At 33.9% G+C, this 132344-nt stretch overlaps 15 protein-coding genes and 1 pseudogene across 19 annotated transcripts in view; 12 read left to right on the top strand and 4 right to left on the bottom strand.

Moving 5' to 3' along the window:
• The first annotated feature begins 13780 nt into the window (after window positions 1–13780).
• Window positions 13781–16443, top strand: LOC110599669. The gene is made up of 2 exons (XM_021736182.2): window positions 13781–15180; window positions 15316–16443. Exons 1-2 carry the CDS (start codon window positions 13892–13894, stop codon window positions 16139–16141), a joined length of 2115 nt encoding a protein of 704 aa, XP_021591874.1. The 5' UTR covers window positions 13781–13891; the 3' UTR covers window positions 16142–16443.
• A 2100-nt stretch (window positions 16444–18543) lies between these two features.
• Window positions 18544–26493, bottom strand: LOC110599916 (elongator complex protein 2). The gene is made up of 10 exons (XM_021736534.2): window positions 26167–26493; window positions 25988–26075; window positions 25609–25694; window positions 25169–25322; window positions 24262–24422; window positions 23490–24167; window positions 21759–22080; window positions 20688–20905; window positions 19960–20137; window positions 18544–19194 (listed from the first exon to the last, which is right to left on the bottom strand). Exons 1-10 carry the CDS (start codon window positions 26332–26334, stop codon window positions 18707–18709), a joined length of 2541 nt encoding a protein of 846 aa, XP_021592226.1. The 5' UTR covers window positions 26335–26493; the 3' UTR covers window positions 18544–18706.
• Window positions 26494–27917: 1424 nt separating this feature from the next.
• On the top strand, window positions 27918–36146 carry LOC110600086. The gene is made up of 9 exons (XM_043950415.1): window positions 27918–28563; window positions 28664–28741; window positions 29726–30403; window positions 30649–30751; window positions 33606–33706; window positions 33798–33972; window positions 35175–35345; window positions 35429–35529; window positions 35652–36146. The coding sequence occupies exons 1-9, from the start codon at window positions 28249–28251 to the stop codon at window positions 35703–35705; spliced, it is 1776 nt and encodes a 591-aa protein (XP_043806350.1). The 5' UTR covers window positions 27918–28248; the 3' UTR covers window positions 35706–36146.
• A 146-nt stretch (window positions 36147–36292) lies between these two features.
• LOC110600087 (auxin-responsive protein IAA32) lies at window positions 36293–39391 on the top strand. Its single transcript, XM_021736805.2, has 4 exons — window positions 36293–37659; window positions 38635–38886; window positions 38976–39084; window positions 39178–39391. Exons 1-4 carry the CDS (start codon window positions 37515–37517, stop codon window positions 39224–39226), a joined length of 555 nt encoding a protein of 184 aa, XP_021592497.1. The 5' UTR covers window positions 36293–37514; the 3' UTR covers window positions 39227–39391.
• Window positions 39392–40531: 1140 nt separating this feature from the next.
• LOC110599611 (receptor protein kinase-like protein ZAR1) lies at window positions 40532–43439 on the bottom strand. The gene is made up of 2 exons (XM_021736078.2): window positions 41654–43439; window positions 40532–41527 (listed from the first exon to the last, which is right to left on the bottom strand). Exons 1-2 carry the CDS (start codon window positions 43131–43133, stop codon window positions 40854–40856), a joined length of 2154 nt encoding a protein of 717 aa, XP_021591770.1. The 5' UTR covers window positions 43134–43439; the 3' UTR covers window positions 40532–40853.
• A 2263-nt stretch (window positions 43440–45702) lies between these two features.
• LOC110599613 (probable phosphopantothenoylcysteine decarboxylase) lies at window positions 45703–48756 on the top strand. The gene is made up of 3 exons (XM_021736079.2): window positions 45703–46115; window positions 47285–47632; window positions 48252–48756. Exons 2-3 carry the CDS (start codon window positions 47288–47290, stop codon window positions 48543–48545), a joined length of 639 nt encoding a protein of 212 aa, XP_021591771.1. The 5' UTR covers window positions 45703–46115; window positions 47285–47287; the 3' UTR covers window positions 48546–48756.
• A 2239-nt stretch (window positions 48757–50995) lies between these two features.
• On the bottom strand, window positions 50996–52004 carry LOC110600475 (reticulon-like protein B14). Its single transcript, XM_021737343.2, has 4 exons — window positions 51737–52004; window positions 51472–51601; window positions 51297–51366; window positions 50996–51201 (listed from the first exon to the last, which is right to left on the bottom strand). Exons 1-4 carry the CDS (start codon window positions 51928–51930, stop codon window positions 51032–51034), a joined length of 564 nt encoding a protein of 187 aa, XP_021593035.2. The 5' UTR covers window positions 51931–52004; the 3' UTR covers window positions 50996–51031.
• Window positions 52005–53951: 1947 nt separating this feature from the next.
• LOC122721702 (non-specific lipid-transfer protein 2-like) lies at window positions 53952–54647 on the top strand. Its single transcript, XM_043950203.1, has one exon. The coding sequence runs from the start codon at window positions 54027–54029 to the stop codon at window positions 54306–54308; it is 282 nt and encodes a 93-aa protein (XP_043806138.1). The 5' UTR covers window positions 53952–54026; the 3' UTR covers window positions 54309–54647.
• A 3940-nt stretch (window positions 54648–58587) lies between these two features.
• LOC110631255 (putative glutamine amidotransferase GAT1_2.1) lies at window positions 58588–61021 on the top strand. Its single transcript, XM_021779020.2, has 4 exons — window positions 58588–58860; window positions 59591–60321; window positions 60404–60610; window positions 60696–61021. The coding sequence occupies exons 1-4, from the start codon at window positions 58767–58769 to the stop codon at window positions 60948–60950; spliced, it is 1287 nt and encodes a 428-aa protein (XP_021634712.1). The 5' UTR covers window positions 58588–58766; the 3' UTR covers window positions 60951–61021.
• A 2018-nt stretch (window positions 61022–63039) lies between these two features.
• LOC110600128 lies at window positions 63040–69261 on the bottom strand. The gene is made up of 6 exons (XM_021736878.2): window positions 68543–69261; window positions 67983–68194; window positions 64781–65069; window positions 64610–64695; window positions 64436–64527; window positions 63040–63866 (listed from the first exon to the last, which is right to left on the bottom strand). Exons 1-6 carry the CDS (start codon window positions 68867–68869, stop codon window positions 63634–63636), a joined length of 1239 nt encoding a protein of 412 aa, XP_021592570.1. The 5' UTR covers window positions 68870–69261; the 3' UTR covers window positions 63040–63633.
• A 5170-nt stretch (window positions 69262–74431) lies between these two features.
• Window positions 74432–79530, top strand: LOC110599621 (annotated as a pseudogene).
• A 3279-nt stretch (window positions 79531–82809) lies between these two features.
• LOC110599619 (LEAF RUST 10 DISEASE-RESISTANCE LOCUS RECEPTOR-LIKE PROTEIN KINASE-like 1.1) lies at window positions 82810–89407 on the top strand. Of its 2 annotated transcripts, none has more exons than XM_021736090.2 (4): window positions 82810–83770; window positions 87776–87814; window positions 87899–88144; window positions 88241–89407. In XM_021736090.2, exons 1-4 carry the CDS (start codon window positions 82969–82971, stop codon window positions 89212–89214), a joined length of 2061 nt encoding a protein of 686 aa, XP_021591782.1. In that variant the 5' UTR covers window positions 82810–82968; the 3' UTR covers window positions 89215–89407. The 2 variants fall into 2 exon arrangements, with proteins under 2 accessions (XP_021591782.1, XP_043806311.1); XM_043950376.1 differs by lacking the exon at window positions 82810–83770 and adding an exon at window positions 85973–87546.
• A 124-nt stretch (window positions 89408–89531) lies between these two features.
• LOC110599624 (LEAF RUST 10 DISEASE-RESISTANCE LOCUS RECEPTOR-LIKE PROTEIN KINASE-like 2.1) lies at window positions 89532–109993 on the top strand. Its single transcript, XM_021736096.2, has 4 exons — window positions 89532–90439; window positions 90548–90577; window positions 91042–92113; window positions 109910–109993. The coding sequence occupies exons 1-4, from the start codon at window positions 89806–89808 to the stop codon at window positions 109959–109961; spliced, it is 1788 nt and encodes a 595-aa protein (XP_021591788.2). The 5' UTR covers window positions 89532–89805; the 3' UTR covers window positions 109962–109993.
• A 3240-nt stretch (window positions 109994–113233) lies between these two features.
• LOC110599623 (PR5-like receptor kinase) lies at window positions 113234–116011 on the top strand. Of its 3 annotated transcripts, XM_021736095.2 has the most exons (4): window positions 113235–114011; window positions 114135–114171; window positions 114279–114308; window positions 114707–116011. In XM_021736095.2, the coding sequence occupies exons 1-4, from the start codon at window positions 113526–113528 to the stop codon at window positions 115819–115821; spliced, it is 1668 nt and encodes a 555-aa protein (XP_021591787.1). In that variant the 5' UTR covers window positions 113235–113525; the 3' UTR covers window positions 115822–116011. The 3 variants fall into 3 exon arrangements, with proteins under 3 accessions (XP_021591785.1, XP_021591787.1, XP_021591784.1); XM_021736093.2 differs by having other exon boundaries at window positions 113234–114156; XM_021736092.2 differs by having other exon boundaries at window positions 113240–114171.
• Window positions 116012–120335: 4324 nt separating this feature from the next.
• LOC122721716 lies at window positions 120336–124183 on the top strand. The gene is made up of 2 exons (XM_043950256.1): window positions 120336–122792; window positions 122868–124183. Exons 1-2 carry the CDS (start codon window positions 122190–122192, stop codon window positions 123384–123386), a joined length of 1122 nt encoding a protein of 373 aa, XP_043806191.1. The 5' UTR covers window positions 120336–122189; the 3' UTR covers window positions 123387–124183.
• Window positions 124184–130458: 6275 nt separating this feature from the next.
• LOC110599625 (LEAF RUST 10 DISEASE-RESISTANCE LOCUS RECEPTOR-LIKE PROTEIN KINASE-like 1.1) overlaps window positions 130459–132344 on the top strand; it is a 2604-nt gene continuing 718 nt past the window's right edge. The window contains exons 1-4 of one of the 2 annotated variants that reach the window (XM_021736097.2): window positions 130547–131307; window positions 131416–131445; window positions 131544–131807; window positions 131923–132344. The exon at window positions 131923–132344 is cut by the window's right edge and continues 718 nt beyond it. In XM_021736097.2, coding sequence (XP_021591789.1) covers window positions 130671–131307; window positions 131416–131445; window positions 131544–131807; window positions 131923–132344 — 1353 coding nt within the window. In that variant the 5' untranslated portion in view covers window positions 130547–130670. Of the gene's footprint in view, window positions 131308–131415; window positions 131446–131543; window positions 131808–131922 lie in introns of both variants that reach the window. The other variant, XM_043950255.1, reaches the window with a different exon arrangement.

Raw genomic sequence — 132344 nt, 5'->3', positions numbered from 1 at the left:
GCCCTTTTATTTGAATTCAATGCTAAATTTCCAGGGACGACGTGCTTGGAAAGTTGAGATTTTCAAGATCCTGTAATCGAATAAGATTCGCGACAACGATTATGAATTGAAAGGAAGAATGCCATTTGCTTTCTTTTTTAAAAAAAATAAAAAATTCTTTGGTTGACATTAATCTTCAGGTAATATTTATCGTGTAATATTCATTATACCTTTCTTTGTTGAGATTAATACTCAGGTTAATAGAATGGGCCAATGGACAGCCTCTTCCTCTTCCTTTTTAGTCGTTTGCATTTCAAGTTTGAAAATGGATGAGTATTTTTTTGAATGGATGAGTATTTAGATGGTTAAAAAATATTTTAAAAATAATTTTTATTTGATAATCGCCGGACTTTTTATATTTAGAGTGAGATTGGATCCTAAAAAAATGATATAGATTCAAATTTATTATACCGTTCTTAGATAGACCAGCTCAATTATGTGCACTAATTCAGTGACATAAAGTAGGCTGGACTTATCACGGGCGCAAACCCACTTATACAAAATCTAGCTTGGTAACGTAATAAGAGATAGGAGAGTAAATTTAGTTATCTCGCAGTCCTGTCAGTAATCGTATCGAATAAAATTATATGACCGTAGCAGAAATTAATACATTAATATGTACATACAGATCTAAGTGACAGGTGGCACAATAATAATAAAGACGGTTGTGCGTTATTAAAAAATAAAAAATAAAAAATAAAATAAGAGAAACGCTAAGATCACTCGTATGCAGTAAATTTAATTTTTTTAAATATTAGAATATCACTATTATTTTAAAATTTTATAATGAAAGCATATTAAATTTAATTTTAGTATTATTTAAATGGACATATTTAAGAAAGTCATTTTTTTAATGGCAAATCTATTGATAATATCAAGGAAAATTATACGATGTTGATATAAAATATGTATTTTCTTTTTTGAAAAAGGAAATATATTATACAGAAGCTTCAACAATAATCATTAATAAAATCAAAAGATGACAGTATCTCCCAGGTGCAAAATATGGACATGAAAAGAGGTAAAAGTTAGAATTTTTTTATTGAAAATAAGAATTTAAGGTTTCTTATAATTTAATCAATTTTTAATTATTTCACAAAATTAATGTGTTCCTTAGAATTAACAGGATGTAATTAATAATTATCACTTAGAATCCATCCAAGTAAAAAAGATTATTCACATGATCATCTCATCTTAGAAAATTATAGAGAGAGAAAATGAAGGATTCTAGGAATATTTTATTTGTCCAGGAATGGGTAATTTAATTAATTTTCTAATAAATAAAATAGAGAAATTAAAGGAAGTGGTCCCCACTGTATAACTCAGGAAATTACGTCTCTCACTATTTCTGAAGAACAGACTTATTCTTTAATTTTCTTTTTTCTTAAAAGGAAAAAAAAATATTTTGTTAATTTTTTGAAATTATGAATATTAAGTTGATGGCTTTATAAAATAAAGAAAATATATAGATTTCACTAAATTATATTTGAGATAATAACTATTGATATGTTATAGTAAATACTTATAGATTATATCACGCAAAATTAATAAGAGAATATTATATTTATTATATTAATAAATATAAAAAATTTTCATTCATAATTATTAAATTTAATTTATTATTTTACGATATTCACTAAATTTTAATTATTTTAAAAAAATTATTAATATTTAAATAATTATATGATACGATCATTCAGAATAAATTTTTTATTATTTTTTTATAAAACACACGTATATTATATTTTATGTAACTTAAAAACATTTAAAATTAAATTATTTTACTAGAAACTTTAAATCTCTATATGAGATTTAAAAATCTCAAATATACCGTTTTTAACTCAATTTTTTCTAGTTCTCCTATATTAGTCAGTGAAAAATTACCTTATAAATTAAAACTTTAAATTTTTATATAAAATTTAAAAATTTTAAATATTTCATTTTTAGTTCGACTTTTTTTTAATTTCCCTATATTAGCCTGTGAAAAAAGTACCTTACAAATTACATTTTGTATTTTCATCGGTTCTTTTTTTTTTCTTTTTTGTTTTTTTTTTTTTGAGTTGACGGTAAAAGATGGGGTAGTTTAAGTTGGTAACAAAAAAAGCCTAAGCAAGAGTGGAAAAGAAAGTGCTGGATTTTCGCCCATACATAACCGACCGATCATCGGGCCACCAAGTCTGTTGCTAATTGGAAAAAACTGAACAGACACCAAAAACTCAGATACTCAGAAGAAATTTAATGCAGAATGTCAGCAATTGAAATGGGAAGAAGTAAGATAATGCTCAAAAATCTTATGCCTAGAAAGGAACCCAGTAGCAAAAAATTAGTAAGCAACTAAAAATCTTATGCCTAGAAAATAACACATCCAAAAAATTTAAAAACAAGGCAAAATTAGAAAGATAAAAGGGAGAAGAAGTAAATTGCTAAAAATGAAAAATGGTTTACCTGGATTCCAGGGGAATCGAAGCCAAGAACATAGATCTTAGCACCAATTTCACTCAGAATCACTATAGAAAAACAATGATTTAGCGATTGAAATTTTAATCGCTTAAAGAAAAAATTTGGCCACTATAAAAAAAATTTGGTCGTTATTATAGCATGGATTAACCCGAACCATGAGTTAACCCATGGTACTTCAATGCTAAATCACTGCTTTTTTTAGTGTACCATGGGTTAATCCGAAACTCCTCTTTATCATTCAATGAGGTTTCTCATGGTACATAATAGTGAACATGAACTCTTCATACTTGATGATAATCTTTTTAGGATTAACATCAATGAATAGCATGTGAATGGTTAAAGAGAGTGAAGCGGTGGTAGGAAGACCAGTGGTAACGATGATAGGGTTAAACAAAGCAATGTTGGAAGCGGAAATGCCCATATACTAGACTCCAACTTGTTGAAGATCGAACTGAGATTTCTTAGACTTGACTATAAGAATTATGATGAGGAAAATAGAGAGGAAGGAGAAGAGAACGATCATGTCACACGTGCACTTCATCAAAAAATTAATATATTTAAACATAGATAGTTTGTTTAAAATGTGAGTAGAAATTACTCTAATAAACATTTTTAACATATTTCTATTAAATTACGAAAATAACCACCGGTATTAATGTATAAAATTGAAATCTGTTATTGGAAAAAAAAAGTGAGAGAAGAGGGAGTAGGCTGGCGGAGGAGGAGGAGGAGGAAGAGTTTAATTCCTAAAAAGGAGGTTACTTTTGTAAGTTTGACGACATCTGGGAGAACCTAAAGAAGTTAACGGCAACAAGAAATTGTCTGCTGCTCTGTTCTGCCTTGAGGAATTTTGATTTGATTAGCTGTTCCCTAAAGTGGTCCCCATCTCTGTTTCCTTAATGGCTTGCTTCATCCCTGTGGATTCACCTTCTCCATCCCCCTTTTTTCTTATTTGCGGTTTCCTTTTTCAATAATTATTAAAAAACGATAAAAAATAAATTATTTATTTAAAATATAAATTATTTCTGAAAATTATAATTTAAATAGTGATTTAAACGAATAAAATAAAACACCAACAAAAATTATCCTATTCAAAATTAAATACAATTAAAATTATGAATTCATTTCGAAACATATTAAAATTAATCTTAAATTATTCGATGTAATTCATTTTCAATAGTTTTATGTAGATTGAGAAGGAAGAAATACAAGGTTACCTAATAATGATGACGTGGCCTTTGACATTGTTCAGTCCAATGGATAGATTTATTTACAAAAAAAATTATTCACTAATCTAATGTTTAAACGTTTTCTAATTTTGGCTTTTCCATAGACAATTAGGTCGATTAGATTTTTTTTTTTAAATATTCGTTTTTTTTTGTTCATTATTGACCGAAACTAAAATATAATGTAATTTAATATCAACCCTTTTCGATCAATTAGGGTTGGAGAAATGGGAAGGATTGATCTCTCATCGTCAGTATCTAATCCAGATGACCTCTACGTCAAGGCATGATGAAATTATTATTTTTCTATCTTATCCGATCATCCATGAACAAAAATTGGAAAATGACAAAATTGTGGCTGCTCAATTCTATTATTAATTCCTGACTTCAATTAATTTGTTAAACAATTTCAATTAATTTTGATATACTAATTAATTTGAAGTTTAGATTATACTTGGAAAAATTAAATAATAAACATAATTTGAAAATAAAATATTAAATTTGTAACTTATAATTTTAGTATTTTTTTAAAAATTAGGATGAAAGATTGGTTATAAAATTAAATAGACTAATTTTAAAAATATAATTAATAAATTATTTAATTTTATTTGTTGTGGTGAGAAATTTTATTTAGGACAGTATAATCAGTTGTTTTGATTTTAAATTAAACTAAAAATATTATAGGTTGAATTTTAAAAATGTTAAACTATTGAAATATGTTTAAACTGAATCAGACTGATAAATGATTCAATTTGATTATATTAAAATTAAAATTTATAAATTTATTATATTTGAGTTTGAACTGCTGGTAAGATTGGATAAAGAAAGGAGAAAGAAGTTGAATTTGGACAGTTAAGAATCTGAAAAATATTAATCGAATTAAATTAAATATTTTGATTAACTAAACTGTTAAATTAAAATCAATCGATTTGATTCAATTTTTCGATTCGAATCAAAATATGCTTTCCCTCAAATGTAAGAGAACAATTTTACCTATTAGGGTGAGTAGGCTTTACGCAATTGAGGAGATAGACTTTTGTTAGAAATTAAGAAAATTTTGCTCAATACAGTGCAAACGAAAAAGAGAAAAGTTTTGCTTGAAAATGTTTTTATAATTATTTTTAAAATAGATATTTGCTTTTGAATTTAAGAAAATATTATAATTTCAAAAATCTAAAATATTTATATAATATTATTATTAAAGCTGGTTTAAGCATCATCTTTTAAATATGTTAACTAAAATGTTAAAATTAATTAGAAACCAGATTTCATATATTTTTATTATAAAATTTAAAAAATAATTAAATGAATTTTTCAAATAAACTTTAAAAGCACACGATAATAAAAATTATAAATTTGTTGATCATAAACTGTCAAACCCAAAGAAAGTATTTTAATAAATTTTTAAATATTTCTTTAAGTATTAAATTTTAAATTTTATTTATGTAAATGTATGATAAATTTTATTACTTGTTACGCTAAAAGTACCTATGAAAAATTTTATTTTCCAACGCTTAAGTAAATTTAAAATTGAAAAAATTGGTAAAATTACAAATGTAAAAAGCTTTCCTTTTAAAAAGACATATATTATATGACCATTAGTTTTCCTCTAATATATTTTAATTAAATAAATGAATCTCATTATGAAAAATAAATGAGATTTATTTTATTATTTTTAAAATTTATAATTAACTAAATCCACCTAAACAGTAATATTTTAACAGATATAAAAGTATTTTAAAGAAGTTAAATTATTCAACCATATCTCAATTGATATATTTCAACTTGGTAGCGAGTGGTATTTAGTTAAATTGAAAAAATTAATTAAATTGAATTAATTTAAAATTTTAGTTTGATTTTTTATTTATTTCGATTTGATTTAATTTTTAATTTTAAAAATTTTAATTATTTTGATTCGGTTCGATTTTAATTAGAAAAAATCAAAAAAATCAAATCAAACTAATTAGTAATAATAATATATTATTTTTAATAATATAGTGAAATTAAATCATATTAAAATTAAAATATTTCAATTAAATTTTAAAATACTAAAAGTAAAGTGTAAAAAATAAAAAAAATTAATTAAAAATTCAAATCGATCAAATTAAATTAAATCGAATCGAATCAAACCGATTTGATTTAATTTATGATCAAAATCAATTCGGTTCAATTTTCATAAATATTAAAATTTCAGTTTTTGATTTATTTAATTCAATTTGATTTTAAATCAAATCGATCGAATGATTATCTCTAATTTAAATATAACAAAATATTATTTTTTTGAAATAGGGGTTGGGGGTAGGGGTGAGCATTCGGTCGGTTTGGTTCAAAACCGAACCGAACCGAATAAACTGAAAACCGAAATTTTAGTTTTTATGAAAACCGAACCGAACCGATTTTGGTCAGAAACCGAATCGAACCGAACCGGTCTGGTTCGGTTCGGTTCGGTTTGATCGGTTTCGATTTTTAATATTTTTTTAATTTTTTACTCTTTATTTTTAGTATTTTAAAATTTAATTAAAATATTTTAATTTTAATATAATTTAATTTCTCTATATTATTGAAAAAATATATTATTATCCCTAATCGGTTCGGTTCGGTTTTTTTCGGTTTTTTTCTGATCAAAACCGAACCGAACCGAAATAACCGAAATTTCTGAAATTTAAAACCGAACCGAACCGAAATGTATAAAAAACCGAACCAAATTTTCAAATCGGTTCGGTTCGGTCGGTTTTTTCGGTTTGAACCGGATTCTGCTCAGCCCTAGTTGGGGGAGTCGAGTTTTAGACCTTTCAAGACTACAGGATGCACTTTCCACCAGGCTAAATTTTGGAGTGTTACAACAAAATATTATTAAATGTATAAATATGCTAAAAATTTAATAAAGTAAATATAAAAATAAAAAATAAACCACTTTTTCAAAGATATCCTTTGAAATATTATCTTTAGTATAGTTTTTTTTTTTTCCATAGGAAAACTATACAATCTTCTAATCTACTTATAAAAGATTATACCCATTTCAAACTTTGTTTTCACGCTTCAATGATGCTTCAATAATCTGTTGTGAATTTCATGTAAAAATTATATTAATAAATAGTAATATACTAATGTCAGAATAAAAAACCTGGGAAATAACTTTCATATTTTCTAATATTTAAAATAATAAGTAAAATTAGTTAATTTCTAAAATTTAACTATCTTATTTACATTATTATATATAAATTTATTAATATATTTTTAAATATTAATATAAATAAGTAATGATTAAACAATAAATAATAAAATAATATTTTGATATAATTCAAATCTTCACCAACAAAAAATGTATACATGAATAAATAAATAAATAAAAAAGGAGATATTTATCGATGCGAAACCAAGTAATGATTGTCTAAAAAGTTAATGCAGAATAATACGAAATGGAAAAAATGGGAAAAATAAGTTCTCTCAAGAAATCGACAAAGCTACGCAGCCCCAATAACTGGTAGCTTTTTTTACCTATAACGGCTGGAATCATGGGTGAATATTTGGTTGATTTATTTTAAAATCGAATTGAATTGAATAAATTGAAATTTGAAATTTTAGTATTTATAAAAATTAAATTGAATTGAAAATAGAATTAAATTGAATCGGTTTGATTCGATTCGATTTGGTTCGATTTAATTGATTTTGATTTTTAATAATTTTTTTTTATTTTTTACAAATTTTTAATATTTTAAAATTTAATTAAAATATTTTAATCTTAATATAATTTTTCTATATTATTAAAAATAATATATTATTATCACTAAATCGATTTGGTTTGATTTTTTTTGATTTTTTCTGATCAAAATCGAACCGAACTGAAATAACCGAAAATTTTAAAATTAAAAATCAAACCGAACCGAAATAAATAAAAAATTAAATTAAAATTTTAAATTAATTTAATTCGGTCAATTTTTTTTTCTGTAAACCCTAAATAAAATGCCTAATTTTTCCTTTAAGATATTATATTTCCATATTTTCCAGTCTTTTATGTATTTATTTATTTTTATTTTTATTTTAGTTTTCTTAGCCTTGCAGATCAATAATGTAGCGTCCCATGTCGAGATTTATAAAAATTCATAATTATATATAATAGTTATTTATAAACTATTAAATAAAATTAAATAATTTACATAAATTATTAATTTAAATAATCTAAATTAATCATTTGAATCAAATAAAAAATAAATTCAATAATTATTTAAATCAATTTGGTCCAATGTATTTTATAATTTATTTAATTTAAATCATAAAATTTTCTACACGTAATTTTAAAAAATCAAACGAATTTAAAGAGCTTGCTAATAAGAATCATATTGTTTTGATTTTATCAAATTTAACCCACTTAAAGAAAAAGAAAAAAATGTAAATATCATGTAACTATATAAATCAATAAATAAAAATTATTTCATCGATTATTTATTTTAATACCAATAAATATAAAAAAGAAATTTTAAATATAAAAATAAAATTTTGTTCTAAAATATTTAATGATTTGTAAACAAAAAATAAAAGATATTAAAAATATTTATTAAAATAAAATATATTAATTTTTGAAAACAAAAACAAAAGAAGCATATAACACATTTTCATAACTATAATTGGGAAAATACTGAAATTTATTTTTCATGTTAAATTGGGTTTATAGATTTCATATGAATATAAATCTATCGATGCATCAAATTTATAGAAATAAATAATATTTCAATTAATGTTAATGCTGAAATTAATAATCATTCATCTATAATTAAAAAAAAACACTTTTTCATCGCTATTTTTCAATTTAAATTTAAATATTATTTTTTAATGATTTTTATTTATTAATTTAGATTTTTTTATACTGAAATGATTTTCTCTTTTAGTGTTTAATGATATTATTTTAAAAATATCATTCAAAAAAATTAAAGATATAATTGTAAAAAATATAAAATTGAGATTTTTGTAGATATTTTTTCTTTAAATTATAATAATATTGTAATAAATTAAAATATATATAAATTTTAAATTAAAAAACTAAACTGTATACCTAATTAAATTTAAGAGATTATATTATTTTAAATGAAAATATATACATATAATTGTAAAAATATTACATACTATATTTAAACTAAAAAAATAAAAAGATAATATAGAATTAAGACTAAAATGTGAAAATTAAGTGTAAAATAGTTATTATTTTCAAATCAACTAAAAACTAAACAAATTGAATTAAGTATCAAGATCAATCCAATATTCTGATTTTATATTTTTATTCAAATATTTAAATTTTAAATAAATTGACCCAATATTTATATCTGAGTAATTTTAATTAATTTTTAAAATTAAAATTAAAGATAAATAATCTAATGGTTAAACATGTATTTGACACTTTAACTATGATGAATTTTATTTTACAGTAATAATTATAAATATTTTATAATATATATTATTTAATTTAAAATAGTAGTATTTATAAAATAATTAAAAATAATATATTTATTGTAAAATTTTTATAGTTATTAATATAAAATAAAATTTATTTATTATAAAAACTATCACACGTATATTTAACTGTTAAATTATTATTATTTTTAAAATTAAATATATCATTTAATTATATATAAGTATGAGTTAATATTATTTTTATATATAAAATTAATTATTTAAAAAATAATAAAATATTATATGAATTCTTATATTTCAATATTTAAAAATTGATTAAAATTAATATTGAATTGATTAAAATAAATTTTAAATATTTGAATTAAAATATAAAAAATATAAAAATTAAATTTTTTTCAATCATTTTATCATTAATTTATATAAATAATAATAATAATAATAATACATATCACATATTAGTTAGACTATTAATAAAATATAAAAATTAAGTTAATTAAATTAAAATTAAAAAAATTGAATTAAAATATAAATATATAAATATTAAGCTTTTTTAAATTAATTAACTTTTTAAAATTATAAAAAAGAGATCGATTTACGTTAAGGGAGCATGCATATCAAAGTAGGGAATAATTCCCTTACCGGTTACATTTTCATTTGTTTTGTAGTTATCTTTTTTTTTTTTTTTTCGAATGTTTTGTAGTTATCTCACCAAATCCAATTGGACTATATGATTATGCGCATCCAGAGACCAGAGACGTTACTATAACTTTACAGCGCACTGCATCCTCTACAACAGAGACTATAATACATGGACGCCGCCTGCCAATTGCATTTCTTCACGATCTCCACGCTCCGTGGCTCTCGCTTTTTTTTTTTCTTTTATTTCTATATCCTGTGGGCGTGTGCGTGCCGGCCCAAGTTGCGGCTAAGACAACGTTTGACAGACTGTCTATTTAGCGTTGCGGTTCTGAAATTAAATAATTTTTAAAAAATATTATAATTTTAATGTTATTCAAAAATAATAAAAAATTGAAAGTATATTAAAATTTTAATTTTAAATTAAATTTGAAATTTTCTTAATTGATAAGATATAATTTTGCTGTGCGAAAACGCGTCTTCTAAAGTGATTTCCATCTTTGATAGTGTACTATTGGTTGCTAAGTTTTGAAGTTCTACCACCTTTCTCTTTCGCTTTTTTTTTTTTTTTTTTTTTAAATAAAAAAATAAAATATAATAAAACTTTAATTTAAAGGCAATCATTATCTTGATGAGATTATAATTAAATTTAAAAAAGGTAAGATACGCAATGAGAAGATAAACTTTGTTTCTTTCCTTATCCATCTTGGAATATTATCATTAAATATATTTTTAAAATTTTAATTCAGCAATTTCAATAAGCGTTTAGCAATAAATTTTTAACAGATTGGAGTGATAAAATTTTAGATGGAATTAATTATATATTTAAAATAATACTTAATATTTTATTTTTTGAAATGATGATTGAGAGTTAGAGGGGTAAAATTTGAAATCTCTTAAATTTATTTAAATATATTTATCATTATATTAAAATTACAAATATACTCAGTATTTTATTTATAATTAATAATTTTATAAAAATGTAATTCAATTTATTTGTGTTTTACCAATTAGCTTTTCATAAGAATTTATTTAATTATTAAATATTAAAATTTTCAGATATACTAAATTAATAATTAACTAACAAACACTAATATAACAATATGAAAATATACACAAATTTGTTTAATCTCTCTAGTTAATTTGATGACGTTATAAACAAGAAATTTTAGTGCACAAACAAAACATTATTTAATTATTTTTTACTTAAACATAAATTGGAAACAATAATAATTTAATTATGTTTTCTTAATTTGAGAGAAAAGTAAGAGGAAAAGTATTTTAAATCACACATTTATCTTATAATTTATAATTTAAAAAATATAATTCTAATTACCATTCATAAAATAACTTCTCCTTCATTTATATTTCTCTCTTTATATAAAAAGGGGAAACTTATTATATATATAAATTCTTATTTATATTTTTGTCTTCCAGTTGAATTATTGCATTAAAATAATAGATTTACTTGATAGAATGTTTTTTAAGTATGATTTTAACTTTTTTAAAACTTTTAATTTTTTTAACTCGCTGAATTAATGAATTGAAGATTTTAATTTTTTATTTTTCATTACTTCAGGTCATTATATATATATATATATATATGATTTATTTAAATACATTATTTTATTTAATTGTTATATTAAATAAATGTAAACATTTAGCAACAACTTAAAACAAGTACTTTTCAAAAATGATAAAATATATAGAAATAATTAAAATTTTTTTACCACAACTTTTAACATTCAGATTGAGATCGAATTTTATAAAAAAAGATAGATTTAAAATTTGTTATAGTCCACTAAACAGATTAACCCATCAACATATTATTTAATCTGCGACTAAAGTAAATTAAAGTCCAACTCATTTGATGTGATGGGAAGAGAGTAAGAAAAAATGTCTAATTATATACTGAAAAAATAAATAAATGGCCATCTGATAAATATATCATCACTTATGATTGAATTGAAATAAGATGGCGATTATATAATAATATAATAATTATGTATCACTAAAAAATAATAGAAAAATAAATAAGGGGGAGTCTAACCTTATGTACTAAATTTTTCCACACAAGAAATTATTATTTTTTTTTATGAATATCATATCATCACTTATCATTTTTTTATCAATTATAATTAATAATTTTTATTTTTTTCTAATTTAATATAATTTCAAAAGTCAGCGTTAATTACAATCAATAATTTAGTTTGAAATATAAATTTTATTAGCATGAATAGTTTAGTGAGTATATATATAGTTTTTTTAAAAACTGTTGGTCAATGTTATTATTTTTTATATTGATTAGACTATATATATTAATAAAATTTATGTTTCAATTAAATTTTTAATTATAATTAATATTAATTTTTGATATTAAATTAAATTAGATAAAATTAAAATATTGATTATAATTAATAAATGCCAAATTTTTTTTACTATTTATATCACTCTTGCCTTAAAAGAAGGACAATTCTTCAAGAAGGATTAATCCAAAACTCAATCTCAAAAGAAGAGGAAAACCAATCCCTCTTTCTTTTGTTTTCTCCAATTGTCCTAGGTGAGGCGTTTTTTCTTTTCCAAGAACTTAGGCCATTTTGGCTGATTAGCCACTTTTTTTTTTTTATTTTTTTAAATTTTTATCTTTTAGTATTCTTATAATTTTACTAAGTACTTTATTTTGTTGTATTAGTATTATTGATTCGATTTAAATAAAAAAAATTAAATACATTCGATTAATTTAAAATTTTAATTTAATTTTTTAATTTAATTTATTATTTTTATTATAAAAATTTTAATTATTTTAATTAAGTTTGATTTTGATAAAATCGAATTAAATCGATTAATAATAATAATATATTATTTTGTATAATATAAGGAGATTAAATTATAATTAAATTTTAAAATATTAAACTAAAATATAAAAAATAAAAAGTTTATTAAAAAGTTTAATCGATGAAACTGAATTGAATCAAAATGATTTAATTCAAATAAATTTATGATAAAAATTGATTCGAATTTTATAAGTTTAAAGGTAACTAATTGGTGCAAAAATTGAGTCTTGCTAACGAGGATAGAAGAAACTCAGTGAAGCAAGGGATAACTCCTCGAACATGAAGTCCAAGAATTTCATCAGATTTACCTCTTTTCCCTCTGACATCTGGCAAAGTAGAATAATTGTTTTTGTTAGAGCTATAATCGTCATTACCATTAGTGCATTTATTGTTTGAATTGGATTATATAATCAAAGCTTTTACTTGTGGTTTTCATGAAAGAATTGGAAAATTAAAGATGACAATTAGAAGAAGTACCAGTTAAATATTCAAGCGTTACTTTGACTTTCAGATATAAAGGACGTAAAGTATTTCACTCGGTGATATTGAAAATTGTAATTAATAGGCAACAAAGAGGGAGAAATATGAAAGATCAAGAAGGGCAAGGGTATTCTAGTGATTTGATGGCCAATCCACGTCTACCCAAATGATGCACATTGTGGTTAAGGTCGTTAGTTCTAACTTTGACACTTTTTTTTTTTTAACTTTTCTTTTGTTTTTCATATAATTTCCATTATTTTGCTTTAAGTATTATTAGCTCTATCTTTTTCATATCTTATTTTGTATATAATATATGAAAAATATGATTTTATTTTGTAAAAAGTTAGATTTTTTATTTAGAAAATATGATTTTCAAGCATAGGATTAGAAGTAAAAGTAAAAATAAAAATGATAAAAAAAATAGTGAAAAAGTGAGACCCATGTTTCCCCCCAACTGGAGCCAATCAGTAAACGAGCTGTCAACACCATCTGACCGTACACTGTTTTCTTTTTATTTTTATTTTTTATTTCTTTACCTCCAGGCCCGTAATCCATCTCTCCACACCCCTCACCTGATTCCTCTCCTTCCTTCTATTAAATTATATTAAACAAATAAAAATTTTCATTAATATTCATTTAAATAATTTTCGATTACTTTTTTTTAAAAAAATATTTAACCAGCTGGAGCTGGAGGTGAGAGTTGAGACCATAGACCAGGTGTGGAGTACCTATAAGAGCGTCGAAGTCCCAGCACGCCATCCTCCCCTTTCCTTTCTTTCCCTATCGTCCGCCCCAAGTCCACCTCCCTCCATGGATCCGCCGCCCGCTCAACCCCCGCCTGCTCCGCCCCTTTCCACTGCCACCACTAGTGCCGCCACCACGACCGCCGCCACCGCCTCCGCCTTGCCCTCTCACCTCCCTACCAATAATTCCGCCGCAACCTATCCCGAGTCCATCGACTCCTCTCCACGCTCCCGCAACACAGATTCTTACTTCGATGACCCGCCTCCACTCGCCTCAAAGCTCCGCCTTATGTGTTCCTACGGTGGCCACATCGTGCCTCGACCGCACGACAAGTCTTTATGCTACGTCGGCGGCGATACCCGCATCGTTGTTGTGGACCGCCACACTAATCTATCTTCTCTCTCATCTCGACTTTCGAATACCCTGCTCAACGGCCGTCCTTTCACTCTCAAGTATCAGCTTCCCAGTGAGGACTTGGATTCCCTTATTTCGGTGACTACCGATGAGGATTTGGAAAACATGATTGATGAGTATGATCGGACTAATAATAACGCTGCCAATTCTTCTAAACCATCGAGGCTGCGTTTGTTTCTATTCCCGTTGAAGCCGGAATCCTCGCAGTCTATTGGGCCGATTTTGGAAAATAGTGCCAAGTCCGAAGACTGGTTTTTCAATGCGTTGAATGGGGCTACTGGGTTGTTGAATAGAGGATTTTCTGATTCAGCTTCGGTCAATTGCTTGCTGGGACTCGATGATGATGGCCTAAATGGGAATAACAATCTTGATGTGGTTGGTGGTGGTGGTGGTGGTGTTAGAGATGTGGAGGGGTCGCAGAAGAATGCGAAGCAAGGTCAGGATGTCCATTCTGTGCCGGATTCTCCGATGTTGGAGACTACGTCATCATTTGGGTCTACTTCTTCTTCGCCTTCACTTGCGAATCTGCCTCCAATAAGAGTCCATGTTGAGGATGGTGGAGGTGGAGGGGTTAGAGGGATGCAGGATCAGAAGGTGGTTGGTATTGAGGAGCAGTTTGCTCAGATAACTGTTGGTGGTGGTAGTGGAGTTGTTGGTCAGAAGCAAGATGAGGGTTTTATGGTTCTGTCATCGCCGCCGCCAATGCCGGTTTCTATTACTGTTTCGGGTGTGCCCGTAGGCTCTCCGGTGGTGGTTGGTGAGTATCAAAATCGGGTTATTTCCGACGATGAGAGATCGGACCATGGGGTTCCAGTTGGTTATAGAAAGCCGCCGCCACCTCAAACACAGCCACAGGCACTGGCACCTCAGACACAACAGAAGTCAAGTGGTGGTGGTAGCGGCGGAGCTTTTGATTTACCTTCTCCAGATTCAGTTTCGAGGTGCATAAACAGAACTCCTCCACATTTTATGCGTTTAATATATTAAAATTGAATGATATATTGCATTGTTCGCATGGTTGTATAAAAATGATCAGAATTTGAATTGGGTTCTTGGTGTTTGTTTTAATGTTTCAGTGATAGTAGCCTCAGCAGTGCTGTAAATCGACAAAAACCCATGATTTATCAAGATCAGGTTATGCAAATCCAATCTGGAATCAGCAGGGTTCCTGCTAATCCTGTTGATCCGAAGCTCAATATCTCTGATCCAAATCCTCGGATTCAGATGCAACATCAGGTTCAGGATTCTGGATATGTATTGCAACCCCAATTTGAACAGCAGCAACAACAACCCCAACAATTCATACATGCGGGGGCTCATTACCTTCAACATCACCCCACAGGGGGGATGCCTATCTCAGCATATTACCCTGTATACACTCCCCAGCAGCAACACCAGTACCCAGTGTACTATATACCAGCAAGGCAAACCCAGGCTTATAATATGCCCTTGCAACAATCTAATATCAATGAACCCTCACCTACTGTTCCTTCTAACAGGCCCCAAACGCCTCCCAATCCCACCATGGGGCCTGCTCCGGCAACTTATAATCCCATGAGAAATGCTCCTGTTGCTAAACCTGAAATGGCCAATGCGGGCATGTATAGAACAGCAGCTAGTGGTGCGCCACAATTAGTTCAAGTCCCTTCTAGCCAGCATCAACAGCAGTATGTTGGCTACTCTCAGTCTGTTGCTCCTACTTCCTCTGGTCCTGCTAATTATGCTTATGAGTTTGCAGACCCTGCTCATGCCCAGATATACTATACTCAGCCTCTTGCACCCTCTATGTCTTCTCATTACCAAACTATGACTGCAGCTGCTGCTGTAGTGTTGCCAGAAACTTCTGCTCAGCTTCCCACTGACAACATCAAGCAGCAGATAAGAACTTCACAGCCAATTTAAGCCCATCAACAAAGGAGATGAAGAAACAATTTTGAAAGAATGGTGTGGTTTATATATTCAAATTTTCTTTTTAGCATCTGTGTTTCTATTGGTATTGGTTTGTGGCTTTGCATTTGTGGTAGATAATAAGAAACTCTGCTTATCTTTGTCACTTCTTGTATGTCATATTGTTAATGTCATAGGAAATGAAAACAGTCTGGGAGTATACTGTAAAAGGTCAAACTTCATAATTGTGTGCTGTGCAGTTCATATTATCAGTTACTGAATAAATGTTTTGAAAAGTGGTAAGAGCTTTAATTAAACGTGTCTCAGTTGATCCATGAGGTATCTGATTCTCATTGTCTATATTTTGGTAAATTCTTGCTAGACCCTTCAATGTAATTATCAATAGAATATTGTCTGATTTATGTCTGATTCTACCAGAGGCAACCCGTTGTTTAACCATTTTAAAGTTGTTTGGAAAGATGCAAGATGTTTCACACTGTATCTCTTTTATTTAGTCGGTAGATATTTATGTTTCACTTTTTTTAAAAAAAAATTTTCACCTCAACAGTGTTGGTATAATTCTATTATTTATAGTATTAACTCACTTTTGTACGGGATATTTAGAAGAAAATGATTCATCTAATGCATATCTAGTGCTTAGCTTTCAGCTGCTAATAAAAAATTTGTATCTTCACCCGATCATCTTTTCCTATGCTTAGGTAGGACTCCTCTTGCCAAACTTTGAGGCCGAGGGACTGATGCGTGAAGTTACAAGCAACTCTGGATTGATAGAATATGATACTAAGTTACATGTCTCGAAGTAGGGGACTCGATTCATAGTATGAAACCGCACCCATAATTTCATTCTTTGAAATTGACATTAACGTTATCAAAACTCTACATTCTTTGAATTATATCTACCGTTTGGATTGTAGTGAATCCATTAAGCTTAGAAGGAGAAAAATTAAGTTTGTGTTTAAGAAAAAACAAGTACAAAATTCAATTTTTTTTTCCGTGAAATCCAAAATCCATGCATAAAAAAGGAGGCAGCACGTTAGAGCGACAAATCTCGTGCGAGTCTGCGAACTGCCAGGGCCACAGCGCATTAGATTCTCTGTGTTTTCTTATTATTATGGGATGGATTAGCTGTTAAACCAGGTTCTGCAACGTCCAAGGTTTTGCGTTTGTGTTTTCGAGATGGGAAAGATTGTAATAAGTAAATTAGGCGAAACCCAAATACGTGTTTAGCAGACTTTTATTTGTCGCCACCTTCTAAAGCTGCTGTTGCCTTATTGTGCAACCTTAATTTCTTAGATTAAGCAAAGGACTCGATGCTGATAATGACTCCATTCCACGCCACCCATTACATTTCTCTTTCTTACCCAAATTTCAGTGAACAAGGATTCATGTTCACAATGTGATAACCTTTTATAATCTTCGTAATTGATCCACGACCATTGATGTGGTATTCCGGAATCCACACCCAGATCTTCTTTTTTTTATTTATTTTTTCTTTTTTCTTTTTTCAAGTATTTAGATTTGACATTCTCAACATTCAACGTTCAAAACCAGAGGTGGTCATGTCTAGGCGTGCTTTTGAGAATGAACACTAAAAGCCATGACTCAAGCCTGCGCCTACAATGGTCATTGTCATGCGTAAATCCGAGGCAAGCTTGCCGTTTTTCTTTGATTAATATACTCAATTATCAGTTATAAAATATGATAATTTTATGATTAATAAGGGACTAAATTATTTTCAATTAAATCAATTTAGACCACATGTATTAATTTATTAACAAATTTTAAATTAAAAAAATAAAATTTTCTCATATGGAACCTGATTCTAATACATAATTTTTAACATATCTCAAAGCTGTTAATAATTTACCCATAATAATATAACCCAGAATGATCGAAAGCTTCATGATAAGCACACCACGACTACCATCTCTTTGCCTGTCTCACTCAATTGCAAGGGCTGCCTCCTAAGCTCTGTCAGCTCTATGCATTAGATTATGGGTCTGTTTGACATTACTTTGAGAAAAATATTTTTTTAAAAAAATATTATTTAAAAAATATTAAAAAGTAATTTAAAATATTTTTAATAAAAACACCAAAATAACAAAATAATTTTTTCTAAATTGATTTTTTTCAATAACATTTAAAATGATTTTTTATTTTGAAAAATACTTTTCTAGCCATCAAACTCAATGCCAAATAGACTCTAAGACCTAGACTTCTAGAATTGCATGGTATAAAGAAGCAGCCTGTCTGCCCACCAACGGGGCCACAGAGAGACATCTAGTCTCAAACAGCTGCTGGCTTTTTCTAAATGCAAATTCATGATTGTTGATTTTAAGGTATTGGTCTATTCGTCTCAAATATAAAATTAAGATAGTGGGACTTAATAATTAGAATTAGCTACCCAAGTCAATTGAAATGATCTAATATAGATAAACATGTCAAGAAGATATTTGTCAAGTTGATTCAAAAGAGAGGTGGTGAGGAGATGAGAAAAAGTTGTTAACTAATGGATGCACTACAAAATCGCTTATAGATTGTACAAATTTGTTTGTGTGATTAATTAACAATCACCTCGAACACTCTCACACAATGATCAGCTCCGCAAGAAGCTAGTTGCAAGCTCTTGAAATCTTCAATCTTTTCGTGGTTTCTCCAAGACAGACGGTTCACAGAAGAAACATGGCACATGTAAGGATCAAGCCGTATGGAGAGTGTAGCAGCTGCCGCAGGCATTGCTTCCTCTGATCTTCTGATTGTGAGACTCCACAGTTCAATGAGTCCATCTTCCATTCCAACTGCTAGAAACCCGAGATTTCTTTGACGATCAATTCCGACCCAAGAAAGGGCAGTGACGCTGCTTTTGAATTGTGGCAAAGTCATCAACTGTTTAACTGAAGATTCTCTCTCTACGGCCCAGATTTTCACTGTCTTGTCCCTTGAGCCAGTTGCAAATTCATGACTAAATGGATTCCAAGAACATGACCATATAATTCTTTTGTGCGCCTCCTGCCTTGCTAGAAGCTGATAACCAACCTCATCCTCTCCTATAAAAATATTAGAAAGGAAAAAGGAAAAATGAGTGCTCAATGATTGATTTGGAAGTTTCAGTGTTAAAAAGGAAAAATGAGTGCTCAATGATTGATTTGGAAGTTTCAGTGTTCACGGCACATTTGGCTAATTGATAGTGACATGATAATTAATCAACCTTGTCCATTTACTCATCAAGGATAATTAGTTCTATATATTGCCAAATGGGAAAAACAGATTGAAATAGCTAAAATAATAATGCCCTATTTTTGGGATACAAACTTTGAAAAAGAATTATGTGGGGGGCTGGAAGATACAATTATACAAATAATCCATGAATGGCAGAAACGATATTATCCTTGCAGATAAAGAATTGTGGTGCCGTTGGTGTTGAAAGTTCAGCAGCTACTACAAGATTCTATGCTTTCAGTTTGTCCTTCAGACTTAGAAATAAAATTACAACAAATAGTTCATTCTTACCATCAACTTTCCTGTAAAATCTCCTTAACCACATAAATGCAAAATCCCATATATTATAATCCCTAATCATCTCAAACCCAGCAGTCTGACAGATCCAATTCCAATCCAATAATCAATTCATTTTCTGGGGAGCAGGACAACTAGCAGAATTTAGTTCCTCAGAAGTTCTCTTTTCTTATTTATATATATGTATCTTCATTTTATTTTTTTCAACAAGAAGATTCAATATGCTAGGCATGATATAATTTCGGATAAAAAGGCACAAGACTTAGGAAGCAGCATAAATGCACATTAAGAAGTACCTGTTCTTTGGATTGTAAAAATGGAGAACTGACGATCTCTTGAGACGGCCAAAAGCATACTGTCATCATGGGAGAACTCCATCTGAGTCACTGTTAAGCTATGAGACTGAAGGCGACCAACTCCTTTCCATGAACCCACTTGCCATAGCCATATTTCTGCTACTGCTGCTGATTGGGCCTGCAAGATATATAGTCATCAGCAACAATTTACAAATTCCATATATATCCCAACTGGAGCAAGTATTGGGTTGCCTGAAAAATAAAAAATTTTAAGAAACCAAATGATAGAACATTAAAATACAACTCCAACACACATTCCAGTTTTAATAGAGTTTCCTGGCTCACCATAATATGAACCATAGATGCAAGAAATGTTATTTTGCAGAACCAGTGATAATAAAATCCTAACACGGTTATTTTTTGCAACAATGTAAACACCTCTAAAATGTATACTTAGTATCTCATAAATAACTTATCATTCACTTCCCAAATACGGTTTACAGCAGAAAACATAATACTTCAACAACAATAACATATTAACATCCAAAGCTGCATAAAAAACAGAGCAATTCGACTTTAAAGACTCTTTGTTCCTAATTAGTCAAACCAAAGGATGATGAAATATTGAATGTAACAAAAAAAAGCAGATAGTAATAACAGGGGCATTGTAGTTGAGTCATCCAAACATTCAAATGAATTAGCCATACGGTATAGCAAGGCAAACATACCTTACATGATGAAGCCACAAGCTTCCCCTCATGATCACAGCATAAAGAAAACAACTCATTTCCATGACCATAAAGTTTGTGAGACTCTGGCCACAGTGTATTGTATGCCAGTTGATCTTCAATTGGAGGTTCCGTCAACACAACTGGAACCGCATCAGGAACGCTTTCAAGGGTGTCAAGACCATCATTTCTGTTTCTGTCTAGAGTCTCATGTACAGCTACAAAAGAAAATCACTAATTGAATTAAATAAAGCAGGCCCAATGGGATAAATGTGCATCTCCTATAGATTGGATCAGATGTGTGAAACTACATCAACAAAGCAGTGTATATCCCTGACAAAATATACTAAGACAACTTAAACCAATAGTGGATCAGATGTTTGACAAAACCACCTCAACTAGCAGAAGCAAATAGCACCTGAAGCTAAAGGTTGCAAATGGATGGGAAGAAAACGATTGTGTACCTTTGTGGGAGGAAATGATCAATCTGCCTATTCATGGCTCATTAGAAAATTATGATGGATACTCATATCTATCTATTTCAAGTCTACCCTAACCCTATCCATTACCTGGTTATTGAGAAATTTAATATACGCCTTAGTTGATCCATTATCCATACCTAGACCTGATCAAATCCATGATGGAATCCCACCCTTTTAAGGTTAGAACTTTTTAGAAATTTACCATTATTTTGCTACTTGTAAGAATGTTATTATCATGATACAAATTTACCTACTGGTAAAACAAAGCATCAATCATAATATTTAGTAAAAAAGGCGAATCAAATAAGTAGGGAAGACAAACAATACAGGGAAAAAGGATATGATACTAATAGGCATATGTGTGATGAAATGTAGACAAAAAGGCAATATAAACTCAATAATATCATTACTAGAGGGAAAAAAGGAGAAGCAGGAAGATGGCAATGTGCATTATAAAATCTGTTAGAGAACTGATAATGGAATTGTGTGCTTTGCAACTTCTAATATAGGTATCTACAGGGGTTTTAAGTGTTGAAAATTAAAAGAAATAATAATAAATATTGTAATGCAAAGAGAGAGAGAGACTCACACTGCACATAAATAGGTTTTTGTGACAGACCAAGAGCAGACATATTTGCACCCAAAACCTGAACATCTACTTGGAGGTCTTCAGGAAAACTAGATGTTGGAGAAGTGGCATGATTCAACGTCTTCAAAAAAGACAAAGGAGCTTCAAAAACTCTGGAAACTTTCTCATCTGCTCCACTAATAAACCGATGGTTTCCCTTTCCTTGGATGATGGACACACAGTTCACGTCATGGCCATGAATTTGAGGGCGAGCAATTTCATGCCAGGATTCCCTATTTGGAGATGAAGCTTCATTTTTCCATGGGGCAAACATACGAGTTGTCTGGATGAAAGATTAAGACATCAATAATGACCATTTCATATGTTAAGTTTAAGACATAAGCTGCTCAAAATCACATTTGTTTATTTGTTTCATTCAGACTATTTCCACTTTCTATCATTACTGTCCAGAAGGCTTTTTTAGTTTTCTTCAGACGGTTTCTTAGCCCTGTTTGGCATTGTAGTTCAGGGGTTAAAAAGCACTTTTCAAGAATAAGCACGTAGATGTTAAAATTTGGAAAAAGTGTATTGTTATTTTAGTTTCCTTATGACTAAAACATGTTAAGTTTAGCTTTACATCAATCCTTAATGTTCTCTAACTAATATATTTGGAAAGTGTTTTTCCAAAAAGCAGCTCCAATATCAATACTAAATCCACTCTAAGAAATTTCACTGAGAAGAATGCATAAAACTGCAAGGATAAGAATTGGTGTTAATTGAGAAGTTTGTTTAGTAATTTAAGCACAATCACAGAGGGAAAACCCCAAAAATATACTAACTGACAGATACGGACCAACTTTTTAGCATGTTCAATAGATTATTGATTTATAATATAGGCCTCCTATATACTTTAATAGAACAAACCTTAAAACCATGCATGGCTACAGGAGATTAGGGGAAGGGATAGAAAGGGGCAGAAAAATGTTCACCTTATTGTGTTTGGAACGCTAAAAATAAATAGGAAAGGGAAGGAAGGGAAAATCTTTTTATCTTGTTGTATCATGAAAGGGCAAATAAATTTTTTTTTATTAATTGGTTTTAAATTTTTAATTAATCAATAAGGATAAAAGAGGTAAGAACACAGACTTTTTTCTCCCTCAAAAGATTTTTCCAACCCCAATCAGGGTGTAACAAATTTCAACTCCTACAAGGGGAATGAATGGGAATAAAACCTTCCATCCCCCTTCCCCTTCTTAAAAAATAAAGATGCCACACAAGATAACATGTGAATTCTCCTCCTCCTCTTTTCTTAAATTCTAGCCATGTCAAATTAATAAATTTGTATGTCTCCTCGCATTTTTACCATATTAAGATTTAACATAAGAATTCTATTTATATCCATCATGCTCAACTTTTCACTTTGTACAGTTCATAGGTATTTAACCCACTCATAATCATCAGTAGAAATTACAAGGACATTTCTCACGGTTGATAAATAATGATGAATTGATCTCACAAAAAGTTGAATGGTGAAAAAGAATCTGTAATTCTATACAGTTGATCCCAACTAATTTGGGATTAAGATTTGGCTGTTGTTGTTGTAACTTGTAAGGTTAACAAACATATAAAATAAAAAATAAAAGATATTTCGAGCCTCATCCTTTAAGGGTTTAACTACACTCAGAAACATAAACCTATAATTAGATATTTCACAGATGAAAAGCCCATGACTTGATATGAGAAAAATCTCACCTGGTCATGACTAACTGATAACATGAATTCACTAGACTTCGCCCAAGCAATGTCCGTCACTCCAGCAAAGTGCCCAGATGGAACCTTTTGTGGTTGCCAATTATCCATGTCGACACCAACATTTTTCCACATATGGAAAGCCCCACCATATCCATGTGCTAAAATTGATTTTCCATCTGAGCTCCAGTGACCCCCATAAAACCCTAGAGCAGAATGACTCAACTCCCCAACAGTGACAACATTCATCCAGATACCAGTTTTCCTTTCGGGTTGCCAGATCATCATGGTCTTGTCCATTGAAGCAGATAAAATGCTTTGAGGTTGATGATAGGTAGTTCCTTCAGCAGATGCAGTTGAAGGGGGTTGCCACTCTACTGAGTATACCCAATCCTCATGTCCAATTAGAAGAGATTCTAATGATATTTGATAAGAGGATGAGCCAGAAACGAGTACAGGACCTTCAATATAAGATGCTAAACTTATTTCCTCTTTCTTGTATGTGCCCTCATTACTGGCTATTGAACCTCGTAAAGTCATCTTCCATATGCGTATGCCTTTGTCTTGAGACGAACTTACTAGCAGAATGCTATTTGCTTCACCATCCATAAATATAGGTAACGAGAAGTCCAAACTCCGGATCCAATCAGTATGTGCTTTCAACTCACAAGCCCGAATAAACTACATATAAACATAAACAGTGCCATTACATTTTAGCAGCCAGCAGAAAGAAATATAAGAAACTACAGATAACTATGGAAATTCAAGTTAGTACCTTTCCAGTCCTCTCTCCACAGTAAAGATGAACCTTGCTATCCAGTCCCCCCATTGCAAGGACTATACCCCCAGAACTTCCAGGTAGTTCTGCCAATGACAGAGCCACCATAGGCTTTGAACCAACAAAGAGGGTCTCTAGACATGATAATTTGCATTCACCTAACACAATCAGGGGTTATCATCAAAACTTACCTGTTCAAAACTTTTATGTGAAACCCAGAATAACATATAAAATATAAATGCTGAATATTTCCAAATATTGGTCATGCTAGATATGCCTTATTGAATCCAAGCACCAGCCTGTAGCTTGATTTCACTCTGCATTTAGGTTCAAACACAGCTTAACCAAAACTTAAGGGAAGATAACAATTCTATCTCACTTATAAGAAATTATTTGTCACCTCAAAACAAAAAGAATAAGGCAACTTAAATAAGTTGGCAAAGAAGTATCTCAATTAATCAAATCCAATTTGTATGTGTAGGAGATGTGAAGTTTAGATAGCAGGAATGTCTTGCATCATGACATAGAACATCTTTTTTCTTATATTCTCTACTTTGGTAAGGCTGAGGAGAAGCATCTGGATTGTCATTGCATCTAAATTTATAACAAGGATAGGCATATCACGACCAGAAAGCCCTTTAGCATCACCATTTTTCAACCGGCAAGCAAAATTAAAATGGGAAATTCAGCAGAGAACTACCAAAATTCTAAGCAAGTAAAATACTAAGTTTTCTTCTTTTGCTAAAAGCAAGGTCTCAAAAAACAAACATTAAAACCCCCTTGTGTAACAAACTTTTGATCACATTCAACAACAATAACAAGAGTAAGCAGGCTAAACATCCTCATATTTAAGTTGTAGCTAGTGATGAAAGCATAACAGGAGCAAATACTAACTTTCACTCACCTCCAGAAGAAGAAGGGAGGATCAGTTCCCATACATAAACTGTACCATCAGAAGCAGTAGATGCAAAGATTGCTTCAGTTTGAGAAACCATGATTCCACTGATGCATGTAACACCCTTCTTGTGTGATTGTGGTAATTGCAACACTTGTCTCCACTGCAAACAAGAGCAAAGAGAAGCTGAGAAGAAGAAATAGTTGTAGATAGAAATATCAATAGAACAACAGACCTGATTCCTTCCAGTAAGTAAATACCAACTAGTACGAAACATAATTGCTATGGTGGTTATGAGTCCAAGGTGTTAGTTACGTGCAATTTATACACCCAAGAAATAAAATTGGAAACACATCCTTGAAACAAAGAAGCAACGGAGCATCATTTTGATCAATTATCAGAAAAAGTACTATTCTTGAAAAAATTCAACTAAAAGTAAAAACAGACACCTTTTTGTCAGCAAGAGAGAATTCCCAAAGAATAATTGCACCATCAGCATCTCCAGAAAGCAGATAATGCTGCTCCAAGTGTTTTCCTGTTGACAAAAAACAAAGTTCATTAACTAAAAATTGCCCAGTTAAGAAAAGAACGCATTGCTGTGATATTTTTTTTTCTGAGGCTTTAGTAAGGGGGAAAATGCAGTTTTGCGAATCAGCTAAACTAAATAGTTAGAATAAGCTGAATTTAAAAATTTTCTTTTTTTTCCCCCCATTTCTAAACATTCCTTGGCAGCCAAACTACAACTGTAATCAATAGTAAACTGATTAAAGAAATTAAGACTTCTTCTAAAATCTTCATGCCTAAAAACCTAAACAAAGAAAAGGGTACCTCTAAAAGCAAACTTGTTGTTCGGAATCCAGTGAGTACAGTTGACGGAGGCCTTATGACCGGGAAGAGTAATCAAAATCTGAGCAGTCTGTTCCAAAAATTGTTGAAAGAAAGGAAATAAGTCAGAGCACAAGTTCCCAGTACAAACTTCAAATATGAAACGGAAAGGCAATGGAGACCTTGGGGCAGAAAATAGCAACGGCATTTTGAGCACCGAAAGAAACCAAATCACAGGCTCCCCACGAAACGTTATTCACTATTCTGTTGCATCCTGCTCCTATAAACAGTCCATTCACTTCAACTTCAACTCCAATTCCACTGGAATTACCACTATCATTTGTATACATGATTGAACTAAAACAATTCAAGTGGCAGTTGCTTCAAGTAGAAACCGAGGTCAAGGGGGCGGCCAAAGCAAAACTGTTTACTTGCGTTTATTGCAGAGGCAACTGAAAGAGACTACAGGACTGCGAGTGCGAGGAAGGGAAAGTGAAAATAAAATCGGGGGTGATTGGGCCTAATCTAAATTCTAATTCTTAATAGAAACTAGGCCGAGGCCAACTCCCTTTTTTTTTTTAACCAAACGCGGTCTAAAGTTCAGTCCATTCTTCGGGGTCCATTGGGTAGCAATCAACGCTTTACATTCTCTCTTTTAGAGAGGAGGAATGAATTCATTCTTTAAATTTATGAATTTGAAGATTTAGAAATTTGTAATTGAAAAGATAAGTAAATTTTTAAAATAAAAATTTTTAGAACTTATTTTATAAACCTAATCTTAAAATAAAATTTCTATTTCTCAATAATTTTAATTTGATGTAATTAAAATATTAATATTTAAAATTTAAGTGAATAGATGATAACTTATTTAGTGTCATGAACCGATTGTTCTCTTGAAAAATAAAGATATAAATAAATTAAGACGATTCAAATTTTGAAGAATTTAAATTTAGTTTATTAAAATTTATTAAAGCTCAAGCTACACTCAAATCAAATTTTAATAAACTCAAATTTGATATGATTAATAAACGAATTAAAACGAATCGATCTTTTATTGAATCTAATTTTTAATAGTTTATAAACAGTTTAATTTATTTATAATTATAATAAATTTTAATTTAAAATTATAAATTATAAATTAAATAATTTTAATTAGATTGGTATATATATAAATTAATTTGTAAATATATAAAAAATAAATTTTTAAATTTTAACAAATTAAAAATATAATTAATCTATATAAAGTTAAATTTTAGTAAATTTAGTTTTAGCTCATAAAAATTTATGTAGTCTTAGAACTCCATTCTCTCATAACATTGAGTTTAACTTACTTAATAAATCGATTTACAAGTTAATACATAAAAATAAATTGAATTCACAAATTTTAACGAATTGAATACCGTAAAATTTAAGTTGAATTCGTTTACTAAACAAATTTAAAAATAAAAGTCCAATTTAATTATTTAGAAATCCAGCCAAATCCAAAATGTCATTGCTATATGTAATTAAAAATAACCAAATGCACATCCCAAAAGAAATGAAATGACAAAACTCAAAGTGAGCATGTATTATTGAAAGTAATGGTGGCAATTTTAAAATTATTGTCATTACTACATGAAAGACATTTTAGTGAGAAAACATTCTGAAATCACCGCCTTATTAACAAATTGGAATAGAATTAAAAATAAAAATAACTAAATTTAAAAGATCGCCCTTGTGCCAAGAGTAGAGGACCTCAACAACTCCCAAACAGCAACTAAACAGAGAAACAAATGTTCCTCTGCTCCTACGTGCTCTCTAGCTCTCTTTCTTTTTCTCCTCATCTTACTTTTCCTCCTTTGCTTGAATAGTTTTTATAGTATTTCAAACTATACGCTTAAAAAAAATAACACATGGCAGTAAAATTTTATATTTAAATTTAAATAGTAAAATTTTATTGGATAATGCATATGCACATAGGGAAGTTCCTAGTTGCTTTGCCAAAAACAAAGAAAAAGGGCGTAGCGGCGAGTAAAGCAAATGTTCTTATCTTCTTCGTGATCGACATGGACCACGTTATGGGGGTTTTACAGGATTTTTGACTCAAAAGCGAGGAGTAAACAGGTAAAGAGCCAATAATTATGGAATTACACAACTGACCTTTTCATTTTTTACCAAAGAAAAAAAATCATCACACCAAAAGCCAGAAACGTCAGGCTCGGACATCAACAAAACAAAGATTAATGGTTTACTGATTTAAGGAACCTTACAAAAATTTCACAGAAATGGCAACCTCCACGTTCACAATCCAATCAGATTTTCGTTCTGCTTTCCACATCGCCAACCTCATCATCCACCCCAATTTCTTCCCCTGCCGACGCGTTTCCCCGACGCGCCTCCCTTTTTCTCCGCGACGATTGCTGTCTTCTAATACTACGTCTTTTCGACTCAGAGCTTTTTCCACAGATTCCGCTGACTCTGCGATAACCGTCAAGCTTCCCGAGAAGCCCCCTGTTTGTACGGCTGATGAGCTCCACTATGTCTCCGTCGCCAATTCCCACTGGCACCTCGCTCTCTGGCGATATCGTCCTCCTCCTCAGGTCGCGCAGATGCACGCGCTGTTAATTTCCAATCTCTCTCTCTCTCTCTCTCTCTCTTGAACAATATGTTCTGAAGAAAAACTTTGATTTTTCTTTATAGGCGCCTGAAAGGAATCATCCACTGTTGCTGTTGTCCGGAGTGGGCACTAATGCCATTGGTTACGATCTCTCACCAGGAGTAAATACCTCTTTTTATTTTTCCTTTTTTTGTTATTAATTTAATTGATTAGTTTTGTTTCTGCTATAATTCTTAGGTTTTTTTTTTTTTTTTTTTTTTTTTTTGCCAAAGCTATCATTCTTAGTTTATTAGATTGAAACTTGCACTCTGTGCTCCACCAACTGTAATAAATTGTGCTGTCTGATAGTATATTTGTCCCTTTTTTTTGGAGCAAATAAGGTTTCTAGTCATACTAAGAAAAGAATACACTGAACATTTGGAATTCATGCCTGCTGGGGAACTAAAGGGCACGCGTTTATGTTTGTAGAACTCACTCAGGCTACAGCGTTGGATTTTGAAACCAGCCACCTAGTACAAAGAATTCTTCTCGAGTAGGAGTAGCCAAATCTTTAAATACGACCATACAACTTTTCGGCATCGAACCTGAAAATTCAGAACCTCTTACCGCCAATATGTGCATACTGATATATGTTGATGTTCGTTCAGATGCTCACTATATATATATTTATTTGCTTCTAGTTTGTGCAAAAAAGGAACAGACTATACATGTTAACTTGGATTCCACTCTCAAGTTGGCAAATGAAGTTAAATACTTTAATTTCCTTTTTTTACTAAGTAAATTCATATGCATAGTCTGTTTTTTGTCTACCAGAAAACAATATTTATACTGCTGGCATCTTACTGCATCTTTACTATTTGATTTTTGATTTAGTTACCTCTTTTCCGTTGAGAGGTAACTTCTGCATATCTCCTCCTCATATAAGTTTAAAACAATCTCAATAACTCTAGACATGTTAAAACAATATAATCAGCTTGCCTTTCAATAACTGCTGTGTAATGATAAACTTGCTCTTTTCTCCTACATAGCTTAGAGAGATCTGGCTGTAATAAAAAAATTTGTTAATATGTGTGGTACTGCTCTTATATTATGTCCCCACCATATGAAACCTCAACGTCTTACGCATGCATGTAATGTGTTTGCAGTGTTCATTTGCACGATACATGTCTGGTCAGGGATTTGACACATGGATTCTTGAAGTTCGAGGTGCTGGATTGAGTGTGCAGGAAACATCTCCCAAAGAGATTCAGCAGTCTGCACTTGCAGTTTCTGAACAGATGGAAGCTGTTGCTAAAACTGTAACTAATGGGGCTTTTGCCACCAACCAGCTGCCAACTAATGTTCCCAGTGCCTTGTCAGATTCTATGGATTTTGCTTTAAAGGAGGATCCAACAGGCATAGCCACTGTGTGGGATGAATCAAAGTTGGTATCAAAGTTGACTGAAACTTTTATGCGTTTGTCAGAAAGATTATCTGGCTTCCTCAATGAAGGCCAATCAAAGATTATTTCTGCCAAATTATTCGATCAGATAGCAAAACTTTTAGAAGATTCTCAGTTATCTGAACGCTTTAATGAGATAAGGGGAAAGCTTTTAAGCTTGTTGGAATCAAGACAACGCACAGTTATTGCTGGCCAAGTTAGGGATCTGAGCCAAAGGCTTGTAAATATTTTTGAGGAAGGTCAAAGATCCGTTTCACCTCAGTTGTTTGACTTGCAAGAGCGTCTTTCCACAATAATAGAAGATTTCCAGAAACAGCTGGACTTAATTGTGCAGTACAACTGGGATTTTGATAATTACCTAGAAGAGGATGTTCCTGCTGCGGTGAGGTGACATTTTATCTTGCTGAGATGCTATATTCATAATTCATTTTTTGTCTGTACAATTAATATATCTATGATACCATTCCTTGGCGTATCCTAATTGATAATCATATCTCTTCTTTATAGAGGAGGTCTATCATTAAAATTCCTCCCTGAACAATTAACGGTAAAGAAAAGATTATTTCCCAAAAAAAAAAAAAGGCATGCTCTTCATAAGTAATTAATAGTATTCAAATACCTGTGTAGATGGAATACATAAGAGCAGAAAGCAAGCCAAAGGATGGTAAATTGCTCGCAATTGGACACTCCATGGGAGGCATCTTGCTTTATGCTATGCTTTCACGACGTGGTAAGATAAACTTCTGCCATATTATTGCTCCTTTTACTCATTGTGTGCCTATTGCATGCACATCACATGGCATGCTCGATTCGGGTTTCATTTGGTTTGAATATCATCGTTCATTGATCCCTTATTGATGAAAGTTTTTGCTTGCTATATTTGTTTGTATTCCCAATACTAAGGCTAACTAGGTTTTAAAGTTAACGTGTAGTCAAGGAATTCAGTCGGTGGCTCATAACTTTGATGATTCAATCAAATCGTGAACCAAAATAGATGGAAATATTGTTCAAAGTATGTCCAAAAAAGGAAAAGAAAAAGGAGAGAAAGTGTGGTTCAAATAAACTTGTCAACTTCATATGAACTTGCCAACTATGTATAACAGGGGAAGTTTAAAAGTGAAATATCATAATTCTTCCTAAATTTATTCCCTTTGATGATCGTGCATTGAACTGGTTAACAACTTGTAGTTGTATTTAGATGTGGGCCTGGTCCAGGTTTGGACCAGAACCAAAAAAATACTTATTTAACCAATAACAGTTTGGATTTATCCAATGGTCAAAAAACTCTATTGGATTTGATCAAACTAGATTGAAACGAAATGGAATCAAGGAAACCCTTTGGTCCTGTCTTAGGTATCCAGGCCTTAGGACCATAACGCTGGTCTGCTTCTGGCCTGGAACCAGACCATGCACATGCTTAGTTGTATTGCTTTATTCTTCTGTACAATGTATACTTTATATTAAAAGTCTAAACTCTAAACTTGATTGTCTATGTCAATTTTTAGTGCCCCAGGCCCCAGCTTTTATTGTGTTTGTGTTGGTATCAACGATTGCCATTTCTTGTGTTGGACTTTATCTTGATGTGGAAGGCTGCAAGCCCTCTTCAGTCATGCTGTATTTCTGCTAATAAGAAAAAACCATAATATGCCATACTTTAAAAGAAAAGAAAAAGTCTTATCTGAGTCTGACACATCTTGCATAGGCAAGCAACAATTATTGGAAATCCTACCATCATATTCCAATCAAAATCCCTCTATACCCGGCTCATTGAATTTTCCCTAGTTTGTTTGGTTGGAACTTCTAAAAATAAAGTAAAACAGGTAATGTGTTAGCAGACCCAGCCTCAGCCAGAACCAGATCCAACTATATAAGTGACAGTTGATGCTGCCACGTGTTGCTGCCAGGTTTTAGTTGTCATTTTTAAGTTATTAATTATTGTCCTATTTTTAGGAGTTATGTATTCAGTGGTTAAATCATGTTCTTAGTGGTTAACCCATAATGTGGATAGTGTAAATTAGTTTGACTTTTTCTTAGGAGGGTGATCCCCTGTATTGCTTAATAGTTTCATGTTTTTAGAAAATGGTTATTTCAATAAATAAGGTATAAGAAAATTTTCTAAAGTTTTTTAGTACTCCAAATTAAGAGATTTTCAGGTTCTCCCTAAAGAGCTTGTTCCATTGCAACAATAGATTGCAAAAAAAAAAAAATCGTCCCTAGAAAATTTCAGCTATAGACTTATAATTTGATTCATTCCTAAGGACCCTAACATTTTGCACCAACCACTAGACCTGCGGTTGGTGCAAAATGTGGGCATGAAAATTTCAGCTATAGACTCAAAACGTCTTGTCTTTCGAGTTGGAAGCCTTATCCAAGATTAGAAAATACAGCTTTATCTCAGTGGATTGCAAGAATACATCCCTGTGGGCATGGAATTGCACCAACCACTAGACCTAGTCACAGCTATGAGTATGTTAAGACTCTATGGATGGAAAAATGGATCCATATGTACCGTAAGTTCTTCAACCATTCATCTTAATAAACAATAGAAGCAAAAGGTACCTGAATAATTAAGCACTTGAATTGCGATGAGATAGAGGAACGACGACGGAAAGGGCTTTATTTTAATTGTGATGAACCCTTTGTTCGAGGACATCAGTGCAAGAAGCTATTTTGGCTAGATTTAGCAGATGAGTGACCTGGGAGATGTCACAACGAACCAACTACTGGCTAACTATTCCTAGAAATTCCCTGAGTTTGCGCTTAAGGACAAGCGCATGGTGGAGGAGGAGAGTAATGCTAGCAGATCCAGCCTCAACCAGATCCAACTACAAGTGACCGCTGATGCTGCCACGTATCTCTGGCAAGTTTCAGTTGTTATTTTCTCAAGTTATTAATTGATTGTCCTATTTTCAATAGTCATGTAGTTAGTGTAGTTAGTGGTTAAGTCATGTTCTTAGTGGTTAACCTATGATGACAAGTTAGTTTTATTTTTTCTTAGTGGGAGGAGGGTGATCCTCCATGTTGCTTAATGGTTTCCAATTTTTAGGAGATGGTTATGTCCCTCTCTTGTATTTAAGTGCAACAACTCAATAGAAAAAGTATAAAAAAAATTTTTCAAAATTTTCGGGTACTTCAACTCAAGAATTTTTCAGGTTCTCTCTAAGAAGACTGTTCTATTGCAACTATAGGTCGCAAAAAGAAAATTCCATCCTCAGAAAATTCCAGCAACACACCCATGACTCGATGTATTTCTAAGGACCCTAACATACTGATGCTTTTTGGACAAACACATTACTCAACTGGGGTTGCACTTTTCTACCACATAAATCCAATTATTTCAAACCTAAGAGGATTTCAACTTGAGATTTCCAAGTTGTAATAATAAATTGATGAGCAAACATGGCTTCCCTTATTATGAGATCTGATTACATGTGAGAAAAAACAAATGTTTCCCATTTATCTAGGGTGTCTATTTTATCCATAATTTTATCTTTTTCTTTCCCTTGTTTTTATTTGGTGCAACAAAGAACAAGATCTCCTTTTGTTAATATTTAATATTCATGGCATATTTATCATTTGACTAGGTTGTGAAGGAAGAGACTCCGGGTTGGCTGCTATTGTTACTCTGGCATCATCACTTGATTATACAACTTCAAATTCCAGACTCAAATTGCTTTTGCCTCTTGTAGGTGGTCAGGCTTTAAATTTATGTGCATAAACTCTTTGTTTCCTATAATGGCTGTGAAACAAGTGATATGAAGGAAATTGTCATGCAGGCAGATCCAGCTCAGGCTCTTAGTGTACCTGTTGTTCCTTTGGGGGCATTATTGTCAGCAGCATATCCTCTTTCATGTCGTCCCCCTTACGTGTTGTCTTGGCTTAATTATCTCATATCAGCAGAAGACATGATGCATCCAGAGTTGTTAGAAAAGCTCATCTTGAACAACTTTTGTAAGTATAGCCACACTTATTCTGGTTGACCTAAAATGTTGCAGCTTTTATAGTTTTTCAATCTAAATATATGAAGTTAATTAACTCTAGGTTGGTTCATGAATTGGATTTTGGCCTTCTCTTTTGTGTATGGGGTGAATTAAAAGCCTAAATATGCAAATGGACTGGTAAACATAGAAGACCAATTAAGTTCTTAGTATGCTATTCATGGTAGCTCAGGAATTCTTTCCACTAATATAGTACAGTGGAAAGCTGACAAATGCAAACATGGATGAGGGATTAAGAGGATTATATTTATTTTTCCATGTATCTAGATGTGAATTCTAACACCATTTAAAAGTTCTTTACCTCTGTAGTTGATCTCAAATTCTAAATCCCAAACAGAGGAGGAAGGTTGCCATATTGATGGTCAATGGAAACCATATCTACATGCTATATGTTAAGTATGTTAGCTATAATAATAAGAAAATTAGCTCAATAGATTTAGTCAGCTACGACTGCATCCATTACAAAAATGGGATAAAGGGTGTAGGTTGAGATTTGGGGTACTGTTGGTAAAAGGGTAAGGTTTGGAAATTTGAATGATGTGCTTGTGAGGAAAACTTCATGGCCTTTTGTCTAATAACATATGGTCATTGTTAGAGTGGGATTTTGTTTAATAGACGAAATTATCAGTGCAACAAATTGCTGTCAAATATGGGCATATGCACGAGTAAGATTTTCATTGATTTTCTTTTCTTTTCTGATCGTGCATATTGCTTTATATTTGTCCCCTTTTTCACATTATTCTTCCTTTTCTTGAACTTCCTCCCCCCCCCCCCCCAACCAAGATTTCTTGCTTTTATTTTGATTCATTGAAAGGGTGCCTTCTTGCCTCTTATTGGCCAATTCTGAAGTTGTGGATTTGTTTATGACGAGGCTAGAATAGGGCTTTGCCAAACAAGAATTACTTCCCTTTCTCTTTCTTTTCTCCTGTCTTGATCTTCTTCTGTTTCTCTTCCCTGCTGCTTTTACTTCTGCAAATCTCGCAACACAGAAGCTTATAAAGTTCGAGCTCATCAAGCATGATTGTGCAGTTGTTGATTAATAAAACGAATCCATTTGCATCATATTTGCTACATTATCTTGAAATTGGTTCCCCTTTTCTTGCTACATTATTTTTTCTTTGGAACAAAAATGTGAGGTCTGATTTTTATTGGCAGGTACAATACCCGCCAAACTTATCTTGCAACTTACAACAGCTTTTCGGGATGGTGGATTGTGTGATAGGAGTGGTAAAGTTTTATACAAGGATCATCTACACAAGAGCAATGTACCTGTGTTAGCCTTAGCCGGAGACCAAGATCTAATTTGTCCACCTGAAGCTGTGGAAGGTATGTTAAACAGTGATGACTTTTCTTTCTGCCTTTATGGATATGAATCTTTGATGTCTCTCATAATGTTTTGAATGCCCCAGAAACTGTTAGGCTCATTCCCAAGGAATTGGTTACTTATAAAGTGTTTGGAGAACCTGGAGGTCCGCATTATGCACACTATGATTTGGTGGGAGGAAGACTGGTATGCACTTCCAATTTTAGATTGTCATCCTGAAGAACACTGTAGCATCTTGTTAGATTCTCTAGCTTATATCTTCATTGCCTTGTGTAGTGATTTTTTTCCCTATTTTTTATTTTCCTCAGGCAGTGGAGCAAGTTTATCCTTGCATAACTGAATTCCTTAGCCATCATGACTGACCTGATTACTAGGCATATTGAACTTCATTACCCACACAACTCATTGCTGCAGCAAGGACGATTTCTACCGGGACATGAAATGCATGTCTTGGATGATAACCATGTTCTATTCAAATAATTGCGGAAGTAGACATTTACCTTGTTGAAGTGATACATCTACATCTGAAGTTATGCACAAACAAATGAAGTTTGCATGAGCTTCAGTGGAGATTTTTGAAGGTGAATGAAAGTGTCCAAAAGAAGATAAATGCTCATGTTTCCACATTCATTTCATCAAAAGGTCAAATGTGGCTTACTTTCTTGTAAAAAATAAAATAAAATGACTTTACAGAATGATTTGATCTTGAATAGATTGTTTGTCTCATATCCAAATCTGTGTACCCATTTAGAGTTGTATTTTATCTTATTTTGCGATATATACATGAATCACTGGTTGTTGAACGGTGTTTATGTCTCAATATTGCTAATTTCCCAAGATCAAAATTGTTGTGGCGCGTGAGCTGCTCTAGCTGTGTGCCATTTTCATATCATTTTCTAAAAAAGGAGGATAGAATTGATTCGTGGCATGTCCTAGTACAGAGTTCAGATTGAGAGTGTTTGGACTTTGGAGTTGCTAATAGGTGGGTTGCAAACCATTCTTAGCTGTCTGAACGTATGCTTGTTTTTTATGCTTTAGGATATGTTTTTTTACACTCATTAGAAGGTTAAATACTTAGATGAGCCAAAATCTAGAAACTAGTTTCACTATATAGCTAGAAGCTACAACAGGACGTAAAAGAATTTCTGCCATTTACTCTATATTGTTCCCAGTAGGTGAATTTGTTGCGTAACTCCACCTTTTTGTAGAGTCATTCTTAGGATAATGAGCTAGCTGAAACGAGCTGAACTTTTGATGGAGCAAGCTACTAAGCATGCGCAAGTTGTTCAAAGCCTTTCCTGCTAAGTTTGAACAATCTCTTGGCTTAGCTTGATTTCTTTTTCTCGTGGTGATGAATGGTGATAGGGTATTAAATTCAGGGTTTAAACTTTGATGATAGGATGGGAAACTGAGAATCAGGATCTTCTCAATCTCCTTTCCACGGAGATCAATTGCTTCTTGTAATCCAATGACCCTCATGCATTATCAGAGTATCCTATGTCAAAAAAAAGGTTTCATCCATGGAGCACTATCCCTTCAAAGCAAGGCAGAGTGGTATGGGTTGTGTGCAGATCATTGTCCCCCTTGCAAGAGTTACACTACAGACAGCTCTGAAAGAGTTCCCAACCCGAAGCTTATAATCAAAAAACCACTAAAACTGCTTGCTTTAGGGTCATTTGGTTATAAATGTTTGATTCAAGTCCCAGGAGAGACCCTTGTTAAGCACTAACAGGATCATGTAATGAAGTGCTGATCGTGTAACACATTCTGTTTATTGTTATAGTTGGTGCCAAGCAGTTCCATCCTGATAAACTTTTGGATTTTCAACCTGAAAAGCAGAACCAATGTAGCAATGTTGGGTTGCAGAATCTAAACAAACTTTTGTTATAATCACTTTGGCCATCCCTTGTTTTTCTGTTTTGTAGTAACTTCCCTGTGTGCTTACATGTTGCTACTATCAGAAGTAACAGAAGATGATAAGCACCACTCAATGATTGATAATGGGTCATAAGATTGCTTGTCTTCCATGTTTGCCCATTTGGTCCCTACTTGTACTTCCAATTCTGTTTTGCAGATTCAGATAGAGGCCACCAAATTATTTATAAATAGTGTTCTCCCTACCAGGTGCAAATCAATGCACCTTAATATCCAGTCATTTCTGCAATATAGTAATGGAGTCCAACACATCAGGCTTCTTTCTGAATCCTTCAGCTCTTCACTCGGTTTACTATCAGGCAAAGGATGATGATGGTATTATTGATCTGGGTCTTAGTCTCAGAACCTTGCAACCTGAAGCTTATCATCCATCAGGACATTGTATGCCTCTTCATCCTTTATTTATTAATTGTTTCTTCTTTTACTATAGTCATCATCTAGAAACTCGCACAAAGTTTTTGCAGAATCATTGTTTGGAGAAAAGATAAAAATCCATTAATATAGTAGCTAAAACTTTATAAGCCAGAAAATGACCAAGTTCTCATGGAAGAAATAGATGTTTGTCTGACTGCAAAAGTCAGCTTAACATGATTAGGCTTTATATATTAACCGAGTATAATAAGTTATTTATTTATGTTTTCTCTTTTCTATAACAAAGTCTGGTTGATTTGCTTATTTTTGAGGCAGCTAATCATAACTGTATAAAGACATTCAAAGTTCTCTGCACAGCAGAAGTAAGGATCGGACATGGATACATTCCTGACTACTTCCAGTGTTACCGACCACATATGCTACCAACTTACCATAAAACAATCGCCTGGTTGCAGAAAGCTTAAAATATTTTCTTAGATAGATGAAGCTTTTTTTAAAAAGAACTGGAAATAGATGGCTACAAGAAGCTGCTGGTGCTGACTCTGGCTAACGTATATCAGACTAAGTTCAAATTGGTGTTCTCTGAACTAAGCTGGTTACAGAAAATTTACATTGGATAGCTTAGAAAAACTAAGAAATGATAGAGGGAATGGAAAAATAGTAGAAATACTGAACTAATTTCTAGCAACAAAACATAAAAAAAAATAGACCCATTTGAATCAAACTTCATTAGAGCAATGGGTAGAGCTTGCTCTCATTTGGACTCTCCACCATCAACAATATTTAGATATTTGATAAACTTCATTTTTTTCCTACAAATTACTACCAATATAATTATGATTTCAACATTGGAGGAGCTATCCCAATCAAGTGGGGTGATACTGATTAATTACATTTTTCATTTTGAGAAGACGATTACATTATTTATTTAGTTTGCTGAAATCCTCAGACAGGTCTAACTAGAGTTTCTTGTATACGTATCAGTCATGAGTCAGGAGGGGTATGGTGAACTGATGGCCTGGCCGCCTCAGGCAAATCGGTTGGCAAAACATTCAAATTCAGGATATCAAGGAATTACACAAGAAGAATGTGATGAGGACTCCGAGGGGGTGCAAAGCAAAGAAAATTGGGCTTATGTAAAGGTAAACATGGATGGGGTAGTTGTTGGCAGGAAAATTTGCATACTTGATCATGGTGGTTACTCCAGCCTTGCAATTCAGCTAGAAGACATGTTCGGTAGGTAGCAAAAATACATGGCCTTGGAGCATAGAAATTTTCTTCTATAAAACTAAACAGCATAATTCAAGATTGATTAATTGTTTCAGGAAGACATGCTGCAACTGGGTTAAGGCTGTTCCAGGCAGGCTCTGAATTCTGCTTGTTTTACAAGGACAGGGAGGAGAACTGGAGGACTGTTGGTGATGTCCCTTGGAAGTAGGTTCTTTACTGCTTTTACACAACTATGTTTCTTCTTTGTAATAGATCAGATACAGTAGTATAGTGAGTCATTTTCTGAATCTTAAACAGGGAATTTGTTGAAAGTGTGAAACGTCTGAGGATTGCACAAAGAAAGTGAACCTCGTCTGCCTACCAAATTCATGTTGAAGTTGTATTCTTAGCTCTCTCTCTCTACAGCAGCCAATGTTATTTTGCATGTTTTGAATCAATCTAGTAACACCTTTGTGGTAAATCTAGTTAGTCTATCTCCTAATTGTTGATCCAGTAATAAAAAATTCTAGTATTTTTCAGTGTCATTATGGTTGATATTTTTAGTTCTCTTATCTGATTTTTAATTTGTTTGCTCTATATCCAAAAAAAACTGAAAATGACCCATTTAACAAATTCTTTCGAACTGCGAAACTTTCGCATTAAAATTCAAGTAAGTCTAAATATAAATAAAAAAAGTAAAGAAGAATTACCATTTTGTTATGATATAATTGGTCTACTAGTGCAATGCAAATGCCTATATAATACTCAAGAACAACAAATCTGGAATTCTTTAATGGTAGCTATTGAATTCTGGTAATCACCAAGAACTGAAGCCTATGGTCAAGATGCTGGTGCTTGAATTGACTAAAGACATTCCAACAAGAATCTGAGTTAAAGTCAAATAAAATTTGAAAAATAAAAAAAAAAAGAGAAAGTTGATTGTTTAAGGACAATTAAATCCAAAGAACAGCTAAGGAGTTCGTCCTTGATTGGAGGAGACCATTCCCTACATTTGCGCCACATGGCTGGGTGTCTAAAATAATAATTTACAATTACAGTGTGTTTGAGCACGAGACAGTTGAGAACAGCTTGAATTTTTACTTTATGCTTGATGTCTGAAGCTGCTCTGATAAATGTATAAGTTAATTATAAAAAGGAAGACGAAACAAAATTTACCCTTTTCTTATAAATTATTAATTTCAGAGTAATTAATTAATTAATTAATTATAGCTTAGGCTTCTTTTTCTCTTGCCAAGAATTGTGTTTCGTTTATCATCTCCACCACATCCATTTGCAGCATCTTTCCCATGTACTTAAGAGGAAAAAAAATTATCTGAGTGTTTATATTTTTAGATTATTTAGTAGTTTTTTTTATTCCAAAATTATTTAATTAAAATATTATTATATTCTATAAAATTAAATTTTTTTATTACTCTTATTAAAGAGAACACTACTTAATATATAATTCATTAATAAATTTAACTTTTAGAAGAAAAAAAATTTACAAAAAATCATCACTAAGGCAATTTTTTTCCCATGGCTTTAGAGCTGGGACAGTCTTTTATGACCTCCATGGTCAAACATAAACAGGTTCCTTCTTTCCATGTGCTGGACGGAATTTCTTATATATATATATATATATATTTTTTTTTTCTTATTACAGATTGGGAGATGCAATAACAAATAATTAACTTTTCTTTAACAGTACAAAAGAAAAAGACAAAGGTCTGCAATAAGAGCAAGAAGACGACAAACGCCGTTTGCTTTCACATATACACTAAAACAAGCAACAGTACAAAAGCAGCTGCTGCCTCTCACACCATGCTCCTAAAGCAGACCCACGATCATCTTCCCCTCATGCAATTAGATAAAGCTCAAAAATCCTACCAGAAACAAATCTCATTATTTACTTTTACACTTTTTTACTGATTGCAATCAACAATTAATCCTGAAACTAAAAAATACACCCCAAATTATCAGTTGCAATGGATTTCTCAGTCAGAGGATGATACAGCCAATCTACTTAAGGCTTCAGAGACATGCCTCATTGTAGGTCTCCTTTCACTGCTGCTGTGAACACAAGCCATTGCTATCTTTAGAACTGCAATAATTTCTTCTTCTTTGTCCACATCTGGGGCTAAATATGGATCTAAAACATCTGCAAGTGGTTTTTGTTCTTCAATGCAAAGCTGAATCCATTGAACAAGATCCATTTCTGAGGTACCCATTTGCACCACTGGAAATCTTCCTGTGATCATTTCTAGTAAGATCACACCATAAGAGTACACATCCCATTTCTGTGATGGTTTTATCACTTTAAGTGCTTCAGGGGCCTGGTAATAAGATCCCAAATTTGTTGATGAAACTGTAGCTACTTCTGAGCTAGGTGCACTCTTTTGCTGCCTTTCTTGTGGTTTCTCTGCAGCAACTCTAGTAGATTGCACTGTTGGGGACCCTCCGGCGATATTAGCGAGGCGTCCAAGTCCAAAATCAGAAATGTGTGGTTCCATGTCATGTCCAAGAAGTATATTACTTGGCTTTATATCTCCATGAACATACTTTTTAGGACTGAATTCATGAAGGTACACCAAGCCTTTTGCAATCCCCTTGATGATTTTCAACCGGATAGACCAAGATAATGGCGTAAATGAAACCATTCCAGGCTTCCCTAAAGACAGTAAGAAAGCAGATGAACAGTCAAAACCCGTCTAAGAATCCAATTTATTATCATTAATGGAAATAACAGAAAATAGAAATGTGTTTAATTTGCTACAAAGGGATTTCTAGAACTTACCATGAAGTGCAGTAGCAAGGCTTCCATTAGGTATATAATCATAGATTAGCAACTTCTCATCAACAGACCAGTAATAGGCTCTGAGTGTTACAATATTAGGATGCCTTAGCTTTCCAATTGCTTCTACTTCTGTCTGAAATTCCTTAAACCTTTGAGAGCCCCCTTCTCCCAATCTTCTCACAGCCAACGTGAGCCCATCTTCAAGCACAACTTTGTACACAATCCCAATTCCACTCTTTCCCAAAACAAAAGCAGAAGCCTTAAGCAGCTCATCTAAATCAAAAGCTACCTGTGTGTCGAGCGGCACAAGATCATACTGCTCCACATTCTCAGATAGAGTTTCAGATTCATCCTTCCTAAAGCACAGACATTCTTGCCTACCCTTCCCTCCCTTGTCGAAAACGTAGCCACTTTCATCCTTATTCTTACTACAAGCACAAACCCTTGAATAACAATACGAAAACAACAATCCGACTAGGCAAATTCCGAGTATATCACTCACAATGATTGCAATAACAGCACCCTTACTCAGTCCTCTTCCTTTCCCAGTTCTTCCACCATTATTATCCAAATCTTGAGATGGGTAGTTATTAGGCAAAAATGGAATTGATGAAGGTGAACTTGCACCAGGAGTATTGGAGGAACAAGGGTTTTTCAATGGAGGACCGCAGAGCCCCGGATTTCCTATAAATGCTGTTGGTCCTCTGTTCATCAGCGCACCATTTTGTGGTATTGGACCAATCAAATTGTTGTAAGTTAGATCAATGTAAACCTTCTCAGGAAGGTTTCCAAGACTAGCTGGGATTGAACCAGTGAAATGATTATGGGAAAAATCAACAGTTCCTTGCAAACTAGACAAATTTCCTATATCACTAGGAATTGAACCATTCAGTTTATTGAATGAAAGATCAAGTCTTTCAAGAGAAACCAAACCCGTACCTACCCCATCTGGCAAAGAACCAGTGAAGTTGTTTTGGCTTAGATCAAGGGTTCTAAGCCTTTTACATTGAACAATTGATGTGGGTATTGACCCATTGAAGAAATTCTGTGATAAATCTAAGCTTTGAAGGTATTTAAGCTTGCCAAACTCATTTGGCAAAGACCCAGATAAAGCATTCCCATAAAGGACCAGACTCTGTAACCCCAGAGCTTGAAAAAGCTCAGTAGGCAAGCTACCGAAGAACCTATTATTCCTCAAATTTACATGTCTGAGGTCAGAAAGAGACCCAAGAGAAGAAGGAAGAAACCCATAAAGTTTTTTCTTTGGAATGCTAATAGAGACAACTTTTTGCTCCTTGCATGTAACCCCATTCCATGAACAAGGGGTCTCATCAGAGGAGTTCCAGTTCCTTAAAGACCCTTCTGGGTCTTCATATATGGACTGCTTGAACGACAAAAGTGTAAACCCTTCAGTATTCAAAGAACTCACTAACCCATTAGAGTTACAAAGAACAAAAACCAGCAAAATCAAGAAAAACATATCCACAAATCACCAAAAAAAAAAAGAAAGAAAAAAGAACAGGAATTGACCGTTGGAGAATGTTGCAAAACTGAAGGCTCACAATTCTTACCTTCCAGCACCAGAAGAGCAAATAAGACTGAAGAAGAGCTCAAGGAAGACAAAGGAGCCTACAGAGGCGAGAGAACAAGAGAGAGAGAGAAGTGTGAAAGGTGAGAAGAAAAGTAAAGCGTCCTGCAAAGCTAGACCTTGGGAAGATAGATAATTCGAGTGGAATGAAAACCAAATGGAAAAAGATGGAGTCTGGTGAGAAAAAACCATACTGTGTAGTAGCGGTGTCTTTCTTCAATTTCTAGTGTATTCAATTTAACGTGATATTTTGAAAACATTGTAATTACGATTAAGTCCCCATAGTTATCTTTAATTGCATATAACGACATTTTGCGTGACATATAATTTAGTCTCTGTTGATACATAGAAAATTTAAAAGTATTTTTTTAATAAAAAAATATTTTTAATAAAATAATTTATTTTTATTATTTGATTTTAATTTTAAAATATAATATATTAACAATAATATTTTAAAATATAAAAAATAATTTTTTCTTAAAAAAAGTCATTTTTTTAACATAATTTAATTTTTTAAGAAAATAATTTTTATTAATTAATTTTTCTAAATGTTTAAAGTACATATAAAGAAATAAAAAATATTTTCTATAAAATAAACTGTGCCTTAATCCCTAAATAATTTTCAAAACCCTTAATTTAAACTTCTGATTTTCAGTTTGAAATGATTTGTCACTTAATTTTTGTTCTGTAAATTTATTTTAAGTTGTTGTCAATTATAAATTAAGTAATTTTTTATTAACTATTTTTTTAAAATATCCATCAGAACGTATATATATTTTTTTTGAAAAAATACATTTTAAAGAAATATTTCCCTTAAAAGTAAATTGAGCCTTATATTTGAAAATCTACATTTCAATTAATGTAAAATATAATGCAGAGTATAGTTGGAAATGAATTTTTAGTATTACATATTTAATTTGACGGTAAATATATTAGAATAATTTTGAGAGATTTTAAATTTTAATTTTTTTTATTAAAAAGTGTAAATTTTATAATAATAAAATATTTTTATAATTGTGGGGTTGAGTGAATGGAAAAATAAAAAAGAAGTGGACAGCCATGATAGTTGCACATTGGCTATGAACCGTTAAGGGGAAACAATACCATCATGACTGTTAGCATGGTCCCATTCCCCCACCCCCATACTATACAATTCTTAATTACATGTTACCTTGTATTCATTAGACTTGTAGTTTTATGAAATTAATAATTTAATATTTTTTTAATAAAAATATTAAAAATAATTAATGAATATTGAAATGAGTAATAATAACCGAGTATAATAAGCTAGCTCATGGCCCATACTACGAACAAGCTTCAGATCTTGAAGAATCGACCAGAGTCCATGGGCAGCAAACTCTCGCCAACAGAATGGTTGAGTTCCTTCTTTTCTAATTAATCATTCACAAGATAAATTAAGAACCCACGTATTATTCCTGTCACATCATTAAGAGTCCATTCCTATGGAGAGAGAACTGGGCATGAAGGAGCTCAAAGTTGTCGTAGGAGCTATGATACACCAACCTTGGTAGCAACTTAACAATCCTAAGAACATGCATGGTTGTCTCCGCGCGTGTGACCCATGCAAATAGTGCAATTCGAGACTTCAGTTAAATGCCTGCTCATTTTTTATTTTACAAAAAGTTAAAGAGATTTTATTTTTTTAAAGGGAAAACAACTTATTTAGTTATATCTAATTAAATTATTTATTAAAAAATGATTTTTTTAAAAAAAATATATATAAATTAAATAAAACCTAAATATATATAAAGGTAAAGCAGTTTGTACCACTTTCCTCTTATAAAATTCACTTATACCAATGAGAGGGAATCTTGATGAGAGCCTTTCCGCATTTGATCACAGAAATGCAAAACGACAATAAATGAATGGTCCTGATCTTTCCTAACTGGCACGACACTGTTATACCTTGTGAATGTAGACCACGTGTAAATCTTGTTCATCTCCTTAGGCTAAGTGTCTGGGAGTGAGACTCATCATTCTAAATTCTCGCGACAAATTGGCGATAAATTTAATGTGAACTGTAGAAATGACCGTTTCTGAGTCTGACGGGTGGCCACTCAGCATTGCTGCATTAGAGAGCCCCACAGACATCAACCAAAAGATAAAGAAAATCCCAGAGACAGTCAGTGGGGCTCTTGGCACTTTGCGGACAACGTGAAATTAACGCAACACTTATGATTCTGCTTATTGAAAAAATCAGTTGATTGAGCTGAATTTTATTTTATTGTAATTAATATATCCTAACTTTAAAACAATCAATAAAATATAAATTTCTTTTAGTGTTTACCTGTGATAACTGTAAATTAGATCATTTGATTATACCATTATATAGTTTAATGGACAAAGTTTAAAATTTTCTAAATCAAAAGTATATTATACTTATAGTTATTCTCAATTTCAAAGATTAGTCTTTAAAAAATGTAGATATAATTGAAGAATAATGTATATATATATATATATTTCAAGAAAAACTATGTCGTTTTGGTTAAGGCTGAGAAAAGAAAAAAGGAAAGAGCCCTAAATCAAATCTGTCGATTTTGTATATCAAAAGAAAAAAAAAAATCTGTCAATTTTCACGATTTTGTCTTCCACTTTTTCTTCTTCCGTACCTTTGTACCAGCATCAAAATTCAGCCGCAGCAACACCGAACGACAGCCACACCAACAACCAACGTCGTTTCTCCCTCCGCTAGTTGTTTCTCTCATCGCTCGCTGTTAACGCAGTCCTCACTCAGGCACGCTGTTCCCCGCTGCAGTTTCCCTCGGTGCTGCTGCTTGCCCTCCTTGCCGCTAGTACTCGTCCTCAAGTCACGCCGCTGCTCTCTGTGTTGCTTGCCTCCAGCGGCTCGGTGAGGTATTAAATCAATGCCTCCAACTACTGATCTTTGTATATTGTTATACAGTGTTAGTTAGAATACCATAGTAAATTTGAAATACCAGTTTACTACAACTTAAAGCAATTCTTTTGAAAATGGATTTATGAGATTTTTGTGTTGATATTTCTCAATTGATTTGTATTTCTGGAAATTTGGAGTGTGTTTGTTGAATTTTAAGATTTATTGAATGTGTTTGTTGAAATAGATTTCTGAGATTGTATGTTTGATGTTTCTGGTGTTATGTGTTTGTTGAATGTGTTCGACTCGGGTTCGGTTCAGTTATTTAACCCGTAAAGCTATGTTAAATTAATTAACATTTCAGCACAATTATAAATTATTTAGATTAATCTGGTTCGGTGGAATTTGAGACGGATACGGCATTGGAACTTAATTTCTAAATGGATTGGGTATTATAGTTATAAATGGGTTTGGATTTGGGTACGTTTCCATCCCTATTTAAATAACCTCTTGATTCATCATCTCACCGTATCTGGCACCCTCAGGCACCGGCAACTGCTGGAATTTGAATCTGAGCTCTCATATATGTGGTAACAATACCGCTTCTTAATTGTTATTTTTAAACCCTTTTCATGTTTAAATCCTTTTCTTAGTGCATGTAATTTCAAGAACTTCTGTTGAGTTATTTCTTACACTGCATAGTATCAAATAGTTGATCTGTTGATATTTGGTATAGCTGCTGGATTTTAGGAATTGGATGTCCGCTTCTGAATATAGGACTTGATTAACTAACTGCAAGGTTTTTGGTTCACTTTGAGTGTTTTCTTCGTTTGTTCTTTTGGTAATCAAACCCTCATCATTGTCAAAATTAAAGATGCATCTCATTGCAGTGACCTTTATCGTGCATCTGCGATAAACTGATCAGTTCATCCTGTTAAATTTAGTAGTGATTCTGGCGTTCTGCTTTTGGTTCTTAAACCGACCATATATCAATTAAATCAAGCTAAGTTAGGCTATGATTAGAATAATGTTGCAACACATTGAAGATTTATTTTATGCACAAGTAGCTTGGCTTTGTTACTGATAGCAAATTTTTGTGTGAAATTTTCAAGTTAATAACAAGGGATGATTTGTTTTTCAATTTCAAGCTTTGATTAATTTGTAATTACTCTGTCCATTGGTTGAGCAGATTATGGCATACTCAGAACCAGTAGCAACAGAAAGAGAGTCAGTACTGGAAAATGCTGTTCATAGGAAACCCAGGATACTGCTTGCTGCCAGTGGAAGTGTAGCTGCTATAAAATTTGGAAATCTCTGCCATTGTTTTTCTGAATGGGCAGAAGTAAAAGCTGTTGCTACAAGGGCTTCTTTACATTTCATTGATAGAGCCTCCCTTCCTAAAGATGTTGTTCTTTACACTGATGAGGATGAATGGTCTAGTTGGAGTAAAATAGGAGATAGTGTTCTTCACATTGAGCTGCGCCGGTGGGCTGATATCATGGTTATAGCCCCGTTATCAGCAAACACACTTGGGAAGGTATGTACTAAGAAACCTTTAAGGTAATAATGCCATTGAATACCTTGTGTTTGACCCCTCATTCTCTCCTGGAGTTATCCTGTTTTATATGTTCCCTATGTCCTCAAAATAACAAAGATTTGAAATCATTGTTTCAACTTCAAGGATTTTCCTTAATAGAGTCTAACTTGCAATATCTTATTGATCAAGTTCTTTGGCCTTGATTATTTATTTTTTGTGTCAAACACTAATTAATGATTGGGATTCAATATTTAAGTCAAATAGTTTTGGTGCAATTGCTTTTCTACTTAATAATTGATTAAATTGATGGGTTGTTATGTCTGATATACAATCAAATGCCTATTCTGTCTTTGAAAAAGGTCAAGTTGGTTTCGTGAACTGATTATCATGTGTTGCAATTATTCACAAAATAATGAATCATGACAGTAGCTTTTTTAGGTCCCTGTGTATTTTGGATGTTATGGTAAAGGACAGGGCTTATGTTGGATACCCTTTTTTTGCTTTATCAACTGAGTACATTAGTGTTAACCATATGATTGCTTAATATACCCCATTTTTAAACATATGATAGGCTCTAAGTAATAGTGATTTCTAATTACTCTGTGTTGTCCCAATGAAGATTGCTGGGGGATTGTGTGACAATCTGCTGACTTGCATTGTCCGAGCGTGGGATTACAGCAAGCCCCTGTTTGTCGCACCAGCCATGAATACTTTCATGTGGACCAATCCTTTCACAGAGAAGCATCTGATGACAATTGATGAACTTGGGATTTCCCTCATTCCACCCATCACAAAAAGGCTGGCCTGTGGTGATTATGGGAGTGGTGCAATGGCTGAACCTTCTCTAATCTACTCAACCATAAGGCTCTTCTTGGAGTCTCGGGTTCAAGCAGGAGATGGAAGAGGGAATTAGTTTCATTTTAATGCTCTGTTTTTGCTGCTCTTTTCATCTTTTAATGGGTAAATTGTGGTCTTATGAGTCATGAGATCATGCAAGCCCCATAAGCTATATGAAAGGAGCACCAAACTCCCAACCCATGTAATAGTCTCACTTATTATATGAGTAGCATGTCTTATGGATATTGTGTCCCTAGAAATACCAGTAAGATTTCATTTAAATTGCATGTTGTCAATGGCACTCTGGCAATGCTTGCAGATGCACCCCTAAAACCCTAAATCCAAGGCTTAAGGCACTTGGGTTTCAGGTTTATTTGATTCGATATGGTCGAGAAGGAGACCGAGTTGTGCCATATTTCTCAATAAACAGCATGCATACAAATGAACAGTTGGCATTATGATCTAACAATGATCTGAGATAAAGGTTTAAATTCTGAATGTGAATATAACATTTTATTATGACTACGTGAAACTATGTGTGAAAAAACTAAAATTGAGGACAATTATATTTTATTAGCATGTATGGATAAATCATGCAGTTGAGAGTTGGAGCAGAAAGAAAATTTCAATGCTGTCTTTGCAGTGTTGTAGGAAACTGAAGGCTAGAAACTAGGACCAACCATGCAAGAATGAAAACGTCCTCAGCAATGGACTCTACACTTCATACTGAAAAATAAGAAAAGGCAAAAGCAGAACAATGTCGATGCTTTACACTTTTACAGCAGAAAAAAGTGCGTATTCAATTCATTTATTAATTAATTGAAGGGACTTTCTTTTACCTATCCAACTGATCTGCATGTTGGAAGTGGTTGCAAGAATTGATATCTACACAGATAAGATACCTTTACAGGAGAATTTATGTTGGAAATGCAGACAAGCAATTTGAGGGGAACTTTTATCGTCTCAACCGTTTTTGTTTTGGTCCTGTTTTTCTTTCTATGAACTGCTTCTTCTCAATGGTTTTAGTATTGAGTATTATCTCCGACAAAGAAATATCACAAATATTGAATATTATCTACTTAATCCAGCCTCTTGATTATTATAATAGGACAAGTTCACCAATTGGGTATACAAAAATGCAAAATAAGCCATGCAGACCAAGGGCGTCACCTTTTAGGCTGTAACGTATACAGATTTTGTAGACAAAATAATTTCATTATTGATTTTGATTAACTTTTTGTAATTTCATTCTTGCACATGCCCCCATAATTTCATTCTTGTACTATTAAAAATAGTTAAGCACATATCTGAATAATTTCATTCTTGTATTGTTACAAAAGGTTAACAACCTGATGGAAAGTGCATCTTTGTAGCCTTGAAATGTCTAAGGTTCGACTCCCCCAACCCCTATTTTAAAAAAAATAAAAATACAAATAATGTTCCCATAATTGATTTTCATTATATATATATATTAATTTCTAAAACTAATTAATAATGCTATGTATGCCATTATTCCTTGAAATATGCATTATACATCCTTATTTTTTTAAAAAAAAAATTTGGTTAGATTTTTTAATTATAATTATTTATATTTAAATGTCAATATTTTAAAATTTATGTTTTTATGTATTAATTTTTTTCATAAAAATTATTGTTTAATTTTTTTTACATTTTTTATATTTAAATTATTTAAAAAAATTAATTAATTAAAACATTTTCTTGATTAAAGATTTATTTTAAAGTTTGAGACTGATAGTTAGGATCTTATTATTGAAACAGACAAGTGTGCTCTTTAATGAATCATTAATAAAGATATTAGAAATAATTTAAAGTTTGAGATTGATAGTTAGGATCTTATCATTAATAAAGATATTAGAAATAATTTCTAAACTAAATTTTCTTAATGATAAAAAACAAAAGAGAGGAAATTACACTGTTTTCTGTATATAGCAGAAGTGAATTTGTTGATATGGAGGCAGGCGGAGAAGGAGATCATGAGCTCATCCACCGCAAGCTGCACCGCACCCAGCAGCGCACGTTGCACCGTAAGTATCAGTGTGGGTAGCGGAGGCTTTATCCTTGGATGCACCACCAGCGCAAGAGAAAACAATAGCCGTTAAGATTGATAGAGTGATAAGTGCAGCCCAACATAAGAGCAAAGCTTCACCGCCGCCGCTTCTTCCACCCCCTCTTATCGCCTCTTTCCATCCCCACGCCATATCCTCTTTCCCTTTCTCTCTCTCTCTCTCTAACACATATACACACAATATAAGCCAACGATCAAAGGATTGTTGGATTACATAGATTTTTACGAAGCTGATTTAATAATGTTGAAAGTGGAAAAGAACAAGAAAAAGCTAACTACCAATCCTTCAAAATCCCATCCATTTTGAGGCGGTCTTCGTTGACATTCGATTCTAATTAAAGGGAAAAGGGAAAAAAAAAGAAGAAAAGAAAAGCTTATAAAGCAAAAGGAAGAATCAATTCTAGCTCATGTGCAGCAATGGCATGGAAATTTCCTATATTGCAGGGAAATGAACTGTTCCATTAAGCAATCCAAATTTACATCAGCTTTTTATCTTTTGTTGGTCCTCTTGGGATCTTGTCAAAAACTTTGGAATTAAAATTTTCAAACAATTTCTTCATCTCTTGGCTGCTTCTTCCAGCAAAATGATCCACCTGATCTTCATATCGCTCGTACAAAGCTGGCAATGTTGCCAGGCACAGAAACACTTCATCCCAACAAATAAATCACAAACCCAATTAATTAAGCACTAAAAAAGTTAAGGAATTAAGAACAAATGGAACAAAGCCCTCAGGTTATTACCAATATATAACAGAGTCAGAGTGCTGCATAGAGACCCAAAAGCTGACAATGTCCAGAGACAAGCTATTGTCTGAAAATAATTATAGTGCTTATGATAGAATGTAATATAACATGTGGCACTAGAACGTAGAAAATGGTTTAAAATGGAGCTCTACAGGAAAAGATTTTTGCATACCAGGAAGAATGTTATTAGATCATTCCCACTTGAAATATAGTAAAAATCTGATAGTAATCGGTTGATTTGCTTGAAGAAGAATCTCAATGTGGATTCTGGCAATTCTATGTCGTCAATATCAGGAGGATTTCTGAAAAGCAAACAAGTTTTTATATAGACATCAAGATGAGAACATTTGAAAATCATCCTCCTTTTTATTATACATGTTTTGTCATAATAAGATAATTAATAGTAATTTTGGAAAAAGGGCAATCTTCAGAGTTACCTTTTGATGAATCCTGCGGCGTTAGACCAAATGAAGAAGACGGCCATGAAAAGCATGAGCAAATGAGAAAGAAGAGTAACAAAATGGTACTCCACAACTTCAAAAAGAAACCATATGACCGTGAAGCCAATTAGGATTCCTCCTGATAAATACTTGTTCTTCCACAGCAATATGTCAGCAACTGCAATACACATGACAATTTCTAATTCATAGGCTACCCTTCCTAATTAAGATATCCAATTAAAAGAAAGAAAGGAAATGGAAAAAGTTTGGCATGGTCACTATATACGTGTCAGAATCTACGAGATTAATACTGTATATAAAGCTATGATGAAGTTGTATATAAAGGGTTGGGGGTTCTATGCTTGGCATCTAAGCAACTAATCACAATGGCTTTAGCATAGCTTGGAGGTTTGCCTTTCACAATTCACATGCTACCCTTCAACAGTTTTCTAGGTATATACCATTCTGTTTGTAATCTGAGATATAATATTACGAAATCTTTTTAGCATGCAAAACCCTAGACATGTTTAAAATCATTAACATATAATTAATGGGTAATGATACTAAGATCATTGATATTTAAAATTAAGGTCAAAGGTCTATCTTAAACTTTGAAGTATACTTCAATAATCAATTGAGTTTCAAAGAAATTGAAAGCGATGCACTCCCAGATTTAATCCGGTGGTAAAGTGCATTTCAGTAAATATGAGAAGTCTCATATTCTAATTTTTCAATCTCCAATCCCTCATTTCAAAAAAAAGAAATTGAAAGTGATGTTTTGTGCAATGAGAGAGGCGAAATTAGGGAAATGGAATTCTCAAAGTATTATTGCCAGATCAGAAGTTAGAAATACTTGAATTCTTTAATCAAAGATGATTAGTATTAAAGATGAGTACTAATCAGATCATTTACTAAAATATTAAAAAAAATTTATCATTGTATATATAATTAGGTGTATGTGAATATTTAATTTTGAAGAGGTAACTTTTTTCACAGCAAATTGATTTGTAGTTGGCAGATATTACTTATTACCTAATCAGCATGGTCTTGTAATCATTGAAAGTCCAAATTGAAAAGCAGGCTTAATCAATACCATGCATGCATGCTTCTTAAACTTTAGACACTGCTTTTTCTTCCCATTAAATTGACTCTTTAAACTATTTGAAGTTGAAATTTTATTATACTGTCGGTATAATCAATGATTAATATTTAATTATTATATATATATTTTTTTATTTTTTATGATTTATTTTGAAAAAAAAATTAGAAAATTTTTTTAAAAATTATACATAACTTTATTTTTTTTAAAAAATCAAAATTTTATAACTTCCATTTCAAATTAAAAAATTATATAAAAATTTAAATTAACTTTTCACTATAATAACCTTCAAGCTAATTGCAGCTTGGTTAAATAATAAATCTCACTATGATTAATATCATTATTCGATATTAAATCATTGTAAATATAGCAATTGTATGATAAAATTTCTCATTTTCATATAGTAAAAATTGGAATATTCATGAAAATTAGGTTGACAATCAAACTCATATGGTCCTTGACCTCTTTCCTTTCTTTTATTATTATTATTATTTCAAATAAATTAACAAGAAATCCATGCTAAAAGAGAAAAGGACAAAAGAAGATTATTGGTTTGTGAGAGATATGGGCCCCTGTTTTTTCTAATTTTCCTCTAGGTTTCGGTTGGTAGATGCATGGCATGCACGATATAATCATTTCCACTAATTACGTTCATCATAATATCAACTTTATTATATATATATATATTAATATATAGGACATAAAATCCATAAATCTATTTTATTAATTATTTTGTATATATCAATCCTCAATATTTTAAATTAAAAAGTTCCTAAACTTAGTAATTTACAATTAAAAATGGGATAAATTACAAAAATTATATAGGAATTGGAATTGGATTTGCACCCATAATAATAAAAATAATAATAGAGAAGTTAATCCAAATTTTAATCCTGTCTATTTTGAATTTTGCACCTTTAATTTAGTTTTTGAAACTGTCCGAATCTTTATCAAACAAGATCATTAAAAAAGCTGAAGAACAAAGAAAAGAAAAGCACATCACATCACCGAAAGGCATTCAAAGATGGCAGAAGAATTATAGAAGCCACTCTTCGCATGATTATCCAATATCTAATTTGCTACTTCATCCCCCGTCTCTCCTATAAATTGAGATGCACAAAACAACATTTCCCACATCCAGAAACAGCCTCTCCAGTCTCCTCTTGGCTCTAACTGTGGTTTCTGAAAATGAAAATCTCATATGTTGCCTGTTTGGTCGTGGTTGCTGTGTTGTTAGGGGAGATCGTGGAGGTGTCCCAGGCAGCAACATGTAACCCACTTGAGCTAAGCGCATGTGCAAGTGCAATCACATCTTCAAGCCCACCATCAGCCATTTGTTGTAGCAAGTTAAAGAAGCAGAGACCTTGTCTCTGCCAGTACGTGAAGAACCCAAACCTCCAAAAGCTTGTTAACTCTCCAAATGCGAGGAAGGTGGCTACCACTTGTGGCTCCCCATTCCCCAACTGCTAGAGGCTCCTCTTTATATATTGAACTAGTATTCAAAGGTCGTGGAGTTATGTGTGTTGTTGCTAGTTGTTTGAAGCTTTGTTCCATGGAGTTGTCTTGTTTATTCTAGTTGGGGTTCTAGGAGTCATGATCCAGTCATGGTCGTCGTCGTCCTCTGATGAGCTTCTCTTCTTCAACTTAAGGATTTGTTTTGTGATATTTAAGTGAGGATAATTTCTTATTTCTATATCGTTGTTGTTGGCTTAACTAGAATTCATTTCATTTGCTGAGTGAAATGAATTTATTATTATTATTAATGTTATTATGATCAAACATTATAATTTCAAAATTTTTCATATTTAATGGACTATTTATTTATTTATTAATTAAGTGATAAAGCGGTATGATATATAAATCAACAATTAGTTTTTGTATAATTAAAAGAAAAATATTATATTGAAGGTGATATTTCAGTAATAAAAATAAAATAATGCCAAAAAAAAAGCTATAAACTCATAGAAAATTCATTTCATACAAATAAAAAATAGAAATAGTAAATCAATATAAAAAAATTAATTTAAAAAAACACATATGAGCTACTTTTAAAATGACATACTCAAATTTGTTAAAAGCAAATTAAAAAAAAAAAAAAAAAAGAATCTCAAACTAAAAGTGTATGGAAAAAAATTGAGAGATTGATTTTGTTTTATTTGGGTAATAGTGAAAAAGAGTTTTGCAAATATAAACCTGAAATTTTAAAGTAAAAATTATATGGATGGCGTTATAATTTTGTTTAACAAAGAAAATACGCAAAATGCATATAATTTATAGCATTAAATTTCCAATTAAAAATATCACAAATTGGTAAAAAAAAAAAAAAAATCAAATTCAGTTTTGATTATCTTAGTATTTAGTATGACCCTAAAAGAAATTGTAGCATTCAAGCGTTATTTCCTACTTCAATAAAATTATTTTTTCTTAAAAAAAAAAGAAAGAAAATCGTAATGTGAAAACTGGGTTAGGCTGCATTCCCTCTCGTTACGCCATGAAATTGGTCCACTTCGATTGCCGCCGATGTGTGATAAAACGGACTTCATGAAGGCCAGCCCATAGCAATAGCTCCATAACTTTTTTTTTTTTCCCCTTCAAATAGGCTCAAAACATCAAATTAAGATCCTGTACGATTTTTGAAATCATGAACTAAATTAAAAATAAAAACTTAAAAAATGGATGTTATACGAATTGAATTGTATTAAATAAAATTTATTTAACTATTTAATTTTATTTTTATTTTTTTAATATCACATTGAAACTGTATAAAAACTCAAATATATATATATATATATATATATATAATCTTATTAATATTATAATTTCATTATATAATATCTCATATACTTTCAAAGTAAAATTATAAATTATGTTGATTCTATTTAAAAAAATTAAATTTAAATTTATAGATTATTAAATATAATATATAATAGACGATTATAAATAAGTAAAGGTTTAAACAAAATAATTATTAATAATTTATTTAATACTAATAATCTGAAGTCTAGAAAATAGGGTTTATAAATGATTCTGTAAGTTTAGTCTGAGAGATGTTGCCCTTCCTCTTTTTATTTGTTTTTTTTGTCTGCATAATAAATTTCTCGTCATTGGGTTACCTGTTTCTGCCATGTTGATACGAACGTATGAGAATATCATATCTCTGCTCTATGCGTAATGGCCATTTAATTCTTCTCAGGCACGCATAGGATGGACCCACCAGGCGGACAGGTTGGTTACCTTCCTTCCTCCGGGCTGGGCTAGAAGAGGAGATTAAGATTGAGTCCAGAGGAGATATGATCATTGGCTGAAAAGGCTGGACTGGTCTGATTGAGAAATCTAGGTGGAATCCGATCTTAAGACTGAGCGGGCTGGACCTGATTCATGCGGGAGACTTGAGGACCTCCAAGTAATGTGTTGTTGTCATGGACTTGACCCCAGACCGAGACGGAGAAATCCAGCGATCATTAAATACTTAATTTAATAAAAATTTTAATTTACTGTGTGCATATATATTATTTATTTTATATTTAATATTATCTAATTATTTTTATAAATTAAATTTTTTATATAATTTAAATATCACTATTTCTTTTAATATTTAAGTAATTTTTAATAATATTATAAAATAACTAACTAGAACATATAGTTGATTATAATTTATTTTATCTAAAGTTGATCATAATTTATTTTATCTAAATAGTATATATGTGTATTTATCTATTTAGTTATAAATATATTAATTATTTTATAATTTTTAATGATATAAGTGAAATATATATTAATAATATAATATATCTTCATATATTAATTACATCTGTATTTTTTAATTAAAACTATATAATTAATAATTATAGATAAAATAATATAATATGTTTATTGAGAATTATATATGATATATATTAATACTACTATATTTAAATATTAATATTATTATTTCAATATTAGTTATTTATTATTGTATAATAAATATGAGAATATTATAATTTTATTTATAAAATTAAGATTTAAATTAAAAAAAATAAAATAAAAACTGAAATTATATCAAAATTGTTTAAAATTATATTGAAACTAAATCAAAAAATAGTTTTGTAAAATTAAAAATAAAAAGTTTAGTTCTGAGTTTTATTCGTAACAAAAATTTAGTTAAAAACAATAAAATTAAATTTAATAAAAAATATTATAATTAGAAGTTAATATGAATACGACATAAAATTATAATTATAATAAAAATCATTCAACACTATCCTTGCCCGTCCGAGGTTGGTCGTGAATGGAGTGCCTGATCGTGGAGTGGTAATAGTCCATTGAACCTTGCCCGTCCGAAGTATAAATCAGAGGAAGGCCTTGCAAAAAGTCAAAAGAGATTTTCTTTTCCTTAAAATAAAATAAAATTTGAATGACATTAAATAACTGAAATGAGATAATTATTTAAATTGAGTGGTCAAAACAATTTAGCTGTAAAATTTATTTAAATTATAGATAACATATATCATTATCCTTCAATTTGGCATTCATTTTGAGAAAAAAAAATTTATATAATTTTATTGCTTTACAAAATAAAAATTTTGTAAGTTAATAAAAAATAAAAATTTTCATTTTAAATAAAAAAATTCATAGGAAAATAGAATTAAATTAGTTTTTTATAAAATTTTTAAAATTTTGATTAAAGATAAGAGTTGCATTATATATATATTTTTACTTATAATATTATATATAGCAAATGCTAACTAGGACTCACAGATTTAATTTGATGGTAAAGGGGTCTCAGCTTTTACTCTCCAATCTTGAATCCCTAAAATTATATTATCATAAATAATCTTTGTTAATTATTGTGATAAGTTTAAATATTAATTAATGTCATCCCACCAAACCTTATCTAATCCCATATGTTTTATATATAAATATATACCATTCGTTTTGAAACGAATAATTAATTTTTATAATTTTATTTATAATTTTATTTTTACATGTAATAATTTAAAAAATTTTAATTTTTTTGTTTTGAATAAAAATTTTATAAAAAAGTATAATTAAATTGAATTTTTATAAAATTTTTAATTTAAAAGATAATATATATAGTAGTTTTAGGAAATGCAAGCTCATTTTATTTCTATAAATGATATTTTAGAATTATCCAATTTTAATACAAGTTATCAATTCAAATAATTAATTTAAAAATTGATTTATAAGTTTTTTAATTGCGTAAAAATTTATAATATTGTAAAATACGATTCGTATCATGCATAATAACTAATAATTAAAATAACTAAGGCTGCTAGGTGGATATGATGGTGGAACGCCACAGCCTGAGTTGGAAGAATTCAAGTGAGCAGGGCTGCTACCTAAGCAAGTTCAATTCAAATTAATTCTACGCACGAATCTTTTTTAAAAAATAAAAAATTAATGAGTAGTTTTAAATTATAATTTAGATTTCAATTTCTATTTCATCTCATCCGAATGAATATATATATAAAAAAAAGAGATAAAACTAATCCTAGTTGGGAAGTGATTTTAGAATATAATAATATGTGAAATAAAAAATAAAATAAATTTATTTGTTTTTTAAATTTCTTGATTTATTTATATAATTTCTCCTAATTTCAATCTCCACGTCAGCATGTGATGAGGCTTGACTTAACCGAAGATAACGCTTAAACTATGATTTCCATTTCGCAAAACGAAAACATGTGTCAATACGCGGCGCCAAGTCTGCCGCTTCTTCTCCTATAAATCTCAGTAATAAAAGAAAACGAAGAACAAACACCATTGCAAAACCAAACAGAAAAAACATAGTTTTGGCACGAACAATCAATTGATCGTTTAGCTTCCATAGCTGAATAATTTCGCTTCTCGCTTCTAGCTTCTACAGTTTGTTCCAACCCTATAACACACATATATAAATATATATACGTCTGATCCTAAATTACTGCCATGGCTAATAACTCGGATCTTTCGATGATCCTTCCAAGGGTTCTAATCGTCTCCAGACGAACCGTTCGGAAGAACAAGTTTGTAGATTTTGTGGGTTCGTTTCTTTTTCCTCTCACCATCATTATCGTAGACGTGTTTGGTTCATTTTTCTTTGCATGATGAATCAAAGTTCAATTTTGTGTATTTATTTAATTTGTTGTTTGATGGATCCATATACCACATGCATTTTTATATGTTTGTATATGAATTTTGTGGATTGATCTACTGTAATTTCGTTTATATTTGTTGTATATGTGTGCATTTGGGAAGGTGCAATTGTGTATTTGTTATTAATTCAATGTTAATTGTATTCATATTAGAGATGCATATGTGATAATTAATCCCCAAATTGCTAAATCACTCCCCTGTTTTATTCGTAAAAAACTTGCACTATCATTCATGGAGAGGAAAATAAAAGCTGCAAAGAAGGTATCAAATTCAAATATATATAATCGGCTATATAATATGAGATAATCTTAATTCTTCTACTGTAAAAATAAATATAAAAAAAAAACTGAGAATTCAGAATTCACTCCCGCTTTATTCAGCATAAAAATCATAAAGATGAATATTTCAACAAACACCCACTTTATTCAGCTTAGAGAATATAGGAAAGTTCTGATTGGCGACATTACCCCTTTTTATTTCCTTATTATTTCAACTAGAAAATATTGAATATTAGTATTTTTTTTAATATTCAATATTGGTAATCCTTTAATGATAATTTATGCAAGATTTAATAATTCCTTGTACATGATTTTTCTGGTTGTCAATTTAATGAACAGGGGAATTCCACCTAGATCTTATTGTAAACTATGGAGCAGTACCAGTGATAGTCCCAAGAGTAAGTGGAGTCCACATGCTACTGGAGAGCTTCGAGCCAATCCACGGAGTCGTCCTCTGTGAAGGTGAAGATATTGATCCATCGCTTTACGATGCAGAACTATCTGGGTTTTCACCAGAAGAACTTGAAGAGATCAGGAAAGCTCATGCAAGTGACACCGCCATTGATAAAGAGAAAGACACAATTGAATTAAGACTTGCAAAGCTATGCCTTGAAAGAAACATACCATACCTGGGAATCTGCAGAGGCTCACAGGTCCTTAATGTTGCATGTGGAGGAACATTATATCAAGACGTGGAGAAAGAAATCTCCAAGAAAATTCCAGAAGAAGAAAGAGTGATGCACATGAACTATGAGGACTATGATGGCCATAGGCATCCAGTAAAGATTGTGGAGAACACTCCATTGCACCAATGGTTTAAAGATTCGTTAGAGGAAAAGAAAATGGAAATCATGGTTAATAGTTATCACCACCAAGGTGTCAAGAAATTAGCTCAAAGATTCGTGCCAATGGCTTTTGCCCCTGATGGCCTGGTTGAAGGATTTTATGATCCAGATGCCTATAATCCTGAAGAGGGCAAGTTTATAATGGGTCTCCAATTTCATCCAGAGAGGATGCGCCACCAAGATTCAGATGATTTTGACTATCCTGGATGCCCAGCTGCATATAAGGTAATAAAACCAGATCTTTGTTTAACAGATCAAAATTGGAATTTGTTAAGATTATATATACGCAAGGTTATATATTGTGCAGGAATTTGCTAAGGCTGTGATTGCTTATGAGAAAAGGCTTAATTGCTCCACACGCATACATAAAGCTCCCACGCTTAACCAAGAATTGGAGACAAAACGAAGAACTATTGCCAGAAGTTTCTCACTTGCAAAAAACATGTACAACTCAGGAAGGAGTATCGTTTTGGGCCAAGAATCAGAACTGGAAATTGGAGCAGAATTTCTTGAGGTTGGTCTACTGATCAGTATATCCTGGAAATTGTTTAAGAGTTTTTTGTGGAGTTAAATTTGCTTAATGTTTGCAATTACTGCAGGCCAACACTGTGCTGAGTCTGCAGCAAGTGAACAGGCTGCAGCAAATGGGAGCAACAGTGAGAAATGCTTCAGCATACAGGGAAAGATTGAAGATGAATGAGGAGAGGGAGAGAGCTGCAAGGATTATAATGAGGAAAATGTCGATTGGGCAATTATCTGATCTCATCTCCTTCTACCACATGATGGGGAAAATATGCTCCGAGGCTTTGGAGATAAAGCTTCAAGACTCTGTAAATCAAGAGGTTGAACTATAAACGACCAAAATGGTCTTTGTAATCGCCTCGCCCAAAGATATATATATTTTAGATCTTTTTCTTTTCTGATCGATCGTGTTTCAAATTTTGGCATGTTTTCTCATTCAATGTTTGAATTTTACCCTTTATATTAATTCCTTTAAATTCTTTTATAAAACATTTTTATCCAAGTTATTTATACTAAAGCAGTCAAGTTGCATTTATAAGTAAAGCTTTTATAATTTTAGTACATATGACAATTTTAGATCAGTTATGGAATAAAATGACAACTGATGTTCAACATCATTTGCCATTTAAACAATTTAAGCACCAGACCCGTTTGGCAGTTATAGGATTAATAAAAACCATTATGGACCAACCCTTCGAAGCAAGTCATTTATTCATTAAAATGCATAATAGAAATTTGAAAATCCTGTAATAGTACAACCTAACATGGAAAGGCGGAGATACTTGGATTATCTCCTGTACTGATTCTTTTTCTAGTTCGCCCCCAATTCTCTTAGCCTGCTTGTGGAAGTCAAATAATCCAAGTTTCCTTTCGCCGATGTTGCATCCTGTGACCTCTCAACAGAATTATCTGGTTTGCATGTCTGCTCTGCAATATCAGGCAGTTGTTTCTCACTTTAATCGATTATCTCCTCTACGTTTGCTATGGTCGCTTTTGGCTGATTGTTCCTTTACGTCGATCCTCAACCATGTTGGGTGGTGATCTCCCTGAAAGAGTGTGCGGCGCAACCTTGAGCAAATCTCGAATCTGTTTCTCTTTTCAGATCATGCTGGATTTTTCAGCCCTAGACCTCTTTGATGTATTGGACTGTTAATGGATTGTATCCCTTCTCTTGTAGGTCTCTGACCTAATGGATTTACCTTAAAATAAAGCCTTAAAATAAAGGCTAATTAACTCAAGAAGACACAATATTTACGTATATTTATATTTAATTTATATTTTTAATTTTAATTTAATTAGTTTAATTTTAATTAAAATTTTTGTCAATTTAAAAATTCTAAATCTGATATTCCATATAATAATTTGATTGTTTAGTTGGCGTGTATGTATTTTTATAATTATTTTTAATTAATTAATTAATAAAAAATTTAATATTTTTATCATTTTATATTTTAATCAAACGTTTAAATTTTAAATAATTAATTATTTAAACATAATTTTAATTAATTTTTAAAATTAAAATTAAATATAATTAATCTAATTATTAAATATATAGTTTAGATCTTTAATCGTACTAAAATAATTATAAATATTTTTTAATAAATATATTTTTTAATTTAAAATAGCATGATATATAAAATAATTAAAATAATATATCTGTTATAAAATTTTATAATCTTAATGCAAAATAAAATCTATTTACTATTAAAGATGTCTTATGCATTATTAAATTACTATTATTTTTAAAATTAAATATATTATTTAATTATAATTTAATATAATTTAATATTATTTTTATATATAAAATTAATTTATATTTAAAATATAATAAAATATTACATTTTACATTCTATTTAAACTCTTACATTTTAATTTTTAAAAATAAATTAAAATTATATCCAAATAAAAATATTTATCTTATATATTCAAAATTTAAATATTTAGATTAAATAAATTTTTTTAAAATAAATTAAAATTATATTCAAATAAAAATATTTAACTTATATATCCAAAATTTAAATATTTAAATTAAAATATAAAATAATATAAATATGAGCTTTTTTCAGAAATTTGATCATTAATGTGATATATCAGTTAAACTATTACATTACCATGTAAACTATCAAATTTAAAAATTTAAAAATTAAATAAAATTACATCAAAATATAAAAATAAAAAAATTCACCAAAATAACAAAAATTACGGTTAAATAAAATTGTAAAAAAAGTAAAGGTTAAGTCAATTAAATTAAAATTAAAAAAAATGAATTAAAATGTAAATGTGAAATTTTTTGGTCAATTAACCTAAAATAAATTATAAAAAGAAAAAAAAAAAAAACAAGAGATAAGAAGAAAAGTCATTGTCAAAATATGACATCTTCAACATTTGACAGCTCAGAATGAACAATACAACCCACAAATATTAGAAACAATAGCAACTGCCCATTCATCTAAAAGGACTGGTCAACTAAAACCAATTTTCAAAACATTATTGGTCAGATGAATATCATAGTTGGTGTTAAATTACACATCTGGGGTAGGCTCAAACTTGGCAACACAATCTTCCTATCAAAATCACCTTATAGAAATTAAAAATGAAATATTACATGCTACATACTGATCAGCAGGACTAACAAAAAGTGCCTGGTTTATATAGAAATATTGAGAAGCACAAGCAAGATACAACTTGCTTTCCTTGACGGTAGGCCAAACCACTTTATCACATTGGTAACTTTCAACCTTCAGCAGCTTACCCCAACTCTATTCCTTCTGTTCATTTTTTCTGGAGACTCATTGCACCACCACTCCTCCTTCCATTCCCAAGCCTGCTTAGGAGTGTTTTTTTTTTCCAAATAAATTATGATAAAGGATATAAATCAATAATATTGCAGCTGAATCGTCCTCTTGATCTCCACAAATTAAAGGATTTTATCTCACACGAGTTGAGCATGTACCAGGAGCATTGGGCTTTTAAGTTGAGTGGTGGGCAGAGTGTTGTAACCATCATATCTTTCCATCACCTGCGGCAGAAAAATGCAAAATCTGGATGATTGACCTGAAGCAATCTCAACCAATTGTCAGCAGCCTGCAAGAGAGAATTTGCCAACAGGCGCTCGCATCCCCCATTAGGGGTCCACAAGGATCCTTTGAACTTGTATGATGCAAGACCAAAAACAGGCAAGCACATGTTAGGCACGCCATCCATCTCACGGGGGTATGTCACCACCGGGGCATGAGCAGTTTGTCCACCTGCCAAGAAAGCTAGCATGATAAGTTTTACAAAATCAGATGAAGAATAATTAACTTTATTTGACACAAACATGCAGGTCCACTAGTAGGAAACTGCATAATAACTTTCTTGGTTGTAGAGTGAGATTATTGTACATGGGAGTATATAACAACGTGAACTGACAATATATTTTAATGTCACAAGACCTCACAAAGAGATTGGCCCTAAATAGAATATGAGAAAAGGAACAAGTGTAGCTAACCCAGATAGTTTAATCAGGGACTGGATCAGGTTGAGTTGAGTATGGTGGAACTCAAAGCTTCTAGAGACCAATCATAAATGGTTACTTTTTTCACAAATAACTACTTTTACAAGAAAGGGAAAACTAGAAAGTTGTAGAGAGTAATCATATCTAACTAGGATAGTCTGTATTCTCTAGCTAACAACCAACCTGCATATAACTTCCAACTGAAAAAACTGACAAGAAGACTACCGCAGAATCAAGAGATGGAAAATTGTCATCATCCCGCAAAAGTAACAAAAAGACATACAGGGACCTAAACAAAGACTATTGCGGTGTATTCATTACCTTCCAGTGGTGTATGAAGATAATGGTATGTCAGAAAGCACGCATCCAGGTCTTTCAATGTTGGTCCCATTGGTATCCTGTAAATTGGATACCTACAAATTTCCACCAGACCTATATAATTCATGCATGATAATATAATATTTGTAGCAAATGCAACACTGAAGTGATGAATACCATGCCACAGAAATCCAGCTTGACGATAGCAAATCACAACTCCTTAGCATCTTCAACTCAGGGAAACACAAGGCAAGGTCCGATATCTGTGCCAATGAAAATGTTCAGTAAAAGGGAAAGGAGATAATCTTAAAAAGAGCAGACTACTAACAATATAGAAAGAACAATGACCTTGTCAGCTAATGGTTCCCGGCAGTAAGGGAGATCTTGTTCAAGATACTCAAATAGCAAGCAACCTTGGGAATTCATAGATTCTCCTTCATCACTAGATAACTCCTCTTGGAGGGGAAGATGATGATCTCTCAAAGACATTCTATCCATTCTAAGAGGAACATCATTAATTAAATGGCGATAATTCCATTGTTCCCTTGAGCCCTTCAGTCCTCTTTCAGGTTCACAATCACTGCTACCATCACTACTTGAGTCCCTGAAATCACTGTCACTGTCCTCACCCAGTCTCCTGTCACGAATGGGTCCAATCAGTTTTGCTGCATTAGTAACAGCCTTACTGGTAGAAAGGGAGAAACCAAATATTTAAATATAACAACAAGATTGCTGCCTAGGAATGTACAAAGAGAGACAAAGACAGACAGGAACAGGGATGAGAAGGAGAGGAGAAGCAGAACAAACTGCACATCTGACCCATAAAATTCAAAATACATGTTAGAGTGGAATTCAATCTCAGACACCGAGTAAAGTGCTGATACTCTGCTCAGCCACAAAAGTATTGGGAGGGAATTTTGTCATTGTTCAATATGACATGAATAATCTTTTAGAACTCAGAAAAGGCAGTGATGGCAGCTTTGTGGAGCCCAACCATTGATGGTTATGGCATCAAAATAATTTTGAATGTGAAAAATCAGAGAAATTCAGCATTGATCAGATGAAGATATATGATTAATGGATATAGGATCTCTTCTAAAAGTGGCTGAAGATAAGAGTTCAATGGAAAAAGGAAAGAAGAGAAACAAAACCCACACAGCAATCTTAATTGATAGGGTAATCCAGACCATATTGATTTGGGTATGGAATGGACCCCACTATTGTAACATGTCTTTGCATTATTAACAAGGCTACACACAAGGAGAAAGACCAAAGTCACATCCAAACCCTTTAATCAATTAAATTGGGTTTTATTTTGAATTACATATCCAGATGTGATTGAGGTTTGCATTTCAACCTGAGACTATACTCAAAAAGCATGTTTCTAGGGCTATGGTGCCATTAATCAAAGTCTTTAGAAACCAAATAAGGTCAAGATATAACATTTCTTAAATGCAATTGTAAAAAAATGGGAACAGTTTCAGCAGCAAGTTTGGCCAGAGAATTGCTAGATAAGAAGTTAAGAACCCTTAACAGAAAGCACCTCTTCGATAAACCTTAAATAACTAACAGTTTATCATGCCTGTGTACCATCCACAGTTATAAATCACAGCATCAGCCACCATTAAAATTATAGTCCACATCACAGCATATTGTAATAAGCATGGCAATTATAGCATACATAACTTTCACAAGAAATGAATAAAATGCACCAAATCAAAAGTTACAATTTAGTCAAGTTCAAAGTGAAAACACAAAATCTACCATTCTCACATCAAAAGAAATCATGATTCTATGAATACGGTTAAAAGAAATCTATGAGTTAAAATATAGAGATACATTAATTACATCCTAAAAGAAGCACCTAACAAAGATATAACGTAAATTTGATATTGCTTTTGGCAACAACAATCAAGTTATTTCTCTTAAGTTACAAGAGATAATTGCACAAGCAACTTATGCAAAACTAATTGCATAAGTTTTTGGGCTTTAAACCTTGAAGGCATAATGGTCTGTACATAATGATCGCATAAAAAGGGCCCATTTTGGCAAAATACTTATTCAACGTACAAATTCAAATTGAGCTGTCATATGGCAGGTTCAAATTCAAATTGCATGTATCAAGAATTCTTCCATATACAAGTTTCTCAAGTACCAAAACTAATAACAAATTCTTTCAGCTTGACCTCCTCTGATAATGACTTGAGCAGTTTGTTGAACAGGAATGAATAATACAAGCATATTATCAAATCTTCAAAACATCAAGCACTTTTCTTATATACAAAATTTAACCAATCCATCATGCGCTGGATTCAATCTCATCACTCAAATAGCCTATTCATGTTCTTTTGAGATGAAGTTTTCCGCTTAGAATAAAAAAATATACCAAGTCACCTGTGTGAGCACGGATTACCTATATAAGAAAATATTAAAAAAAACAAAAACACAAACTATTTCACAGCACCATGGTTTTAAATCATGGTTGCGGCCACGTTCGCGGTCGTGGTCGCGGGTAACGGAAACAGACTAACGTAACAATAACGGCTTGGCATTATGCAAATTTTTAAAAAAATTTGTAAAGTTCATAAATAAAATGATATTGATTAGATTTAATTCAAAACAATATATACAAATGCATAATAAATATAAATACATAAAATATAGATTATTTAACTTAAGTTAAACATCATATAGTTTAAAATAAGAAAAATCAACATAATCTTTATAGATCGAGTAAACTAATAGCTCAAAATACAATTTTAACTCAAAACTAGCACTTTAATCCACAAGAACATACAAAAAAAAGGAAAAAAAAACAACAATTAAAAATTAAAATAGATAAAATTTAACTAACTTTTTAGAAGAAATAAGCATGAAAATAGAGTAGTGTATAATGGATCTAAGTTTATACGAAAAATATGCAGAGAATATTGAAATTTGAAAGAGAAATGGAAGAGAAAACTTTAAAAATATAGTTTTTGAAGCAGTCGAAAAGTGTAGAAACTAATAAAAACGAGACCAGGAGTAGAAGATAAAGGATATAAAAGAATTTTAATTATTAGTAAAGGCCATTACAGTTAGGTCTTCAAAGAGGCCGTTGTATAGCAGGATACCGGCCATTACAGTTAGGTCTTCAAAGAGGCCGTTGTATAGCAGGATATCGGATAACGAATAACGGTCCCAAAACCCGTTACCTAACAACCGGGCCTGTTAGCCCGTTGTATAACAGGATAACGGATAACCATAAAGGATAACTGTCCCAAAACCCAGTTATTTAAAACCATGCTCCAGCACATATGGAATCCAGAGAGAATAGTATATTAAAAAAACCAAGCCCCCAAGAATAAGGGAAAAGTTTCAATGATTAGAAAATTATCATGTTCAAAACCCAGTAAACTAATAATAACATATACCCAATGCATAGAATGCAAAGAAGAACGAAATGACAGTGCGCCACAAATGAAATGTAATGACTAGTTAACAATTACTCGCCCACTTTAACAAGTTCTAACACATTGAAAAACAAAATTTAACAGACGGGTTTATTCACCTCGATTTCAAACACGTCTTCCTTGACTCTGCGTATATTTGAATACCGGACAGATATGGGACATAATACTGAACAACAGAATCGCTGTCATTCAAAAGTACAGGTACTCCAGCACCGTAAGCACTCCATTCCTTGAAAGACTCCCACAAGTCCCCGAGTACAAAGTATGGCTGAAATTCCACATCGCAAGTCCTCCAGCCCCGCATTGTGGTCTGCCCATCAAACTTAATGCAGTTAGTTTCAAACAAACTATCCAAATTTCTGTTGTTCTTATAGATCAACGAGAGAATATAAAGACGCTTCACTCAAAAATATGAAAACAAGCTAGTCAAACTAGGATCATCGAGTACAAAGACATCACTTAGAACTCGATGTAAAATGCTATATATTTCCATGTAGTCATTAAGGAGAACAATGGGGTAATCAATATGAGAATGCAAAATAATAATAAATCTTGTGTATTATTTTTCTCAGTTTCTGGCCGACTAGAGCACCACAAGTTTCCCCAGAAGAATAAGAAGAAGAAGCAGTAAGAGAGGAGACAATCGAAAGCTAAAAACCTTAGATAAGTACTGAGCAGGCACAGATGGAGTGATAGACTCCAAAAACCGCTCCAAATTACTCAACGGAGAAACGACAGGTTCTAAGGCCGGCACCGAAACTGGCTTGGGAGATTCCTCCAGAACATTCCGGTTATCGGATTCTTTATCCGCCTGTTTATCTACTTTTTCCTTGACCAAAGGCGATTGACTCGCAGAGACATCACTCCTAGCTCTGCGCAGTTGATCATTATGTCGATTCTGGTGTAAACTACGAGACTTCGCCGGGTGGTTAAACCTATCCTCCCTGCGACCTCCCGTAGTAAACTGCAATCCAGCCCCCAACATTTCTCCACCTAATCCCCCAAATTAATTTAAAAAAAAAGTAAGGGGCACCTGAATCCTATATTAAATTATTATACTCCGGTTAAATCCTCTGAACGCCGAGATTCAAAGTCAACGAAATGAAATGCCAGTGGTTAGTGGATTGGCAATTGACGATGGAAACGAACTACTATGAAACGATCAATTTCTCTGCAGAGAGTACAAAGCAATGACAGGCAGCTGAAGAAGAGAATCGGATCGGAGAAGACGACCGGAGAGAATGGTGTTATTAAAACCCTTATTGGAGACTATGGATCTCTAATGCGGGAAGAAAGAAAGAGGGAGGGGCACAATAGTAAATAAAAAGTCAGAGAGAGATTTGAAGACAAACAAAGCTACGACAGGGGAGATGCTAAAAAAGCAAGGCAGAAGCTTAAAAAGTTTATTTATTTTATTTTTTAAATTTTCTGTAATTTAAATAAGGAAAAAGGACGTGCTAAAAAAAAGGAAAAAGGATATGCTAAAAAAAAATAGGAAAAAGGATAAATATATTATTTGTTTAATAAATTGCGAAATTTTGGCCTGCCCATATTTGACAATATGGTACGCATGTCTTCTCTTGAAAAGACGACGTGGCCCCCGGATTACATAATAATTATGGATGAAGGCGAGGGTGTAATTGAACAGAAAAGTTAGCGTAATACATTTTTTTTAACCGTTGGAAAAAAAATCCTAGTGAGTTCAATAAAACGATTTATTTGCTAAATAAGACAGATTTTGATCAGAAAGAATCAATATAATCAAATCTATACGAATTTAAAGTGTAAAATTTATAATATATTTATATAAAACATATAATTTGTGCTTAATATAATAATTAGTTTTCTAAGCGATTGAGTTGATTTTTTATATTGTATTAATTGCATTAGTTTTTAATTAGTCTTATTCGTAATTTTTGTGTTTTTACATGTACAATGAATATTGATGAGCCATTACCGCGGGCCTGATCCTTAACCGGAATGGAGAAATCTAGTGGTCATCATTAAACCTAAATATTCTCATTCATCTATATACAACTGATAAATTAGTTTGCTAGGATTTACGATGATCTCGTAAGGCATGCATGCAATGCTAAAGAGTTATACCTCCTCCGACTCCTGACATATACTAACCTAGTTTTCTATTATGGTTTCCATTTTTCCTCCAACGCTTCTCACAAGGGTGTTGCTATAGCCAATTTATGCCCTTTATTAATCTGTTAGACTTGCCTTGTATGTGTGTTTAGTGCCGTCACAAAAACAATCGATCATTGTGTAGTGCTGTCTATTAGGGTTTCAAAATTGAAACTACTCTTGTTTATAAGCCATAGCTTATTTCCATTGTATTCTCTCCAAATTCTTTTTTTTTTTTTCATAATAGTCGAGATTCATATTTCTCAATTATGAATTTTAAAAAATTAATTAATAAATTTTATTACTAATAAAAAATGGCGGCATTTTTTTTCCCTTATTCCATTCCATGTTTGGAGATTTTCTTTTTCCACTTGTATTTGGCTGAACAAAGTGGAAGGAAAGTTAAAAATTGAAGGTTTCTTTCCCAAGCAATTGAAATTATAAAATCGGATACAAATTCAATTAAGTAATTCATATTTTACTACAAAAATAATATAGATAGAAAGAATTTTTTTTTTCTCTTCCAAAATAAAGAAAAAAGAGTTTATTTTTATTTTTATTTTTTTCTTTTTTGGATAAACTATAATTTAGTCCCTCTAATTTAGTGAAATATAATCTTTCGTCCATCTGTTTTAAAAAATCATCGATTTAATCACCGTAATTTTTAAAAACTATGCCATTTGTCCTTCCCGTTAGATTTTCAATTAAGTCACCGTTAATTTTAGTTAAAAAACTAAAATACCCATAACGGTTTCTTCTCTAATACTTTCGACGACTCTGTATATTTTCTTTCTTTTTCCATCTCTTTCTCTCTCTTGTCATGTAAACATTTGGGGCAGAAGAAGCTCGTGATACATAATTGAAAGGGTCACCTCTTATATGCCAAACCCATTATACTAATACATTTCCCACTCATTATGATGTGTTGGTTATACTTGTTTCCTGACAAACATGTTAGACATGAGGAGTGCTAGTGGTTAGATTCCATTATTTAATACACTCAGGATTCTTAATTATCATAATATGCAGACAGCCAACCAAGACTAGTGCAGCTTCAACTGCTGATAAAGGTTTCAAGTTGTTGCAGACGTCAATATCCTGCGGATGCCCCCTGTAGTGCTCTAGCAATTTTTTCCGTGGAGGCACACTTTCTTTAATAGCTGGAAGTTCCAAGAACTTTGCAAACCAAGCATCAACCAAAGGCATGGCTCTGCATTAATCAGGTTCACATCTGTTATTTTCTCAACAATACGAGCCTATATTCCAATTCAGCCTGTTGCAATTTCCACAAAATTTATCTTCACTTCCAAAGAAATGCTTCCTCTGAAGACCACTCTCTGGAGTCTCGAGATGCTCACGAGCTTCTTCTGCTGCTTTCTCTTTCTAATCTTCTTTTGCCCCAAATGTTTGCATGACAACAAAGAGAAAGAGATGAAAAAAGAAAGAAAATATACAAAGTCATCGAAAGTATTAGAGAAGAAGTTGTTATTGGTATTTTAGTCTTTTAACTAAAATTAACAGTGACTTAACTGAAAATCTAACGGGAGGAACTAATGCATAGTTTTTAAAAATCACAGTGACTAAATTGACGATTTTTTAAAACAGAGGATGAAAGGTTATATTTCACTAAATTAGAGAGATTAAATTGCAGTTTACCATTCTTTTTTTTTTACCCTTTTAATTTTCAACTTTGCCCTTTGACTTTAGATAATAAAGCCCAAGAAAGTGTCTATTTCAGTTTACTTATTCTATTCTTGGGGTGGTGCAGAGGGCAAGCTCTTGAAGGTAGAATTTGATCACCCAAGTAAGGGCTTCCCTCTTTATTTTCTGGAGCAAGACATATTCTCTAGTTTCTTTTGTGTTTAGCTAGAGCATAATCCTTGTTTCTTATTATCGGTGAACCTTTCTTTGTCCTTCTACCACTCTGTGCAAAGGAATTTGGCTCTTTCCTAGTTCATATTGGATTTCCCTCTACCTATAAGGGCCAGAGTAGTAAATAGCTTATGATTTTATTTGATAAGTAACCAATTTGATGGGTTGAGGACTTCTTTAAGAACTATTATGTTTTTGTAATGTGATGTTATCTTTCTTAATACTTTTTTTTTTATGTTGCAGATAAATAGTGTGGCTACATTAGCTTTTTTAGGCTCGTTTATTTCACAACAAATTATTTTTTTTTAAATATATTTTTTATATTTAATGCATTTAAAAAAATTTAAAAAATATATATTATAAATTAAGGGAAAGTCAAATTATTTTTTTTTAAATTGAGTTATTTTTAGCATTAAAAAAAATCTTACTAATCTTACCATAGTTTTTATATATAAATTTTATAATATTCTTTCATACAACAGTTACATAATTGAGAATAATTTTTTTTTAAAATAATTTTTATATAAAATACTATTTTCTACAAAATAAAAGTTCGTACTAAAAATTTTCTAGGACAACAACAAACAATACAGGTATATATATTTATAAAAATAAAAGAAAATTATACATAAAGAAAATTTGGAACAAAATCATTTATATAATTACTCTACCAATAAGAAAGAAGACAAAGTAAAAATACAGTAAAAAAATACCCTCCACAAACCATCGTTATAACTAAAAGAAATCAATGGAATGTGACAATCTACGCTCAGAGAAAATGAGGACAAAAATCTCAGGGAAAGTGTTTTTCCACTTTGACCTGAAATGTAGAATTGTAAAATTTGCTCGCTATTCCGATCAAGGTCTTTTTTCTTTTTTTTTTTTTAATTTTAAAATCCTTTCGTGCAAATAAGTTTAAATTTTAATAAGATATGATGGGAGATAAAGCTTACAAAAGTAACACAAACTCATACATTAAAGTGAAAATTGAGAGAAATTTTCTATCAGAAATTTATATGGTTAAAAGGACATATAAATATCAAATTTCATCTTTTAATTTAAATTTATTATTTTAAAATATTATTAAAAAATTAAATAAGATTAAAATAAAATAAACTGACGAAATCATAATTCACATTTTTAAATTATGATAATGATGATTGTATTTGATATTTTAATGAAAATTTAGAAATAAATTTAAGCTAGGCTTCGCCATACATTTTTTTTTGGATAAAATGTGTGATGAGCAGCAAAGGCAACGTGTAAATTGCCCTACAACCACTCTAGCTACAGATGGAGTTGGTAGTTGGAAAAGAAGTTCTTTTCTCTCTCATACTTTTTTTTTTTTTTTTTCCTTTAAAAATAAGTTTAAAAAATTATGGGTGGGGAATGAAAGGGAAGAGCCTTACCACAAAGCAACTGAATTGGCATTATCCTGAAAGGCAATTGAAGCATAATTCACTAAAAAGAAAAGCAAAATGATCTTCTATCATAATCTTAATTTCTGTTCCTGTTCCTTACTTTTTTGCTAGGATTGCCCATTCTAAATTTTAGGTTTACACTGATTTTATTTTGAAAACATTGCTTTTTGTTTAATATATAAAAACTTATTCATTAATTTCTCAATTTTAAAAATACTTTAAAATATATTTTAAAATTTAAAAAATATATTAATTAATTTATCCATTAAACAGTATAAAAAAATCTCTATTATCTTCAATAAAAATTAATTAGTAGATATTATTATAAAACTGATACATAAATTAATAAATTTTTTTATATTTTATAGATTAAATAATAAAATATTTTAAAAAATTTAATATTTTTTAAATTAATAAAGTTTTTCATATCATAAAAAAATAAGAATTTTTTTTTAAAGTGATGGGCCTTGATTGGGACTTGGTCCCTTTGTGTTGTTTGTTATGGGCTAAAAACAGAACTATAAATGGACCTTCAAATGGAGCCTTGGTTTTATTTTATTACTATGGGGAGTGATGTGAACTTCTATAATTGGATTATACAACAGAATAGTATTATTTTTCATTTCTCCACACTTTCTTATTAATTTTAATTATATCCACATTAAATCATCTCATGTGCATTTGATAATTAAATTTAAATCTTAAATTATTTAAAAAATAATTTATATTTAGAAAATATTTTTTGATTTTAATTTTAAAAATAAAATATATATATATCTTTTAGTAAGGATGTTAAAGAGTGTAAAATGATTTTTTTTAAAAAAGAAATAGCTTAATTTTTTAATTTTTTATTTGAATAGAAAAATATTTTTTATCAATAATTAAAATAATTGAAGTTTTCTTTTTTTCTTGTACATATTCCTCTTTAATCATTTAGTTCAGGAGTATGGACTAGTAATTTCATTTTTCATTCTCTCTCTCACTTAAGCATCAACAATTACCGGATCTTTCTAAATATACTAGTATACCTAACCCAACAATAACGGCCGCACATGCTGCAACGGCGTCGTAAGCAGCAGCTCATGCATAGGATAATTTTTAATGATCTATTTATTATTCTTCAAAATTCTACCAAATTTATCAATTTTAAAGCCGCATAAAAATCCCAACTTGTCAAATATTTTGGGTAATTTTAATTAGTTGATTTATTTTATTGACAATTGACAATTTGTGAAATGCATTTTCGTTGCATATCAGAAAAAAATAACAATTTTCAAGAACCCACATTGCCTAGGAAAGGAGTACGTCGGTTAGTGACCCAGAAGCACTCTCGGATCCTTCCAAGGCCGTCAAATGTCATTCCAAAGAAGACGACTTCGTTGTGCACACATCATGCCATATCGTTTGCAATTCAATTTGTTGATTTGCTCTTTTTTGTGTTGCATACAAACTGTTCGACAAAAAATCCCAACGACTTTTTAACTTTAAAAAGATCTTTCTCTTCTGTTGTCTCTGATACCTCTTTTGGCCATGGGGTCCTAGAGAAGAGATTGAGCAACTGCGGGCTGGCGCTTGAGGATCTTATAGATAAAGCCGTCATTATCATGCCGGAGCTCCCAGTCATCGCCATCTCCACTCATCCTCAGCTCACTTGACAGATATTCAGATAAAGATGATACAAGATTTGGGTTTCTGTTTTGGTTTGAACAGTGAAGGAAAATGCTAGGAGGAAAACAGATGAAGAGACTTAATGCTCAGTTTGGATAACTTTAGGCGAAGGAAAAAAAAAAAATTAAGGAAAAAACAGAACTTTACTTTTCTCTCTCTAATTTCCTTTACACTGTTTAGATAAGTAAAGATTTATTAATTTGTTATTTTATGTATCTTTTCTGTATAGAACAACGGCGCTATAATTTCCACGATCTACGTGGAAAAGAGAGATTATGAGTTTAAACCACAAAGCAGTCCACGTTAGCAACTAACCAGCTAAAGTGTAAAGATATAACTGGAAATAGGTGAAATGACTTTGGGTCGACTTCAATATTTTTGTGATTAATTGAGAGACAAATATTTCAATCAACTTGTTGCTCTTTGTTACCAAAGTCAATCTCACGTCTCCGCTCACCCGACGACCATATCGTCCTCTACTCCCCTCTAAACGTAATAAAAATATCCTCTCTATCTTCCTCCTCTGTAGTGAACATTCCCAAAATGAACCAAAACTTGTTAATGTCCTTCTCTCCATTCATTCATCTATTTACAATCACTTTCCTTCTCTTAGCCAGTAAGGCCATATGTGTATATGTAGATCCTCAGTTCTTAAGTTGCAGCGTCACCGGAACTTGTGGCGATGGCCAAATTATATCCTTCCCATTCTACATTCAAGACCAGCAAGAATCTTTCTGTGGTTACCCTGGATTCAATCTCTTTTGTCATAATAGCCGTCCAGTTCTCAGATTACGAGATGATAGTTATATTATCCACCAAATCGACTACATAAACCAGACTCTTCGTGTTTCAAACGCTGCGTTTTTAAATACAAGCAACGCTTGTGTTCCTCATCTATTGAAGAACACATCGCTACCCGATGACCGGTTCAATCTACTTTCAAACCAGACAGAACTCATCTTGTTCTCTCGTTGCAATTCAACACTACTTGGTGGTAGTAACAGTACACTTCTGAAGTACAAGGTTAATTGTTCTGGTGAAACAGAAACTGAAACTACTGGTCCAATTTTGTCGATATTTGATGGGGATCCTCTACTGGGTAGTGCATCAGAGGTGTGTGAAGAAGAATTGGCGGTGCCTGTGGATGTTCGAAGAGGAGAAAATGAAGGAATTGAGAGGATGGTAGAAAGAGGGTTCGTGTTGAAATGGACAGCTAGTCATTGCAGCATATGCGAAAGTAGTGGAGGCAAATGTGGGTTTAATAGCATCAATTACCTTTTTAGGTGTTTCTGCCCAGACCGGCCTCATGCTTTGGGCTGTGATCCTGACCTTCCAGTTGCAGGTGAGTTTTCTTTATTTGTTTTCTCATTGTCCACATATTACACGTATGTTTTGTTCTCTGTAGAAATGGCTGTCATTTCATGGCATTAGATAAGATAGGCAACTTGATTTGGTGATGGATTGAGATTATTTTAAAATGAGTTTAAACCTCTAAGCAGTCCATGTTAGCAACTAACTAGCTAAAGTCTAAAGATATAACTGGAAATAGGTGAAATCACTTTGAGTTGACTTCAATATTTTTTTGATTAATTGAGAGACAAATATTTCAATCAACTTGTTGCTCTTTGTTATCAAAGTCAATCTCACGTCTCCGCTCACCCGACGACGATATAAAAATATCCTCTCTATCTTCCTCCCTCTGTAGTGAACATTCCCAAAATGAACCAAAACTTGTTAATGTCCTTCTCTCCATTCACTCATCTATTTACAATCATTTTCCTTCTCTTAGCCAGTAAGACCGCATGTGTAGATGTAGATCCTCAGTTCTTAAGTTGCAGCGTCACCAGAACTTGTGGCGATGGCCAAATTATATCCTTCCCATTCTTTATTCAAGACCAGCAAGAATCCTTCTGTGGTTACCCTGGATTCAATCTCTTTTGTCTTAATAGCCGTCCAGTTCTCAGATTACTTGATGATAATTATATTATCCACCAAATCGACTACATAAACCAGACTCTTCGTCTCTCAAACGCTGCCTTTTTAAATACAAGCAACGCTTGTGTTCCTCATCTATTGAAAAACACATCACTGCCCAACGACGGCCGGTTCAATCTGTTATCAAACCAGACAGAACTCTTACTGTTCTCTCGTTGCAACTCAGCACTATTTGGTGGTAGTAACAGTGAACTTCTGAAGTACAAGATTAATTGTTCTGGTGAAACAGAAACTGAAACTGGTCCAATTTTGTCTATATTTGATGGGGATCTCTACTGGGTAGTGCATCAGAGGTCTGTGAAGAAGAATTGACGGTGCCTGTGGATGTTCAAAGAGGAGAAAATGAAGGACTTGAAAGGATGCTAGAAAGAGGGTTCGTGCTAAATTGGACAGCAAGTAATTGCAGCATATGCGAAACTAGTGGAGGCAAATGTGGGTTTGATAACAGCACCTACCATTTTAGGTGTTTCTGTGGAGACCGGTCTCATGCTTGGAGCTGTCTAGACCTGCTTACTGCAGATGCAGGTGAGTTTTTCTTTTTTCACTGTCCACATGATTAGCGTTAGCCCTATTACGGCCGCTTACACCCTTAATCGGATCAACAAGCAGGCCAGCTATTCCCAATAATCGAAATAGAAATTACAATGACATATTTTAACTGCTAATTGTTATGCCTCTGAAAAAAAAAACTTGCACACATGGTATTCCTCTGCTCATTGCTCTGCGTGTTAAGTTCTGACGATTCTGCACATGTTACACAACCCTGGTTTGGGATAGACTTGTGGTCTGAATCAGTTTCTTTTATTTCATTTTTCGTTGAACATGAGAACATATTTTGCACTGAAAACTTAGTTTTATATCGGATACAAGCTGCTTGCAGTTTTTTTTATTAGATATTTCAAAGTACGTAAATTTTCTCAGCATAACTTACGTTTTCTATTTTATTTTTTTTTAACATCATAATTCTTTGTTATTCTGATGCAGCAAAGGGCTTGGGAATGGATCTAGGACCGGCATTAGGTAAGTTATTGGCTAAAATTTCTCTCCTTTATGCGTTTGTTCTTAATGCTCTATTTAAATATTTCCATATTTAAATAACTTGTCTGTTTGAAAATGAAAAAATATAGCTCAACTTTATATTACCATAAATAATGTTTAATTGTCTAGAAAATGATGGTATATTGAGATTTTTTCCCCTATTTCCATTTCATATTAAACATGCCTACAATAGCTTAATTAAATGGTTTTGTTCTTATAGTTCCTTATTTGTGTGTTTACTACAGGTGCAATTTTAGCTCTTGTGATGATTGCTGTATGTTGTTGCATAAGAAAATTGAAACCCGACAACTCCATTTTCTTTTGGAAGAAGAAAACAGGAGACTCCAAAAGCATTGATGCCTTCCTCAAGAACCATGGACATATGCCCCTGACAATATACAGATATACAGAAGTTAAGAAAATGACAGAGAACTTCAAAGATAAACTAGGCCAAGGAGGCTATGGAGGAGTGTTTAAAGGCAAGTTACCTGATGGTCTTCTTGTGGCAGTGAAGGTCTTGAAGGAGTCAAAAAGTAATGGAGAAGAATTCGTTAACGAGGTAGCAAGCATTAGTCGGACATCTCACGTCAACATTGTTAATCTTTTAGGATTCTGTTATGAGGGTGCAAAACGGGCTCTAATTTATGAGTTCATGTCCAATGGATCTCTTGAGAAGTATATATATGAAGAAAATCCCTCGACAGCTAATTGCAAATTGGGATTGGAAACACTGCACGACATTGCAATTGGCGTTGCTCGGGGATTAGAATACTTGCACGGAGGTTGTAATACAAGGATATTACATTTTGACATAAAGCCTCACAACATTCTTTTAGACGAAAACTTCTGTCCTAAAATTTCAGATTTTGGCCTAGCTAAAATATGCCCTGAAACAGAGAGTATCATATCAATGATGGGTACAAGAGGGACTGCTGGATATATTGCTCCTGAAGTATTTTGCTGATGTATATAGCTATGGGATGCTGGTGCTAGAAATGGTTGGAAGAAGAAAAAACATCTGCTCGGTGGAAGATGATAATACTAGTGAGATTTATTTTCCAGATGGGATATACAAGAGCCTTGAACAAGGTGAAAAGCTTGGATTTTTGGGGATCGACGATGAAGATGAAAACCAAATAGCAAGAAAAATGATCCTTGTGGGCTTGTGGTGCATACAGACGAATCCCTTAAACCGTCCCTCAATGTGTAGAGTTGTAGAAATGTTGCAGGGAAGCATTACATCCTTGCAAATGCCGCCTAGGCCGACCTTGGTTTCCCCATTAAGATCATTTCCGCAAACATTGATAAATTCTTCAGCTACAGCTACAACTGGCATAACAGTGTGAAATCTCCCTGGTAAAGAAGTGTGTGCTTCTTTGTTTGGCAGCTAGAGAGGCCACAAAATGTGAGCCAAGAATATCTTTGAATCCTATGTATGACGTGTTTAGCAGATAAAATACCATATCCATGTATTATAGAGATTGTACTAATGAAGTTAATGACTATTGATTTTTCTTTCTTTTCAAATTTCAATTGGGTTGAAATATTCTAGGACATGTGAGTCCTTCAACGATGTAGGATCTTTCCAGCCTCCATGAAACTAAGTACAGTCTAACAACCATAAACAAATGTAACCACTCTGTAGATCGGTAGGAAGGATGACCGACGGTGACCAGGACATTCATGAGTATGCGTTTTGATCATATATTTACGAAGTATACGTTTTTTGAAATTTCCAAGCTCTGCATCATTCAACTATTAAGCTTTTGAACCGACTGCATAATTATATTTTGAACACAGTTGCAGAATTGAGATTGAAGCTAGGACTACAACTGGGTATTCTACTTCCTCAACGTCTGAATTTCTCTTCTTCATGTACTGCTCGACATCTAATGGAGAATTTCTCTTATAATCCTTCCTTCTGCATCAAAATTATGGTGATTTTGACTTTCATTCTGTTATTATAGTTCACGTGTTCTAATTCTAAAAAAAGTGATGATAAATTGAAAAGTGCATGAACATAGTAACATCTAAAAATGGAAGGTAGTCTACAATTTAAAAGCAATGCAAAAAGTCAACCCTTTTGTTATGACATGGAAGAAATATTCCTTTTGACCACTTTTATATATTTAATGTTTTTACACATTGATTAATAATTCAATTGAATCACTCAAATTGTATTCAACTGCTTCTTGATTTGATTAAATTACTTTTTATCTCATTTAATTACTTCGATTTTAATTTTTTAATCAGTTATTAAAAAATTAATAAAATAAATTTAATAAATTATAGAAGTAGTCATTATATTTAATAGAGGCAAGGGTAACATTTGAAAAGAATTAGTTAATATTCTTTAACTTTTAAAAATAAATAAAATTAATATTAAAAAATAACAAATAAAAGTAAAATAAAAAATAATAAATAATACCACATGATAAATTTAAAAATCAGAAAAAATACATTTCATTTTCTTGAAGAAATTGAATATGGACTTCCAACCTTTTTTTTCCAGTTTTAACACATTTTTTTTTAATGAATTTGACGCTGCAAATAATAGAGAAGACAAGAGCTTGTGGTCGGTTTGAATTACCCCCACGTCTTTTTTTCTTTCAATTCATTATCTTTGAAAATAAATTCTCATAAAAAAGAATTAAGAAAATAAAAGCACCTTTTTTATGAAAATTAATTCAAATAAATTTTAAATATAATTTTCATTTTGATTCAAAATGTTTAATTTTGATCTCACTGTATAAATCTCTTTTAATTTTCTATCTCTAATGATGTTGGATGCACTTCAGATTATATGAATATCCATTGGCAATTGTAATTTCTAATTAAGAAAATTAATTGTTGAATATTTAGGTTTTACATACTATAATATATTACCTTCTATAAATATAAATTACACAAAATCATGATAGGTGGCACTTTATGTTAATAAAATAGTAGTTAGACAGAAAAAAAATTTTATTTAGTAGTCCTTTTGAAAAAAAATATTAAGCGGAAAGGTTTAGAGTAATTGATTATTTTATTAATTAAATAAAATTTTAAAATCAATAATATATAAAAATTATAATATTATTTTATTTAAAAAAATAATCGCACTTTTAAATATCCTAATAAATATTCTAGCTCCTTTTCAAAAACAATAACCGACAAAATTGATGAAATTCCTCCTTTTAAAGGTGGAAAGATCTTAAAAAAGAAAGTTTCTCTCTCCCTATTAAGTGAAACTTCTTCCTCACGCTAAGGACCTTCTATCTCCATTTTTTTTAACTTTCTCTTTCTTTTCTTTCTATTTATTTTTTTATATTTCCTACTTAGCATTATTATTTAATTTAACATTCGAAAGTCTTTATTGAAATATATTTTTAGTAAACTCTTGATATTTTTTTTATTTAATAAATTTTCTTTTAAAATTAAATATTAAAAAATTCATATAAAAAAAGTGCAAAAAATAAATATATAAAAAATTATATTATAATTTATCATTAACTTATAACATATAAAAAATAAAATTTATTAAAATTATAACACATATACATATACATGATTTAAAAGAGACGGGCAAACTCTTCTACTGAATTAATTATAAAAGTTTAATTTATAGAGTATAAAAATTAGACTAGATATTAATATTCGTGACTTTTTCAATATCTGAAACGATCAAGTCGACCTATTCAATACTCGTACGTACATGAAAATTACATATGGAGACTACTAAACTCAATAAAGGTCGTGCATATCAACTACAATCTAATAAAACTATAATGAAGGTGTCGATTTCGAGCGCGACATCAATCCCTCCTCGCCTTTTTCAAAAATAATTAATTAGTTAGAAGTATGTACTTTTAAACTCAACTTAGTTGTTAGAACAGATGAAGAAAATTAAGGATTTAAGTTTAAACTGAATTCATTTTGAAGATTTCACTAATTATATTATGCTATTATGTGCATTAATATTAACTTTAATAATATATATTAAATTAATATAACTTAAATACCATTTTATTTTTTAATTAATTTTCATATGACCACCCAAAAATAATTATATTATGCTTGGTTAGTTAAAAAAAAAAAAACATGTTACTTTATCATATGTTACTAAATAATGACAATCTACCTGTATAAAACGAAGTAGTTTTGTATATAAAATAGCAAAAACAAAAAATTGAAAGCCACTTGACTCCATTTACGGGTTTGATAGGGTTTTATGATTTTTTAATTTTAGGGATAGTTCGGACTAATAATTTACAAAATTTCCAATTAAGCTACGAATTTCAATCCATTTTGTAAGAAATTTCGTTGATCTTATTCAAGATTTGAAAAATGATAATAAATTAATAATTATTTTTTATTTCAACTTGCATAGTTGAGGAGCTTATGAGACTTAAAAAAAACCCCTTTATTAAAATATTATTAATTATAGTAGTTATTATTATTTTTAAAATAATTTTTTTATCTAAATTAAGTTAACGAAAATTCATAATATAAAATGAGGGTGAAATTTATAAAATTTATATATTTAGCATATGATTTATATAGACTCAACTAAGTAAATTTTTTTTATAAAATAATTCTTACGCTTTGTTTGGAAAATTTTTTTAGAGGAAAAAAAATTGATAGAAGGAATATTTTCCTTTTGTTATTTTCTCTCTCCCGTTTGGATTACAAATTTTGTTAGGGAGAATATGCAGAAGTTTCATATTCACAACTCACAAGGTCATCGGCTTAGATTCAACAGTCTAAGTTATAAGGCGGATACCTTATTCATCATTGACTATTGAAGGGACAGCCCAATCCTCCATCAACTTGTCGCCCTTAATTATCAAGTCAAACACCTCCTTCTCAAGCCTCGACCACCTTACTATATTGCCCTCGCCTCCTCTCCCAATGCAATAAAAAAAATGATCCTCTCTCTGTCTTTCGATCTCCACACTGATATCAGCATCTCCAAATGAACCAGCACTGGCCGTTGATACCCTTCTCTCCATTCATTCATCTATTTACAATCACTTTCCTTCTCTTAGCCAGTAAGGCCATATGTGTATATGTAGATCCTCAGTTCTTAAGTTGCAACGTCACCGGAACTTGTGGCGATGGCCAAACTATATCCTTCCCATTCTACATTCAAGACCAGCAAGAATCTTTCTGTGGTTACCCTGGATTCAATCTCTTTTGTCATAATAGGCGTCCAGTTCTCAGATTACGAGATGATAGTTATATTATCCACCAAATCGACTACACAAACCAGACTCTTCGTGTTTCAAACGCTGCGTTTTTAAATAGAAGCAACGCTTGTGTTCCTCATCTATTGAAGAACACATCGCTACCCGATGACCGGTTCAATATACTTTCAAACCAGACAGAACTCATCTTGTTCTCTCGTTGCAATTCATCACTACTTGGTGGTAGTAACAGTAAACTTCTGAAGTACAAGGTTAATTGTTCTGGTGAAACAGAAACAGAAACTACTGGTCCAATTTTGTCGATATTTGATGGGGATCCTCTACTGGGTAGTGCATCGGAGGTGTGTGAAGAAGAATTGTCGGTGCCTGTGGATGTTCGAAGAGGAGAAAATGAAGGAATTGAGAGGATAGTAGAAAGAGGGTTCGTGTTGAAATGGACAGCAAGTAATTGCAGCGTATGCGAAAGGAGTGGAGGCAAATGTGGGTTTAATAGCAGCAACTACCATTTTAGGTGTTTCTGCCCAGACAGGCCTCATGCTTCGGACTGTGATCCTGACCTTCCAGTTGCAGGTGAGTTTTCTTTATTTGTTTTCTCATGTCCACATATTACACGTATGGTTTGTTCTCTGTAGAAATGGCTGTCATTTCATGGCATTAGATAAGATAGGCAACTTGATTTGGTGATGGATTGAGATTATGAGATATGCCTTTTCTGGGTTTTGCTTTGGATATTGATTACCTGCCAGCTGCCACTTGTGTAGCTTGCCAGTAATAGATTAGTCTGTGAATGCCTTGCTGGCTTTGCAGCAGCCATTAGTTAAGGTAGAAAAAAAAAATTATCGCGTAGGAGAGAGGTTAGTCAAAGGCTTTTGCCCTTTCATGAACAAGTCCTGGCTACTGCTGCCATTTGATTTAGAGCAGGACATCAAACTTTAGCTGTCAGAATCAAGGGACTGGAAAAAGAATTTGGTCATCTTCCACTCGGGCATCAAAGGAAAAATAGGAGCAGAATTCAAGAAATGTAGAACAAAAAATAATGAGAATAATTAGCTTGAAATTGACGCCCTCCCCAATTGAACTTAGTTCCCAATGACCCTTTGAAAGTCTAGTGATGAAAATCATTACTTAAGGATAAGCAACACATTAGTCAAATTGATATCTATTGGATATAATATAAAAATTTTAATATTTCTAAACCTTTCATAAAATATGAAGTTTTAATTATCCAAATATATATTGATAGATTTATAAGTAAGAGGGATGATTAAGTTATATCTATGTTTGATGATAGTTGAAGGAAATTAGTAGAAGCAAAGCATGATGAAACATTCTCATTTTATTTTAATCATAAAATTTATTTGATGATCTCAATTATAGTCTTAATTATATTAATATTTCTAATTATAATAAGTTTTATCTACTGTTTTGCTTCTTATTCTAATTTCTAGCTTTAGGAAGCCATAGACTTGACCATAGAGTCTTCTGCTCTTTAAAATAAAAAACGCTTTGAAAGCAAAAGAGTAGATGTAAAACTCAAATTTAATCATGGAGAATAGTATTCTATTTAAATTAAAAAAATTAATCGAATTAAATTAATTTAAAATTTTAATTTAATTTTTTATTTATTTTAATTTAATTCAATTTTTAATTTTAAAATTTTTATTTATTTCAATTCGATTTTATTTTTATCATAAAAAATTTAAAAAAATAAAATCAAACTTATTAATATTAATAGTATTTTTTTATAATATAGAGATTAAAATATAATTATAATTAAAATATTTTAATTAAATTTTAAAATATTAAAAATAAAATATAAAAAATAAAAAAAAATTTAAAAAATTCAACTCATCAAATCAAATTAAATTAAATCAAATCAGATTAATTTAATTCAGTTTGATTTATATTTAAAATCGATTTAATTTAATTTATATTAAAATTTTAAATTTTAGTTTATTCGATTTAATTTTAAATTAAATTGGCTAAATATTCATCTCTAATATAACATCATCAAATACGTTAATGATTTTGATTGAAATTTAGTGAAATTCTTTTTATGGATGGCGTAGCATTAAATCAGTGAAAAATTGTTTCTTTTACAGCGAAAAATTCAAATTTTGATAGTTCTAATTTTTCTTTTAAAAAAATTAATTATTAAAAATAAAAATAGTAATTGATTGATCCACATTTCAATTTCTTATACAATGAAAAGCCCATAAAGAATCCTTTACTTCACTCAACAGATAAAAAATCTAAATTATTTTTTAAATTGGGTGTTTGGCCTTTTTGTCCAAAACAATCCAACCCAAGTCATTTGAAACATCAAAGTCTAACAAAGAAGGATTGCTGAGGATGATTTAGGCTGATGCTGAGTTTCCTTGGGATAGGTGACCATTTCAATCCAACCAAATCAATCAAAAATCAAATTTGAGAAATTTATTGATATTAAATTTAATTAGAGAAAAAATCAAATTACTTTAATTTAATTCCGTTCAATTTAATTGTGCTTTTTAATAGATTTAATTTTAAACTTTATTTTTAATATTTTAATATTTAATTAAAGTATTTCAATTTTAATTTTTTATTGATAATAATTATTAAATAATATTAAATATAAAAATTACAATTTTTTTAAAAGAAATCAATTCCATACAACTATTCATATAAAATTATTAAAAATAACTATTCAAATTAATTTTATAAAATTTATTTTTATCAAAATTAAATCGAATACTTCTCACTTTTTGGACACCTCGTCATCTCTTATCCTTCTATCTATATGTCCTCGTGGACTGTCAGATAATTATTATCCAATGTGCTTACTGGTTATTTGCTTATCTGTTGAATTAAAGGCTCATACTAGATTCGAACCATCAAGGATTCTGCGGCTTAGTGTCCTCTCAACTAAGAGTTTCAAAAGGGTGTTATAATAATAACAATAGCAAGTGGTATTATAGTGGAATATACAAAGAACATCTGAATTTTTCTTTCATGCTGATATTGGATCCCATAGAAAGAAATGGAATGGGAGAAATCAGGGAAGGAAATCAGAATGAAACCCTGGAATTGGAATTGGGTAATAATCAATTCATAATCTTGACTATATTATTATGACTACACCGTGAGAACACATTTACCCTTCATCCCCCGTCTAGTACTTCAGCCGCATCGACTAAGGCCTATCACAGCTATATCTTCTTTTCCCAGTTCTTGAATTCCAAGCAAATGATACGACTTTGAGATTTAGATGCCACTTTTTATTCTGTCTGTTTGCACCGATTCCAGACCATTTGATTTCCCCAACTAGACGTACTCTTCACAATTTCCTTGAAGTCTGGGGACTTTACAGGAAAAAGCTTGTCTGTTTTTTTCAAAAGAAGTATTTCCCTATATTCTATGTTGGGAAAGACGCGTAATTGCTATTTGCCAGTTTCCCTCTTTATGATTTGTAGAAACTTGCAGGATTTCCTCAAGAGTTAAAAGTTTGATAGGTGCTGGTCAATCTGGAGGTGGAATATTCCTGTGTTTAGATTTTTTTCTTAATTTTCCCATTTCTTCAAGTCTTTTGCATTAAAATTTCTAAGTCAATAGGCGTGTTTAACACATAGAAAACCATATATATATATGCATACTCTGTGAAGCTGTATTGCCAAGGGACATAGGCATGGCTCGTGTCTCTTTGTTAGTATTCATTTTTCTGTGTCACCTTGGACTTCAATCTGCTGAAAAAGAAATGAAGCCCCATCGAAATTGCCCATCTTTTCGTTGTGGGAAGCTTGGTGAGATCAAGTTCCCCTTCACTAATTCCAAATTTCCTACACACTGTGGTCTGTTAATGGTAGAAGGTTGTGATAATGACGTTCAGAAGATACAGTTGGAAAAAGGAGGAAGATGGTATGAAATTATAAATATTTCTCAGGCCAATGCCATTTTTATTCATGACAGTATGTTCTCAGAGCTTCTGGATTCTCGTGATTGTAAGGCCTTCAAAAATCTGAGTCTACCCAACTTACCTTTTCTCTCTTTTCAAATTACTCAAAATCGAAGCTTGTTGGAATGCAAGCATAAGCTTAAAGATCATCCTTCCCCGTTGGAGCATTCAGGCTGCAATAACTCGAGTATATATTATGCTCGTGAACGAGAAATTTTACCAAGTCTTCCACCTCAGTGTTCACTTATTCAGCTTCCGTGGCATCAAAATGGAAATCAGGACATTTTTACGCAGTTAACTGCCAACTTCTCGCTTGAAGTGCAAGTACTTCACGATTGTAAGAGGTGTCTTTTTAGAGAAGGAGATTGCCAGGTGAACGGAGGGCATAAGTTTTATTGTGCTAATGTAAAAGAAGGTAAAATCATTAGAATTAAAAATGAATATAACTTGAATTTTTCACTATAGAGAACCTTTGATTTCCATGGTTTCTTAAGTGGGTCCTCATTAATAGAACTGAATCTGCTGCGGTGAATTTAGATTAAAAGCTAATTTTCAGGTTTTGTCTGTTAGCCATTTTGTTCTGCATGAGTTTCTCTTCATTATTTAATGTTAACACCCTACTTCTCTTCAAATTCTGTTTGCAGGAAATAACAAATTCAGTTTGAAGTTAGGATTGGGATTAGGTAAGTATACTGCAAAAATAATTCTGCTTTATGATTCTTCTTAGCATGCATGGAAATTTTAAACAATTTTACTCTGTTTTTCAGGGGGAGGCATTGGAGTCCTTGTCATGATACTGTTTCTTTTCATTTTCATCGGTTACCGTAGAAGAAAATCTGATCCCTCTAACTTCCTGTCAACGAATTCTGACCCCTCTTCAAAATCAGACCTAGAAGGTGGCGGAGTCTACTTTGGTGTCCCACTCTTCTCCTACACTGAGCTTGAAGAAGCCACTAGTAATTTTGACAGCAAAAATGAGCTTGGAGATGGAGGTTTTGGAACAGTGTATTACGGTAAGAGCTAATGATAAATGCAGAAAAACAAAGTTACAGAATGCTCCATCATTTAGTTGAATCATGAATGAGCTTATTTTGATCTGTTTAAACCAGGTAAGCTCCGAGATGGACGAGAGGTTGCAGTCAAGCGCTTGTATGAGAATAATTACAGAAGGGTTGCACAGTTCATGAATGAAATTGAAATCCTTACACGGCTACGCCACAAAAATCTTGTCACCCTTTACGGCTGCACTTCTCGCCGGAGCCGCGACCTCCTCCTTGTATATGAGTACATTCCCAATGGTACGGTGGCTGATCATCTCCATGGTGATCGTTCAAAGTCCAGTCCACTGACATGGCCTGTCCGAATGAGCATTGCAGTAGAAACAGCTAGCGCTTTGGCTTACCTACATGCTTCAGACATCATACATCGTGATGTCAAAACGAATAACATTCTCCTCGACGACAACTTCTGCGTTAAAGTTGCTGATTTTGGTCTGTCAAGGTTGTTTCCCAACGATGTTACTCATGTCTCAACAGCCCCACAAGGAACACCAGGCTATGTTGATCCTGAGTATCATCAATGCTATCAGCTTACTGATAAGAGTGATGTCTATAGCTTTGGAGTTGTGTTGATTGAGCTGATATCATCAATGCCTGCTGTTGATATTAACAGGCATAGACATGAGATTAATCTAGCTAACTTGGCAGTACACAAGATTCAAAAATGTGAATTTGATGAGTTGATTGATCCATCTTTTGGGCATAAGTCTGATGCAGAAGTTAAAAGAATGACAATTGCGGTGGCTGAGTTAGCATTCCGATGTTTGCAACAGGACAAGGAAATGAGACCCACCATGGATGAGGTGTTGGAGGAATTAAAGATAATTGAAAGTGCAGAGTACAAGGAGAATCAGGAGGAGATGCATGTCGATGATAAGCCATTGATGAATATGCTGCCACCACCTTCACCGCCAGATTGCGAAGACGATTCGCTTTTGAAAAATATCCGATTGCCACCTTCACCGGATACAGTAACTGCTAAATGGGCTAGTAGTTTTTCTACAACACCTAATACCAGTGGTTAGATTTTTTCTAGATGGAAAAAATTGACAAAGTTGCTTTTGATTTTACTTTCTTTTTTGTTGTTCATAGAGATAAAATTGAAGGCACAGAATCAATAGGAAAATTCATAGGGGAATGTATATAGTAAATGAAGGAACTAGTTATGCAGCAATGTCCATATTCTGCATCCCATATGATGAATCCTTACTTTTTTGCTCTTTGCATTCTTTGCATCCCGTTCTATATTCATCTCTGATCATATACAAGTGGCTCTTTCTTTTTTCCACATAGAAAAGCAGAAGAAACATAGTTTAATGTAACATCCTTCAAATTTTTAAGAAAATGTACAAAAAGATGTAAAAAAATCAGGCCATGCATAAAATGATAAAAACCATGCCTTAAGATTGCAGAGCCTTACGATTTAAGTAGCACGAAATTTCACAAGGATACCCCACCATGCTTAAAGTCTATATATTAAATTTCCGAGTCTTCCATTGTCAATACTCCAAGTCAACTAACGTGTTTAGCAGATAAAGACCATCTCCATAGCCATATATTATAGCGTATAGACTAAATGAAGAGAATCACAGACCTTGTTGGTGACTCCACTGGCCATGGCTGCTTTCTCTTTTATTCTTCTCTTTGCTCTGTTTCTCCCTGTTTTTACTTTTATCAAGGGTTGTCCCCCAGTGTTTCACTGTGGAAGACTGGGTCCGATCAAATTCCCTTTCACTATAGAGGGACATGAGGGGTGCGGTCCCCTTGTGCTGAATGGTTGCAATATGGGAATGCCGATGATCCGGTGGTTTGAGAATGAGACGGGATATCCAATTTGGTATCAAGTCGAAAGCTTCTCCCCAGTAGGCTCTTTATCTACTAATCTTTCGGTTATTAACATGGATCTCCATCGTCGCCTGAATTCTCGGAGTTGCGAGTCCTTCAACAATCTGAGTCTTCCCGGTCTCCCATACGTTACTTTTAAAATGAATTCCAGTCTAAAAACCATGTACAAATGCAACTACTATGTAGAGTCTGGAGATCCTGATAATTTTAGGTTTCATAGTTGCGGTGGCTTCAAAATCTATTACGCTGTCAAGGATAATGCAAGTATTCCAAGTCCTCTGCTTGATTGTTCAACTCTGCAGCTTCCACTCAACATAACCAATGTTGATCACGACATTTTCCGAATTTTAACTTCTACCTTCTCTCTTCTTGTTAGCTTACAGGATCCAATGCAAGGACACAAAGGTGAGTGCAGGCATATATTCCTTTAGACACTTTTCTATATGCCAATTTGAATTTGTCATTTCTGTAATCTTTAAACTAACAATGTAGTTATTTGTACTTTTGATGCAGGATCCGTAACCATAGCATGGAAAACAGTAGGTAATATGCTTTCGCACTTCTTAAATAATTCTTTTTTCAACATTCATCGCAAACTACCTGGCATTACATCAGTTTCTTCCATGGTTATATGTTAAGTTGGAAAGTTAAAGACTACTGTGTATTCTAGCATTACATCACGACATATTCCTAATGTTTTAACTTCTAAATTCTCTCTTCCTGCAAGCATACGGCCAGATAGACTAGAAAGACAGAAAAGTTGTCTCAGGCTTATTTCTTTAGACCCGATTCTATGTGCAACTTTTACATATATATACGCCATAATTATTACTTTGAACTCTGTTGCTAGATCGAGATTGAAGCTAGGACTAGGACTAGGGAATAGGTATTCGACTTCTTCAACATCTCCATTTCGCTTCTGCATATATTTCTCAACATCCAATGGAGAATTTTACTTATAATGATTTTTTCTACAGTATTTTAATCTCCTTTGACCATTGTTGCAGCTCTCTCGGTTTCCGGAATTGTGCTTCTAATTATAGTTTGTTGCTTTATTAGAAAGTTTTCATCCAATTGCTCCATTTTCTATTGGAAGAAGAACACACAAGACCATCACAATATTGAGGCTTTTCTTAAGAACCATGGAGTGCTGGCACCAAAAAGATACAAATATTCAGAAGTTAAGAAAATGACAGGGTCCTTCAATGATAAACTAGGCCAAGGAGGTTATGGAAGTGTTTACAAAGGGAAGTTACCTGATGGCCGCCTGGTGGCAGTGAAGGTATTGAAGGAATCCAAGAGAAATGGAGAAGAATTTATAAACGAGGTTGCAAGCATTAGTAGGACTTCCCACGTCAACATTGTCACTCTTTTAGGATTTTGCTTTGAGGATTCCAAACGAGCTCTAATCTATGAGTTCATGTCTAAAGGATCTCTTGAAAAGTACATATACGAAGAAAATCCCTTGAAAGCTGATCGTCAATTGGGTTGGGAGACATTACACCATATTGCAATTGGCATTGCTCGAGGATTAGAGTACTTGCACCGAGGTTGTAACACAAGGATTCTACATTTTGACATAAAGCCTCACAACATTCTTCTAGACGAAACTTTCTGTCCTAAAATTTCTGATTTTGGACTAGCTAAAATATGCCCAAGAAAAGAGAGTATCATATCGATGATGGGAGCTAGAGGGACAGCTGGGTATATTGCACCTGAAGTATTCTGTAGAAATTTTGGAGGGGTATCTCACAAGTCTGATGTTTATAGCTATGGGATGCTAGTGTTAGAAATGGTTGGAGGAAGAAAGAATATCTGTGTTTCAGTTGATAATACTAGCGAGATATATTTTCCTCATTGGATATTCAAGCGTCTGGAGCTAGGAGAAGAGCTTGGACTTGATGGAACTGCTAACGCAGAGGACAACCAACTAGTAAGAAAAATGGTGGTGGTAAGCTTATGGTGCATACAAACTGATCCCTCAAATAGGCCGCCGATGAGCAGAGTGGTAGAAATGCTGCAAGGGACACTGGACTCGCTGCCAATCCCACCAAAACCATATTTGTCCTCCCCTCCAAGGTCAGTTGCAAGTTCATCGCCCTCACCCACATTATGATTCTTAGGACTATTATGAAATTACATTCTCTCCACTGGCAACTGTTTGTCTCCATGACTGGTTGCCAGCAATGTCTTTTAAGCCATATAATTTTGGGTATATTCCAACAAAACCTCTGCAAATGCCAAATGGCAACTCAGTTGTTAGGATTTAGAAAAGTAATGCATCTCATCTAAGATTGCTGACAAGTTGAGTTGGCAGTTTGTTCATATTATTAGTGTGTTATCATTTCTAGATCTGTCTTAAACATGAAAATAATACAATAATTGGTTAATGGCTCTTCCAATTTTATAAAAGTTATCTAATAATTATATTTACATTTATTAGAAAGATTTAAATATAATTAAATTAATAATTTTTTAATATTAAATTCACTCATAATGCTAAAAAATTAAAATAGTCTTCAAAATACATTAAATAGATTTATTAAAAAATTAATAAATAAAATCATTTCAAAAACATAGGAGAAGAGCTTACTTGTGCTGAATATTTCTTTGGTCGGTTTGAATTGCCTCATACTTTATTTTTTCAAATAATTATCTTTGAAATTCCTCCTAATGGATTGTCTATATTTCAATTTCATGTATATGGTTAAGTTGGAGTTTGCATTTTGAACCAAACTAATATATATATATATTGAAAATTTTAATTATTATATTGAAGATTTAGAGTGAACAATTTTTGTTAATATCAAAATTAATTTAAAATTAATAAATAATTATTTTAATTTTAAAATTTATGTGAACAGTAAAATAGATATTTTGAGATAAAATTTTTAAAATAAATTTTAATTTTAATAATATTAAACCGGTACCCCATAGTTTTAATTTAAAACATTGATTATCGGATAATAAAGTGATAATATAATTTATTTATATGATAATGGTTTATATTTATGTAAAAATATTAAAATATTAAAAATAATAGTTATAATATTAAATTATAAAATAAAAAATTTAAATTTATAAGATGATAATTATAAAATAATAAAGTGAAATTTTAATATATATATATATATATATCAAAATTAATAAATTTGATAATATTAATTTTATTTTATTTAGAAATAAAATAGCATAATAAAATAATTATATAATTAACTTTTTATATATTTAAAAGAGTCATAAAAAAGATAGTTTATATTAGCATAAATTAATTTTAATGTTTTAAATTAAGTTTCAAAATAATTATGATAATTTATTTATTATTTTTAGTATTTTCTATATATTTCTTTATTTTAAGAATTTTTAACATAGAGTTTTAATTTATAAATATTAATTATTTTCAATATAATTCATTTTATTTATATTTTTATAGTTAATTTTTAAATAATATTATTAATATGAAAAGATAATAATAATCAATGCATAAATTATTTTAATCCATAATTTGTAATTTTAATAACAACGGTATAAAAACTTCTAGATTTTATTGTTGGTTCGATTACATAATTTAAAAATAGATTCAGTGAATTAAAAAATTAATATTAACTAATTTTAAAATAAATATTATATTTTATATCTATTTCATTATTATAAATTTTATAACAATTTATTTTTTTATAAAAAATAAAAATAAAAATAATTATATTTAAAGTTGATATATTTAATTATTTATATTATATATAAAAGTGGAAAGGAAAAACGTTGGGATTTCTGATAATATCTTTAGCTCTTTTATTGATTTATGACAGTTTTAATTAATTTATAGTCGATAATTTTATTACTTAAAATAGATAATAATTTTATTATTTCAATTAATTTTATAATTAGTTAAAAAAATCTTTAAAAATATGTATAAAATATATTGATATTAAAATTTTTAAATAAAGATATAAATTAGATGATAATTTTATTATTTAAATTAATTTTAGAGTTTTGCTAAAAAATTTAAAAGAATCATTTAAATTAATAAAAATATAACTAAATTAATTTTAAGTTAAAATTATTAAAACAACATGTTTAAATATTAGAATAAATTCATATTTTTTAAGTAAAAATTAAAATATGAAGTTAAATTTAATTAGTGAGAATTAAAAATATTAATGAAATAAAAAATTTAAAAATAAATTTACTATTATTTGATATTTTAATTTAATTAATTTTTAATTAAATTTAATAGTAAAATAATAAATCATATTTTTTAAGCAGAAATTAAAATATGAAGTTAAATCTAATTAGTGAGAATTAAAAAAATTAATGAAATAAAAAATTAAAAATAAAATTATTATTATTTGATATTTTAAATTGATTAATTTTTAATTAAATCTAATGGTAAAATATAAAAATATTTATCGATTGTAATTTTTAAAATTTATTATTATTCTTTAATGTTTCAGTATTATTTTATAGTTGATAATTTTATTATTTAAAATAGATAATAATTTTATATTTAAATTAATTTTATAGTTAGTTAAAAATATTAAAAAATAAATTGACATTATATCTTTTAAATAAGGATATAAATTAGATATTAATTTTATTATTTAAATTAATTTTGAAGTCTCTTATAAAATTTTTAAAAAAAATTATTTAAATTAATAAAAATATAGTTAAATTATTTTTAAAATTAAAATTATTAAAATGACGTGTTTAAATATTAGATAATTGTTTTCAAAAAAATATTAGATAATTATTAAAATAATAAATTCATGTTTTTAAGTAAAAATTAAAATATGAAGTTAAATTTAATTAGTAAGAATTGAAAATATTAATTAAATAAAAAAATTAAAAATAAAATTACTATTATTTGATATTTTGATTCAATTGAGTTTTAATTAAATTTAATATTAAATTATGAAAAAAATTTTTGATTAGATTAAAATTAGATTGATATGCGATAAATTCTATTATTAATATATGAGTTTTTAACTCTATATCGCTTTTTATATATAAATATTATATAATTTATGATTAATTAATACCACAATTATATTTTTACATTTTAATATGTAATATTACATTTTCATTGATTATTTTTTAATATGTTTTTTTTTTATAATTTTATAAAATTTATTATTATAAATTACTTAGGGATATTTACTTTTTAGTCCTTAAATATTATCATTATTAACAAGTCAGTCCCTGCATTTTCAGAAATATATTAAAACGTCCTTAATTTTTCTCTCCGTCAACGAAATAGTTTTTCTATCATCTTTTCTATTAAAAACAGATAAAAAATAAGAGAGAAAATTTTTAAAATTCAATTTTACTCTCAAATAAAATTCCTTATTTATTTCTTGAATATTGCTATTACTAACAAGTCAATCCCTATTGATGACCGCTGGATTTCTTCACCCCAGAACAGGGGTTTGACCACAGCCAAAGGCCCATGACACAGAGGCCCACGTACTTGATACCCCCCAACAAGCCTGGCTCATTCCAGCTTCCGGGCCGGGCTCGACCAAGCTTCCTCACTCAGTCCAGCCTGATCCCTGACCAGCAGACCCCTCTCAGGCCCAGCGTCCAGCCCAACTCTCGGCCCAGCCCGGGGTCCAGAACAGTACTCACCAGACAGCCTGGCAGATCCGCTCGAACGTACGCATGAGGAGAATCAGAGGCCGTTACGCATGTAACAGGCAGCTGATACCCTAGTACACCCGAATCTGTATGGCAGAGACGCGTGGCCCAATCCTGGAGAGACCTTTACACGTCACCAGCAAGCAAGACAATGTATAAAAGAGGAGTCCCCTCCTCAGAAAGTTTTAAGCCTTATTCTGTAACACAAAACCCTTGAAAAACCCTATTCTATTGGATCTCAGACCATCAATTGGCGCCGTCTGTGGGAAACGAAGGAGATCTTTTCATCACCGGAGTTTTCACTTTCAAAACCCACTGAGATCCACAATGGCAAACCACCAAGAAAGTAACCTTAATATTCCAAATGACTTAAGCTCCGCCCAAGAGGGGCAGCAGTTCTCTTTTTCTAGCCCTACGACGTTGAATAACCAAACACCCATCTCTCTTAATCCCTCGCCAGGCTTGGCAGGGAATACTCCCACCATGACCCTGTCTAACCAAGACATTCAAACCATGGCTCTCCAGCTACAAACCACTGCTCACTGGTTGGGGCAGATAATGCAACAAAGGGGACTTAGCACCCCAGTAAACGCACTCCCAGTAGTGGAGGAACCCAGAACCGATGAACCCCGACCTACCTCTATCCGCCTCCAAACTAACAACCACGATGCCGGAGAAGAGGAAGAACCGGAGGCCCGAATCCATGGGAGAAGGGCAAGAGAGATGATAGAAAATGAAGAGGTGGACGACTATTCTGCTGAAACAACCAGGGAAACGGGAACTGAAACAGAGGAGGAAGAATGTAGTTTGGGCAAAAGATCCAACCCAGAAGACGAGAAAATGAACCAAAAACTGAAAAAGGTTGAAGGAGCAGCTCCTAGCCGAGCTAGGTAAGAAAGATCAGAGTCAAACCTCCTTGCCTACTTCTTCTCCCTTCTCAAAGGTAATGCAGCAGGAGACCGTTCCCAAAAAGTTTATGATGCCGCCGATGGCGGCCTATAATGGGGCTGGAAACCCGAGAGAACATGTCATGAACTATAAGACCTTCATGGAGTTGCAAACTCTGTCAGATGCTCTGATGTGCAAGGTGTTCCCAACAACGCTCTCGGGACCAGCGAGGGCATGGTTCAACAGCCTGGAGGCCGGAAGCATTAAAAGTTTTGGAGACCTTGCCCTCCGCTTCATCAGCCGGTTCGTAGCCGGGGTGCCAGCAGATAGGAAGACAAGCTATCTGGAAACAGTTAGGCAAAAAGCTGGTGAATCTCTCAGAGAGTATGTCGCCCGTTTCAATACGGAGGCCCTGCAAATTCCCGAGCTCGACGAAGGAAGGGCGGTAGAGGCCATGCAAAAGGGAACAACCTCTGCCGAGTTCTTTGGTTCTTTGAGCAGGAAACCTCCGACCTCACTGGCCGAGTTGATGAAGAGGGCGGAAAAGTACATAAGGCAGGATGACGCCTTAGTAACGAGTAGATTTGCCAAAGGGGTGGCAGGAAAAGAGAAAGCCCCGGAGGAAGGAAGGCTGGAGAAACACGAGAAGAAGCGTGGGAAGAGGCCTGAGCCATATAAGCAGGCCTGGGAAAGAAGGGATCAAAGGCCCCCCCCTCCTCCCAGGGCTCATGAACCACGAGTGCTCCCCCCTTGGGTTCCTGAGAAGCCTACTCCCCTCAACGCTTCCAGAGCCGAAGTGCTCATGGCAGTCCAGGATAAGGAGTTCCTCCAGTGGCCTAAACCCATGAGGTCGGAAGCAGATCAGAGGAATCCTGACAAGTATTGTCAGTACCACCGGACACATGGCCACGATACAAATAACTGTTTTCAGTTAATCGCGGAGATTGAAAGATTGATAAAAAGGGGGCATCTCAAAAATTTTGTGAAGAAACCGGAGGGGCAGAGGCCTCCGCCCAGTCCGGCAGCCCAGATGCCCAGGAGAACCGGAGCTGGACCAGTGAATGATGGGTCTAGTGGGACTATTAATATGATTGTTGGAGGAACTGGAGGACGGATGAGCCGTCGAGGAAAGAAGAGAAACCGGGAAGGAGAGATCAGCAATGGCGAGGTCATGCAGATCGTTGAACACTCACCCATGGCCATCGTTTTCTCTTCAGAAGATGCACAGGGCATTCAGATGCCCCATGATGACGCGCTTGTTATTGAAGCAGTCATTCATAATTTTCGGGTGAAGAAGGTTCTGGTGGATGATGGGAGTAAGGTCAATTTATTGCCATATCGGGTTTTCCAGCAGATGGAAATCCCGGAGGAACAGCTGGTTCGGGACCAGTCACCCATCAAAGGGATCGGAGGAGCACCGGTATTTGTAGAAGGGAAGGTGAAGCTGGCCCTTACCTTGGGAGAAGCACCCAGAGCTCGCACCCATCATGAGGTGTTTTTGGTGGTTAAACTCCCACTGAGTTACAATGCGATTTTAGGGAGGCCGGCGTTGTTTAGCTTTGAAGCTGTCACCAGCATCAGGTATTTGGCACTCAAGTTTCCAACAGAAGAAGGAGTGGGAATGGTTCGGGGCAGCCAGGAAGAAGCAAGGGCGGTATACTTGGCCACAGTAACAGAACCGAGCTCAACTGGAGAAGCACTCGACTCGGAAGTTCTGGAGGTCAGAGATGAAACAAAAGAAGCCCGGACAGAGCCAGTCGGAGAATTGGAGACCTTCCCCTTATCAGAAGCAGATGCAAGCAAGGTTTTCAGTCTTAATGCCAACCTCACCAAAGAACAAAAAGGTGAAGTCATGACTCTGATCCGAGGTCACGCGTCGACCTTCGCATGGAAGCCCTCAGACATGCCAGGAATTGACCCCAAAGTGATAACACACCGATTGAATGTCCTCCCCGAGGCCAGACCAGTGAAGCAAAAGAAGAGAGTAGTAGGAAGAGAAAAACAGCAAGCCACCCGGGAGGAAGTGCAGAAGTTAGAAGAAGCAGGCTTTATTAGGGAAGTAATGTACCCACAATGGTTGGCAAATCCTGTGTTAGTTAAAAAAGCCAATGGCAAATACAGGATGTGCATAGATTTTACCGACCTAAATAAAGCCTGCCCCAAAGATTGTTACCCCCTCCCCGATATTAATAAAATGGTCGATTCAACGGCCGGATTTGATTATATGTCTTCTTTGGATGCTATGTCTGGTTATCACCAAATCCCAATGGAGAAGTCGGATGAGGAGAAAACCTCATTTATAACTGAAGACGGGACTTACTGCTACAAAGCTATGCCTTTCGGATTAAGAAACGCCGGGGCAACTTACCAACGATTAATGAATAAAATCTTTAAGAACCAGATTGGCAGGAATGTAGAAGTGTATGTGGATGACATGGTGGTTAAAAGTTCAACTTTTCAACAACACATAGCAGATCTAAGGGAGATATTTGGGGTGTTAGATCAATACAGAATGAAGTTAAACCCAGCAAAATGTGCTTTTTTCATCAGGGGAGGAAAGTTCTTGGGATACATGGTGAGTGGAAGAGGCATTGAGCCTAATCCGGAGAAAGTAGAAGCCATATTGAATATGCCAGAGCCGACCTGCGTAAGGGACGTCCAGAGATTAACCGGGAGAGTGGTGGCGCTTAACCGATTTATGTCGAAGTCAGCAGAAAAGTGTTTACCATTCTTCAAAAAGTTGAGAAAGGTACCAAACTTCGAATGGACGGAAGACTGCCAAAAAGCTTTTGCGGAACTTAAGAAATATCTTAGCTCGCCTCACGTGCTCAGCAGTCCCATAAAAGGGGAAGAGCTTCCGATATATTTGGCAGCCTCAGAACAGGCAATCAGCGCGGTACTAGTAAGGGTAGAAGGAGGAGAGCAGAAACCTGTTTTCTACATCAGCAAGGTACTTAGAGACACTGAGGTCAGGTACTCGAACATTGAAAAATTGGCTTATGCCTTGTTGTTAGCAGTCCGGAAATTCAAAGTTTATCTGGAAGGCCACCAAGGAGTTGTGATGACGAACCAACCCTTAAAGAAGATCCTACGTAGGCCGGAAACTTCAGGACGGATGTTAGCATGGTCCGTGGAAATCAGCCCCTACTGTCTGGAATACCGACCTCGGACAGCAATAAAATCTCAAGCGCTGGCTGACTTCATAGCAGAATGCTCATTCAACGAGGAGAAGGAAGAATCATCCTCGGAGATGCCTAGAAAGGAAGGAGAGCGAGAGCTTTCCCAAGAATTTAGCTGGAAGCTATATGTAGACGGAGCATCAGGATCTGAGGGCAGCGGCGCAGGGATAATGCTTAAGGGGCCGGAGGGCTTCAAAGTGTGTTATGCTTTACGGTTAGAATTCAAGGCTTCTAACAATATGGCCGAGTACGAGGCCTTGGTGAATGGGATGTTGGTAGCCTCGGAAGTAGGGGTAACCGACCTCGAAGTAAATAGTGACTCTCAACTGGTGATCAACCAGGTAACGGGGGTATATCAAGCCAGAGACCCCATCATGCAGAACTATCTTGATAAAGTAAAAGCCATAGAAGCCGAGCTCGCAGAACGGGGAGTTATTGTCAGATTTCAAAGAATACCTCGGGATGAAAATGAGGAGGCAGACCTGCTTAGTCGATTGACCAAAGAAGAATTAGAGCAGCTCCCTGACAAAGTATACATACAGCATATCCGCACACCTGCTTTCAAGAAGACAAACACGGTACTGCAGGTGGACCAGAGCCCAACTTGGATGAGCCCCTATCTGAAATATTTGGAGAAGGGCGAACTCCCTGAAGATAAAGACGAAGCCAGAAAGATAGCAGCTCGAGCTGCCAATTACCAAGTAATAAGGGGAACTTTGTACAGAAAGGGGAAGTCCAGCCCATGGCTCCGGTGTGTAAGTCCGGAAGAAGCTGCAAGGGTAATGGAGGAAATACATAGAGGCCTATGTGGGGCTCACGAGGGAGCAGAGACATTAGCTAACAAAATATTCAGGCAAGGATACTACTGGCCCACTGTTAAGAAAGAAGCAGAAGAGTTTGTCCGAAGGTGCGACGTATGTCAGAGATTTGCTAATGCCATCAGGACCCCTGCCACTCCTCAAGCAAGCATATCCAGTCCATGGCCTTTCTCGCAATGGGGAATTGACATCCTGGGCCCTTTCCCCAAGACTACGGGGCAAAGAAAATTTGTAGTGGTAGCTGTGGAATACTTCTCGAAATGGCCAGAGGCAGAAGCAATAGCAACAATCACAGCCAGAAAGATGATAGATTTCGTATGGGGGCATATCATCTGCAGATTTGGCATACCCAGAGTGCTTATCTCAGACAACGGCAGACAATTTGACTGCAACACTTTCAAAACCTTCACGACGAACGTGGGCATATGGCATAAGTTCTCCTCCGTGGCCCATCCTCAGACCAATGGTCAAACGGAAGTCACTAACAGAGCAATCCTCCAAGGATTAAAAAAGCGGCTGGATGGTGCAAAGGAAAACTGGGCAGAAGAACTCAATAGTATCCTATAGGCACTCCGAACTACTCCCAGAGCACCCACTAAGGAAACACCGTTCGCACTCGCTTACGGTACAGAGGCCGTAGTTCCAGTTGAATTACAGATCCCCACTCATCGAGTTCAATTTCTCAGCGAGGACACTAATGGGGACAAGTTAAGAAGCAACCTGGATGCTCTTGAAGAAGTTAGGGAAGAAGCACAAGTCCGAACTGCTGCTTATCAACAACGAGCGGCAAGATATTATAATCAAAAGGTCAGAGAAAGAAGCTTAAAGGTGGGAGACCTGACTTTAAGAAACTTGGAAGCTACAGGAAAAAGAGCAGCCGCAGGCAAGCTAGCACCGACCTGGGAAGGTCCATTCAAGGTGACAAAAGTGGTTAAGCCCGGGGTATACCGAATTGAAGATATGCAAGGAAACCCCGAGCCCCACGCCTGGAACATCCAGCACTTAAAAAGGTACTTCCCTTGAAATATATGTAAAGAAAAATATTGTACTCTGAAAGGCACAAATAAATAAGATAACGCCATTCTTTACGCAATGATGTTATCTCCATTAAGAATGTTACTTCTCTTTGAAAAAGAAAGAACAAAACAAGATCTCCTGGCGAAAGAAGACCTCCTTGAGACATAGAGACCTCCTGGAGGGAGAAGACCGGGATCCCCAAGATCTCCCGGATGCAAGACCAGGATCCCCAAGATCTCCTGGCGAAAGAAGACCTCCTTGAGACATAGAGACCTCCTGGAGGTAGAAGACCGGGATCCCCAAGATCTCCCGGATGCAAGACCAGGATCCCCAAGATCTCCTGGCGAAAGAAGACCTCCTTGAGACATAGAGACCTCCTGGAGGTAGAAGACCGGGATCCCCAAGATCTCCCGGATGCAAGACCAGGATCCCCAAGATCTCCTGGCGAAAGAAGACCTCCTTGAGACATAGAGACCTCCTGGAGGTAGAAGACCGGGATCCCCAAGATCTCCCGGACAGAAGACCAGGATCCCCAAGATCTCCTGGCGAAAGAAGACCTCCTGGAGACATAGAGACCTCCTGGAGGTAGAAGACCGGGATCCCCAAGATCTCCCGGATGCAAGACCAGGATCCCCAAGATCTCCTGGCACTAAGAAGACCTCCTTGAGACATAGAGACCTCCTGGAGGTAGAAGACCGGGATCCCCAAGGACGTCCCGGAATTACAAGACCAGGATAGGTCGTCCCGGAATTACAAGACCAGGATCCCCAAGATCTCCTGGCAAAAGAAAACCTCCCTAAGACATAGAGACCTCAGTAAAGAAGAAGACCGGGATCCCGTAGAACTCCCGGAAAAACAAAATAAAGGATAGCCGGTGAGGCCCCAAGGTCACCCCGGCACAGCCAGGATCTCGTAAGACCTCCTGAAGGTAAGAATAGTTGGTGAAGGACTTCAGGGCCCCCCAAAAAATGAAAATTTCCCATAACTTTATGCAGGAACAACTTACAAAACTATATTTCCGACCTCACAAACATAGAGAGGTCCGGCGCTGCCGAAAAAAAAAAAAAAAAAAAAAAAAAAAAAAGAGAGAGGTCGAGCTCCCAGCTCGGACCGATAAGCCCAAGACCGAGCTCCTAGCTCGGATAGATTCATTTCTTCAAAAGATCAAGATACGAAAGCCAAAAACAAAGGCCGAGCTCCCTCCATAGAAGAACTCATAAATCCTTAGGAGGATACTAAGGCTATAATCAAAAGCCTAAATCAGTTTATTTAAAATAAATATACAAAGTCACAACGAAGAAAGAAGGACTAGAAGTCAAAAACTAGCATGACAGTTGCCATCAAATGGGTACGAGATTTGATCTCTCAGACGACAGCTAAGAGCTGAACTCACAACTTAAGATTAATTTAGAGCTTCTGAATAAACATATGAAGTCTACATTACACATACGAAGAGTAAAGATAAATGTCAAAGAATATGAAAAACAAAAAGGAAACTAATATTCCATTAATAACTATTACAATTTATTTCTCCGGTGAGGAAGGAGGATGAATAGTCCTTAAAGGACTTACATCAATAAGAACACCCTCACTATTTCTATTTACAGCCACCCCTGAAGGAAGCTCGGTGTCCTTTGGACCAGAGCTCTCAATAGTAGGGGCAATTTCTGACCCAGGGTGAAGGCCTTCTTTCACAGAATCAGGATCGTCCTCCTCCGACCCTAGCTCGGATCCCTCTGAAGAAGACTCAGCTGGCCGATCTCGGTCCCTCCGGCAATCTCCTCGGGGCAAAGGGAAATCATCCTCCCCGTATAGCACTGACTCGCCATCTGAGTCCACTTCGCGCCTACGAAGCTTGGCCAAAGGAATATCAGGAGCCTGTCTAGCTTCTCTTAAACCGCGATTGTAGCCAGTTACATACATGCGGTAGGCCTTATCAAAGATAGCCTGTTTCATTTCACTAGAAGCTTTATACTCATCAAGATGTTCTTCACAAGCCTCGGCTACAAATTCCTCAAACTCAGAAGAATCTTTGTAGTCCTGAAGATGAGCTTCACAGGCCTGCTCAATTTTACCCTTTAGCTCATCAGACTCCTGATACTCCGCTATGTACTGATCGCGCTTCAGCTGAGCCTTCCCTTCGGCATACTTTACCACCTCAAGCAGGGCTAAACATTTACGTTCCAAAACTCTGACTTCATTTTTCAGCTGTTGTTGGCGAAGGTCGAACTCTTCAGCTGAGGAAGTCAAGTCTCTGATACGGTCAGAGCTTGTGCTCAACTCCTGCTCAAGGACCTGCACCCGAGCTAAGGCCATCTCTCTCTGAGCCTTTACTTCCTCCAGATGAGTCTGAAGTCCTTCGAGATCAGCCTTTAGGGCATCAAATTGGCGCTGGACTTCAGCTTTCTGGCTAACGGCCTCATCTCTCTCCTTGAGAGCCTCTGTCATAAAGGACAGCTGCTCTAGCACTCCTCTACAGCGAACCTCCAAGGTAGCTGCCCTCTCATCAGCCTCCTGGAGAACATTGCGAGTCCGAGACAACTCATCTTCTAAGGACGAGGTATGCTTTGCCGTCTCGGCTGTTTTCTCTTCAGCCTTTTTGAGGGCCTCCAACGCAGAATGCAATTCCACCTGGAGGGACTGGATCTGCTCCCGAGCAGCTACCAAATTGCCCCTCGCATCACTGGTGGCAGATATATTCTCCTCCAGACGTGCCTCTTCAATTCGGCGATCTACGGACTCCCGGAGGGAGCGATCACGGATATCCACCTCCATAAAGAGGCCCGTCACCTAACATGAAAACGCAACCATCAAGAAAAAGAAACAAAGCAAACTGAAAGGAGGGGGAAAAATGACTTACCATTAGAAGCATCTCCCTAATGGACGATCCGAGCTCCTCACGAGAGCGAGACTGGAAGGATGCTTGCTCCTTGGTAAAGCTGGCTAAAAGGCCGGTCAGAGCAAGAAGGCGTGGATCCGAGGCCTCTGTGGCTCCACCAAACATTTGCTCCCTAAGAAGGTCGGCAACAGCACTGGCCGGAGACTCGGATGTAATACCCGACGTCTTTAGAAAATTGCCAGGAGAAGGCAATGACGGGTCAGCAGCAACACCTTTCCCTTTCCCAATGGGAGGAAGAGCTGGAGAAGATCCTGTTGCAACCCTGGACTTCTTCCGGACAGGAGAAGAGGCAGATTTTCCAGAAGAGGCTGGGCGCTTGCCTCCGATCTTTGCTGGAATGCCCTCAGAACCCTCAGGTTCAGTCCTCACAGGGGCAGGGGCACTTTCACCAGAAACCTCTGGACTTTGACCCCCTAGGAGGATGATCTCCATCCCCGTCCCAGAGGTCTCCTTGTCTTCAGCAGGGGACTTAAACTTTCCCCTTGACACCTCCTCAGTAGAATGGGCAGCACCCTGTCCCACTTGTTCAGTAGACTTTGAGCTCAACCCACCACGGCTAGATGGCTGAGCTGATTTAGTGCTGTGAGAGCTCGGCTTGGAAGCTCGAGAAGAAGCTTTACCAGAAGGCCGGCTGACCTTCTCGGAGGAAGCGACCTGAGCTAGCTCTATAGCAATCTCAGTTACAGAACGCCCATCCCCGAAGGCGTCAAAAATTGCGTGCATGTTCTCCCGAGACAGGTCAAGGTTCTTGGGGAATTTGATGCCGTCCATTTTAACCTCAGAAGCTGCAAAAAATAAGAAGTTATACAGAATCAGCATATTATCTGATATTCTTAACAACGAAGAAACAGAATAGCCGGACAAAGCACTATACCCGTGTCCTGGATATCCCTAAGGTTGGCCGCAAACATACACTTCTCGACATCATACTTCCTCTCAACGGAAGTCAGTCGAAGCAGCCCAACCTGCTCAATAAGACTCAATTCGGGCAGATCATTACAGCCCGGAAAGATCTCCCCCCAACTTAGGCCCACATCCCACGATCGGCAGGACCCTAGTTTCAGCTCCGCCACAAGGAAATTCTCTATCCACCCCTTTATAGAATCCTTGTAGCCCGTAAGAAGAGATAGCCCATTGCGGGGGGAAAAGTAATAGAAGTTTTGCTTCGCCCTAACCAGGCGGAAAAAAGTAACAAACAGACAGGCCGTAGGTGTGAAACCCCAACACAGACAGATAGACTCGAAACAGGACATGAATAAAATGGAATTTGGGGATAACATTCGAGGAGTTACCCCAAAGTATTCAAAGACCTCAACAAAGAAAGGGGAAAAAGGAAATGGTAGACCAAATTCTCTCTGCTTTAGGAAAAACACTATGCTACGACCCTCTTGGGGATCCACTAAACCAGGAGGGGGAGGGTAGGGAAGAACTATCCTCTCATTTGGACGAGGTGCTCGAATAAAATACAACGGAGTATCTAGAAGCCTCCGGGAGATGTGATCAGTTATATTGGAAGACGTAATACGTGACTCAAGGTTAACAACATCAGGAAGCTTTGAACTTGCCATTGAAGAACAAGGGAGCGTACCTGAGAACACAATAAGGTGAAAAACGCAAAAGGAGTCGCAGGAAGCCAGAGAGCAGAAGAGAGCTAATTTCTTCGGAAGACAGAAGGAATTCGAAATGAAAGGCAATGATGAGACGGAACGTTGATCTGAACAGTTTTGTCTTGGAGCGGCGCGATCATTAATTGCTCTCGAAGTTTACCCTCTCAACGGTTAAGTAATAACCGGAGAGAAGGTAAAGGGGCAAACGGATGATCGCTGGGCTTGTCTACATCTATCAAGGGCCAGGTCCACAATGATAGCCCATCACTTAAAGGCCCAGGCATGCCCAACTTGTTCAGACTTGATCTCCAGCCAAGACAACGTAACCCACAAGATTCATCACTTCACCACATCCATGGCAAGTATCAAGGAAATGGAAAGAAAAACTCAAAGATGCAAGCAGATGAAAGCATGATAAAGGTTAGACCTACTCATCACATAGAATATATAAGATTTGACTTGTTAAAACAAGGGTACCTCGGATCTATACTGAGCTGAGAGCTTAGAGTTCAACTTATCAGAAGCCGAGCTCATAGGTCGGAATAGTCCAGCTCGGACAACATGACCTGAGAGCCCGGCCAGCTAACCCAGAGCTCATTTCACTAAGCGAAAGACAGAGCTCTCAGGTCGGCTAGTCTAGCTCGGACAACGCACCTGAGAGCCCGGATGAAGGAGACTCAAAGCTCAATTCATCTAAGTAGAGACCGAGCTCATAGATCGGTCAGACAACCCAGTTTGGAAATATGAAAGCCCAGTTGGCTAAATGGATCCGAAGTCCGGCTCACGAGTACAGTTAGTTCAGCTCGGAAAAAACAAATTTCAGTTAAAGCTACGAAGAAAAGCAGTTTCAGTACTCCATCCATGGTAGAGAAAGAACAACTCAAGTATGAACGAAAACGAGAACTTCATTAAAAGAAAAGCACATTACAGCACGTTACAAAGGCCTACACTACAGGACGAAAGACTATCCTTAAAGGATTTACATAGCCACATGCATCATCATCAACAATTACATCGTTATCACCTATCCTACTACTTCGGCCTTCGGTTCGGAGAAACTCTCGCAGCTCGATATGTGAGTTTGGCAGAAAGAGCTGCAGAAAGCCAAGAAGTTAATCCTCATAAGCGTTTCCCATGGATCCTCTGTAGGTCGGCATTCGGTTGCCCAAGTGTGATACGCGTGACAAACTCACATGTCATATGCTGTGTGTATATCACGCATAAAAAAACACGGGCTTCAGATTACGACCTCAGGAGGATCGCCGGGCTAACGTGTGAAGGTACCAGCAGAAGCTTGACTGAGTGTAGCAGATCTCAGTCTCGCGTAATACTGGTACTTCACATCAAAGAGACTAATAATACTGGTGCTTCACATCAAAGAAAACAACAAGCCGAGCACTTGAGCCCCTTCCATTTATATCCAAAGAAGGCAGCAACGGGGGAGGTCGGCCAGAAGATCTGGGCAAAATAATTTCAGCAACTTGCCGAATGGTCCCACCCATCAACCGCCCTACCAGACGGATCCCCAAAGCAACATTCAAACTCCTTAGAGGTAACATCCACTCCTCTGAAATTTTGAATTGACTCATCTTCGTCTCAGGTACTACGAAAGAGTCCCAAAACAGAGATAAGTTAGCACAATTTTCCGTCGAGATGATAAAAGTAAGATTAAAACAAATTCCTGGGGCAACACAGCAATGTAATATCAAGCTCGCCTTCGCCCGCTTGAAGAAGGCACCAAATGGATCCTTCACAGATAAAACAAGAAAATCTCTCTGTTCCAACAAAGTGCCTGGGAATGGTAAAGAGGTGAGGTTAATATATATATCCAAAAGTTTATGTTTTGCAGGACAAGGTAGAGCCGAATTCTCAATTAATGCTGTCAGAATCCTTCAAAGATATTCATGAGAAAGGAAAGAAAAGACATGTCCAGATAACAATGACAGGAAAGCAAAAATAACCGAGAACGCGGAGAATAAAGAAAAGTCCGAAAGAGGAAAGAGCAGATAGGATTCAGAAACTGCGCAAAGATAAAAAAATGAAAGAGTATTATAAAGACACCTGGACACGAACAGGCGCAGCCATGATGGTTCTTGATATTCACCCCCTCGGCAGTTGGAGCAATAACTCCCGAGAAGGTGAAGGGGCAATTGATGACCGCTGGATTTCTTCACCCCAGAACAGGGGCTTGACCACAGCCAAAGGCCCATGACACAGAGGCCCACGTACTTGATACCCCCCAACAAGCCTGGCTCATTCCAGCTTCCGGGCCGGGCTCGACCAAGCTTCCTCACTCAGTCCAGCCTGATCCCTGACCAGCAGACCCCTCTCAGGCCCAGCGTCCAGCCCAACTCTCGGCCCAGCCCGGGGTCCAGAACAGTACTCACCAGACAGCCTGGCAGATCCGCTCGAACGTACGCATGAGGAGAATCAGAGGCCGTTACGCATGTAACAGGCAGCTGATACCCTAGTACACCCGAATCTGTATGGCAGAGACGCGTGGCCCAATCCTGGAGAGACCTTTACACGTCACCAGCAAGCAAGACAATGTATAAAAGAGGAGTCCCCTCCTCAGAAAGTTTTAAGCCTTATTCTGTAACACAAAACCCTTGAAAAACCCTATTCTATTGGATCTCAGACCATCAAATAGATTTTTCAAACTATCGTTAGTTGAATATGATCAGAATATATTTACCTTTATTTTAATTGGGTAACAATTAAAAGGATAAAAATTAAATTTTGGATTGATAGGTTAATGTCTTTTTAAAATTTAAATTTTATTATTAAGTAATATTTATTTTTTAAATTAATTTAAGTTAAATTAATCATTATATATGTAATTAATTAAATTTTATTGAAACATAATTTTTAAAAAATTACTAATTTATGATTTAATGATATAATATAGTGTAAGTATACATTTTATTTTATTGTAAAAAAAAATTAGTTAAATAATATCTTTTAATGTAATAATTATTCATATATTTATATATAATTATTCTATAATATATATAAAAATGAAAAGAGATAAAAATATTAAGATTGTCCATAATGCACTTAGATCTTTTATTTATTTATAATAGCCTTTAATTAATCTATAATGGATAATATTATAAAATAAAAAAAAAATAAAAAATAAAAAAATAATTAAAAGCTTTGGTTTCGGGAAGGATCCCGAAACCGCAGCCACTGTCTCCCTCCTCCAGAAACAGAGCTTTCTCTGTTAGTTAAAAAAAAATTTTTCATTTTCTTTAAATCCAAATCTTCAAATCTCAACCCAATCAACCCATAAATTTCAGAAATTCTTAGCTAGATCCTGATTAAACCTATATCCTGCTCAGAAATTCAATAAATTCTTTCAGAGACTCCAAATTGAATAGGTGAGTTTTGTCCCTTTTATTCAAATTTTTACGATATAATTTATTTTCTCTACTCTTTTAATAGTGATTTTTGGTGATTTGAGAATTAAAAGGGTATATATTTTAGTTAGGTGCAATTAATGAGTTTTAATATTTCTTTTTGGGATGATAATATTTACAGCTTATTGAGTATTTTTGTTGAGTTTGAGTATTTTTGGGAGGTCTAGCTATGCTGAAATACTGTCCAAATTTTCTTAAAAATATATATATAAATATATATTTTTTTTAAAATATGGGGTAGGGGAGTCGAACCTTTAACCTCACAAGGCTACAAGGATGCACTTTCCACCAGGTTAAGCCTCGGAGTGCATATATAAAAATATTTTTAAATTTTATATTTTACGTTTTATATTATTGTCCTAGAGTATTTTTTTTATTATTTTATATATTATTTTATTTTCTTTTTAATTCTAGGAGAGAGGATCCAGCTTCCAGAATAGATAATAAGTGTCCTCCTGCGATCTAGGTCTTTTGTCCCAAGTATTCTGGTGAGTGGATAAATATATAACATTGATATTTTTCTTAAATATATTTATATGTGTATAAATTACTTTGTTTATTTAAAATGGGAAAGGATAAAGTTAATTTATATTTCTTGAATAAATGAAAATTGAATTTAAAGCACAACTGAATAAATAGCCGATTACACTTTGTATATGCACCGAACAGATAACACCTTGATGACAAGTAATTTATTTTCAGCATGATATATATATATATGTTGTCTTTGAGACAGCGCTTGATATAGAGATAGCCTTTGAAGCGTATGTCAGGTGGTCACCCTTTGGGGTAGCTCTGCACATGTGTACGACCAGCATTTCATTAGCTCTTGGACCAAATTTGTCATTATAGAGCCTAAGATGCCAGCATTGCTCTCAGGCTGTTATTATTTTATTATACCTGAGATGCCAGCATTATCTACAGGGAACATATTATGAGTGTATGCGGATTCTATTTTTCACAGTTTATTTTATATTGATAGAATTAAATTGTATTTATTCAGTTGACTGATTTTAGCTAAATGTTTGGTACTATTAAGTACCTAAACTTATTTTTTCCCCTTTGTTATTTATTTATCCGCTCACTGAGTAGTTGTACTCACCCTTATATTTCTTTTAATATTACAGTTCCTTTTTGGTGATCTGCTTAGCAGTCCTCATCTTCTTGTTTGTCCTTCCTTCCACATCGTCCACTCAGAGTCTATAGGAGGTCGGACCAATCCTAAGTTTTTTGTCTTTTCTTTTTGTACTTTTGATAGATTATGTATAGATTGTACAGTCCAGTGGAAAAGGTATTTTGTTGATTGTAAATATTTTATGAATTGACAGGTCCAACTATCAGTTTTTCTCTTTTATGCTTAATGTTTTGGAATTATAGCAGGTTACATGTTTTTATATATATAAATATCAGGGGAGGTTCTGTCAGTTTTCCTGGTCATATCCATATCTATAGTTTTGGGTTGGGAAAATAGATTTGTATATAATAGCTAGCACAGAACTACTAAATAACTTGGGTTAATCATTTTGGACCAAGTGAAAAATGGGTCCAAAAGTTATTTGAGCCAGTTCGGGCCCGGCTGTTTCAATTGGTATCAGAGCTAACTTGGGTCAGACAAATTGTGCGGAACTAGTGGGTCTGCGAGGAAAAGGCTACCCGTGAGAGACGAGGTGGAGCCACCCGAGGTACTTAGTGAACCACAATAACCAAGGGTTCGGTCCTGTTGAACCCATTTTCCATTTGGTCCAAAATAATTAATCCAAGTTATTTAGTAGTTCTGTGCTAGCTATTATATACAAATCTATTTTCTTCAAATCTTCTGATGTGGGACGGTCAGCTGCCGCAATTCTGTCAAGCAGGTAGCTGACTGTTACACTCGATCCCGCTAAATTTTGCGACGGCCTCGTCACAACTGAATCCATTACAATTATAAAAAAAAGTAAAAAAGAAGATTCAAGATTATTTTGTAATAGAGTTATATTACAATTGAGAAATATATTATAAATATATTTTATAATATTAAATTAAAAATTAATAGACTGTATGAATTAAATTTAAAAAAAATATATATATATATCACTACATATTCTAGATAAATTTAAATTCCTGATCTTACAGTTTGATCAAGTAAATTAAGATTTTATGCCAATAATTTATTTACCGATTATTGCGGCTATTTATATATATATATATTATAATGATTTGTGAGCTGTAATTTATAATAAAAATTAAAAAAATATTTTTATAAATAAATTAAAATAATATAAATATTAATATATTTATAAATAATTATTATTATAAATTTATTGTGCTAAGTAAAATTAATTTCTAATGTTATTAGTTTTAAATTATTTATTATAAAATAATTTATTAAATTTAATAAAAAATTTAATATTTAAAATTTTAATTATAAATATATAATATGTAAAATCTATATTTATCTAAACATTTAATTAAAATTTAAGTAGATAATGATTTTATTATTTAAATTAATTTAAAATTAATAAAATTTAAAATTTGTACATATTTAAATTTATAAATAGATGATAATTTTATAATCGAATTTAAATTTATAGTGAATGATAAATTAAGTAGATAATTATTTTATTATTTAAATTAATTTTACATTAATAAAAATTTAAATTTTGAATTATATATAGATACCAAAATAACATATTTAAATATTAGATAATATTAAAAAAATAAAAAGTAATATATAAAAGTTTTAAATAATAAATACGTATAAATATAATTCATTTATATTATAATATTAAAGGTGTAAGGCATGTTGATTAAAATTAGTATATATAAAAGTGGAAAGGAGGGTGGAATAATGAGATTTCTTACATTGCCTTTTTTTCTTTTTATTTTATTTATCATTTTTATTTAATTTAATTTAAAAAAATAAATGCTAAATTTATTTAATATTCTATTTAATTTAATATAAAAATAATAAAAAATCACAAATATTAAAAAGATTTCCTATTACTATACAAGAAATATTATGATACTGATAAAAATTTATCAGTAACAATACTAAAACACGTTTTATGTGTGAATTTTTTAAATATTTGTTGCTTAAAGTGAATATCAAAGATTACTTATTACTTAAAGTAAATATAAAAAAAATAATATTAAAAATTAAAGATAATTATATAATATTATATAAATATTATATAAATATATTAATTTTTTTAAATAATAGATATAAATAATAATTATACTATCATTTACGAGTTAAAATAACGTGCAATTGATTAATATTAGTAAATTATAAATATCTACAACAAAAATATTATAAATTTATAATTATATGCAAATTTAACTTCAATTAAGTTAATATTTCATTAAAAAAATCTCTATTTTATTTATAAATGTAATATACGATAACATTTTAATTCTCAATATATTAATAGTATTATCAAATTTTTAATAATTTTTTACAAGAATTTTTTAGAAACGTTAATTTAAAGGAAAATGTTGATTTTTTTAATAAAACGCTATTAAGATATTTATAGTTGTAAAATGGTTAAGAGAAAAGTTTTTATCGAAAATTTTGGAAATATAATTAAATAAATTAAAATAGGAATATGATTTAAAAATTTATATAATTTCTACAATTAATTTACATAATAAAACTTATAGTTACCACAAATTTATAAATTAATTTACGATTGAATTCATACATTATTTCTAAATTTAAGTGCATCACGATCACCCTCTAATTTGGTTTATATTCTTTATAAAAATAATATTGAAAAGTTAAAACTCATTATAAAACGATTTTCGCTAATTTTCCGATTAAGTAATGAGCTGAGTCGTGGAGGACCAACGTACACGTAGCACGAAATTTCACAAGGATATCCCACCATGCTAAAAGTCTATATACTAAATTCCCAAGTCTTCCATGTAAAAATTTCCAAGTCAAGTCAACTAACGTGTTTAGCAGATAAAGACCATCTCCATAGCCATATATTATAGCGTATAGACTAAATGAAGAGAATCACAGACCTTGTTGGTGACTCCACCGGCCATGGCTGCTTTCTCTTTTATTCTTCTCTTTGCTCTGTTTCTCCCTGTTTTTACTTTTATCAAGGCTTGTCCAACAGAGGTTCAATGTGGAAGACTGGGTCCGATCAAATACCCTTTCACTATAGAGGGACATGAGGACTGCGGTCTCCTTGTGGTGAATGATTGCAGCAAGGAAATGCAGATGATCCAGTTTGAGAATGAGAGGGGATATCCAATTCGGTATCAAGTCGAAAGCTTCTCCCCAGTAGGCTCTTTATCTACTAAGCTTTCGGTTATTGACATGGATCTCCAGCATAGCCTGAATGATAAGAGATGTGAATCCTTCAACAATCTGAGTCTTCCCGGTCTCCCATACGTTACTTTTAAAATGAATTCCAGTCTAAAAACCATGTACAAATGCGACTACTCTGTAGAGTCTGGAGATCCTGATAATTTTAGGTTTCATAGTTGCGGTGGCTTCAAATTCTATTACGCTGTCAAGGATAATGCAAGTATTCCAAGTCCTCTGCTTGATTGTTCAACTCTGCAGCTTCCACTCAACATAACCAATGTTGATCACGACATTTTCCGAATTTTAACTTCTACCTTCTCTCTTCTTGTTAGCTTACAGGATCCAATGCAAGGACACAAAGGGCAAGGACACAAAGGTGCGTGCAGGCATATATTTCTTATACACTTTTCTATATGCCAATTTGAATTTGTCATTTCTGTAATCTTTAAACTAACAATATAGTTATTTGTACTTTTGATTCAGGATCCGGAAGCAGAGCATGGAAAACAGTAGGTAATATGCTTTCGCACTTCTCAAATAATTCTTTTTTCAACATTCATCGCAAACTACCTAGCATTACATCACGACATATTCCTAATGTTTGAACTTCTAAATTCTCTCTTCCTGCCAGCATACGGCCAGATAGACTAGAAAGACAGAAAGGTTGTCTCAGGCTTATTTCTTTAGACACGATTCTATGTGCAACTTTTACATATATATACGCCATAATTATTACTTTGAACTCTGTTGCTAGATCGAGATTGAAGCTAGGACTAGGACTAGGGAATAGGTATTCGACTTCTTCAAAATCTCCATTTCGCTTCTGCATATATTTCTCAACATCCAATGGACAATTTTTCTTATAATGATTTTTTCTACAGTATTTTAATCTCCTTTGACCATTGTTGCAGCTCTCTCGGTTTCCGGAATTGTGCTTCTAATTATATTTTGTTGCTTTATTATAAAGTTTTCGCCCAATTGCTCCATTTTCTATTGGAAGAAGAACACACAAGACCATCAAAATATTGAGGCTTTTCTTAAGAACCATGGAGTGCTGGCACCAAAAAGATACAAATATTCTGAAGTTAAGAAAATGACAGGGTCCTTCAATGATAAACTAGGCCAAGGAGGTTATGGAAGTGTTTACAAAGGGAAGTTACCTGATGGCCGCCTGGTGGCAGTGAAGGTATTGAAGGAATCCAAGAGAAATGGAGAAGAATTTATAAACGAGGTTGCAAGCATTAGTAGGACTTCCCACGTCAATATTGTCACTCTTTTAGGATTTTGCTTTGAGGATTCCAAACGAGCTCTAATCTATGAGTTCATGTCTAAAGGATCTCTTGAAAAGTACATATACGAAGAAAATCCCTTGAAAGCTGATCGTCAATTGGGTTGGGAGACATTACACCATATTGCAATTGGCATTGCTCGAGGATTAGAGTACTTGCACCGAGGTTGTAACACAAGGATTCTACATTTTGACATAAAGCCTCACAACATTCTTCTAGACGAAACTTTCTGTCCTAAAATTTCTGATTTTGGACTAGCTAAAATATGCCCCAGAAAAGAGAGTATCATATCGATGATGGGAGCTAGAGGGACAGCTGGGTATATTGCACCTGAAGTATTCTGTAGAAATTTTGGAGGGGTATCTCACAAGTCTGATGTTTATAGCTATGGGATGCTAGTGTTAGAAATGGTTGGAGGAAGAAAGAATATCTGTGTTTCAGTTGATAATACTAGTGAGATATATTTTCCTCATTGGATATTCAAGCGTCTGGAGCTAGGAGAAGAGCTTGGAGTTGATGGAACTGCTAACGCAGAGGACAACCAACTAGTAAGAAAAATGGTGGTGGTAAGCTTATGGTGCATACAAACTGATCCCTCAAATAGGCCGCCGATGAGCAGAGTGGTAGAAATGCTGCAAGGGACACTGGACTCGCTGCCAATCCCACCAAAACCATATTTGTTCTCCCCTCCAAGGTCAGTTGCAAGTTCATCGCCCTCACCACATTATGATTCTTAGGACTATTATGAAATTTCGATTTTTCCACTGGCAACTGTTTGTCTCCATAACTGGTTGCATTCTCATCTAAGATTGCTGACAAGTTGAGTTGGCAGTTTGTTCATATTATTAGTGTGTTATCGTTTCTAGATCTGTCTTAAACATGAAAATAATACAATAATTGGTTAATGGCTCTTCCAATTTTATAAAAGTTATCTAATAATTATATTTACATTTATTAGAAAAATTTAAATATAATTAAATTAATAATTTTTTAATATTAAATTCACTCATAATGCTAAAAAATTAAAATAGTCTTCAAAATACATTAAATAGATTTATTAAAAAATTAATAAATAAAATCATTTCAAAAACATAGGAGAAGAGCTTACTTGTGCAGAATAAATTCTTTGATCGGTTTGAATTGACTTGGAGTCTGCATTTTGAACCAAACTAATATATACATATCAAAGCAAAGTCATTCATAAATTAATTTATAAATCAAAATGAACAAAAGTTAAGTCCAACAGTTATGGGTTTTTAAAACTACATATGTGTAAGTTAGGAATATAAATAAATCAAATTATTTTTTTTAACAAAAATATTTATTATATCATAATATATAATATGATTGTAATTTTTTTTCTCTTATTAATATATATATATATATATATTTATTTAATTTTTTATTTTAAATAAAGTTAGATTGTATTTTTTTAAAATAATATTTTTTTAATTTATTAAATAAAATATAACTTAAATTCTTTTAATTTTTTGCTTGGTTATTGAAAATTACTATAAAATTATATATTTTCTTAAAAAATAAAGTATGATAACAAAATAAAAGTAATAAAAGAAGAAAATAAATTACATGTAATTTATTTATATATATATATATATATATTAACTATTAATGAATTTATCATTTAAATTAATTTAAAATATAAAAAAATTAACTTTTAAGAAAAAAATCAAAATTTTGATATAAATATTATTGAAATAACACATTTAAATATTAAATAATTATAAAAATAATATAAAATTAAAATGTTATTAATATTAAATTATTCAATAATAAGTGATTGTTTTAATTATTAATAATTATATCAAGAATTGTAATTAAATATTAACTAATTATAAAAAAGAATATAAAAATAAAAGTTTTGATGATGTAAAATTATTAGATAATGCGTTGATCTTTTAATTATAACAATTACATTTATTTTTAAAGTAAAAATAATTGTTATTATTTAAATTAAGTACCTATATTGATAAGTATAAAATATTAATAAATTTAGTAATATTATGTTATAAGATAAAAAGTTATTTATATTATTAACTATTATATTGAAAATTTAAAGTGAATAATACTTTTTATTAACTAAATTAATTTAAAATTAGTAAATAATTATTTTAATTTAAATTAAAAAAATTACTTATTGTAATAAAAATAATTTATTGAATTTAATAAGAAAGTTAATATTTAAAAATTTTAATTATAAATATATAATAGGTAAAATCTACATTTATTTAAGTATGTAATTAAAATTTAAGTAGATAATGATTTTATTATTTAAATTAGTTTAAAGTTAATAAAATTTAATATTTATATATATTTAAATTTATAAGTAGATGATAATTTTATAATCCAATTTAAATTTATAGTGAATGATAAATTAAGTAGATAATTATTTCATTATTTAAATTAATTTAATATTAATAAAAAATTTAAATTTTGAATTATATATAAATACTAAAATAATATATTTAAATATTAAATAATATTGAAAAAATAAAAAAGTAATAAATAAAAATTTTAAATAATAATTATTTTATATATATAATAAATACATATTTATAAATATAATTCGTTTATGTTATAACGAATATTAAACGTACATTAAAATTTGTATATATAAAAGTGGGAAAGGTTGGAAGAATAATGGAATTTTTTATATTATTTACCATTTCTACGTAATTTAATATAAACAATAAAAAATAAAAATTAAATTTATTTAATATCTTATTTAATTTAGTATAAAAATATTAAAAATTTAATATACAAGAAATACTGATTGAATATTTCCTATGCATAGTGAAATGCTGAAATATATTTTATATGTGAATTTTTTGGATATTTATTGCCTAAAATAATTATCAAAAGATATTTATGGTCTCAAGTAAATATTAAAAAAATTTCGTTTCTGAAATTTTTATATTTATTTTTTAAAATAAATATAAAAAAATATATATTTTTAATATAATTCATTCTATATTCAAAATGGCTAAGTCTCCTCTGTGATTTTGGATAAAATTTATATATACGGGTGATCTGAGATCCAGAAAATAGAGTTTTACAATGAGTTCTGTAAAACTGGCAAAAAGTCCCCCTCTAGGGGAGAGTATTTCCCCCTTTTATATGTTTCCTTTTGTCCGCTAGTGTAACGACCCGGAAATCCGACCCGTTACCGGCGCTAGGATCCAGATCGGCTTAAGGCCGCCGGGACCCGTAGCAAGCCTACATACCTCCTGTAAACCTGTGGAATCCCATACATAACAACATATACATGATCTGTAAAAATTTTTCTTTTCTCTTATCCAAGCAAAACCTGTGCATGCACAAAATCATACATAAACCCCACACTGGAGTCCTCATCAAATACTCCAACGGGGTATCATCGTCATACATATCAGCTTGGATAATCATGGTCATTAACATCATTACTCATTAAACACTCTGTAAATAATGGGGATTCACGCACCTCTAGGTCAAGCACTACTATAATCCTCAATACATCATCAAATCATTCATTACATCATGTTCATAAGTACTCATTACATCATGTTCATGTCCACTACTATCTATTACAACATACGTGACTTAACTTCACTCTAGCCGACTTCCTGATCTATCCTGTACCTGCAATTCTGGGGATAAAGGGAGTGGGGTGAGCTACTAGAGCCCAGTGAGCAGAATAATAAAACATCAATTTAAATCATGCTTTCATGTATGCGCCATAACACAAACATTTCACAACAAGGATGAACTTGTCACCATTTAGCCCCTATCTTTCTTACTTATACATGCCGGGGGCGTAGAGCCGTAGCAGGCACACCCGGACTTCCATAATCTGTCATAGTGCCAGGGGCGTAGAGCCGTAGCAGGCACACCTGGTCTCACATAGGCTATCATGACATACAAGGGCTAATGGATCATTCAACATTCATCCACATCAACAACAAAGTATGCAATGCAACATATTCGTGAATTCTAATGCAAACAACCTAATATATCTCATGGCATTCATGATGCTTGAATCATGCTAAAACATTTCATTAATTTGCTTTAAAACTTAAAGTTTATTCCACTCACCTCTGGCTAGCTCTGAAGAGACTCTGAAGCAGCTGGCTCACTGCTAGGGGTCTCGGTTCCTCGGGTCCGAACCTACACAGGTGGACTCAAATGAGGGACCAAACATACATGAACATGACTCTAAAATACTCCCCAAAAGCCCCCTAAAATATCCTGAAAACATCACATGAAAACATGCAAGAAATGGCTGAACAGGGCACTTTCGGCGGCAGGTTCGGCGGCCGAAAGTCCCTCTGCAGCCGAAAATCATGCAGGTTCGGCGGCACTTTCGGCGGCCGAACCTCCCAGATAGAGACGAAACTTGAGTTTCGGGGGCAGGCTTCGGCAGCCGAAACTGCCTCCACAAGGGGGTTCGGCGGCCGAAAGTCACTTCGGCGGCCGAACCTGAGTTTCTGTCGAAGGGCAGAAACTTGGCTCCCTTGTGTCCACAGCCTCCAAAACGCCTCAAAACATGCATAAACTTGTTTCTACACATGCATACACATCATACATCACACCTAGGGGTCTCAAACCATAATATACCCCAACTACAACACTTCAAACAACACATTTCCAACATACATTGTTCAAATCACAACATAAACCCATAAACCTAACAACAAGCCTAAACATGCATTCTACCCCATCAACTTGCATAAAACTTTCATAAAACATAAAAGAAGCATAGATCGAAGCTTACCTCTTGAAGATCGAGAGGAAGAACGACCCTAGCTCGGAAAATGGAGGGATTTAGCTCCAAGACTTCCAAGCTCCAAACTTGCTTAAAAACACTCAAAAACTTTTGTGGAACCTTAAAACTCAAAGAAAATGGTGGGGATTGAAGGAAAAACACAAGATTTGGGAGAGGGAGGTCGGAAGCTTGCTGTGGCTGAAAATGGGAGAAAACTCTCCCATTTCGGCTAAGTGCCCCTTTTATAGGTGGCTGGCCAGGCCACGTTCGGGGGCCGAAGGTGCCTCCGCATGCATGCAAGGTTCGGCGGCCGAACTTGGAGTTCGGCGGCCGAACCTGGGCTTCCCCCACTCATGCTTTCGGGGGCCTAACGTGCCTCCAAAACGCATGCATGTTCGGCGGCCGAACTTGACTTTCGGCGGCCGAACCTGGGTTTTCCTCCAAAGACTTCTCATGCAAAACTCATTTAATTTCATACTTAAAACCATTAAAAACATGAAAACATTTTACAAAAACATGGTTCTACCCTTCTAGAGGTCTCCGACATCCGAGATTCCACCGGACGGTAGGAATTCCGATACCGGAGTCTAGCCGGGTATTACAGCTAGTGACGGGTAACAGAACGTGTGTCATTGGACCACCTGTCCCTGCTACGTTGATACGAATGTACGAGGGAATCAAATCTCTGCCCCATGCGTAACGGCCCCCTGATTCTTCCCGGGTACACATGCGGATGGTCCCACAAGGCGAATGGGCTGAGCTGGGCTCGAGGCGAATGGCCCCACAAGGCGATTGGGGCCCGGTCTTTGAGCTGGGCTGGACCCGATTCTCGGAAGGAGTTTAGAAGCCTTCAGACTAGGAGCTGTCCTAATGGGCCTGTCCTAATGGGCTCGGCCTTAGACTGGAGTGAAGAAATCTAGCGGTCATCAATTGCCCCTTTACCTTCTCGTCAGTTATTATCCAGCTGATGAGGGGGTAAATACCGAGAGTCATCATGACCGCGCCGCCCAAGGACAAAACTGTTCGGAACATCTTTTCGGCATTTTATTGTTTCAAATTTCACTTCCCGTCAGTCTCTCCAGAACGTTGGCTCTTCTCTGTTCTATCGCTCTCTTTGCTTTTCTCTGCTCGTTTGCCCTAATCACTTTCCAGGTACGACTCTTCTCTTACCATGGATAGCTCTAGTCTCCCTGATGTCGTCCACCAGGAGTCTAGCATCACCCCGTCTAACATTAGGAGTTTTATCTCTAGGGAATACCTGGATACCCCTCTTTACCACATCCGAGCTCCTTACCGGAATGAGAGGATCGTTCTTCCTGATCCTTCTCCCCCTAGCTTAATCGACCCTCAAAGGGACGTCAGTTTGGTTTTCTTTATCAAACAGAGGGAGTACGGTCTGTCCTTCCCCTTTTCTCCTTTCTTCAAAGAGGTCTTCCAGTATTTCGAGATTACTCCTCGGATGCTAACCCCTAACTCCGTTCTTTTCATGTCTTGCTTTGAGTCTGTGTGTCTGAGCTAAGGGTTTACACCCACGGTTCACTTGTTCGTCAGTTTCTTCAGGCTAGTCAAAGCGAGCCAGAAATTTTATTACTTTGCCCCTCGTGGAGGGTTGTCCATTTTCACGGGTTATAAAGACTCCATCAAGGGTTGGGTAGAGGGGTTCCTGGTGGTGGAGTTAAAGAAGAATACGGGGTTGGCTTGGGAGCTCAATCTCGACTGGAAGCATGTCTCTCTGGGTTGTAATGACCTGCCCCAGTTGGGTCTTACCGAGCAGGTCGGGTTCCTTCGACTGACTTCTGTGGATAGGAAGTATGACGTCGAAAAATGCTTGTTCGCGTCCAACCTTAGGGATATTAAGGACGCGGGTATCTTATTCTATCTTCCTGTGTTAATTTTTGCTTACACGACCTTTGCTCAGAACTGTTCTGATTTGCTTTGATTTTTAATTTTGTAGCCTCCGAGGTGAAGATGGATCAAATTAAGCCTCCCAAGAATCTCTTACTATCTCGGGAGAGCATGGACATTGCCCTGGATGCCCTCCTGGCTGGGCAAACTGTGAGGGAGGCTACCCAGAGGGTGGCCGAGGTTATTTCTTCTAGACCGGCTATCCGACCTCCTCCTCCTCCGGTTTCCTCACAAGCTCCTAGACCAAGCTCCTGACGTAGTAAGTCGTCTCGGCCCTCTAGTCGCAGCAGATCGAGCTCGGCTCTCCCGTTCTCTCCAGCCCCCCAACCTCGACGTTCTTCTGGGAGGGCGGAAGAGACTCCGAGAATTATTTTTAGAGTGGCCGTGGACGCCGGGCTGGCGAGGACGGATCCCGCCATTCCTCCTGTGGACGCTTCTGATATGGGGCCAGAAGTCCCCACTGTTGCTAAGGAGGGAGTCCCCAAGGTGGGGCTTGAGGTCCCCATTATTGAAGAGGAAGCTCCAGGGAAGAGCAAGGAGGTTATTCTCGTTGACGAAGATGTCCAGGGGGCCTCTATCGGTAATGTTGGATCTGGTCCTGCTAATGACGGAGGAGTCACAGAAAAGGTTGGGGACAAATGTCCTGCCCTCCCCGAAACGTCTGTCCCAGCTCCTGCTCGGAAGAAATCCAGGGCCTCCAAGGGATCAGCTCCAGCTCTTCCTCCTATTGGAAAGGAAAAGGAAGCTTCCAAGGGATTAGCTCCTGCTTCCCCCCCTCTAAAGAAGAAAGATGTTCCTGTGGTACCCCTGTTGCCTGCCCCTGATAACGACATTTTGAACGCGGAGGACATCACTCATCAGTCTCCTGCGAGCGTAGTTGCCGAAATCATTAAGGAGCGGATGTTCGGCGGTGTTATAGAGGCTTCAAACCCACGCTTGCTTGCCCTTACTGGTCTTCTAGCCAGTTCCACTAGGGAGCAAGCTGCCTTCCGGTCTCGACCTCGGGGAGAGCTTGGAGATACAATCAGGGAAATGCTCTTGATGGTAAGTTACTTCCCTTTTTATTTTCGTGTTAGCTTTCTTGAACTCTTTATCGTGATGGTTGTCTTTTTGTATCAGGTGATGGGCCTCTTTATGGAGGTGGATGCTCGCGACCACTCTCTCCAGGAATCTGTAGACCGCCGGATTGAGGAGGCACGCCTGGAGGAGAATCTGTCTGCAACCAGCGATGCTAGGGGCAACCTTACGGCAGCTCGGGAGCATGCCAGTTCCCTCCAGATAGAGCTGCATACAACACTGGAGGCCTTAAAAAGGGATGACGGGAAGGCTGCCGAGGCGCAGGAGCATGTCAAGTCCTTGGAAGTGGAGTTATCTCACACTCGAAGGATTCTCGAGGAGTCTAACGAGAGGGCAGCTGCCGCTGAGGTCCGCTGTGAAGAAGTCTTGAAGCAGCTGTCCTCCATGGTGGAGATCCTTCGTGAAAAGGATGAGGCTGTGAGTCAAAGGGACGAGGTCCAGCGTCAGTGCAATGCCGTGAAGGCCGATCTTGAAGGAGCTCAAGCTCGTTTTGACAAGATGAAGGCCCAGAAAGAGGGGGGCCCTAGCTCGGGTCGAGGTTCTCGAGCAGGAGTTGAGTAAGAGTTCAGATCGCATCAGAGATCTGGCCTCGGCAGCAGAGGAATCTAAACTTCTTAATCAACAACTCTGTCACGAGGTTGAGACTTTGGAGCATAGATGCTCAGCCCTACTCGAGGATGCCAGACTTGCTGAAGACAGGGTCCAGCTAGAGTGTGAGAGGCGTCTGATGGAATATAAAGAGTCTCCTGAGCTGAAAAAAGAGATCGAGCAGGCCTGTGATGCTTGCCTCCAGGATTATAAAAGTTCTTCTGAATTTGAAGCCAAGATAGCTGAGGCCTGTGAGAAGCGACTTGCGGAGTTCCAAAGCTCTGATGAAATGAAAGTTGCCATATGGAATAAAGGTCTCCGTATGTTCGCCTCTGGGTATAATAGAGGTTTGAGGACAGCTAGATACGCTCCCTCTACCCCGCTGTTTGAACTCCGAGCTAAGGAGGAAGACTCTGATGGTGAGGAGGTGCTTTATGGGGAGGACGACAGACCTTTGCCCAAGGGAGCTTCTCATACTGCAGTTGGGCCTTCTGAGGCAGACGCCGAGCTGGCTGATGGAGACGATGGGTCTCGGGGGCTGGAGGTCGTGCCTTTTATGGGCCTTGGGGGGTCGAGCCAGAAGGTGTTGGGTCTCCCAAAGACAGTAATGTAAAGAATGTAGATGTAGATAGTGCAGAAAGTAATGTAGATGTTAATGCCCCTAGACATGTAAGTCCTTTAAGGACTATTTTTCCTTCAGTAGAGTAAACTACAAAGTAGGTTGTATTTACTTTTCTTTTAATGATATTTGATTGTTGTGTTTGGTATTATTTTGATTGTTATTTATTTCTCTGGCTTTATTCATACTTGAGCTGTTTCTGCCTCCTCATTGGGCTACTTATTCTGTCTAAACGGTCTAATTTGTTTAATTTTAAAGATTGGCGAATAAAACACTTAGGAGGTGTTTAATGAATCTTATTTAACTATAGTGCCTTTCATTTCTTGCCCCTCAATTAATCAGGGCTGAAATCTTAACAAGAGACTTAGTCTCTGACTTATAAATTTATCTATTTTACTAAGGCATACGTTTGCAAGCTCTTTACGAGCTGAACTAGCCATACTCGCAAGCTCTGTTTTCAACAGTGGGTTGAATTCTTGACTTATGAGTTTTTATGATTCATATAAGAACATTCTCATTTTCCTTTTATTACTTCGTTACTGTGAGCTCGGGCGCATAGCCTTTACTTAATAAGTCAGATCATGTACCTTTAAAGGTGATGAGCAAGGCTGGCCTCTTTGCTTCTGGTTTGACAGGAACTGAAGCTGGGGTCTCCCCTACTCACGCCATTAGATTTCTCCACGGGTTGCCCCTTTACCTCCTTAGCATTTATTTCATGAGTGGTAAGGGGGTTAATCCCTAGACTTTATTTGTAACAATGAGCTCGGATATCTGGTTCCTCTGGGAGTGTTTGTATGTTCCACTGGGATGGGGAGGTCAGCTCTTCTCTTTTTTTTTTTTTTTTTTTTTTGATCCGAGCTGTGAGCAGGGCCTCTTACTTTTGCCGTGAGTCTGTTTATTCAGCGGATTAAGGAGCTCGGATTTTTGTTTTTTGCATTTTTATGCTACTTGTGTGACGAGCTCAAGAGTTCGGAATGAAGTCAATACTTAATGTCGAGCCTTATACGGGTTGTGTTTTTGCTCCAGGAGATCTGACGAGGTCTTGGCTCCTGGCCGTTTTTGCTCCGGGAGGTCTTTTTGAGATCTTCGCCGGTCGTTTTTGCTCCAGGAGATCTGACGAGATCCTGGCTGTTTTTGCTCCGGGAGGTCTTTTTGAGATCCTCGCCGGCCGTTTTTGCTCCAGGAGATCTTACGGGATCCTGGCCGTTTTTGCTCCGGGAGGTCTTTTTGAGATCCTCGCCGGCCGTTTTTGCTCCAGGAGATCTGATGAGATCTTGGCCGTTTTTGCTCCGGGAGGTCTTTTTGAGATCCTCGCCGGCCGTTTTTGCTCCAGGAGATCTGACGAGATCCTGGCCGTTTTTGCTCCGGGAGGTCTTTTTGAGATCCTCGCTGGCCGTTTTTGCTCCAGGAGATCTTACGGGATCCTGGCCATTTTTGCTCCGGGAGGTCTTTTTGAGATCCTCGCCGGCCGTTTTTGCTCCAGGAGATCTTACGGGATCCTGGCCGTTTTTGCTCCGGGAGGTCTTTTTGAGATCCTCGCCGGCCGTTTTTGCTCCAGGAGATCTTACGGGATCCTGGCCGTTTTTGCTCCAGGAGATCTGACAGGATCCTGGCCGTTTTTGCTCCGGGAGGTCTTTTTGAGATCCTCGCCGGCCGTTTTTGCTCCGGAAAGATCTTGGTGATCCCGCCGGCCTTCTACCTCCAGGAGGTCTCTACGTTTCAAGGAGGTTTTCTGGTATCTGTTCTTTTCTTTTTCTGAGAGGGTTAGTACTCACAATAATAGAGATAATTACTATAAGATGGGGTTATTCATGCTTTTATAATACAAGAATTTTCTTTTCACAACATTCTAAGGAAAATACCTTTTCTGCTTCACCAGCTTATTCAGCCTCTTGTTCCTCCAACAATCATATTAATGGTTCCACTGGACCCATCGTTCACTGGCCCTGCTCCCATTTTTCTGGGTGTCTGCGCTGCTGGGTTCGGCTGAGGTCTTTGTCCTTCCGGTTTTTTTATAAAGTTCTTGAGGTGTCCCCTCTTTATTAACCTTTCAATCTCAGCAATCAACTGGTAGCAGTCATTGGTATCGTGGCCGTGCGTGCGATGGCACTGACAATATTTATCAAGATTTCGCTGGTTTGCTTCCGTTTTCATAGGTCTGGGCCATTGAAGGAACTCTTTGTCCTGGACGGCCATGAGCACTTCGTCTCTAGAGGCATTGAGTGGGGTCAGCTTCTCTGGAACCACTGGAGGGAGTGATCTCTGTTCAGGGACCTAAGGAGGGAGAGGTCTTTGGTCCTTTCGCTCCCAGGGTCGTCTACACGGTTCGGGCCTCTTTCCATGCTTTTTCTCGTGCCTTTCTGATCTCCCTTCCTCTGGTGTTTTCCCCTTCTCTGTTGCTCCCCTGGCGAACCTGCTTGTCACCAAAGCATCGTCCTGCCTTATGTATTTTTCAGCCAGCTTCATCAGCTCGGCCAGTGAGGTCGGAGGCTTCCTGCTCAATGAGCCAAAGAATTCGGCCGAGGTCGTCCCCTTCTGCATAGCTTCTACAGCTCTTCCCTCATCGAGCTCAGGGATTTGCAGGGCCTCCGTATTGAAACGAGCAACGTATTCCCTGAGCGATTCGTCTCTCCTTTGCCTTATCGTCTCCAGGTAGCTCGTCTTCCTATCTGCGGGCACTCCGGCGATAAACTGGCTGATGAAGCGAGTGGCCAGATTTCCAAAGCTGCTGATACTTCCGACCTTGAGGCTGTTGAACCACGCCCGTGCTGGCCATGAGAGCGTCGTAGGGAATACCTTGCACATCAAGGCATCGGAAAGAGTTTGCAGCTCCATGAAAGTCTTATAGTTCAAGACGTGCTCCCGGGGGTTGCCAGCTCCGTCGTACGCGGCCATAGGCGGCATCATAAATTTCTTGGGAATGGTCTCCTGTTGTACCCATTTCGAGAAGGGCGAAGAGGTGGGCAAGATAGTTTGGTTCTGATCCTTCGTCCCCAGCTCAGCCAAGAGCTGCTCTCTCATCTTTTGCAGCTTTTGGTCTACGCTTTCCTCCTCTTGCCTGAGTTTCTTCTCCTGGCGGTACTCCTCCTCCCATGTCTCGCTGCCCATTCTTCCGGTTGTTCCAGCAGAGTAACTGTCGGCCCCATCGTTCTCAATCATCTCTCTCACCCTCCTTCCATGAACCCTAGCCTCCGGTTCTTCCTCTTCCCCAGCTCTTCTCTCCCTTTCTCCGGTTTCATGGTTAACTTTTTGGGGATGGTTGTGGGTAGGTTGAGGTTCGTTGGTCTGGAGCTCTTCTACCACTGGTAATACGTTTGCTGGGGTGCTAAGGCCCCGTTGTTGCATTATCTGCCCCAACCAGTGGGCGGTGTTTTGTAGTTGAAGGGCCATAGTTTGGAGGTCCTGGTTGGACAAGGTAGCGGTGGAAGCATTCCCCGCCAAGCTTAGTGAGGGGTTGAAAGGGATGGGTGTTTGGTTGTTTGGTGTTGTAAGACTGGAAAAAGAGAACTGTTGTCCTTCCTGAGCAGAGTCCAGGTCATTAGGGGTATTGACGAGATTATTTTCGTTGTGCTTCGCCATTGTGGATCTCAGTGGGTATTGTAAGAGTGGAACTCCGGCGATGACAAGATCCCCTTCGTCTGGAGCTCTTCTACCACTGGTAATACGTTTGCTGGGGTGCTAAGGCCCCGTTGTTGCATTATCTGTCCCAACCAGTGGGCGGTGTTTTGTAGTTGGAGGGCCATAGTTTGGAGGTCCTGGTTGGATAAGGTAGCGGTGGAAGCATTCCCCGCCAAGCTTAGTGAGGGGTTGAAAGGGATGGGTGTTTGGTTGTTTGGTGTTGTAGGACTGGAAAAAGAGAACTGTTGTCCTTCCTGAGTAGAGTCCAGGTCATTAGGGGTATTGGCGAGATTGTTTTCGTTGTGGTTCGCCATTGTGGATCTCAGTGGGTATTGTAAGAGTGGAACTCCGGCGATGACAAGATCCCCTTCGTCCCTACAGACGGCGCCACTTGGTGATCTGAGATCCAGAAAATAGGGTTTTACAATGGGTTCTGTAAAACAGGCAAAAAGTCCCCTTTAGGGGAGAGTATTTACCCTTTTATATGTTTCCTTTTGTCCACTAGTGACGGGTAATAGAACGTGTGTCATTAGACCACCTGTCCCTGCTACGTTGATACGAATGTACGAGGGAATCAGATCTCTGCCCCATGCGTAACGGCCCCCTGATTCTTCCCGGGTATACATGCGGATGGTCCCACAAGGCGAATGGGCTGAGCTGGGCTCGAGGCGAATGGCCCCACAAGGCAATTGGGGTCCGGTCTTTGAGCTGGGCTGGACCCGATTCTCGGAAGGGGCTTAGAAGCCTTCAGACTAGGAACTGTCCTAATGGGCCTGTTCTAATGGGATCGGCCTTAGACTGGGGTGAAGAAATCTAGCGTTCATCATATACAAAATCAAAGAAATTTTCTTATTAATTAATTAAGTTGTCTAAAATAAATATAAAAAAATTATTTGTGAATCGTTTGATATTTATTTTCTAAAATAAATATAAAAAATTTTATATTTTTAATATTTAATTTTAATTTATTCTAAATTTGAGATGACTAAGTCTCTCAACGTGACTGTTAAGTAAAATTCTATATATACCAAATTAATGAAAAAGTTTTATACTAATTAATCAAAGCAATTTCTTATTGAATTTGTGAACTTTTTATTTTTTTATAGTACTTCTTAAATTTATATGATATTTTATACATGCAGGGTGAGAAACTCATAATACTTATTATTTTCGCTTCAATTATAATATACAGTAATTCTTAAATTTTATATATAATTATTTAGATTTTTTAATTTCAAATAATAAATTTCAGATAATAATATTATAATAAAAAAATAAAATAATAGAAAAAATATATAATCCATGTAGAAAAAAGTTTAATTGATAATTTATAGGTACGAAAAAAAATAGAATATTAAATTATTGATTTTTAAAATTGAATCTATTGAATCTTTTAAAAGAAGAGGATGCGGATTAATAAAATTAATATTAATTTATATAAAAATAAATATTATTTTATTATAATTTTTTTAACATTTTATATTTAATTTTTATTTCATGACATATAATTTTTTGTAAGAAATTAAAATTGAAATCGTCGTATTTAATAATATTATTGAAATGTTTAAAAAAAATTTAATAAAGGAAAAACTTATATTTTAATGTTTATTTTCATATTCATGAAAATTTTGAAAAATCACTTCCTTAATTTACCTTATCAAAGAGTGTATTATTAAAATTTCAAAATATTAAGATTTCACACCAGAAACTTTGAAAATTTGAAATATGATGTCAAGGAAAATAAAATTATAAATTTATTTTTATTTTTTTATTTATTAAATAGATTATATTTTATTCTAAATTATTAATTAAATTATTATTTTCATACCTAAATTTTTTAGGTATAGTTGTTTATGTGTAGAGGAATAATACTCCAAATCCACTTAAATATCCTCCTAATTTTATTGATGATATTAATTTTCAGTTTTATTAATAGATTTAAGATAATATTTGAATAACATTCTTTTATTTTTAAAGATTATTTTAAATTTAATTATAATTTTAATATTATTTATTATTTAAAAATATAAATAAAAATTTTACTCTTAAGAAATTAACTTAATAAAAAATATTTTATTAAACACGATAAATTAATGTATAATTTTAAGATCAACAAAATAAAAACAACATTAAAAATTAAAAACAATTATATAATACCATGAAAATATTATATAAATATATTTAAAAAAATTTAAATAATATATATAAATAATAGTTATGCTATTAATGATTTAAAACATTGATTAATACTAGTAAATTATAAATATCTACAACAAAAATATTATGAATTTATAATTATTTGCAAATTTAACTTCAATTAAGTTAATATTTCATTAAAAAAAATCTCTATTTTATTTATAAATGTAATATATGATAACATTTTAATTCTCAATATATTAATAATATTATCAAAATTTTAATAATTTTTTGCAAGAATTTTTTAGAAACGTTAATTTAAAGGAAAATGTTGATTTTCTTAATAAAAGGCTATGAAGATATTTATAGTTGTAAAATGGTTAAGAGAAACGTTTTTATCGAAAATTTTGGAAATATAATTAAATAAATTAAAATAGGAATATGATTTAAAAATTTATATAATTTCTACAATTAATTTACATAATAAAACTTATAGTTACCACAAATTTATAAATTAATTTACGATTGAATTCATACATTATTTCTAAATTTAAGTGCATCACGATCACCCTCTAATTTGGTTTATATTCTTTATAAAAATAATATTGAAAAGTTAAAACTCATTATAAAACGATTTTCGCTAATTTTCCGATTAAGTAATGAGCTGAGTCGTGGAGGACCAACGTACACGTAGCACGAAATTTCACAAGGATATCCCACCATGCTAAAAGTCTATATACTAAATTCCCAAGTCTTCCATGTAAAAATTTCCAAGTCAAGTCAACTAACGTGTTTAGCAGATAAAGACCATCTCCATAGCCATATATTATAGCGTATAGACTAAATGAAGAGAATCACAGACCTTGTTGGTGACTCCACCGGCCATGGCTGCTTTCTCTTTTATTCTTCTCTTTGCTCTGTTTCTCCCTGTTTTTACTTTTATCAAGGGTTGTCCCCCAGAGTTTCACTGTGGAAGACTGGCTCCGATCAAATACCCTTTCACTATAGAGGGATTTAAGGAGTGCGGTCCCCTTATGCTGAATGATTGCGATATGCCCAGGGGAATGCCGATGATCCAGTTTGAGAATGAGACGGGATATCCAATTTGGTATCAAGTCGAAAGCTTCTCCCCTGTAAACTATTTATCCACTAATCTTTCGGTTATTGACATGGATCTCCAGGGTCGCCTGAATTCCAGGAGTTGTGAGTCCTTCAACAATCTGAGTCTTCCCGGTCACCCACACGTTACTTTTAAAATGAATTCCAGTCTAAAAACCATGTACAAATGCGACGACTCTGTAGAGTCTGGAGATCTTGATAATTTTAGGTTTCATGGTTGCGGTGGCTTCAAAATCTATTACACTGTCAAGGATAATGCAAGTATTCCAAGTCCTCTGCTTGATTGTTCAACTCTGCAGCTCCCACTCAACATAACCAATGTTGATGACGACATTTTCCGAATTTTAACTTCTACCTTCTCTCTTCTTGTTAGCTTAAAGGATCCAATGCAAGGACACAAAGGTGCGTGGAGGCATATATTTCTTTAGACACTTTTCTATATGCCAATTTGAATTTGTCATTTCTGTAATCTTTAAACTAACAATATAGTTATTTGTACTTTTGATTCAGGATCCGGAAGCAGAGCATGGAAAACAGTAGGTAATATGCTTTCGCACTTCTCAAATAATTCTTTTTTCAACATTCATCGCAAACTACCTAGCATTAGTTAGAAAGTTAAACACTACTGTGTATTCTAGGTATTATATGTGCTACTTTCTCTGTGATAATTTTGATGGTCGTCGTCACTTTCTTCTGGCGTCGATATAATAGAAGAAAAGATGGTTCCTCCAACCTTCTCCCCAGAAACACTTCTGCAGATCTATTCTCTAAGTCAGATCGGCAAGGGAGCGATATCTTCTTTGGGGTCTCCATCTTCTCCTACATTGAACTTGTAGAAGCCACTCATAACTTTGCCTCCGAAAATGAACTAGGAGATGGAGGTTTTGGAATTGTACACTATGGTAAGAAGATATATATGATATATCTTATTGATTTTAGGCACAATCAGTAACAAATTAAAAGGAAAGCTAGCAACTTGTTGAATAAACTATGAATTTTCTGATCATTCTGAACCAGGCAAACTTCAAGATGGGCGTGAAGTTGCAGTCAAGCGCCTATACGAACGAAACTACCACAAGGTTCAGCAATTCCTCAATGAGATCGAAATCCTGACACGCCTGCGCCACAAAAATCTGGTGGCCCTCTATGGATGCACTTCACGCCGCAGCCGTGAGCTCCTCCTTGTCTATGAATACGTTCCTAATGGGACTGTTGCTGATCATCTCCATGGCGATCGAGCCAGTTCTGGCCTGCTCACCTGGCCTATTCGTATGAGGATTGCCATAGAAACAGCTAGTGCATTGGTTTACCTCCATGCTTCTGATATCATTCACCGAGATGTGAAGACCAGCAACATTCTCCTCGACAACTATTTCTCTGTCAAAGTTGCAGATTTTGGGATTTCCAGATTGTTCCCAAATGATGTTACTCATATCTCA

The sequence above is a fragment of the Manihot esculenta genome, chromosome 14, assembly GCF_001659605.2.
Source record: "Manihot esculenta cultivar AM560-2 chromosome 14, M.esculenta_v8, whole genome shotgun sequence".
Classification (NCBI taxonomy): domain Eukaryota; kingdom Viridiplantae; phylum Streptophyta; class Magnoliopsida; order Malpighiales; family Euphorbiaceae; genus Manihot; species Manihot esculenta.
Note: the sequence above shows the minus strand (reverse complement) of the source record. Positions and strands in the feature narration are given on the sequence as shown.

Bases quoted from the DNA above. Each gene is read 5' to 3' on its own strand.
- LOC122721716 (XM_043950256.1), top strand. From the start codon at position 122,190: ATGGGGCCAGAAGTCCCCACTGTTGCTAAGGAGGGAGTCCCCAAGGTG. The intron at 122,793-122,867 runs GTAAGTTACTTC...TTTTTGTATCAG, and splicing joins TCAGGGAAATGCTCTTGATG to GTGATGGGCCTCTTTATGGA.
- LOC110599916 (XM_021736534.2), bottom strand. From the start codon at position 26,334: ATGTATACAAATGATAGTGGTAATTCCAGTGGAATTGGAGTTGAAGTT. The intron at 20,906-21,758 runs GTGAGTCTCTCT...TTTCTTTTGTAG, and splicing joins AAAACCTATTTATGTGCAGT to CTGTACATGAGACTCTAGAC. The intron at 20,138-20,687 runs GTATGTTTGCCT...TATATCTTGCAG, and splicing joins TTGTGGCTTCATCATGTAAG to GCCCAATCAGCAGCAGTAGC.
- LOC110599669 (XM_021736182.2), top strand. From the start codon at position 13,892: ATGGATCCGCCGCCCGCTCAACCCCCGCCTGCTCCGCCCCTTTCCACT. The intron at 15,181-15,315 runs GTGCATAAACAG...TTAATGTTTCAG, and splicing joins TCTCCAGATTCAGTTTCGAG to TGATAGTAGCCTCAGCAGTG.
- LOC110599613 (XM_021736079.2), top strand. From the start codon at position 47,288: ATGGCATACTCAGAACCAGTAGCAACAGAAAGAGAGTCAGTACTGGAA. The intron at 47,633-48,251 runs GTATGTACTAAG...GTCCCAATGAAG, and splicing joins CAGCAAACACACTTGGGAAG to ATTGCTGGGGGATTGTGTGA.
- LOC110600475 (XM_021737343.2), bottom strand. From the start codon at position 51,930: ATGTGTATTGCAGTTGCTGACATATTGCTGTGGAAGAACAAGTATTTA. The intron at 51,367-51,471 runs GTATGCAAAAAT...AATTATTTTCAG, and splicing joins ATCTAATAACATTCTTCCTG to ACAATAGCTTGTCTCTGGAC. The intron at 51,202-51,296 runs GTAATAACCTGA...GTTGGGATGAAG, and splicing joins TCTGACTCTGTTATATATTG to TGTTTCTGTGCCTGGCAACA.
- LOC110600086 (XM_043950415.1), top strand. From the start codon at position 28,249: ATGGCAACCTCCACGTTCACAATCCAATCAGATTTTCGTTCTGCTTTC. The intron at 33,973-35,174 runs GTAAGTATAGCC...TTTTATTGGCAG, and splicing joins GCTCATCTTGAACAACTTTT to GTACAATACCCGCCAAACTT. The intron at 35,346-35,428 runs GTATGTTAAACA...TGAATGCCCCAG, and splicing joins TCCACCTGAAGCTGTGGAAG to AAACTGTTAGGCTCATTCCC.
- LOC110600087 (XM_021736805.2), top strand. From the start codon at position 37,515: ATGGAGTCCAACACATCAGGCTTCTTTCTGAATCCTTCAGCTCTTCAC. The intron at 37,660-38,634 runs GTATGCCTCTTC...TATACGTATCAG, and splicing joins TTATCATCCATCAGGACATT to TCATGAGTCAGGAGGGGTAT. The intron at 39,085-39,177 runs GTAGGTTCTTTA...AATCTTAAACAG, and splicing joins GTTGGTGATGTCCCTTGGAA to GGAATTTGTTGAAAGTGTGA.
- LOC122721702 (XM_043950203.1), top strand. From the start codon at position 54,027: ATGAAAATCTCATATGTTGCCTGTTTGGTCGTGGTTGCTGTGTTGTTA.
- LOC110599619 (XM_021736090.2), top strand. From the start codon at position 82,969: ATGAACCAGCACTGGCCGTTGATACCCTTCTCTCCATTCATTCATCTA. The intron at 83,771-87,775 runs GTGAGTTTTCTT...TTCTGTTTGCAG, and splicing joins TCCTGACCTTCCAGTTGCAG to GAAATAACAAATTCAGTTTG. The intron at 87,815-87,898 runs GTAAGTATACTG...TCTGTTTTTCAG, and splicing joins GAAGTTAGGATTGGGATTAG to GGGGAGGCATTGGAGTCCTT.
- LOC110599623 (XM_021736092.2), top strand. From the start codon at position 113,526: ATGGCTGCTTTCTCTTTTATTCTTCTCTTTGCTCTGTTTCTCCCTGTT. The intron at 114,172-114,278 runs GTGCGTGCAGGC...CTTTTGATTCAG, and splicing joins CAAAGGGCAAGGACACAAAG to GATCCGGAAGCAGAGCATGG. The intron at 114,309-114,706 runs GTAATATGCTTT...CCATTGTTGCAG, and splicing joins CAGAGCATGGAAAACAGTAG to CTCTCTCGGTTTCCGGAATT.
- LOC110600128 (XM_021736878.2), bottom strand. From the start codon at position 68,869: ATGTTGGGGGCTGGATTGCAGTTTACTACGGGAGGTCGCAGGGAGGAT. The intron at 68,195-68,542 runs GTTTTTAGCTTT...TTTGATGGGCAG, and splicing joins CTGCTCAGTACTTATCTAAG to ACCACAATGCGGGGCTGGAG. The intron at 64,696-64,780 runs GTCATTGTTCTT...TCATTGGCACAG, and splicing joins GGGAACCATTAGCTGACAAG to ATATCGGACCTTGCCTTGTG.
- LOC110599624 (XM_021736096.2), top strand. From the start codon at position 89,806: ATGGCTGCTTTCTCTTTTATTCTTCTCTTTGCTCTGTTTCTCCCTGTT. The intron at 90,440-90,547 runs GTGAGTGCAGGC...CTTTTGATGCAG, and splicing joins TCCAATGCAAGGACACAAAG to GATCCGTAACCATAGCATGG. The intron at 92,114-109,909 runs GTCAGTTGCAAG...TTTTAATTCTAG, and splicing joins TATTTGTCCTCCCCTCCAAG to GAGAGAGGATCCAGCTTCCA.
- LOC110631255 (XM_021779020.2), top strand. From the start codon at position 58,767: ATGGCTAATAACTCGGATCTTTCGATGATCCTTCCAAGGGTTCTAATC. The intron at 58,861-59,590 runs GTTCGTTTCTTT...TTTAATGAACAG, and splicing joins CAAGTTTGTAGATTTTGTGG to GGGAATTCCACCTAGATCTT. The intron at 60,611-60,695 runs GTTGGTCTACTG...CAATTACTGCAG, and splicing joins TTGGAGCAGAATTTCTTGAG to GCCAACACTGTGCTGAGTCT.
- LOC110599611 (XM_021736078.2), bottom strand. From the start codon at position 43,133: ATGTTTTTCTTGATTTTGCTGGTTTTTGTTCTTTGTAACTCTAATGGG. The intron at 41,528-41,653 runs GTAAGTTCTAGA...TACTGTCTTTAG, and splicing joins CCTTGCTACTGCACTTCATG to GGAAGCCTGGAATGGTTTCA.